The 144,179-nt window shown below is 37.5% G+C and overlaps 6 protein-coding genes across 10 annotated transcripts in view; 5 read left to right on the top strand and 1 right to left on the bottom strand.

The window, feature by feature from the left end:
• Positions 1-45,110, top strand: part of mad1l1 (mitotic arrest deficient 1 like 1) — an 81,579-nt gene extending 36,469 nt beyond the window's left edge. For both annotated transcript variants that reach the window (XM_057332466.1, XM_057332469.1), the window contains exons 14-18: positions 530-621; positions 2,579-2,669; positions 7,884-8,088; positions 10,394-10,584; positions 40,263-45,110. In XM_057332466.1, coding sequence (XP_057188449.1) covers positions 530-621; positions 2,579-2,669; positions 7,884-8,088; positions 10,394-10,584; positions 40,263-40,424 — 741 coding nt within the window. In that variant the 3' untranslated portion in view covers positions 40,425-45,110. The remainder of the gene's footprint in view (positions 1-529; positions 622-2,578; positions 2,670-7,883; positions 8,089-10,393; positions 10,585-40,262) is intronic.
• Positions 45,111-52,677: 7,567 nt separating this feature from the next.
• On the bottom strand, positions 52,678-138,406 carry elfn1b (extracellular leucine-rich repeat and fibronectin type III domain containing 1b). Of its 4 annotated transcripts, XM_057330822.1 has the most exons (6): positions 138,126-138,406; positions 130,041-130,149; positions 122,802-122,887; positions 111,685-111,824; positions 77,370-77,441; positions 52,678-57,734 (listed from the first exon to the last, which is right to left on the bottom strand). In XM_057330822.1, the coding sequence occupies exon 6, from the start codon at positions 57,380-57,382 to the stop codon at positions 54,944-54,946; it is 2,439 nt and encodes an 812-aa protein (XP_057186805.1). In that variant the 5' UTR covers positions 57,383-57,734; positions 77,370-77,441; positions 111,685-111,824; positions 122,802-122,887; positions 130,041-130,149; positions 138,126-138,406; the 3' UTR covers positions 52,678-54,943. The 4 variants fall into 4 exon arrangements, with proteins under 4 accessions (XP_057186805.1, XP_057186804.1, XP_057186806.1 ...); XM_057330821.1 differs by lacking the exon at positions 122,802-122,887; XM_057330823.1 differs by lacking the exons at positions 122,802-122,887; positions 130,041-130,149.
• LOC130552493 (UDP-glucuronosyltransferase 2C1-like) lies at positions 82,753-99,633 on the top strand. Its single transcript, XM_057330824.1, has 2 exons — positions 82,753-82,858; positions 95,435-99,633. The coding sequence occupies exon 2, from the start codon at positions 95,440-95,442 to the stop codon at positions 97,033-97,035; it is 1,596 nt and encodes a 531-aa protein (XP_057186807.1). The 5' UTR covers positions 82,753-82,858; positions 95,435-95,439; the 3' UTR covers positions 97,036-99,633.
• Positions 82,753-103,638, top strand: LOC130552495 (UDP-glucuronosyltransferase 2A3-like). Its single transcript, XM_057330827.1, has 2 exons — positions 82,753-82,858; positions 99,974-103,638. Exon 2 carries the CDS (start codon positions 99,979-99,981, stop codon positions 101,563-101,565), a length of 1,587 nt encoding a protein of 528 aa, XP_057186810.1. The 5' UTR covers positions 82,753-82,858; positions 99,974-99,978; the 3' UTR covers positions 101,566-103,638.
• LOC130552533 (UDP-glucuronosyltransferase 2A3-like) lies at positions 82,755-109,924 on the top strand. Its single transcript, XM_057330875.1, has 2 exons — positions 82,755-82,858; positions 108,324-109,924. Exon 2 carries the CDS (start codon positions 108,329-108,331, stop codon positions 109,922-109,924), a length of 1,596 nt encoding a protein of 531 aa, XP_057186858.1. The 5' UTR covers positions 82,755-82,858; positions 108,324-108,328.
• Positions 82,780-105,844, top strand: LOC130552494 (UDP-glucuronosyltransferase 2A3-like). Its single transcript, XM_057330826.1, has 2 exons — positions 82,780-82,858; positions 103,665-105,844. Exon 2 carries the CDS (start codon positions 103,670-103,672, stop codon positions 105,257-105,259), a length of 1,590 nt encoding a protein of 529 aa, XP_057186809.1. The 5' UTR covers positions 82,780-82,858; positions 103,665-103,669; the 3' UTR covers positions 105,260-105,844.
• Positions 138,407-144,179: the final 5,773 nt, after the last annotated feature.

Genomic DNA, 144,179 nt, shown 5'->3' with positions numbered 1-144,179 from the left:
AACCATTAAAGCAACACTTTGGAACTTTTGCTCACGGCTCCCCCGTGTGGTTGATAAGCGCAATTGTCTGTTAACAGTGTCGTAAATAATGCCTCTGTATAAGCTTCCCCGTGTGCAGCGCGATATACGTGAATTTATTTACTAAGCTGATGAAACCGGCGAATGCAGAAACACCATTTGGAGACTCACACTCTTCTGCAAGCAGGTGATGGGCGGGGTTGTGTGTACCGACCCAAACACAGAACTTATGGAGTGTGGTTGTAGCCGCTATGAGGCTGCTCAGTAGCAGCGGCAGTGCAAATTCGTCTAGTTAAGAGTTGTTCTACCGCTGAAATAATTTTAGATATGTTATTTTAAGTTCGAAAAACTACAAAGTGTTGCTTTAAGTAGGGTCCTGTTAGTATCATATTTAATAAAACTAGGTATACCAGAAATATAAAATCAGCATAAGAGTCGAACTAAAGTGATATGTTTAATGGCCTGCAGGTGCTATATAGTCTTCTTCAACTTTCATTCTTTGCTCTGTCAGGTGGCTGCAGAACTTGAGGATCTTAGAGAGCAGCAGAAGTCAAATACTGAAACAAGCACCTTAGCAACGGCGGAAGAGAACGCCACTCTCAGGTAATTTTACAGTATGTCCTTTTGGTCTATATGATTGTTCAGGACAGTTCGGTGTCATAAGACAAGGTTGCCCTTCCCACTGGTCCAGTCGCTGGAGTCATGACACGTCCAGAGCTTTCTCAAATTCATAAGCTTTGTTCTGATTGGCTGGCTTCTGTGCAATTACCAGGTGCATTTGAATGGCTTGCATCACATCTTTCAAAGATATTCAAATCTTGTTTTCAGTAAAATGTAAATGAGATTCGCTTGAGCACAGCGTGCGATCTGCTTAGTTTTCCGATTTACCCACCCTTTCAACATGGCATGAAAATGCTGGCTGTGTTTGGCAGTTTTACATTCGCTGCCCATTCCTGTCTTAGCCTGAATGACTCAAATATCTTTGAGGCTGTGTATTCCCATTAGGTGTGTATAACACAGAAGCATAGATTGATAAATGCATCCTGACCGCTGAGTAAATTAAAGAGGGACCTGGGGGTCGACAGCAGTTTATTTTACAACACAGCTTGTACGAAGCCACACAGACACGAACAAAACAGGGCAAATAAATAACCTCGAGTGTGAGCTATTAGCACTTTCTACCGCATTTTAAAAATAGAGGGACTTGAAAAGCGGTGGATTTCTCATTCCACTATTAACATATTAAAGTGGCCTGGATGAATATTAGCATGTGAAGCATTAGCTTGTGTCTGTGGTTTTTGTCATGGCCTGTTGCTTTGCCTAATTACTATGGACTGCATTAGCTTTCGTGGCCCTGCTCGCTCATTTGAGGAGTGAGCTTTCATTCAATCACTAGTTCCTCTTTCTTTTTGATCCTGTAATTACCCTCAAAGAAATTTCACCCAATCGCTCTTGGAACTGTTTCATTAAGTAGTTTAGACCGTAATTGAATATTTGTTTTGTTTTGTATTGAAGGAAAGTCCAGGACTTGTGCATCAGTCTACAAAAGCAAAAATAATCCAGGCTAAATGTTGCCTGACATTCTGATATAGTTTTGAAAAGACTGAATTACTTTTGAACTCGGAACGTCCTGTGTAACTCCTTAGAAGTGTTTTCACGGAAAAATACAGTGGGGTCATGTGAAGTCATACAAGTACTGTCTACATTGAAAAACTTTCTTGAATGCTTCAGAACATGCTTTGTGCAGAAAAAGATACAAATGTGCAGAGATGATCAAATTGTGCAAGAGATACAAAAAATGAGAAAAAAGTGATAGACAATAGAAGAAGAAATGGCAAGATAAGAAAAGAATAAAGTGACAAGTTGCAAAATCGACAGTATTAATATTACGCATTAATTTGTTTGATAGTAATATTGCAACGCTTCTGCTTCTGTTTTGCATATTTCTTATTTCACACAGCTGTTTTTATTATAAAGCCTATTGTTTGTATTTATTAGCATCATGAATTTCAATGAAAAGTTGGCATGTCTCGTTCACTTTAATGATAACATGCCCTTGAGCTGGCATGGGTGCCACAAGTTAGAGCCAAACCTGATGATCCATGTTATCCCAGCATGATTAGAGAATGTTCCAGAGAGCATCTCGTGTGCTTCAGTGGAAGCAAGGACATCTGACCTTTTGCACAAAAGAGCTTACACGCTCAATGTCACATTCTCTTTTTGATCATTGACCTAGAAATAAAGCAGCACCTTAAATATTTTGTCTTTGTTTTACGTCGTAGCCTTTTCCTTTTCAGCTATTTGAAAATCTGTCACATAAATCCAGAATATAAATCAAACTGTAAATTTCAGTTGTTCAGTGGACCCCACTGGATTGGTTTTTAAAATGTATTTACTGTAGTATTTTATCGAACTTAAGAGTCTGGTGTTGGTGGTGTATTTCGCGGAATGAATTTTGTTATTGGTGTGTTAATTTTGTCCATTCACAAGTTCTGATGAAATACAGTAAGTCATGTATGTTTCTATTTTTTTAAATGCAAAATACTTTGTGTGGGTTTAGGCAGAAGATTGAGGAATTGGAGGCAGAACGTCTGCGACTTGAAGAGCAAAACAACATCCTGGAGATGAGACTGGAAAGGCACAACCTGCAGGTGACATTTTAACCCTGAACTCTAATTTTGACTTATTATTACAATTATTCCTTAAAAAAATCAAATTTTGGAAAACTTCCATTACAGTGCGACTATTAGCACCAAACAAAATTGACAAAATAACGATCAAATATTTCGCTTTTTAAAGGGAAAGTTCACCCAAAAGGGAAAATTCTGTCATGATTTACTTAAGTTGTTCCAAACTTGTATCAGGTTTGTTGTTCTGTTGAACATATATTTGGATGAAGGTTTGTAACCAAACAGTTCTGGGGCAGTTTGGTTACAGACATTCTTTCAAATATCTTTCTTTGTGTTAAACGGAACAAATAATATTTAAAACAGGTTTGGAACAAATTGAGGGTGAGTAAATCATGACAGAATTTTCATTTTTGGGTGAACTGTCCCTTTAAGGCACAGTAATATATTAGGTTATGCTTGAACTTCACCAGCACACTGAAATTCTGACATCTGTATATAAATGTATTATTACATTTTCTTTTCAAAGATGTAACCAGAAATGTGCAAGTTTCACTTTTGGCTGCACAGTAGAATATGCACTTGAATGCCCTTCTCTCAGTGGCCTAACTTTGTTTTGAAAAGTGGTGGGGACAGAGGTGACAAAAACAATACTTAAATAAATTGTTTCTGTAATAACTAATTGGGAATATTTATCATATATAGGGGGCGGTCCGTCCATTGGCTACTCCGCTTTTCGACTCCAGCTCTCACAGTATGTGCTTCCCAAACTGTCATTTGGGGAAGGTCATTGGGCTGTTGCGGTGCACTACACATAACACTTTATTCCTATGACTAAAAATGTCACTTGTTTATTGGTTTACGCATTTTTGTGCTTGGACACTGGAAGCACAAGCCAGCGCCGCGAGTGCGGATGATGCACGCATTTTTATACGTTTCTGAAGTAGCGGCTCTCTGTCTTCTGAAAATAAAACTTGTGTGGTGCGCAAATTACGCCTATGCCTTCATTATTAAAAAAGTTCAATATTAATGTAAATATTATTAAATGAAACCAATTGCACACAGTAGTCCATAATTTAATTGGCACATCTGCGCTGCATGATTATTAGATGCAAGACATTATTACTGATTTAATGCTGTCAGAGTTTGATTGGGATTCAAATTGGCCATATGGTTTCTTTTTTCGCTTTAGACCGACCCCTGTGTTCTCTGTGTAAGATCAAACTTATTTGAAATGTCGACGTTTTTTGAAATACTGACAATAGTTTTGTTGTTTGGTTTTATGTTTTATTCCTAAGTGGACTGTAAATGTTATGAGAGGGGAGACAGGATCAGGTAATGAAGCGAGCCAGATTGAAACTCACCGTCCCTGCATGCTCACCACAGCTTAATGCGCCATGACGTGCACTACCCATCAGGCCTCGGAGAGATTGCTCTCTCAGTTGCAGTTTTGCGATCATTGTAGAAAAGGTCATACTCACAGGTGCAGTCAAAACATCCTCTCTTCGTACAAACTAACATGGTTTCATTGCTGGTCTAATTGTAAATCGCCAATTTATCGGTGATGTGTGCCATTGTAGGAACATAAAAAACATTGTTGAAGCTTTGCTGTAGCGCGAGATGTGTGCTTGCGTGCTTGTGTGCCACGTTTGACTTCCCTTGGCTGGAGTTTCTCTGAATATTTGCGTTTTTTTTCTTCAAAGCCCCAACTTAAACATACTTGAGGATAGTCCTTTAACCATTTCACGGTGTTGTTTTGTATTTATTTTTTATTGGTCAATGAATAAATTATGTTTGGCTAGAGGCACTTAAAGAAGTTGGACTGTATATCCTACTGTTTAAATATTTAACGCGTTTAGATGCATGTCTATCGGTATATTTTCAGTACACATGTACTGTGGCGGGAAATCAGATCGTATTATATCACGGCAACGGCTTCATAAATATTATTTATAAACTTATTTTTGCTTTACATGTAACGGTAAAATATTCTCTACATATAACCAAAATATGTATATGGGTCTTTGGCAAATATACTGTACATGTGTCTTATGGTGTGACAACAAAAATAAAAAACTGTTAATCATTTATTATTTTAAATTGTTATTATTTGTAGGTATAGTATAAAAGAGCATAAGAGAGATTTATCTGCATTGTTAGTTCTTTTCTACATTTTTGCTGTCGTACCATAGGACACATTTACAGTTTATTTACTACCCATAAAACCAAAACATATTTTAGTGGTGTGGATTCAAATATTTGGTTTATATTTGTATGAATGTATTTAATACTTGATGGATGTAAAACGAAAGATTCATAATGTCGAATAAGTACTTCACGTTGTATGTACCTGGAGTCAAAAACAGGCTCTTAATCTGATCGGATTAGTTACATTGTGGATGTGGGTACAGAGCCGGACGTGTCCCGGCAAGTTAACACCCAGAAGAAGTAGAGCTTTCTATTAAGGGGTGTTGTTTGGTACAAAATGAAGTTTATTTCCTTCTGGTTGCAGAGCAATTTACTTCTTTAATATAAAATGCAACCGACTGCTGTTACTTGTGTATTTTGTTTTTATTTGTTTTTGCAGTGTAGTTCATCCAAATGGTTACAAATAACCATATACGCCAGTATGTTTTTAATTTAGTCATCGCTTACAGTGATTGGTTCAGTAAATACTAGCTCAGATGCATTCCCCTCGAGTACTCACTCGAGTTAGACCAAATGCCCACATCTACTCTGTATTGTTTAGAATCCACTTAAATTGTCAGAAGTGTTTATGATGTATTACACTGTACCTCGAGCCCAGTGCCCGTGTAACAGTGTGTGGGTATTTTTCTCCCCACATTTATCTTTATAGTGATGCTTTTATATTTATCGGCAGCATCCTGTCCATTTATCCTTCCGTTTCACTTCATGGTGCAATGATGCTATCGGCCAGGCTGGAATCGGTCAGACATGCTCCGCTAGACCTCGACACTGGTTCCAGCTCAAAACAAACGGAAAAGTCTGGAATCCAAAAGCCGCGTCACTCATTCATCCCGCTCCCTCCTACGCTTGGGCGTTTTAATGCGCTTCGACTTCATCTGCAATATTTATAGGCCTCTTCTATCCATTATCTGTGACGTTCAACATGTCGGAGTAAAAATAAGCGAATTCAGGTGGACGTTTATGAATAGCCACTCACTCGAAACTTGTCGAGGTATAAGAGGGGTTTATTCTTGGCCCGAGGCCTGCTAACCTTTACCAATTTTAAATGTTAGATACACGTCACCCCTACAACCTCAACGCCTTTGTGTTTTTACTTTCAATCAACTTTTGGAACACCAATTTACAGTCTGTTGAATCTTTCATTTTGCTATTTCTAGTTTTTTTTTTTTTCGTTCATCCTCTCGCTTTGCGTTTTGCAGTATGTCGCCTCTTCGGTCTCTCTGCCCCTCTTCTCGTACTCGGGTGTTCAGCTCAGGTTGATGTAATTTGCTCAGTAATGAGATGTTCAGATTGAGGCATTATTCTTTGATGGGTCCTTTAATTCTCCAGAAGGCTCAGTAATGGCTTTTAAACCCCTGAAGTTATACACCCAAATGAAGAATGTTCCACGAGATAAAGCCTTTCGTTTCAGGCCGGGATGAACTATCGCTCCACGGTTCTTTTGTTTGGAAAGTAATTTGGATAAATGTAGTTTTTAGGCTTGAGAGCCTTTTGAAGAAAACGTGATTTTAACGTCTCATGCTTTTCTTTGGCGTCATATTTTAAGTCTCAGTTGTTGAACTGGTTAATGTGTATATAATTGTTTGATGAATGAGCTGTTAAACTTCACTTAACCAAGTTGTCACATACTTAGTTTCAGATCTGTTTCCTCCGATTATTTTGGCTGAATCATCCTCTGGCAGACTTTGAGATGTGGAATGATTCAGAGATTTGGCGGCCAGTCAGTATGTAGACATGTTTAAAGTTTTCTGTCTGAAGTCTGAACCTCAGACTCAATTTTCCATGTCACCTTCTGTTGTTGTCGTCGTCGTTTTTTCCTAACAAGCGTTAGTGAGTTTTCTTTAATAACTTTTATTCAGTAAAGGTTTACAGTGTCATACTTTTGATTGAATGGATTTGATTTTATGAAAGTTTTAAAGTGCTGTTAAGGTTATGAAACCTTTTCAACCTTTTGTTTTCAGACTTCTTTCATTTAAACTTTTATTATATTGGTATATTGGTATATTCATGTTAGTTCACGGTGCATTAACTAATGTTAACAGTGACCATGTTTGATTTTAATCATGTATTAGTAAATGCTGAAATGAACGTGAATTAATATTAACAAATGCTGTAGAAGTATTGTTAATTGTTAGTTCATATTAGCTAATGCATTAACTAATTGTTAACAAATAGCAACTTATTGTAAAGTGTTACAATATTTTAGTGGAATAGATGGAATTGGTGGTTTACTTTGTATTTGTGTATATTACTTTCTGTTCAAAATTGTTTTGCACCATATTAATAACTATGAAGGGATTCTGATTAGTGTTATGAGTCTTTTCTTTTTGTTAAAAATAAATTGAATGAATGCTTTAGTTAAATAGTTATAGCTGACATTCTGCGCAGCTTGTTTCATCAAAATGCCAAAATTTTAACGGCTTTCAAACCAGTTTACATAAAAAAAATGACATTACCCTATTTCATCCTTCAAGTGTTTCTGTGTTGAGCTGGGATGTTTTACCATATTTCAAAGCGCCATAGTATTTACACAGTTCATGGAAAAAACCCATAACTGGCTCAGTTAAAGGTCCTGTGTATGAAATTTGGCGGCATCTAGCGGTGAGGTTGCAAACTGCAACCAACGGCTTGCTGAACCCCTCCCCACTCCCTTTCAAAGCATACGGAGGCTGACACAGGACTAAGATGTCACCATGTTTTCGCTTCTTTGCCGAAGGAGATAACTTATTTATGAAATGCTCCGTAGAGCAATTTGTCCGTTTAGGGTTACTGTAGAAACAACATGGCAAATTCCATGCAAGGGGATCCTCGATGTATGTAGATAGAAATAGCTCATTCTAAGGTAATAAAAACATAACGCTTCATTATGCAATGTCTTTATGAAGACATAGTTTTGTATATTATATTGCATTTCTGTCAATAGATCCTCCTAAATATCACACACAGCACCTATAAAGTTTACATATTAAGCTTGAATTTGAGTGACTGTTTAAAACAAATGACGCTTTTAACATTTTTCATGTCCATCAGGGCGACTATGATCCAGTGAAGACCAAGGTGATCCACCTGCAGATGAATCCCACCAGCATCGCCAAGCAGCAGCGAGCTGAAGAGGTGGAGCAGCTCTGGGCCGAATGTCAACGTTTGAGGGGCCGTCTCAGAAAAATGGAGGCAGGCGGGGCCATGCCAACAGATGATACCACACTCATCATCCCACCTTCACAGGAAATACTGGGTGAATATACCTGTGTCTAAACTTCTTCCTAATCCTTCTTCCTTCATTGTTGCGTTTTAGGTTTTTGTAAATCCAGGGCTAAATGTTCAGTGGTCTTAAGTGGGGTGTTCCGATGATCCATAATTCATTGGGGCGCATTTATTTATTGTATTCTGTCTCTCTCTCTCTGTCTCTCTCTCTCTCTGTCTCTCTCTCTCTCTCTCTCTCTCTCTCTCTCTCTCTCTCAAAGAAAACAAACACATAACCACGAGTTTTATCACAGTTTTCATGTGTCTTTCACATTGCTGTTGGATGACTTTGTCACTCCTGAGGTTTGATTTTGTTGAAATACATTTAAATGCATTTGATTTGAAATGAAAATGTATCTCTTAATTTTTTCTGCAGCCGTACACACACACATATATATATATATATATATATATATATATATATGAAGAGTTTGGTTCCAAAATGAGATAACTCAGATAAGCTGTTTTTTTTTTTTTGTACCTTTTTTTGTTATTACGGCTTAAATCAAAACAAACCAACTGCAGTTTGATTGATATTAATTGGAATGCACAATAAAAAACATTTTTGGAACCAAACTCTTCATATATACAGACGGAAATGTAAACTGATATTTCCTACTGACGCACTGCAGCATTTTGCTCGGTTCTTCGTATTTTTGGGAATTAAGATGGAGTATTTGGACACTTTCTGGTTGCTAAACCTCCTGGCACATGTCCGTTGTTAATGTGATAAAATACACCCTTGGTTACACTGCTATCGTACCTGTGGGAACTGACTTAACATCCATAAAAAATGACCTTTGGGCCAGACAATTTAACGCAGTTGAAGCAAGTGCTAGTTAGTTTTGAGAGCAGGTGCAGCGAAAAGCAGCATTTGTTTGGTTTTATATTTTGTGTTTAAAGCACAAGCATTTAGACATTAAGTACGGCTTGTGGGAGTCACTGTATATTGCATAAGTCTATGATTTGGCACGTAAATTGCCATTAGCTGAGTGCAGTTCTTCATGTTTTGGTTTTATTGAGTTGGCAATCATCTTTTTTACTTGTTTGTTTATGCACTCTCACTCTGTGGCCATTAAGTAATTCATATTTAGGTGAAGGATGTTTGATTGCTGTTTATCTACTCTGTTTTCTGGCATTTGAAATGGATTGTGGATGAAATCTGGAAAAAGTGATCTTTTACACACCCATAAGTGTTTTCAGTTACGATTATTTATGTGACCTCATTAGTTTTTACTTTACCTGTTTTTTGGAAAGAGACTTTTGTTTTAGAAAGTTGGTTAAAATGTTTTACATTCATCACGAATTTGCAAAAGGATGGCCAATGAGGAATGTATCTTTAATTACTTAATTTAAAGGAACAGTTCACCAAAAAAAGAAAATTCTGTCATCATTTAATCACACTCGAGTTGTTCCAGATCTGCATACATGTCTTTGATCTGATGAACACAGAGAAAGATATTTGGAAGAATGCTTGTAACCAAACAGTTCGTGGCCACCATTGACTACCATAGTAGGTAGTAAAAATGTTATATATTTTAAATATTTTGAGGAATCTAAGAAAGCAGACAGTTCTGGGGCACTTTTGACTACCATTGTCATTTTTCCTACTATGGTAGTCAATGGTGGGCAAGAACTGTGGTTACAAGCATTCTTCCAAATATCTTTCTATGTATTCATCTGTCTTGTTCTCTGTGGCAACTGAATGAGATGATAATTATCATATTTAAAAAGAGCTTCTAGTGGATGTAAAGAGGAGATACATGAACATGGTATGTCATTAAAACTAATGCATATAAATTGTAAAAGACAACAAAAATGTAACGCATCGGTGTGTTTAGTTATGTGCTGCATTCGCAGTTTAACTGCCCCGCTCTGGTTTGCAATTACAGTAGACCATAGCAGAACATTTATCTCTCTTTCCTGCAGAACTTTTATGGTCCATAATACAATTTTCATGAATCCGCCATTAGAAAATTAAAGTTGCTGTAGCGATGTGGCGGCTGTTGCACATGCAGAAATGGCTGCGGCTGTAAGAAACAGTCGAGTTTTTTCTTATTGACCATTTAGGCGATCCATTTTCATAGTTCTGTAATATTCAAATGAATATTGTCATATGATCTTGGCCTTTAATGTTTTTTCTTGTTTACTAGGCATTCACAATGAGTGGGTCAGCCATGAAAGTAATTATATAGGTAGATTGGGGGAGTTTAGCAATTGATTACATTGATCAACCATGAAAAATGAATGACTTTGAGTGTGTTTGCTAAAAATCAATGATTTGAATGTTTTTTCAGACCTGCGTAAACAGTTGGAAAGTGCAGAATTAAAGAACCAGCGCCTGAAGGAAGTGTTCCAGAAGAAGATTCAAGAGTTTCGCACGGCTTGCTACGTACTGACCGGGTACCAGATCGATATCACTGTGGAAAACCAGTATCGGCTCACATCCGTGTATGCTGAACACATGGAAGATTCGCTTCTGTTTAAGGTACATTTATCCATATGCGCACGGTTTATGTTGAAGCAGCCCGTTCACTTCACACAGCACAGACTGTAAACACAATGGGCCTGATGTATAAATTTTGCGTATTGAAAGAGATGATACATTTTTCAATCACATGTCAGGATTTATCAATTATTAACTTAAATGTAGTTCACAGTGACCCTCACTGTGAAATCCAGGCTAAAGTGAGACTAGGAGAATCAAAGTAAGTACAGCCAAAAAAAGACAGTACTCACATTTTTATTTTTTGAATAATGAATTTAATGATTTTATTAACAGTATGTTTCAGTATTTTGCGCAAAAATACCGGAAGTTGGTTTTCTAAACATTGATTTGAATCTTTGATGTGGCCTTATTCAGTCATTATTAAAGATGTCAAGCTTGTGTTTTCTCATAATGTTCTTTACAATATGTCGAATCATTTTACAAATATATGCATGCTCTTTGGAAGCTTTTAAAGTTTTTATGCGTGAGGCCCAGTGTTTTAAAGTGCATGGGTAAATACTTCCAACCGTACCTGAAACTAGAAAAAAATTTAAACCACGTAAGCATGTTAAAGCAAGCATTTGCTGGTAACATGAATATGATTTTATGTCAATCTAAAGTATTACCTTGAGAGATTGTCAACAAACAAATCTTGTTTTTTAGAAAGGTGGTTTGTTCTTTATATTGCATGTTTGAAATGCATAAAAATCAAAAGAATGACATTAGAATCCAATGTCAAGGTTGAGCATTCAAAGAGCTACAGGAAGAACTTGAGTTGAGGTGTGTGTGTGTGTGTCCTTATGTGAACCTTCTTCAAGCCTCGGGTGAATGTGAGGAGCGTAGCATTGATCTCCGCAGGGGTTACGCTCTTCTTATTGGGTGTTTGCTGAGGGAAAGCACAGATTCTAGCAGAAGGAAAAATTCAGGAAATTGGTTTGTTCACATTAACAGCAAGAGTTCAAGGTCTGGAATAACTTTTAATCAAGAAAATCACCTTCACCAAAGTACTTAAGATAAGTACGCCGTTTGTTCAAGTAAAGTAAGTCTCTGAAATGTAAACGGCTCTATAGTATGATTATGATTGTACAGTTTTGTACGTTTTAGTCCTGTTAGATTTTATTTGAATCAATTTGTCAAATATCAGTTATTATCAGTTACTATCGAAATATTGCCGATAGACTTTCTGGATCCGGCCTTTTTTAGTTTTTTTGTTTGTTTGTTTGTAGCAGAATGAGCGTACTGGAGCTCTATAATACCCATGAGTTTGTTTGCCAACCGGAGAACTTGAACAACTTTGCTGTCAGTCACAGATAAAACTAATTTATGTAGATAGTATAGTTCTTTATGCATTTATGTGAAGTTTTGCTTTGCACCGGCCAATTAAGCGCTCACAGCATTATAGAAAACCTGGAATCAATGCAGCGTTTCACAGACGCTTGAAAATTTGCTGTCTTCACAAAATGTATAAAATGAGTGAAGTTGATCATAATGAATGATGTGATGAACAGATGGTTCGTCTTTTTTCCCTACATATTCAGGGCTTGACATTAAGCATTGTCATGTGGTTGTCCTTCAGACAAGTAAACTTGTCATTCACTTGTCCGAGTACAAAAATTACTTGTCCAACGATAAAAAAATGATATTTCATTTGAATTCTCAATATAATTGTTCCGGATCTAGATTGGTCAAGTTTGCTTCTAAGCATTTTAACTAGTGTCCGCTTTGGCTGCCTGAATTTGGTTATAGGCCTACTCTCCGTGACTGCTATAAAACAAAGGCAAGCAGTAATTATTATTAGTGTTAAGGCTGTAGGTTAACTTTTTTTGCACATAGCACTGGTGTTAGAAAGGTTTAAAGTTTGGTAGCACAAGCCAAACTGTAGGAGCACAAGTATAAATCGTCTGTTGTCATTATTAAAAAAAAATATGCAAGTGCAGTTCATCATGAATAGACACTGACAAAAGACATTCATGTTACATACAGATGAATAAATTAGGGCCATATCATTTTTAGATTACCTAAATTTGTTTGAATATTTTCTCTGTTTTTTTTCCTTGTATTGTATACAGTTTTTTTTCCCAGTATTTTTCCTTGTTAACTATACAATAGTGGTATATTTGTCCACATAAATTACTGTAGTAGTGTATTATAATAAACCGCATTAAAATTCTTAGATACTACAGTGTTTTTTAACTTTACTATATACAGTGTTTATCAATTCACTACAAGGGCACTACAATTTTCAAAAGCAAATACTATAGTACACCACAGTATTTTTTGTCTGAGTGTTCAATTTAACGGGACTTTTATTTTGATGGGTCTTCGGGAAGACGCTTGAGTTTTTGTGTGTTTGCCGATAACTTCACTCAAACAGTAAAGCGCTCGTAAAATAAACTCTCAAAGCAACTCTGACTGTAAATGAAGTTCATGTGTTCACATCCGCATACAGTGCAGATGCAGACACATACTCGACCATCACTCGTGTTGTATGTTAAACTGTGCACGTAATTCACTCGGACACGCAGAACAGCCAGATGACATTTAAATGACAGGATTCAGCGTCCGCATATATGGACTATAACTAGCAAAGGCGGTGCGCCATTGATTATTGTCGCACACAACAAGCACCACCACGACAAACGCACTACACACAAACACGCAGCTCTGTCTAATGCACATATTCTTATTATTCTACATATACGTCGCAATGTTGTTATTTTTTTTCAAGTTACTTGTCCAGTCGGGCAAGTAAAATTATCTCTCACTTGCCCATACAAAACATTTACTTGTCCCGGACAAGCGGACAAGCGTTAATGTCGAGCCCTGATATTAATGGCATGAATTGTTTATTTTTATTAAACAATGAAAAGATAATTAAGAGAAACAACGGTCTTTTTCTACACCCCTACTCCCCCAATTTTAGAGTGCACTAGATAAGTTTTTTGGTTTTGGTTTGTGAGTGGAAAAAAAGTAAATTCAGACACCATTTTTATTTTTCTGGATTCCGTGTTTTCCGTTTTTTACTGTACAATAGAAAGTAATATATTTGCGTACATGAAAAAATACTTAAGTTAACTACAGTATTCGCTTATAAGCTATCTAAAAAACATACAGTGGATACTTTGAACCATACAAGAAAAAAATCTGTAAAAATAGGGTGTAATGTACTTAACTATGTTAATGAACCAGTACATTTTCTTTTTTCAGGTCTACTTAAATTTAAGTACTATTTTTAATAAAGTAATTTAAAATAAGTACTATTTTTATAATTTTACTAGCACATTAATTTCTATTTACTAAAGTAAATAATATACTAAGTGGTCGAATTATACAAACATTTAAGGGGGATTGTGAGTGTAATAACTTATTCAAGTAAACCAGACTTTTATTTTGAAAGATCGCCACAAAGGTTGTTTGACAGTAGCTTCAATGCAGTTGAAAGCTCCACACGAGCAAAATGCGTGCAGTACTAGCAATCTAACCACTTTTAATACAGATACGCAAAACAAGCAGATTATTTAAACCGCATTCTAGATAATTCTGAAGTTATTCATAGAACAAATAGCTGTTCAGCGCTACTTTCTGTTTAAGAAATAATACATTTGCCAGATTCTGTGCCATTCAGTGTTAAACGGCAAATTCCATTTTTATGCCTGGATTCTGTGATTCCGTCTGCATTTTCCGCATCGCGGAAATCATATGGCCCTATAGACACTACTTGTGTTATAACTGACGTACACATGTTGAAATTCTTACTATAGTTGAAATTCATAGTGACGGCTTGTTCTGAAATCTGATGCAAATGTGGTTTGGATCTGGTTTGTCGTTTTCTGTTCAGACTGCAAACCGGTTTGGGTCGGTTTTATTTTTGCTTCCTGCCTAAAACCTGTTGACTTCAGAGTGAAATAGGTTACTTTAGTCACTTTAAACCGTTCATTAGATTTTAAAAGGTGAAGTGCACAGTAGTTTTGCAAGCACTCCTAAAATATTCGCAGTTTATCATTGCACATCATAATGGTAGTCATCCGTCTTTTAATGCAAATGAGAAGACATTGTTCTTATTTTGGACAGGGGTGTATATGATGAAAAAAATGTTATTAATGTGATGCAAAACTGCATGCTCTTACAATAATGTACCTGCAGACGTAATTTATCTTTAATTAATTTTCTTCCTTTGTGAACTGGAAAAATGTTGGGTTATAATAATCCCTTATAGACACACACACACAGTGTAATAATTGGATTTAAGTTTTGTTTTTTGATCGGTAGTTTCCTCAGGCTGTTTAATTAAGGTTGCTGAAAAGCTTCAGTGCGTCTTTGTTGGGTTGTTATTGCTGTGTTTGTGTGTGAATATTTACTCACACATGAACTCTTATGAGTTTAGGTATGTGGTGTTCATTTGCTAATGCAGATTGTTTGTGGACTATGAAAGTAATTGGCTGTTTTTGTGAACATAGCTGTCAGCATTTAAATGTATAGTGTTCAATTTGATAGATTGACTTGTGTTTATGTCAAGTAAGTGATCGTTCACTGCTTTGTCACTCAACCTCGTAAAGGACTGCGTAGCAATTATACTTATAGATTTAGATGTCAGTCAGAAAGCTAATGAAGGAATTAAGGTGTCTGATGTGGGCTTCGGGTGTAAGAGTTAAATGTTATATCTTGTCTAGATGCAAACATACAATATAAGCAAAACACAATGTGTTATTTATGTTCCCTAACTTAAAGGGATAGTTCACCTGAAAATGAAAATTCTGTCTTCATTTACTCACCCTAAAGTTGGTTCAAACTTGTATACAGTTTGTTGTTCTGCTGAACACAAAGAAAGATTTTTGGAAGAATGTTTGGGTCACTATAGACTGTCATAGTAGGGAAAAACTACTATGGTAGTCAATAGTGCCCCAGAACCAACCTGTATGACTTTTTCTTCTGCAGAACCCAAAAGAAGACTAACCCATTGACTTGCATTGGTTTTGTGTCCATGCAATTAAAGGGAATGGGTACCGCTGTTGTTCGGTTACCAACATTTTTCAAAATATCTTTTTTTTGTTCTGCGAAACGAAGAAAGTAATACAGGTTTAAAATGATGCCAGAATTGTGATTTTTGGGTGAACTGTCCCTTTAAGTAAGTCTGTAGGATTCGCTAAGGGTTGCTATAGCTTTGTCCCACATTGAATGCGTGTATATAAGATTTAGAAGAGTGGTGACGTTCCAAATGAAACTCATAACTTTATTTTACTGTACCAAAGCATTCACTAGTTTCGGATTGTTGAGCTTAAATTTTCCTATGCAAATACTTGCCAGCTAGTTTGTTTGCTAACTGGAGAACATAAATAATATTTTGAGTTGTGACAACTCAACAAGTTTGAGCCCATTTATTAATTTTTTATTGCATTGACGTGCTTTTGGGTTGCCAAGCTTTACCAGCCAATTAAATGCTAACAGCAGTGCAGCAGAATCACATTAGTAGTTCCCCAAGCCTTGAAGAATTGCAAAATTCACAAGAATGACTGAAATTGATCATAATGAATGATGTTATGAATGTGCACTCCCTGCTGAAAACAGATGGCTAATTATTCTCTCTTTCTCAGCATATTATTGGCATCGAGTTGTTTTTAAAGCGCAAGCACTCAAAGATAAATGAATAAAAAACCTGCCATTTTTTTCCCTTAAGTCGACCAGAACAACGTGTTGGTTATCGTAGGATCCCTAAAGGATCAAAGGACTGAATTGAAATCCTTTCCATTTTATGTCTGAGGAGAAGAGAATAATGAGAGAGAAAGCTAGTTTTTTTTTGTCTCTCTTTCGTCAAACTGTGAGTCATTGACGGGTTCTCGTGAGAATTGAGTCGTTGAATGTCTCCCTTGTTTCGAACAAATAAGTAAAAACAAAACCACATAGATCTAAAATTAAACTTTCAACTTTCAAAAGTAACAACACATTTCCTAAATGCTAAGGGAAAGTGTGCAGCTGGTATGAATAGCTATGCCTACATATCCACAGCTGTACTGTGTTTTAAAGGGAGAGGTTATGTCACGACATCAATAATTGATATGATATTCGCATTAGCACTTTTCATCAAACGCTGCGCTGATTCAGCGTTATATGGCAGCGATGAATATGCAGCTCAGTATTTGCGTGCCCTTTGTAACAGTATGCCTGGATATACCGAATTACTACCCCTTGGAGATCAATAACACGTCTATCTATCAGACTGTCTGTAGAGTTGAGAGGTAGGAGAGCCGGGGAACATTTCATAAAGGAGAAATGGGCGGCATTACTCGATACGCTAGGAATATGGAAATGAGGTCGAACTGTGCAGTTTCTGATAAAGGATTAGTTCTAACAACCTGAAGAACCAGGCCTGAAATGCAATCCATTTTGGTGTGATAACGCAGTATAGCAGTACTTCCAAATGTTATTACCTGCAAAAAAAGTGAGTAGAATTGGTTGATATAGCTGATATAAATTTTCCAATTTAGCGGGTTAATGATGTTTTCTCATTGTCATTAGCAGTCGAACGATGAAAATGTATCCGAAATGTAGCTTAGTGTTGAAGATAAATGAATACATTAGTTCAACCCAGATTGTATACTAACTAGGATTAAATGACATACTGAGCTATTTCACTAACACCGCTATCAGAACAATACACATAAACTTGTGTAAGATTACATTTAGAGAATACCCTGCATGTTAAAGTGATAGTTCACCCAAAAATGAAAGTTCTGTCATCATATACTCACCCTCATGTCATTTCAAACCTGTATGACTTTCTTTCTTCCGCAGAACACAAAAGAAGATATTTTGAAGATAGTCGTTCACCTGCAGCCTTTCACTTCTAATGTATGGACACAAAACCAATGCAAGTGAAAGGGTGCAGGTTAACAACATTCTTCAAAATATCTTCTTTTGTGTTTTCTCCGGAAGAAAAACAGGTCATACAGGTTTGAAATGACAAGAGGGTGAGTAAATGATGACAGACCTTTCATTTTGGGGTGAACTATGACTTGAGGACTTCACCATTAATTATTGAAATAAGTTATGTGTTCATAATGCGTTCATCGAATCCTCATACAGTTGAAAAGGCTTATGCAAGGCTCTGATATAAAGAAAACATGCAGACTTTTCATTTGGCTAATTGCTAATTACCACTTCAGGAAATTAATCATTGCAAGAGGAGGCTTGTAGTTACGTATTCAGCGTTACGTCTTGCCTGTTTAAAGAGATTTAACCATTACTGCTGCAATGAGATATAAGATGACATTCATTTAAAATCATTCTACTTGTAAACATTCCGTCTATAACATATTAGCATTCACATTCTGTTTGATGGTGTTCCTTTAGCTAGCACAACTGGCTAGCATGGCGCTAATAATGTCAAGAACATCGGTTCAAATTCCAGGGTACACATGGAAGTGATTTCCGTGGCTGTACATATACATTTAAATTGATATATATTTGTAAAAGAGACCATTATCAGTTTGTTTTATTATTTATAGGTATGTGTTTAGATAAAATTATTCTTTTTGTTCTTTTTCTGTGAACTAGCCATATTGTTTTCCAAATTTCAAATACAAATTCGTAGAAAACGAAAACTGTAGAAATAGTTCAAAATAACAGAAAGGATGCTCTGTATTTTTTTCAGACCTCAAATACTGCAAATAAAACAAGTTCATATTCACTTTTAAGCAATACAACAGTAATATATGTATGTATTTAGGAAAAGTTCCAAATGTATTTTTTATGTGATAACCTTGATTTTTATTATATGTTTTCATGTGTCTTGTCATTGCTGTCAGTCTTTGACATTGCTGTCGGATGACATTGTCACTCCTGAGGTTTGATTTTGTTGATATTTAAGAGACACCGGACTGTAATGGACACCATACATCTAGAAAAGCTGCTTAAATGAAAAATTGGAATGCTCTCTCTCCCTGTATACAGTATATATTATAATACAATAGTTCTAAGATGTTATGTTATGTCTACTTTTACATGCATTACCAAAGAGACCAGATGTTATTCAATTTCATTAAGAGATATTAAAGTACAACATTATCACATTGACATTGTGCTCAACAACAGTACATCCTATTGAACGTACTGTACTTCAATTCCCTTCGGTCTTTATGTCATTTACATCAGATCTTGCCAGACTTAGTGCTGGTCTCAGGTTAATTTTGGGGTTGGAGAGCAGGTCAGTGTAATTATCCGTTCACTAGTTGTCAGGCTGATGTGTGTCTGTGCTTTGCAGGATTGGATTGAGAGCAGTGGATGAGACATTATCATGCTCTTTCTATCACGGTAGAGAGCCCTATTGCATTGTGCATTGACAAAAAGATGCGTTTACCATTTGTTACTGATGATCATTGTAGGACTACAGTGAAGGGCTGCTAAATTCACGTGACATGGTTTTATGGGCCCAACGAGTTGACTACAAAACAATTATGCGGTTTACATGTATGCTGGGTGTCATATTAAAATCTTGAGTTGTTAAATTACTGTTGTTATTTTTCCCTTATGATTCATGGAGGATTTAACAGGCCTTGCCATCACAGTTTTCATGTCTTGCACAGTGCATTTAAGACTTTAATATGACATCAAATGCTGTTCGAATAAAGGAATTGTCAGTTTTGGCTGATTTACTTGGCTGTAAATACAAGATAAAAAAGCACAGTAACATGTAGATACAAGATATTTTATTTTGTTAAAGGCGGTTCATTTTCATTAAAGGAATAGTTCACCTTCTAAATGAAAATTCATCATTTTCATCATTTCCTCACACTGTTGTCAAATTAAACCTGCATGTTTTTCTTTCTTCTGCAAAACACCAAAGAAGATATTTAGAAAAATGTTGGTAACCGAAACCCGTTGGTCCCCATTGACTTCTATTGTATGGACACAAAAACAATACAAGTCAATGGGGACCAACGGTTTTCTGTTACCAACATGTTTCAAAATATCTTCTTTTGTGTTCTGCAGAAGAAAGGTCATACAGGTTTGAAATGGCAAGAGGGGATGTAAATAATGAGTTTTCATTTTGAATGGGAGCTATTCCTTAACTGCAGACAGATGTTTTTGAACATGTTCGACCGAACATATTATCTCAAGAGTTTTTATTCGATAAAACAGACAATTGTGATCTTTTCCAATATGGTATTGCATGAATGAATCTTGTCATTGTGTTTGTGCGTATGTGTGTTTTGTCCTTGCCTGTGAAATTAGTCCCGTTGAAGCCACCTGCGACCCTTCTGCTGAAGATAATTCACTGTCAATATTTGTTAACCTTGAGTTATACACACACACACACACACACACACACATTCATATGTTACCATTCACTCAAACACACACACACACACATTCATATGTTATCATTCACTCAAACACACACACACACACACACACACACACACACACCTCATCCATTAAGATCAAATTGTGATGTCAATCGTGACACATTGACTGCAGTTTGATTTTAAAACTCAAAGCATTTTGGTGTGGAGTACTGAGTGTTAACAGACGAGGAAATATATATGAAGCTCTATACCGTTTAAAGCAGAGAACAGACACACAAATCTGTTCAAAGTGTTTCTAGGATTCAGTTCAGTGAGCCATGAAGTAAAAACTTTGGAGACAACTGCTGTCTCTGTTAATTAGAGTTTCATATTAAATCATGGTTAATAGTTTCAGCAGATGCGAGGAAAGTTTTTAATTAGAGGTGCTGTTAATACTGTGCCGTGCTTGTATTTAGTTACTGTAAACCTGTGATGTTGGGAAACATTCTCAGAGGACATAAATTAGAGACGATTTAATGTTTTTATTCAAATCAGTGCACTTTTTGCCAAGTGATGTATGAGTCATTGCATCAATTCTACATTATTGTTTGTTTATTAATGTTTAGAGTTTGTTGTGTAACAGCTTATCTAACTTATACTGTATTCAAATATATTCTAATTACTGTAAATAAATACAGATGAACATGTTTGTTGGTGCAATGCATTATGGGTAATGTGCATGAGGTATGTTAAAGGGATACTGTAGTTCACCCAAAAATGAAAGTTCTTTTATCGTTTATTTACCGTCATGTCGTTCCAAACCTGTATGAGTTTCTTTCCTCTGCAGAACACAAAAGAAGATATTTCGAAGAACGTTGTTAAAGGAGTAGTTCACCTTCAAAATGAAAATTCTGTCATCGTTTGCTCACCCTCTTGTCATTTCAGTCTTCCGCAGAACACAACAGAAGATATTTTGAAGAATGTTGTTAACAGCCCCCCCATTCACTTGCATTGGTTACAATAGAAGTGAATGGGGGGCTGTGTTGTTCCAACATTTTTCAAAATATCTTCTTTTGTGTTCTGGAGAAAAAAAGAGTCATACGGGTTTGAAATGACAAGAGGGGTGTGTAAATGATGACAGCATTTTCATTTTGAAGGTGAACAACTTCTTTAACCAAACAACATTGGACTCCATTGACTTCCCTTGTATAGACGCAAAAACATTTCTCAAAATATCTTCTTTTATGCTCCACAGAAGAAGGGAGTCATATACAGGTTTTAAACAACATAAAATAATGACAGATTTTGTATTTTAGGGTGAACTGTCCCTTTTAAAATGCATCAACTAGATTTTTATTGTATGGCCGTTCTGTGAATTTTCTTTGTAGGTGGTTTATTTCGATCACTTCCTCAAGTCTTAATTATGTTCTGAATCTCTGTATGGCTTGGGTTTCTCTTGGGATTCTTTGTTGTATGTCCAGTCACTTAGAAAAGTAAAAGCGCACATGTCCATGACAAGTTGCACAACTTGAGGGCCCATTTTTGTCAGTAGCACAAAACGATGTGGGGTTGTGCGAGTTCAAGTTTAATACTTTTCTGGGGATTACCTGTACGCTTCATATTATGAAACCTTGTTACCAAACCTTGGTAGGAAAGTTAACCGAATGTTATAGGTATATATTTTTCTTTCTAAGCCATTAGGTTGGCTGCATTATTAGCGTTGGCAGTAACTCAAGACACTAAGTGAATCTCAGTCCAGCTGTTAATTCTAATCGCGAGTGACTCCTGCAGTTAAATCGATTTGTATCGATCAAGAAGATATAGAGTATCCTCTTAAATGTTTACGTGGACTCAAATCATAGATATATTGCTTGTAAAATTAGATTGTGTACATAGTAGTGCATTCTGGGTAGGTAGGAAACCACAGGCGGTCATGAATTTCTGCAGTTTTGTGGAGGTCAAAGCACCTGTGACTGCATGATTTTAAATGCCGGGTTCAGTTATTCATGTACATTTATTAATTTACTAGAAACTTTTATTCAGATTTGTGCAGGGTGTCATTTGGAAATAGTTGAGAAAAAATACTTGACTTGTGTATTTCTGTTTTTGTTTTGTTAATAAGTCAGATTAAAGTCCCCGTGAACCGGAAGTAGTAGCGATCGTTTTTACTTCCGCATTTTGACGCATTTCCAAGTGAAATGGAATTTCGAATGAGAAAAATAGTGGACTTGGCTTTCATCTTTCTCTGCGATTTGATTGGAAGTACAAAGACAGCCGTTGCATTTTGAAATAGAGCTGGCAGCAGACAGACAGTTGAAGGGGAGGAGTTAAAGGAAGCTCCGCCCAAGCAGTCTAACATACCTCATCTAAAATGGTTAGTCATTACAGGAAGGAAGTGCATTTTCAGATTTTAACTGAAGATTATGAGGGCACACAAATTTTAAAAAGAGAATGACCCACATTGATAAGCTATTTACAATAAACGCTGAAATGTTTCATGAAAAAATAAGCATTGTCATTTTTTATTTCAATGGGACTTTAAGATTAAGATCGCTGTATTAACTCATTGATATTTAACAACAAAAAGCCTTGTGAGTTTTAGATACCAAATGAGCAGTTGGGTGTTCGTATTCCTTCAACTTCTAAATCCAATGTGTCAACTCTTTTACATGCCACGTCATTAACCGCATTCACGTAATGACAAGCGCACAGATTTTAGGCATGAATGAACAGTTTGAAAACCAAATAATGCACTTTCATAATGATGCATGCTTAATTCTGTTCTGCTGGTAAATCCTCCTAAATGTGACAACCTCAAAGCATCCAATCCACCACGAATAAATCAAAACATGACAGGAAAATAATTGCGACGTTTCTTTTTGCGTGAACGCACTCGTAACGTTACAGTATCTGGCAGTTTAATTTTAGCACTGTCCGGCGTTTATCTGTAACGCGGCCACCAACTAAGGAAGCATCCTCTTTATCTCCCAGCAGTGTTTTCCAGTTCTTGCCGTTCTCTCTTATCGCCTCTTAACTCAGTTTCGGTTATTGTCAGTCCAGGTTGGTCGTCGTGATTGCTGCCCTCAGCTATGTCTTCAGCTCCAGCAGTAATCGGACGCTTCTCAGACGTGAAACCAATCAGACTTTTTCCCCGCTGAGCTCGTCTCAACAGGGAGCCAGCCAGAGAAAATACTCAATCAATGGTCACAATTAAATGAGAAATAATTAAAGGAGCAAAACATGAGACGATGGAAAAACTTCTTAACTTCTGTCGAAATACTTTTCGCTTTTTCACTCCTACTTGGCAACTTTTGTAATTGTGTTAAAAGTTGTAGAGACTGGTTTGGAGTGTATGTTTTTCGTGCCAATGGTCACTGTGTTTCTTGTTACAATAAATGGCTTGTTTTTATCAGAAATTGCCCATGGGTCATTTGATGCTTGTTGTGTACAAAGGTGGTGGGAAATGAGTAGGTCTAATCTAATCTGGCTTTACCTAGCAACCACGTACAAGACCCTAGCAACCACATAGCAGTGGGCTAATAACCATGGCCTACGTTTGGGCAATTTCATGCAAATGTCACCCTTAAGATGAATAGGTTTTTACAAAACCGAAAGGTCTCTTAGTTTTTAAAGCATAGTTTTTGATAGTCAAGTGAATTGTCACATCCATAACGGTCTATAAAGGTCATAAATAGGACCTGAAAATGACAATTTATTAACTTTTTTGTGTTTTATAAAGAGCCATCTCCATTTGTTGGGTGTTGTTGCTTCTGATTTGCACATTTTAATTCACAGAAATCCTAAAAAGTTTGTACCCGTGTCCTTTTTTGTCACATCCATAACCCATGAATTTTTCTCTCTTTTAACATAGAAACCTTGTGCACAGACTGATACGTATTTCCTAGGAGTGTAACGGTTCTAGGTAAATAATTGAACCGCACGGTTCTCCACCAACGGTTCAGCACACGGTCCAACGCGCTTGGACCGCGGTTCATCTTAAATCTGACGACGCATTTATAATGTGGTTCGTTAAAAATGATAATGCATAAAACAGACTGACAAAGTTCAGCTAATGTATGTTTGTCGATGGATACACATTTAATACCTAAAACAAATAAAATAACGTAGACAAATTTCAATTGACGTATGCCGTAATATGACCAGTCATTTATGCTTTCATCACCCGGTGTTGTGAGCGCGCGAGTGCAGGTGAGACCTGAACAGCACGTGTTGCTGTTTAAACTAAACTCATTCAAGCCTTGCCAATTTAAACATTTAAGTGCAAGATGATGCAGAAGAAAACTCACTTGCGCGCTGTGAGAAGATCCGAAGTGCGCATAAGGAAAGTCTCAGACATGGCGCAAATATTGAGTTGTCTTTGAAGCGCTTAAACGGACAAATTCACACACGAAGTAGGTCAACATGCCTATCTTGTCGAGTATCTTAACAAACATAATAGGTTATGTCCTAAGTGAACGGACGAAATGGACGAAAAACAATGCATGTGTACAGTATCAGTGTTCTGGATGTGTTTCATTCCTCTTAAAGCGACAGCAGCATATTCCTGCTGTCTGTTAAAAGTCAAGGAAATCACTCACTGCTTGTGACTCAATAGCTTCTGTAACTTCAATTATGATTCGTCTTTATTTAATTTGTACATATGCAATGTTATGTTTTATTTGATTACTTTAATCCATTTCTACCTTAAAAGGTATATATACAGTATCTTATTTAATTTTCTGCTTTGCTCTGTTGTTTTATTGGTGCTGTTACTTGTAGCTTGATTATTTGTTCTTATTTTTATTTGTCTGTAGTCCCTTTTCCCTGAACATAGCACAAATCGAACCGAACCGAAACCGTGACTCTAAAACCGTGACACAGACCGAACCGTGAGTAATTTGAACCGTTTCACCCCTAGTATTTCCTGATGTGTGGACTCTATCATCAGGGGTTTAGTAAAATATAAACAATTGTGGCCCACAATGAGGCCTCAACAAAATTCTAACGGGGTCTCAAGATGACTTAAAAACAACAACAAAAAAGCATTAAAATTGTTAACAGTGGGGGGCCGTAAAGTGTAAAAAAGAGTTGATCCACTGCTTCACATTCACCCAGCACCTAGCATTGTGTTGCACATTTTACATGTACAAATCCAGCACCATATTGCGTTTACCTTTGTCCCGAACCCATGAACAACATGGTCTGCTGCATCAAAGCAAACCTTTGAATCCTATGTGGCCTCTCATCTCTGCTGTAATTAGTATATATGCGCTTTGATGGTGGGCAAATTTTGTTACTAATGTACCCGGCTTCCATTTTTCAAGTAGTAATAGATTAATTTCACCCTCTAACGCTTTGTCCTCGCTACAGTGTTCACCTTCAAAGAAGCGGTAAAAAACAGTCCGAGGTTCATTTTGTCTGCTTTTGCAATATTTAAGCCAATATGTCTGTGTCTATTCAGCAGGATGAAAACAGCGCTGGGAAAGCTCATTTCTGGTTGCTTATAATTTAATGGACAGCCTATTCCCGCCGTGAGGCGAGTGTCACAGTCATTGTGTGGCTTTTACAAAACGTCCATTGTTTGTTACGGGGTTTAGCATAAGAGCACATCGTCTGTGAGAGAAAAGTATGCTTTCACATCTGGGCATCAGAACAGTTATTATCACCAGTTCTGTATTCAAATAAGTACAGAATTCAATTAAAGGTCAAAGCAGATTGCGATGTCGTACACTTTGACCCCCTTTCATTATGTTAAGCATCCACGTAGCCTTTATAACGCCTCCACAAATGTCATTAACCCAACCGTATGTGTTTATTGACAGTTTACCGTGTCTCAGCTTTAACCTTTGCGTCTCGCCGAAACCTCAAAGGTTATTATGATGAATATTTCTGCTTTGGTAATCTCCATGGTAACAGCAGGCCTGCTTTGATTGTGACGCCGGGACGGCAGGTGTCTCTGCGACGGTTTTAATCAACGTTCTGGCATTTCCTCTCGTCCAATCAGGGCTTGATTACACCTCGCTGATGAGCTAATAATCAGAGAGAAATCAAGAATATGTTTGCGAGTGTAGTGAGCTCCTGAGGACTAGTAACAGAGTTAAATATGCTAATTTATGAAAATAGGTAGGCATGAGAAACCATAGGGTTTAAAGCAGTGGTTCTCAACTCTGGCCCGCGAGATCCACTTTCCTGCCGAGTTTAGCCCCAACTCTGATAAAATTCCTGAAGAGGCTAATCAGTGACCAGTAACAGATGTGTTCAACTTAATGTTGGGCTGCGGAGATTGTTTGGCATATCGCATTAAAGTACCGCGAGAGCGATTCAAATGCGTACCGAGCAATCTGCACTTGACGTTATCGCGGTACTTTAATGTCATATGCTGATAGATTTGCGCAGTGTCGCATTACGTTGAACGCATTTATTCCTAAAGACGCTGATTAGCTTGTTCAGGTGTTTTATATCAGAGTTGGGGCTAAACTCGGCAGGAAAATGGATCTCTCGGGCCAGAGTTGAGAACCACTGGTTTAAAGTGACACAGGTAACTGTTGTTGTGTTTTTGATTTTGCTTAGCTTATCGGAAACCAACAGGACCTTAAACCAATGGCGCGGTCTGTAAAACCGAAAGTAAAGAACGAGAGAGATGGGAAAAAAATAAACAGCTCATAAACACTTGTAACTGTTTGTTAGGTGGGGTGAATTCATAGGGTTAAAAATGTACCTCAGTTTTTAACCTGTTGTTGGGTTTTTATAAAAGGTCCCTAACCTCAAATATGAGAGAGTTGCGTTGATTTGGAGCAGGAAGCGACACCTAGCAACCACCTGAGCCCCCTAGCAACCACATAGTGATGCCCTGGCTACTGCTCATGTTGAGAAAATGTTAGTTGGAAATATGTAAGGTTGTTTTAGGGCTGTGCAATTAATCGAGATTAATCATAATAGTCACTTTTGCCCCACAACGATTACAAAAACGAAATAATCGTGATGAAACTATTATTGTGTGGCGATCCATTTAGCAAGGAACTACTACGGTGTAGCTTTTGAACAGAAAGACAAGTTATTTATTTTTGTTTGTCGTTTTAAAAGTCAGTGAGCAGTCATTGTAAATAATCGTGATCTTAGTATCGGCCAAAATAATCGTGAATGTTATTTTTGTCATAACCGAGCAGGCCTAGGTTGTTTGATTTTCCAGAATGTTCTCCGGATCATTTGATATAGAGAGTCTAAAGTCAAAGTTTAAGATTGACCTTTCAGGGGTTTTCAAACTGGGTCTGGGGGTCTCCAGAATGTTGTAAGGGGTCCCCAGGAAATGTTTGAGAAACAAAAGTCAGCAAAAATTGTTGAAGATTATTACAGTTTAAGTTCTACAAACAATATGTTGTCTTTATAATATCACACTTACTATTTGTCTAACAGTTTAAATGCTTCTTCGTACAAAAAAATGGATGTGTGTTTTAAAAAGGAGGTCCCACGCAAAAGATTCATCGTATTTGGAGGTCCTCGGCATGAGAAAGTTTGAAAACCCCATGGCTAAAAGCAGATGTTTGAATTTGCAGAACTCACAGTCAGTAGATGACATTGCTTGCAGCTTGTCCTGCAGAAATCATTTGATAATTTTATGCAACTTTGATTGCAAATACCACATGGTTTTATTAATCTTGTCTGCTTTGATTCGCCTTCACTATAAGATTCGAAACAATCAAATTTGCAAACCAAAACCAATCTACGGTGCCTGTCGAAGGACTCTCCAAATCTCTCCCTTGTGGGATTCCTAGAACATTTATTTTTTTAAATGTCAACACGAAATCTTTGTTATTTCACAATTGTAAAGTACTAATTTAGTCACAGTTAAAGATATTAGAATGCAATATTTTTATGGTTCTCGTTTAGTACCTGAGGAATACTTTTTGAGTCTAACACTAAACTGTTTCATCCGACACCTGCTTGTACCTCGTCCTTACAAGAAAGGAAGAGAAATGATCTTTAATGGTTTCATTCGACAGAACCACAGTGTGACTCTTCATCCGGCTCTTATGACCGCTGTATGCGTTGATAAAGCTTTTATGAGATTTTTTTAAGATTGCAGTAGATGTTTGGAATTCATGCATGTTGAAATCCCAGTTCATGACCAGATGTGCTTTTCAGATCAAGAGTCGACTCCGTTCTGGTGAATATAGTGAATTTTTGTGCACATCTGCATGCTCACCCATGGCGAATGTGTGGCTCTACGGGGACATTTTTAAGAACAAAAAATGCTGTTCTGATGTCCGAACCAATAACATTTACAGTACTAGGGAAGTCATATTAAATGCTTCACAAAAAATAAAATAAAATGTAAGCATAGTTGATCGGATTACTTGCTCATGTTTGGTTTGTTTCCTTCAGATTTAATAGCCTGTAATATGTCATCCATGCAAAACACTCTTCTAGATTACAGCCAAACGTAGCGTGCGCACATGAAGCGTGTATTCGTGCGTAACAGCGCTCTGTGTTTTTCCAGAAAACATGAATGCAATGAGTGACTTGAGCTTTGATTTGATCTCCAGAGACTGCAGAGTCTGCCGAAGAAAGAGTGGCAAAGCATCAATTCTGTCCATCACATCTGTCTGGCTGGGAGGGTTTGAGTGCTATTGCAGGTGACATTCTACTGTATGCCAGACCTTCCAACTCGCTTTTATTCCTCCCAGACCCCGCTCAGCTCATAAAGCATATGTCAGCAGTCATGTTAACATGTCACGACTCCAGACAGTGTTTGTCTGTGGTGGATGTTTGTCATGGGGGACGGGGTTTTGTAGGGACAGAGAGCTTTTTGTACCGATGAATTTTTATTTGGTTACGGTGAGGATAGAGAAACACGGGCAGGAGGGTATTTCACAGATGTAATGTGCAAGAAATGTGAATTTCGCCGAAATGGAAGAAAAAAACGATCTGTTTTGTTTGTGGTGCTGGAACCACAATTTGTTTTGATTTGTTCTGGGTGGTTGCTAGGGTGTTGCTATGCAGTTGCTAGGTGTTTTAAATGATTTATTTTTAGGGAAAAATCTTTCGTCCAATTGCTTAGAAAAATAACAACCACACAATTTTAGGTCTTGTTTTTGTCTGTTGCACAAATTAGGTAGGATGAATTATGCGCTATATAATACTTTTGCTTATGTCATAAATCTTAAATATGATCAACAGTAATAGTCATAGCAAGCATCAATAAACATGGTCAGGTAGGTTTTTGTGTTTATTTTGCGATAGAAATGTAAGTTTTACAGTATGTCTCAGACTGTTTCAGAGATAATGGCCACACCACTCATTCATCTGTCCGTTTTAATGTGTAATCTGCAGATATCCTTTGACATAAGTTAATGTTTTTGTGCTGTTTGTTACTGATGGCAGCCAGCGTGCTGTAAATCTGACTGGTATCCAGTCAAGCATTCTTTAGCGCTTTATGAAGCATATAGCAGAAACCCTATAAAATGCAAATGCCGGAAATTTCTGCAGAACATGAAAGGAAACAGAATGAGAGGTGTCGTTGTGGGTATACGATATAAATGTGTGTTGTGCACTTCAGTCCAGGCCTTATAACAAACCCTGAGTATTATATCAATATAAAAAGTATACATTATGAAATATATACAGACGCAGAAAAAAGAGACTATTTCAACACTTTTTTCAGTTTTGTTTTATAGGTATGTGTTTAGGCAAATGTATCTTTTTTTTAATTCTGTGAACTACTTACAAAATTTCTCCCAAATTTCAAATATTTATAATAAACAATACATTTATTTCAAAAAAATTAAAACTGGAGAAACAGTTTAAAATACCAGAAAAGATGCTATGTATTTTTTCAGACCTCAAATACGGCAAAAAATACAAGTTCATATTCACTTTTAAGCAATACAACAGTAATTTAGGAAAAGTTTTTTTCCTAAGATATAAAGATTTTGATCAGTTTTCATGTGTCTTGTCATGCTGTCAGCCTTTTACATTGCTGTTGGATGACTTCATGTCACTCCAGAGGTTTGATTTTGTTGAAATTCAACAAACACTGGACTGGAATGACCACAATACATCTAGAAATGCTGATTAAATAAAAATGTGGAATGGTTTCCACGACTGTATATACAGTATAGTCTAAATATTGAAAATTCAGTCGGTCAAACAAATGGGTTTTAAACTGCATCCAGATTATACGATTTGGTAGCTCATTTGCAAGCTCCCTAAAATATAGAATTCTATAAAGCTATTATCGCTTAAACCAGTGGTTCTCAAACTTTTTCGTTGTAAGGCCCCCTTTGTGTTAAGTGCATCGCTTTGCGGCACCCCATATAAAGACGTATAATCTTAAACTTAGAATTTTTATTAAACCAAAACCATTCAGTTATACAATGCTGGAACCTCAATTCTTTTGGTTGGTGGTGTCATCTTTCTATATTCATATATTTCATAAAATGCCACAAAATCTGTGGCCCCCCTGGATCCATCTTGGGGCCCCCCAGGGGGCCACGGCCCCCAGTTTGAGAACCACTGGCTTAAACCCACATATGTGTGCAGTTTATTAGGACAGTGAAAGTAAACCCTCGAGAATGGTTTTGATATTTACTCTGCCACTCGTTCTGTTGTTCTTTTTTCATCCGAGGCAAAATGTCAAAATCTGCATTTAAATGGAAGTCTTTTTGTTTTTCATTTGCATATTTCTGATTATTCAATTACGTCTCCTCCATTCGCAGTGTCTGGCCCTCAGTCTCTGTTGGGAGGTCACAGGGCACTGATTCCAGATCAGCGGTCGCCAACCTTAGATACGCGTGCATAAGTAGGCTACCAGACAATGAAAGGAAGAGACAAATATTGTGTTTGTTATTTGGTTGTTTGTGTCAGAAAGAATTACAGGAAGTCCCTTGTACTGTATGCGTGACGGATTAGCCATTGGTATTGTCCTGTCACTTATAATGTTGTCTTGGAACTTTTTCCTTGTTTTCTTATGATTTCGTTTATTTAGCCGTATTGTAGATGCATCTCCATCTGAATGCTGGGTCGAACGCGTTGTGTGTCGTTTGGAGATGAAAGCACTAAGGACTGTCAAAGATGAGGCATGATAGGCAGAATCCATCAAACAAGCTGTTTTGGTTGTATATATATATATATATATATATATAATATACCGAAAACACAATGTCATTCACTGATGGCGAATATGTTGAGGCTTTCGTCTTTTGCTTAGATGTGTAGTAATTTATTAAACAAAGAGAAATGGCAGGGAATGTAAGTGTTCAACAAAAAGCTTGCTTGAAAGATGCAGGTGTATTTGGCCTGGTACATGATGTGAGAATGGATGTAAATTACAATTTGAAAAAAACTATGATTAGAAACCGTTTAAGCCAACACCGGACACAACAAAAGGTGGAAGACAAAGTGTTTATTGACCACATTGAACAGTGAGCGATCGACATCAGGAAGACTGCAGATGGTGTTCCGACCGCTGTTCGAATGCAGAATGGAGCCGGCGAGTGAATTGAGGAAAAGTGGGTCACACCATCACGAAACAGCGCTGAATAATTCACCAAGCAGATCTTAATGAGCTTACGGCCAATGTGGTAAAGATCGCTGGAAAACTGTCTGCTCTTACGTACTCACGGTTCCATTCATTGCCCGAGTAAATGGACTGCACAGATGGAGTTATTCTTCGGCGCTCAACAGTGAAGTGGCAAAATGCAGAACACGTTTGGCAAGGGTTCCTTTGACAGTATCAAACGCCTTCTGGCTGGAAAGTGTCAAGTGAAGCCTACAGCAGCTGAATGGAGTTGAAGGGTTTGACACTTTGCGCAGGTTTGCGAACTGTATCATGAACAAAGATGGAAAGCACAGGGTTGAAAAATCCCAGACATTGCATCTTGACTTGCTTCAGTCATTAACATCGATTCTGGCGTATAAGGAGAGTTTCTTTGACTGTGCTGGTGGTCTCGTGCAGCTTGAAGTTAAAGGTGTCTAAAAGCTAAAAAAAAACAGGGTCAGAGGTCACGCTTGAAGTCATGTGTTTTTCGTTTTTGTAAGGATGGCAGCATTATTATTAGTTAGTAGAAAGTTGTGTTCAGTGCATTTCGCATTTGTTTTGCTGGGTTTTGTTTTTATACAAAATAAAAACTTTAATAACGTCACTGTCCTTCCGAAACCTCAGATGTCCAAATTGACTGTTTTTCAGGAATGGGACAAAACACTACTTTTTAAATTATTAAATTGACAAGCACTTTTTAATTCTTTTACATTTACATTTACGACCCAGTGCCAAAAATAAAGGGTGACTAATAATAACGATTCATGGCAAAAAGTACAAATCTGGAAATGTGGGGGTACAAAGTTTCAGAAGGACAGCAGCGATTTTATCTTCAAAAATTGAATCTTAATTTTATTCTTGATTTTACACCTGTACTCTACAGGTTTGTTTAATTATTTGAAATATACACTTGGACTTTAAAATATAGAAATGTTACACGTTGTACACATGGTATTTCTCATTTTAGTGCACCATCATTTTTGGAGAACAACATTTTGTACATCAAAGTAGTCCCGTTAAAGTTTTGGTGTTGGGAACTTTCAGAATCAAATTCTCTCGCATGTTTCAAAGTCTCTAGATTCACTGCATCTGTTTTCAGTGACATCATAGATTGCTTCTCCACTAAACACATCTGTTGTTTTCCTAACAAGCCGTCACAAGCTCATCAAAACAGTAGCGTTTTGTTCCAAACCCTTTTAGAACCCTTTTGAAATCCATATCACAATAGCAAAAACATCAACTTGGGTCACACGTATTATGTCAAATTATATTGAAATAAAAATAGTCTGGAAGTCTTTGTTAGTGCAGTGGCTCCAAAAAGAGTATTTGCACATTTAAGGAACTGTTAAAAATGTTTATTTCATTACATTAGAAAATGCAAACAAGCAGTTTGTAACCTTGCATTTTGTTAAGAACCTCCTGAATGATCAAATGTTCTGCTTCATCATTCATAATATTTTTTTAAGTTACACTTGGTGTGATATTTTGACTTTTTGTTAAATATTTAATTGACTTTGGCTTAAAAATATCCACACACAATTAGGGTTGACCGTGTTTATTATTGTTGTGTTTTCTAGCATAAATGTGTAAGACGGATTGTGTTATTTGGTAGCTAATGTAGCCTTTCGTCTGTTCGTGTCGTATCATGTCATGGGTATGTTAAAGCACCATTTGCCGCTAGTAAGGAGCAGTTGGCTAATTATACATCTGCCTAATCAGTAGATAAAGCTAATTAAACAGCCAATTACAGCTCTTCACACACCTCCGCCTCGCACTCACTGCAATGACAGTTTCCCGCTTCCTCTCTTTAAGCTCGGCAGGGAGCTCTCGCACCTACAGATGACTCAATAACTGAACAACTGGAAATGAAATTTGTCGGGATGCGCTTTCTTGTCTTTGCAATATTTTGTACATGTTGACGTACGATATAAACAAACAAATGACTGAATTTTGTCTGTTTCACTAATGACTGATTCAGAGAATCACTAATGGACTGACTTGTCATTGGTTTGCCATTCGATCTTTATTTAATTATTTTATTGTTTCGTTTTTGCATGTAGCTGACAAAAGCAATGCAATGAGGACAGTGTAGTTTTGTCATGTTTATTGTTTTTGTGATGAGAAAAAAGACTTGGTGCCACAATAATAGTACTTTTAATATTATGAATGAAAATAAAATGTATTTTGTCGTGAACAAATGTTAGACTTGCTTAACCTTCTGGTGATCCATAGAAAGAAAAAAAATCTTAATTTAAATATCGTAGTAATGTATGATCATTATCAAACTTGTCATGCAATTGGTCCCATCCTTTGATTTTGATGGATGGCTTCAGCGTGGAAATAAATGAGGTCTTTTTTTCAGACCAGTGCCTGTTTTCTTGGCTGTGTAGGTTTTAGTGTTTGGACTGCAGATGGTTCTTGGCATTCTCTCTGGATTTGTCAGGAGATATATAGGCTGTTACATAGCGTAAGTCCCTGGAAGCTTCTGGAGGCTGAGTCATTACAGATGTCGTCCCATACATGCACCCTGAGCAAACTCCAGGCCTGCATGTTTCTTCTTTCTTCCTCATTGCCTCCCCCCTTCTGTATACGTGTGTGGGTTTCTATATCAGTGCACTGTGTGTGTTTGTGATGTATGAGGAACATAAAAGCACATATAGTCTATAGAATATATAGACACAGTAATATTTTAGCCTTTTCATTCATTTGTAAATTAAAGAATGGAAAGACATTTTTAACCAGCAGTATCAGGAGCTGCTGAAGCATCAATAAATCATATTTGACACGTTTACATTATACACGTTTCTTGAAAAGAGGAGATGAATGTATCTAAGGGATAGTTCATCCAAAAATGAATATTCTGTCATCGTTTTACTCACCCTCTTGTCATTTCATACTTGTACGACTTTTTTTTCTACAAAACACAAAGGAAGATATTGTGAAGAATGTTGATAACCAAATAACGGCGGCACCCAATTGACTTGATTTTCTGTACATACAATAGAAGCGAATTGGGTACCACCGTTGTTCGGCTACCAACATTCTTCAAAATATCTTCTTCTGTGTCCTGCGGAAAGAAAGAAAGTCACACAGGTTTGAAATGACAAGAAGGCAAGTAAATGATGACAGAATTTTCATTTTGTGTGGAACTATCCCTTTAAACTACAGTAAATGCAGTACATTTGAAAAGGAATTTGACATTAGTTTTTTTTTATTACTTTTTTACTAAATTCACAAATAATTTTAATTGTTTTAATTACATACAATTAAAAATGTTTGAATTTGTTATCTTTTGATAAAGGACCAAAAGGACAGACATGTCTAATTTATGTAAGCCTGAAGCAAGCGTCTCGACTTTAAATATTTGACGATACAGAACGGAGAGAGATGATTTGGGTTTTAAGCAAAAGTTAAAATGCTCGAGCGCCAGTCAAAGAAACGGAAAGAAAGTTTATAAAGAACCGTCTCAATGAATTAATAGAAAAGTCTTCGAAGAGGCAAGAAAGAAGACGGATGGAGTTGATCTTCACCAAAGAAAGCTCAGCGGGACCTGCTGTTACTCGCAGGGTTTGATGACTCGAGCTCGACAGTTGCGGTAGAGGCGAAATAATTGAAGGTCCGTTGAGAACGAAAGGATGAAAGAAAGAAGAGCAGAAGAGAAATGACGCTCGTTTGAACACCACCAGATCTTCACGCTATCTGTTAGGAGCACCGTACCGGTGTCTGCCGGCCCCACCACGGTCGATCATTTTTCTTCGCCGTTTCGCTTTTTATTATACTTTAACTTTTCTGTCTTTCCGAGGCGCGACCGTTCTCTTTTCATATGGACTTGAGGGAGGTTTTAACATCAACAAGAACTTGTTGTTAGCCGAAAGGTCAAATATTGTTCATAACACCCTTTTGTGGCGGTGGCAATACAAACACACATTGATAAGGTCACAATCTGAATAACTCCCTCTCTAAAAAAGAATAAAAAGAAAGAAAATATGGGCTGACCTTTTTTAAAATGTGATGTGGGAAAATAGAAAACAAAACCAAGTTGGAGACAAAGGAGAGGCATTTTCACACGGTCTGTTTGCTGGGGACAGGTATTAGAACGTCTGGTGTCAAGGGCCCTTCAGGGGCAATGGATAAAACACCAAAAAAAATCTTTACTGGAGCACTTTGTTCTAAATGTAAAATAGATTTGCTGCTAACTTGTCATTATAGAGGTCAGAGATATAAAGTGTGTCTTTCGGAGAAATGGCTCGGTAAGAAGTGAATTTGGGAAAAGATTTGACAGGAAAAGCACCTTTGTGTATTGATGGCCTCATTTTGTGTTTGCTCTCTGTTGGATCGACTCTGGGCAAGAAATTAATCAAAGGCTTCATGCTTTTTCATTTCGTGTCTGTCTGAGGTTTTTGAGAGATTTGTATACAGTGGGAAAGGGAACCTGTGGCGTTTCTAGTAGAGCGTTGCATTAACAGGTCACGAGTTTGATTCTTGGAAACACACATACTGGTAAAATGCTCGGAAGTTGACAACTAAACCCAACCATGTGTCCTATGGTTGATGGCAAAAATGTAGAAAACAAATAATGTTTGTAATGTAGTAATAATATATTATTTATATTTATTTACAATAAAATTGCATAAGAGAGAGATCTCTTCCTTGTTAGTTTTTTTTTTTTTTTGCTACGTCATACGGTTTATCAACTAACCGTAGTACAGTATATAGTATAGATTGAAAGTAGGGCTGTCAACGTTAACACATGCGAAAAAAAATTCAGATTAACGCATTAAAATATTTAACGCAATTAACGCAGCATCCGTTTATTTTGTCATCCTTTGTCTAGCGTAAAATTATATAATCACTTATTCATGTAAAGGCCTTCAACCATTTAAGTTGCTTTGACGTGTTCAGTGAAGATAGACAGCTTCTAGCTGTGGGATGCGGTACAACGCAACACGACAGCGGTCCAGTCTGGTGTATACAATCACAGGCTACAGGCTGCGTCAGTGAATCTCTGTCAGACATCGCACCAGTATTACGTTCTCTTTCATGCTTGAATGAACAAAAACACACAAGATTATGTCAGAAAGCCCGTTTTGTCTTGCATTTTCGTAAGCACAGACTTCGTGTTAAATAAATGAATGCAAAGAGTTGTGAAAATGGGAAAGGGGCGTCAGATCTGCGTAGAGAGACAGCTCTTAAAGGGGCCGCGTTCTTAAACCATGTTGATCAAAGAACAAAAGAAAAGAGGAAATAAATGTGTTTTGTAGCTTTAATTCTGTATTTAATTTAAAATTTAGCAAGTGTTTGAGAACTACATTTCAATTTCTGTATATTTCCTACCTGTTAGACGTGATAGCTCTAAATTATACTACTTTAATGATGAATGGCTATAATTAATGTTAAAATAAAGAAAAAATCATCAATTTAATGGAGACACCAGTTGCAGTACAAATATCCGAATGTTGCCTTTCATTCATAAAATGATGTTGTTAAAGAATCTGTTGTTTCTACATTCATTTGGAGATTAAATGTGAAATTATTAGAACGTAAAAGTATATTTATAAACACTAATGTTATGTGCGATTAATCGTGATTAATCAGATTAATTTTTTTATCAATTGACAGCACTAATTGAAAGTCGCTATGGTGGGTAAAGTGATGAGTAAGTGGTCATTAACTAGTTAGTGACTATTAATTAGTGACAGTTAGGTAGTTTGCTGTTTAGGGAGCAAGTGAGTGTTTGTTAGTTTTGTTTACTTCTTTGTAGCTGCTGTTGTATTTGTGATGGTTTGTTTGTTTAACTTAGTTTAATTATAGGCTTCATTTACACTTCACACAAATCCAATGTTTGTTATTCTGATGTCTGTCATTAAGCAATTTAGGAAAATATGTCTGTCTGTTTGTTAAGGCCGTGTAGTGGTTGATTTAGTAATGAGAAACTTTATTTTGCTACAAATGAGTAACTGTTATCATGAATAAAGAGGTGAAGTTGGACATTTTGGAAATTCTGCATGTGCTCCTGCACTCTAAAAAATATTGTGTAGACTCTACAAAAAAAATTAACGCAACAGTTTGCATCAATATTTTTGATCATATATTCCTATATAGAGTTCATCCAACAAACTACATTGGGTCAGAAAGATTACTTTTTTCTCTTAGATGAAATGTATTTTTAAGTAACACCAACTTAAAAATTGTTGCTCATTATTGAAATAATTAAGTTGTTCCAACTTTTTTTTAATACTGATTTAATCAAAGACACTGGTTGCAATAAACTTTTTTATTTTATGTCTCAATTTATAAAAATTCTCAATAACAATTAAAAGCAAGAGCTGATTGTGCCTATAGCATCTCCAATAAGATGCCTTTTGTGTAAAACAGCATTTGTGGTCATTTTCTTTGAGCCTAACCATATCCTAAGCAAATGCTCTATCCTTCAGAACAATGGTAACCTCTTAAAACATAACCACAACACTTAAATGCCAAGAGAACAAAATATTAAACATGATTAAGTCTCATGCTGTTCTAATCTTGATAAAAATCCATAAAATAACTACATTAACTCTCATTATCCAGTACCATGCAAAGCATGATGGGAAATGGAGATCCTCAGCAATGCTATACTTTGATACAACAAGCATCAGTCATGTACCCTCAACTGTAATACATTAAGTTAAATGATTGAACATGAACACATTTATTTTAAGCTTTTCAAACACTTGACACATAGAGTTTGAACTTGTTTACATATGTTACAAGGTTTGGGAGGAGTCATGAGATCCGGAACTCAATTGGTGTTGAAAAATTAAGTTATCTAGCCAGTTACTTTGAGTTACTGCAACTTAAATATTGTCGTAAACACAAACACAGATTTTTAGGTTAAAATTACACACAATATTAAGCTTAAGTAATTATCAACATTATTAAGTCAGCACAAATCATCAAAATAGAGTTTCACACTTAAAAGTTTTAATTATACCAATCATTTTGACTTGCACCAATTCATTCAATTAAGTTGTGCCAACAGATGCCATGAATTATTTTTTAGAGTGTGGTGGACATGGCGAGCATAAGTCTATTTAAGCGTCAGAACGACCATATTATTTGGCATATTCATTCATATTCTGTGTCTGAATAGGACTCTATTCAAAACATATTGAGTGCCACAAAGATCACTTTGTGGAACTCATAAGTGAAGTCAAATAAATTTAGAGGATACAACAGTGCATATTGTGTGACCTTAAACACAGTACAGTACATACTCTGCTTTAAAATCCAATCCAGTCTGAGTGACTGAAAATGTTTTTGTGTTTGTTTGGTTTAACCTAATTTCAGCCCTCTTTTAAATGTTTTGAATCTGGTTTTCTAATTTAAACATTTTGTGAAGTTATTTTTTTATTTCAAAAAACAAATTTAAGTCACAGTGAAATTAAAAATGACAATTCAGATTTTTTTATGGAATATTACAGTGTTTAGCCTATTATAAACGATTTCACTTTTTCTTTATTCCAGAAGCTGTTTTACTCACATATGCATAACTGTAAAACACCAACGATTTTGAGTCTAAAATACACCACAAATAATAAATAAAACACAGATTCACTAAAAAAGTAATTAGTAAGTTTGTGACTAGACATTTTTTGTTGTTTCTACATTGTCTTTTCACTCAAGATGTACACTGACTGTCAAATATTTGAAAACACTTACTCACTTATTCATATTTTTTTTCAAATTTTAGAAAAAAGTGAACTCATCAAGTCTGTGAAATAACATAAAGGATACTAGAGAATTAGAGTTTGTTGTATTTTTGCATCTTCAGTATAGTCTCATTTTGCCTAGAATTTTCAAAAAATGTTTAAGGGGTCATATGCCACGGCTAAAACGAATATTATGGTTTGTTTTAGATGTAATTCAATGTGTATACACGATTTAAGGTAAAAAAAATTCTGTATTTTCTACATACCGTGCATGTTTGTATCTCCTCTTTGCCCCGCTTCTCTGAAACGCACAGATTTTTTACAAAGCTCATCGCACTGAAAAGCGAGGTGTGCTACGATTGGCCAGTTAACCAGTGCGTAGTGATTGGTCGAATACTGCAAGCGTGTGACGGAAATGTAACGCCTCTTACCATATTTGGAACATCAGGTTCCAGAGCAATTATACTGACAGGTACGCCCACCTTACTTGCGTATACATTTGGGCGGTCTTGATTCCACGAACTGATGTAGATTTGTGGGGGTGTGGTTACACGAGGCATTTCAGGCAGGTCTGGGTGAGCATTCGCTTTTAGATAGAATGCATCTTTTGTTCCGACACTTTCATTTTTGCAATTTTACGTGTCTAATACATGCATGGGCAACACACCAAAGACACAGAAAAACACGTGTTCGCGCCATATGACCCCTTTAAATCAGGAATCTTCTTGGGCCGTCTGTCCTGGACTCCTATTCGCTGCTCTTTGTTCATTATTCAGTCAAAGTTATCCATTCCAAAGACATTTTTATTCAATAAAAATGTAGTTTGCAATGAAAGAAGTTAATATTTGCACAATAAAATTTTTGTCTACGAAACTCCTTTCAGTCATTTAAGCACACACATTTAAAACCTTTTTAAGACGATAAGAAACATTTCACTCAAGTGTTCTAAAACGTTGTGTTCTTAACTATTTGAAATAAAGTCTGCATGAAACAGAAGTTGCGATAGTACTTTAAGTTAGGCTGAAACACACAAACAAAAAAAAAGCAAAAGGTCAAGAAAGTAATTAGTGACGTTGTGACTAAACTTTGTTTGTGTGTTACTTTATATGTCTGCTGTTACATTCAAGTGATAAATCTTTAAACAGATTCTCTCTCCGTCTCTCTCCCCAGTCTACTGGTCCAGTGGGGAGTGGCAGCATGCAGCTGTTGGAGACGGATTTTTCCTGCACTCTAACCGGACTGGTGGATCTGCATCTCTTCCATCAGAAGAGCATCCCAGTGTTTCTCAGCGCAGTCACCATCGAGCTGTTCAGCCGCCAGACTGTCAGCTGATTTACCCATCATTCCTAGACCACACAGCGTTCAGGGAGCCGTGCACACACACACACACACACAGAGCCTCTAAGTTAGACTCACAGACACAGAACTCTTTTAATAGCTTTTCAGGGACATTTAAACAGAGTTAAAAAGTATATAGGTGAGCTGACAAGGGGATGGTTAGGATGCGTGATTTTATTGTGTGTAATCTAAAAAGTTAAAGGTTGCCTCAAAGAATGACATCATATGTAAGACCTTATAATAGACTACACAGTGTAGGTAAGTACCGTATGATGTTTGGGGTGTTTCGCTTACCAGAGGCTTAACAATCACCTTTTTTATCAACGAAACAATAAAGAAATATTAAACTTTCAGTCTAATACAAATTGTTTTATTCATTTGGGATATGAAAGATTTGAAAAAACCCTGAAGTGATCGAAGATTCATTCCTCCCGTTACTATACAACAGCAGTTTGTATTGTGAATTACTAGAATAAACACACAAGAAAACTAGTACTGATTATTATGAATTCCCCATCGATAAGCTAATAGCTCCTCTGAAACCACTGTATTTGCCTTGTAGCTCAGCCTCCTCAAGTATTATGTCTTTTTAAACATTTGTTTTGAACATTCTGGCACCGTCTCCTGGTGGATGTGGGAGTATTTCAATTCCTCCGTCGTTTTCACGGGCAGCAATTAGAGCTCATTTTTGACTATTCATTCTGGTGTCTTTGTTCAAATGCCACATAAAGTGCTACAGTTTCCTGTCCCACACACAATAAGTTTTAATCTAAGATGAGTCAGACCGCTTTCAAACGAATTTCGACTCGACTCTGTCGTACTGTTATGGCAGTGCAAACTGCCTCTGTGCCAAAGCAATTAGCAGAGAATGTTACCCTCATCCTCCATCCTCGATTCAGGTTGTGCGTCGAGGGCTTGGCCCGTATCCTCCTCTCTTCCAGTGCCAGAGAATATATTGCAGATGCAATGGCCCTGCTGTTAGATGTTCCCAATATATGCAAACTCAGTCTTTGGCAACTGTGCACAAACCATGTCAAACCGAGTCCGTTTTTCTTCCTGTGTCCAGACCTGCTGCTTTCTTACACTTTCTGCCGTACTTTATTTAATATCATTTGTTTAACAAATGCATTGGTTCAAGCGACTTTGGCCTTCAAATGAGATCCCCTGTTCTTTCTGTGACACCCATTTGCCTTTTCATCACCCGTTTTTAATATTTTATTCTTTCCGTCATTTATCTTCCCAGTAAAATATGGTAGCCGCTCATTGGTTATTTATGAGCGTTTTTGTTTTTGGTGAATGGTCGTTATATAATTCATAGCTTTGGGTGGAGGATGCTGGTGGGGTTTATACAGTATGCTAATGAGGTGCGGTAAATGGATGATAACTGAATATTTGAGAAGTTTTAGGGCAAACAGCCGCACTGCGAAAAAGTGTGGATTTCAGACTCGGAGGTGAGATGAGGTACTATTCTTTTATTTAATTTGATTATTTTATTCGAATCAAATAAATGAATGTCTGCTCTCTAAAATGGTTGTTTTAACCAATGATTGGGTTTAAATGAACCTCTGCTGGGTTGTCGGGTCAAATATTGGACCTTTTTAAGGGTCATTTAAACCAACGGTTGAGTTTGTCCGTATTTGACCTAACCATGAGTTGAAATAACCCACTATTTTGTCATAGAGAACTAAAAGACTACAAAATAAATGCTACATTGACTAAAATTATTTTGGGGTCAGATATAAGTAATTGCAAAGCGTCTCAAATCTAATGGCTTTGATATTTTTAATGCAAGACTATTCATACAATAACTGATTCTTATGGTTTTAAATGAAACTGCTGTAAAGTGTTATCTTCTGTAAAGGTGGCAAGCGTTTTATATTTAAAAAAAGAATAATACTGTAAATGCTCCAGACGTAAACAATAACATACTGTGTAATGCATAAAGTATTTAAAGACCCCATTTATTTCATACCTTCATGATGTTTAGAACCCGTATATAAGCCTTTTTTCTGTGGAACACAAAAGAAGATCTTTTGAGAAATGTCTCTGTGGTTATGTGTCCATACAATGGAAGTCAATGGGAGCCAGTGTGGTTTGGTTACCAACAAAATATCTTCTTTTGTGTTTTGGGAGGAAAAGCAAGTCATGCAAATTTGGAATGACATGAGGGTGAGTAAAAAATGAAAAAAAATTTGGTTGAACTATCCCTTTAAGCCATGTACCGTATGTACATGATGATTGGTCGTGCCTTCAAACCTTCTGTCAAAGCATCCACATGTTTTTTCGTGGAGGTCTGGTGGTCCCGCTGGAGATGAGACGGGAGATATCGCTCCATTGTGTGCCTTATCTGTCCGTACTCCGCTGTGGCATTTGCAACTGCAGAGAATGTCATGCCGTGTCTTTGCTTCCCCCATTGCCACCGAGATACAGACAGGTCTTCCCAGTAGACACAACCCCTGTCACTCAAACTCAAAGTGTGATAAGAGTATGATTTGAGCAGGCTTGATGCGTTCGCTGTATTTTTAACTAGGGCACGTAAAGGAGTGAGAATAGGCCTACAGTATAATAAAGATTAGCTCTATAACTGGAAAGTCTGTCTCTCCCTATTTTCCTTCACATTCCTTTGGATAATAGCGGGTAAGGGATTTCGCTGCGTTTGATTCCTCTTCGGCTTACCGAAAATGTTCTACAACTAGATAACAGTACTTGTGATTATATTAGCACCCTTGAATTCTGCACCCTCAGTCTTTCTCTATTTCTCCCAACATGCACGCGCAGTAACATTAGATATCACTGAGTCACAATCACTTTAGCTTTCATAAGTCGGGTCTAGCCAATCGCTACGGTTTACATTGTTTTGGGGGGGTTCGAAGCTGTGTTAGAGGCACGATAAGTATATTACAGAGCCCCAGGAGGAGCTTTCTTCATTTTGTTGTCTTGCTGTCATTACTTGTGATCTGTTTACGAATTCCGAACATTCTCTGCTGTAGGGCTTTAATCTGCCCGATCGGTAAAACTGCAGCCAATTGAATAAAAATAGACGTTTTTCTCAGAATGTATGCTTTATTCAGTGTTATTGTACTGTTTGTCACACTGTAAAAAATGACACGGATATTTACTTTAAAAAATGATGGTAACAATATTACACAAAATATTTTCAAGTATTTAAAGCTTATTTTTAACACAATATTCCACGAATAAATCAAGTAAAATTACCTAAATTATTTAAGCACGTGACATGAGAAACTTAAAAAACTCAAGAAGAAACACTAATTTGGCATTGGAGTTAACTTCTCGATCTTTTTTGTTTCGATTTAACATTTGTTATGGTTTACGACATATGATGTACAAGTAAGCTGACAGCTGTCTCAGTACTGGCATTAGCACCATTACTGTTCACTGAGTGAACCCATATCTCCCATAACCTAACCACAAGCGCAACTCTTCTGAACCATGCTAACCACGAAACTCAAAAATACAAACAGAATCTCTTCTAAATCTTAAAGACAACTGAACAATAAAGACTATAAAGTCTTTCATTTTATTGTAAAGCACATAAAATAGCACTTTTTCACAAAAATGACTCTCCTAATGCTGTCGCATGCAAAGCATGCTGGGAACTCTAAATTCACTGCTCAGTTAGTGAAATTAAGTAAAGGAATAAACGTAGTCCCACCACAAAATAATGCATTTAAGATCCTTTATACACGTTAAAGTGGGTTGAACATGATCAAATTAAGTTGAATTCACTCAATAATTTGTGCATTTAGAATTCCGAGATTGTTTCTATCATTTTAACTGAAACTTTGGTTATAAAACAAGAACACAGTTGTATCAAGTAAATTTTACTAAATTCATTTCATGAAAGTTACTACAAGACAGAATCGTTTTTTACAGTGCAGTGGTTCTCAAACTGGGGTCCCAAGATGGATCCAGGGTCCATCTTGGATTTTAATCAAATTTGTATTGTTTTTTATTCATCTTGAAACGTACATTATTTTTTTACATAAATAAAATACAAAGAAAAGCGTTTTTAAAAATAATATAAAAAATAATAATGAAAGTAAGGTAGACTGGCCAGTTACAAAAAAAGTGAATGACAAATTACTCAAAAACAAATGAAATAATATACATCCCCACAAATCTCAACATAAAACAACTGAAAACATTCCTGCCTAACCCCTAAATGTTCTTTGTGTATTTAAAAAAATAATTAATCTCTTCATGTTTTATTGCCTCCGCTTTAATGCTACTAGTAAACATGGCTCGGTAAACTACAATTATTGTTCAGCTCTTTGACATGTCAAATGCTCTTTTTGGATAAAGCGTCTACTATGAATAAAACACAAAACTACATGCTGTACAGTATACTGATGATTACAAACTACAATTTTAAGGTGAATGAGCTTTAATCTAAGCAAAGGGTGACTATAATTTTATTCATCTCAAATATAAGAGTCTTTGATTTCACTTTTTAAAATGGTGTCAAATAGCTACGCATAAATAGCCCAAACTTTTGACTGGTCGTGAACAGCATTAACAAATGTGACTTCAAAAGCTTATTTCAAAGAGTGAATGAACACTGTGAAAACGATCCATTACACCCTAAATCTCTCCATTATTCCGCCTCATTCTTGAACTCTTTTGTTCTGTTCATTTTTCTCTTCCCTCAGGTCTACTGTCGTTTTTTAATGGGCAGACTATGTCTTTGTGTGAGGATTTTATGAGTAAAAATTTCACTTGTAGAGATTAAAATAATGTAATTTTTGACTTTTAAATGAATTAGTAAAGGGTGTACTTGCAAAGACTTGCACTGAAAGAGTGCATTTTAATCAATAAAGTAGGACCGGCTGTTCTTTTTAAACGGTTTTACACAAGCAGGAGTGCTGTAGTGAATATTTATGTGCTGATATTCAGTACAACTAAACAAATGCACTAAACAAGTGTGATTTGTTTATACAACTGTTCTAAAAATGATGGGAATGTCAGAATTATAGAAATATAGAATTGAACATAATGCGATGGTTTACGATTACTGAATGATTTTATTACTTTAAATAGCTTGTCAAAAGTTTTAGGTCAAAGCAGATAGATGTCAATATTAGTGTCTGTGTGTGCATGATCAGTGATCATAAAGAATGAGAAATAATAGTTTTTAATTTTATTTTAATACAGTTCAGATTGATTTTACATCATTGAGTAGTCAGGACTCATAACTCGTAATAAATTATTAATTTGACAAAAGCTCAACATTGATTGATACAAATTTTATGAACGCTAAACCCAATAATCTTATTTTCAGGTCCATCACTAATACGATAATGAAGTTTGTACTTGCTGTCATAAATGTGCTGAAAGAATTAGGCCTGATATAGGATTCTTCAGCTGTGAGGATACCGATGATGATCAAGGCCAGTCATTTTTGGTTTCATTTAAGATGAATACATCATTTGAGATCTAAAATTTATGCAAAAGAATAAATGGTAGTTGGCATGAGCTTTCACTTCTGAGTTACTGTAATAAAATACTTTTTAACATCTACTGTAGCCTGGGTGAGTACTGGCTCTTATGATGAAATATGCATTTTAATAGTTGTGTAAAAATATCAAATATGCAATGATACGATGTATTCCTGGGTTCAAAATGCAACAAAAAAGGTAATCTTCATACATAAGTACATAGTTCTGCAACGTCTTAATGCGAGTATTGCATTTTTCAGATAACTATCTTGTGAATATGATTTAAAAAAGAAACGCATGAGAAACTATACCACTAAAACAAGCATGACATGTTGCATAACACATACCACATAATGTATTTTATAAATTCACATAGCAATTGAAATATTGAACCCTGATATTATTGCATAAAATATTGCGTTTCCTTGAGAAGAATTGGTTCTCAAACAAAAAAGTTATATATATTTTATAAAATAACACAAAAAAACAGTTTTACAGATTCGCAGAAATCCTGTAAATGATGCTTTATTTTTTTTCACATCAGCAATATCTGTGTTTAAATACATTAGTACAGTATGTAGGTCAGAGCTGATGCGATTATGTAGTTGTTTCTCTGTATGTGTGGAAATGTTCGATGTGTGTATGTTTGTGTTTCACAGTGAAATATGTTTACTAGGAGGGGGCTTTTAGTGTGTGTGTGTGTGTGTGTGTGTGTGTGTGTGTGTGCGTGCGTGTGTGTGCGTGTGTGTGTGTGTGTGTGTGTGTGTGTGTGTGTGTGTGTGTGTGTGTGTTAGCGAGAGAGGGTGTTGAGAATGATTGGTGACTGTCCTTTAGTGTGTCTGTCCTCTTTTGGGGACAGATCGGGGCTGCTGTTGCCATAGTGATTCTGGGTCATTTATCAGTTTTGAGATGCATTCAGAGACCAGCTTTGACGTAGCACAATTTTCAAAATGTCGTTTGATTATTAACATTATGGTTTTAAAATAAAAAATCAACATAAACATCTTTGTTATGAAATATTTAAATGAAATAGTTATGGTAATTACGACCATATACTGTATGGCACCATTACAACAGTCGGATGCTTCCTTAGGACACCCATAAGGTGAAATGTGAGATCATTGGACAAATTTAAATGTGCTTAGCAGTATATAGTACATAAATATATACTTATTAGTTTATAATAAATATATATACATGTATTTGACTCCAGCGACCCTGCAAGAGGATAAGAGGGCTCAAAGAAAAATGTATGTATTTTAATTATACTGAACTATAAAATAAAATTTATTTTAAAAAATGTATTGATCATTTTTATTAAAAATGTATTTTATGTATAATATTTGTATTTTATTTTTTACTTATTTTAAAATATGTTTTGAAAACAAATAACCCGTGTTCAATTTTGATTATATAATCATATTACTTTAATTATCTTGTAAAAATTAAGTTTGTTAATAGGTTTTTGCCCTAATTTCTCAGTTAGTTAAGAAAGAATTGTAAGAAAAAACCTTCACCACAGCAGCTCTGTGTTGCAAGCACATGCACTACCCACTACAGCATCATTCTGCATGTGCTATATATCGTATTCATTGTAGTCTCTGGGATCTTGTGAGATATTAAAGGCAAAGTGTTTCTCAAATCCTTCCACCAGTCACTGTGAATATCCACAAGCCTCTTATGATTTTTTTGCTGTGAGTTACTGAATGATCCCCCGTTTGAGTTTTTGACTGAATAGAAATCGCTACAGTGGATTATACCCCAGTGCGTGTCTTCTAATGTGGCCTGCAATATTTCATCCACTTCATACTGACCTTGAGGAGCATTAGAGGCATGACGCTCCCTATCTTCTGCTCGAGCACACCAAAGAAGGGAGTATAATAAGGTAATAAGACCATCTATTTATGTACAGAATCGGTCACACTTCAATTATATCGGGTGCATGGCCCATTTACTGCAATGTCACAGCTGTATTAGCTTGGCTAGTTTATCACAGACATAGTATTTATTGAAAAACTGATTTTTACAGTTAAGTTTAGATATTTTGTTGCGTGTTTTGTTTTTAGTCATATCTTGTGATTGTGCCACTTACGAATACATTTGACTTGCATAAACTTGGAGCGACCTTCGTTTCTCTGTATATTTTACTGGGTTGTGTTACCCATAAAACAAATGTAATAATGCCTAAACATTTTATTTTAATTGAATTTAATATATCATGCTTTCACTGTAATAAAATTAATTATTTTTTCATTAATTTGTTATTCGTTTATTTATTTAAATTGCATTGTGTTTTCTAAGCAAATACAGTTTTATATATGTTCAACCCTGTTAATGTGTCAATCGCGGTATTTTCCCCCATTATATTTATTCATTCATTCATTATTCGTTTTTTTATTTAGACTGTGTGTTATGTGTTTTCTAGGCAAATGCAGTTTGTCATCTGTTCAACCCTGTTACTGTGGCATTTTCCCCATTATATTTGTTTAATCGTTCTGATGTTATATCTAAGGATACAACATGATTTTTGATTTATGTTTCAAACAAAAAAAACAGATGTGAGTTTAGTGTTTTTCTTCAACTCTGTTATGGGGAAATATAACGGGTATACATTTTTTAAAGGAAAAAAAAATTGCTCTTGGCACACAGCACACTGTACAGTATATTGCTTGGTGGTGCCACAATATTTGCCAGCTAGTCTTTAGACATTTATAAAGGAATGTCTGATTCAAATTTACTTATTCAGATTATAAGTAATTGGCTTCAAAACTTGATTTCAACACTGTTGAACCACGATTTTAAGGTAAGCTTAACTGTGTACAGGGATAATGTACAGGCAGACGGTTGTTATTGCAGAATTAAGCCCCGACATTGTGAAGCGGAGGGTCTTGTTTCACGATAACAGCCGGCTGCTTGTACATTATTCCGCTTATTACACAGCTAAGCTTACATTCAAATCTTGTAACAGTGTTGAAATCAAGTTTGGAAGCTAACTACTTATAATAATCTGAATAGGCCAAGTAAATCTAGCACATGAGAAAAAACTGGACATGAAATGTGAATTTGAAATATTTTATTAGCTCACTTTTACCGAATGCAGACCTTCGGCAAGGAAAAGCCGTTTACTTTTGGTTTTAAGGTAAGAAACGACTTTCAAATGTCACGAACAGGCAATTTGGTTTAATCATTTGTAAATATAATGCCATATATGTTATTAAAAGACATATTTATATTCAAGTTGTCAAAAAACCTGTCAAAATCATATTTGTTGAGCATGAATTTTGAACGTCCCCAATTGTTGCTGGCCTTGGGACATTGGGCCTTTTGGGTTTTTCTTTGTGAGTGTTCTGCAGTAACCTTTTCGAACCAAATACTCATTTTGTCTTTTTTTGCACAAAGGGCATTGTTTCTTGAGAATGACCCAGCAGCATGACAAATATCTGTGCACACCACAAAAGTTTGTTCTAAGCTTTTTTCATTGCACACATGCACTCTGTGATTTGGAAAGAGGTCGTGACACCGATTAACCTCTAGCAAATTAAAACTTGACTAATTAACCTGACTGTCGCTCTCTCTGCCACACGGCTTCTGTGTTTGTGTAAATGTGTCTAAGAGAGAAAGATTTACTGTTTTTACATCTGTATAATTCTGTTCTGGTATTTCAGGGAGGCAGGTTGCCTCCCCTCCTTCCTTATTGACAGAGTCCTTCTGCAAGACTTCAACGTGACCTATTCTCATAATTGACTCTTTAAATAAACTCTCATTAGCTCAGAGACTCTTAACACAGAGCAAGTGCAGTGCAAATGTTAAATGGACTACATTTCAGCAGATATATTATGAAGAAGGGCCTAAACGCAGGGTTTTGATTTAAACCTGCCGCTCTTAGTTTCATTTTGAGTTACCCACCCTGACAAGGGGCGCATTCTCTGCGCCCCCCTTTTCTCTACATGTGGTCATGACCGGAAACGTCATCACAGTTCACGCAGGTATTTAAACAGTGTTGCAGGACATATTTTGGTGTATATTTACTTTTTTCCCCCACATAGCCGGTTTGTGGCTCTAGAAATGCAGAGCACGGAGCGTATGGAGTACTTTTATCCTGTTTGGCTTTGGACGGCACTGTTTTGGTAAATAACGTCATTCTGGTTTGGAACAACGTGATGGTGAGTTAAATATTTTACATTACATTACAATTCTATCAACTGTCTGTACTGTGGCCTGTAACAACGCTGCTCTGAAATGAGTATATGGGGATACGGTCCAGTCTGAGACATTGAAAAAAGTTATTTACGTTTACATTTAATCATTTATAAATGAATAAAGAAAAAGAGTTAAGATTCAACACAGTTTATAACACCCAATCAAGTAAATGTGTTACGTTGTTAATACTTAAATAGCACATATTGGACTTCTTTATTGAAGTACAAGATACTCTGGAATCAACCAACGCTATGTTATTAATGCCAAAGTTATATACTGTAGATGCGAAGTAATTTTTTGATTAAAAAAATCTTTGTTAATGTTATAATTTCTAATGGCGAAAAATGAGCTACAGCAATGGATAATAAACACATTTTAACTGCTGGTCTCAGATTCTGACCCACTGTATTTGCGACCCATCTCAATTTGAGACGCATTATATTTAATTATATATTTTCGCTCTCTGTCATTTTGGAAATGGGCGAACATCATATGTTCTCTCCAGTGACCTGGAAAAATACTAGAAGTAAATATGAGGCGGGGAAAGTTGTTGCTAATGGTGAGCGAAGGCATCGAAAGACTATAAATAGAAGGTGATTACCGGTTTGAATCTCAGTCAACCCCATGATGTGAACTCCCACTGTAGCTAGTAATGAGTGACAAAAGGTCACTCTCTCTCATAGCATATTGTTGAAACGTGGATGCTTTGTGTGTGTGGTTATGTATCTAAGGTGTGTATCTTTGTATACATTATTAAAGGGACAGTTCACCCCAAAATGAAAATTCGGTCATCATTTACTCACCCTCAAGCTGTTTCAAATCTATATAAATGTCTTTGTTCATGATGAACAAAGAGAAAGATATTTGGAAGAATGCTTGTAACCAAACAGTTCTTGGCCACCATTGACTGCCATGGTAGGAAAAATTACAATGGTTGTCAAAAGTGCCCCAGAACTGTTTGCTTTCCTACATTCTTCAAAATATCTTCTTCTGTGTTCCACAGAACAAATAAAGTTACAAAATCAATGTGGCGGCCAAGAACTGTTTGGTTACTGACATTCTTCCAAATATCTTTCTCTGTGTTCATCAGAACAAAGAAATGTATGCAGATTTGGAACAACTAGAGGGTGATGAAATCAAGACAGAATTTTCATTTTTGGGTGGTGTGTTCCTTTACGAGTCAGGTGTATAAAACCTGGGTTATTTTTGCAATGTCAATTATTATTGTGTCTTGGGCATGACATGTTAGCATCAGTTATGTGAAACCGCTTATTCAAGATAAAAAAATTATGATCCACTATATTTTTTTATTTACATTTTGCAGATTCTTCAAGATATACGTATATGTAAACTTATGAGTAGAACTGTAGTCAGAAATAGATGTTTGTGCTATTTCATTTGCTGTCACCAGTGGTTTGTACAGTAAATTACACATGGGACCTTTGATGGATATGTGTAGATGACATCATATTTGCATTAAGATTTTATAGGCCATCATAATTTGCACGCAGTGCAACTTATCTGACTAACGTCTCGTTCAAATTCACATTTGGTGAAAAAGCAATGTTGGTATACATAATCTGTGAATTTAAGTCAACAACAGAGACGCAAGGACTGCAAATGCATATCAATTCAGCGCACAACTAGACTAAGGCTAAACATTTCAAATGGGACACTGTGGGTGCCAGGTGCAGTAGTGGAGCTGGTAGGCTTTTTCTAACTTGACACTGTCACAGGTGTGTTGAGGACGTCGGATCACTCCATCAATGGTGGTCTTGTGCCTGCAAACAGGGTTTGATGAAAGAGGCCAACGCAGGGTTGACACAACCTGCTTAAAGTGACAGGTGCAGTCATTCAACCACTAGTGTAGTTGCGTAACGCTAGGAAGTCGTGCCAGATTTGTCTCATGAGATCATGTAAATCAGTGATTTAGAATGGCCATAACAATTTTACACAAATAATGCACGCTCTTCATAAGGATCTATATTTTCCTTATATACCCTTTGATAGTTTTGCATTTTCTTTCAACAGAATTTATCATTAATTTCATTCTCTACGCAAGCTTTTGTTCAAAGGAAATTGCGGCTTTTTGGGGATTTAATTGGTTTTAATCATTGAAAATACGGTATGTCCCTGAAATGCAGGATTATTCTTTAAATAATTCCTTTTAGCGCAAGTATTATGTCTTATGCTTTGTTGTGGTATTACATTTGTATATGCATTTTATCCTGGTACTGCCCCTTTCATTATCTATTAGTTAGAAGAACAGAACATTGGTCAGCTAGCTTCTGTACAGTACACTCTAAAAAATGTTGGGTTGTTTTAACCCATCATTGGGTCAAAAATGGACAAACACAATTGTTGGGTTAAAATAACCCACAAAATGTTTAGATTTGACCTAACAATAGGTTAAAACAACCCAACATAGGTGAGTTTATAACCCAACGGTTGGGTTTGTCCATTTTTTACCCAACGCTGGGTTGAAATAACCCACATTTTTGTTACAGAGGCATAATAGAAGACCTTCCTTAAGCTTTGTAGATGAACGTCTTTCCAAAGCTTTACAGCCTGAGTCACAAAATGTCTTTAAGAGTATTTATTTTTAGGAAATAAAACCATTTTATTGTGCTCTTTGACATTTCCACCAGACATGAAAGCCCTTTTGAGATCCATTCTTTCATTGTTACAAGCAGCCCCATACAGTACATGAAGCTGTTTGCTTGCTTTTTCAAGAGTCATTTTGAACTTTCTTTCATTGTCCATGGAAATCAGGGGTGCTACAGTTTGCAATTTAAGAGATGACAATTCAACTGAACAAACCTGTTGATGAGATACAGCGCATGACAGTTTACCCTTGAAAAGTACAGATTTACACAGGGGACATTTTTATAAAGATTTGATTATACTAATATTTTAAATTTGTCAGTTTTGTGTATAGATTTATTAACAGCAATGCATCCTGATCGTGTATAGAAGAACTCGATTCCATTAATTATACAAATGTTTGGATTAAATAATGATATCGTCTCTGCATTTTACATATCATGCAGTAGTCTTCTCCTGTAGACTTTGAGTAAAAGCTCTCAGGAATTGCCAGATTGCTTCAGTGAACGTAATTCTGAATGTAAAGAAACACTTTCAGGTTGGGAGAGAGATACAAAAAAGACTGGGCCCATGTTTAAGACTGGGTTGCAGTACAGACACATTTCAGAACAAAGATTCAATATGACAACTGTATTTTCATTGATAAGCATGAAAAACAAGTTGGATAAACTAAATATCTAGATACAAAATATCACTTTATATTGTATTAGATGCAAATCATGACTTGACAGCATTCTAAACATAGGTATGTTGTACCCAAGTGTATGGTGTTCGAAAGCAAAACTGTGTACACTCTAGGTCTTAAAGGAACAATACACCCAAAAATGAACTTTTTGTCATTGTCATATTATTCCAAATGGCAGATTTTTTGGCAAATATCAAGTAATAGGGACATGAAAACGCCAAAGACATTTCATTGTGTGTTATATTCCAAGTCTTCTGGATCCACACAACAACGTGAATACAATTTAAGTCATTACAAGTTATCTGGGTTAATAAATGACAACATACATTTTCATTATGAGTGAACTGTTCCTTTAATATTTGGCTGACACCTTTTACCTGTCAAACATTTTGATTCAGATGTCATTTGTAAGAACTGGTTTCACAGTACTGGTCTTAAATGATACTGTTCCCTCCAAATTTAGAAGCCAATTCCATTGTTCGAATCAGTGGAATCTAAATTGTCGATCAGCATTAATGGCGATAAGGAAAAATAGTGCTATTAGGAGAACATCTGTTGAATTTTTATCAGTAAAAAACAAGCTGCAGGATTGATTTAGCTTGAGGTTCACAGTGGTTTAGAATTGGCATGTAGTAGCAAAACATTTGATAGACTGACACATAAACAAGTCAAGCAAACAAGAATAGAACTGGGTTTAAACTGAGCTAAACTGACTATAAACCGATGTCAGAGCAAAATAAATTTAACACAGATTACATTCTCTAGTATGCATGACATGTGTACAACATGTGACAGAGTTTGTTGGGGTCTCAGTACCGCAACTTAAGATGAAATAAAATAATAGCCAGTTCTACAAAACCTGCGCAAAAAGTGTCTGGTTTCAACCACACGTTGCAGGTTTGAGTTTTAAGGACTTGAAACATTCGTTGTATCTTTGAAAATGTAAACTTTACAAAAAAGAGTGAAGAAAGCATTAACAGAAGCTTTTCCCCATCCCCAAAAAAGTCATTGTTTTAAAATCCAGTAGACTGTGCTTCAGCAGTTGTTCTTTGAACAGTCACTAAAGAAAAATCTTTTCACAGTCTTTATAAAATCTAAGGTTGTGGAGAACAGTGTTCGGCAGACATTTTGAATTGTATGTTCTTTTCTCCAAGTACACAACAGTCAATATACTGTCACAGGACACGGCCATGCGATAACCAAAGATTCATTGTAATAAGAAGAAGAATCAATCAATCTTAACAGTAATACTACTGATCAATGATGATGATGAGAATGATTACATAATAGTAGTTTATTGTTATTTCCAGTATATAAAAATCAAATGTCGAGTTGAGGTTAATACTGTTAAACGTTTTCTATTCTTACCACTTGGCACATACGTACACTCACTGCGAGATCTACTGTATCTTGTATTTTGTTTTCATTCTCAAACAGAATGATTGAAAAAAAGCTATTCAGCAATACTTCTAAGCTATTCCTCTAAAAGTGAGTGCTGACTTCTCGTTAATACTTTCTGGTTTGGTCCAGAGATACTTCCATTGGATGAGCTATAAAAACAGCGATCATGATTTCTGTTGAGCGGACACTCCCTTCCAGTAGTCCAGAATGTCATGTAGGTCCTCATCTTTGGCAAACTGTACTTTCCTCCTTAACGCATGACCTGCTGCTATATACTCTTCCTCATCCCTATGGCGCTTGCGGTGGAGTTTAAAACGTTCCCACAGGTTAAGCGATGGCCTGCAGCTGTACTCTGGGCTGGAATAGCCGCTCAGGTTATGATACTGCGGTGAGAGCTCAGAATAAGACAACTCACGAGGCCTTGAGCGCGTTAGGGGCTCCAAAATAGAAGACTTCCGGCTCCCTGACTCCTCTATTGACTCCTCCATGTGGTGGGGTCCCGGGTAAGAGTGCCAGTGCTCGCTGTACTGCCGAATTCGCTCCGCTTCTGCTCTAAGGATTGCGGCGGCTGGAGTGACCGTTATGATTCCTGACTCGTCTAGTGGGGAGGACTTCTCAATATACTTGGACTCAGACCTGTAGGCCCCTTCAGAACGGAAAGAGCGGGGGCTGCGCAGTGAACCACTTGACGATGTGCTCGGACGCTTTTGTGGAGCTTCCACACTGTGATGTCGCTGTAAGGGATGATGGTACCCACCTTTGTACACTGGTGAAAGAAAACTAGTCTTGCCAGGTGGGTGTTCTGATATGAGGACTAACTGCGGCTCTGCTGTCGACACGGCACCAGATTTTGCAGCCTGGAATGATGTCGAATCTGATTTGAGTGCGTCAATGCAGTTGTTGATGATTTGGTTTACTTTGTCCACTTCTTTTGCTATGGTGGATATCTCTGCGACAGATCCCTGGCTGGTTTCCGAAGGAGCAAAGCTGCATTCTCTAATGCTGCGGTCTGGTTGCTCTGATCTTACTTCCATGTAATTCCCTTTTGCTGTCTTGGGCGTGCCAGAGATCTCTTGCATCTTGTATTGATCTGCGTCACTAGCTGTTGGCAAGTATGGGATCCTTTGCACTGTTTCACCAGTGGACAGAATTTGCTTTTGTGACAGCTGTGATATGGTGCCTTGTTCCAGCTCAGTCCCATATTTCATCTCAATCAAATTTCTTTTCATCTTTTCAAGCTTTTTGCTTTTAGGTTCATCTTGCTGCTTGCGCTTTCTCACGCAGTGAAAGGCCAGGCCCAAGACTATGAGCATTCCAAAGAGGCAACCAAGTATGGTCATAATGTAGTGAGTAGCAGTCGAGTCACTTGCCACACGTTCTTGCAAAGTTCTTGGACCAGTGGAGATGGTCAGACAGGTGTGATTGAATCTCAGCGAGTTACGTATGGATGCCACACAGTATGTGTAGTTAGTGTGAGATTTTAGGTTTTGCAACTCAATCTCTTCTCTCTGACTCTTTAGGTTTTGGATGTCTGTGAAGAAGCTGTTATTGTACAGGACGAGTATGTACATTTTGCGAAACGGGTTGGGAATCTGCACCTTGATGATTGCACTTGTGTGAGTCACTTCTTTTAGTTTCATTATAGGACGAGCATCTGGATCAAAAAATGTGGGGCTGATACTCATAGTTTCCTCTGGAATGGTCCCTGAAGAGCAGTCGTCCAATCCACAAGGGCTTGAATCAGGGAAAATCGTGGGGGTGCTCCCATCTGAAGAGCTGTAAGGATAAGGTGTAAAATTGTCATTGATGCAAACGGACGAAAGTGCATGGAAAGCATTCCGAAATCTAGGCATCTTGGGGTTTTGGCTCAAAAGATTGTGGCCTGAAAATCTAGCCGGTGTGTCACATACCATCCTCTCACTCGTCCGATTTGGAAACGATTCAAGCCAGCGCAGAAATCCCAGTAGTTCACATGAGCAGCTAAATGGGTTTGCATAGAGCTCACATGTTGTCAACTTTGACAGACCACGAAATGTAGAACCATCAAGTTGCTGTATCCTGTTCATAGAGAGGTCAATGTTTTCAATAGCAGGACACTCCCAAAAGGCGTTGGCCGTTACAGTCTCTATCAGGTTAGCTTGTAAGTAGAGGTACTGTAAGCGTCCCAGGCCTCTCAGCATTCCCTCGGTTAAGTTCCTCATCTTGTTAAAACCAATCTGTAACACTTGCAGATTAAATTGAGCAGAGAACGCCCCATCTTCTATGTAAGAGATGTCGTTCTTTGTCAGATTTAGGTAGGTGAGATTGCCAAAGCGACTCAGGGAAGAAAAGTGGATGCTTCGAATCTTGTTCTCGTTGAGTCTTAAATCAACGATTGTGCTGTTAATGTGCAATGGAATATTTTCGAATGGGGGCTGGTTTTGGCTGCAGATCGCTAACCACACAAATCCCTTTTCGCCCTCGATCAGCCAGCAATCGCCCTGAACAACAGGCACGTTTGTCAGTGAGAGAAACACAAGGGCCATAGCCCAGCAAAATAAGGCACTGGTCACCATACCACCCCCATGTCCACTGGATCCAGACGTAATCTGTGCTTGAGTCATGGTTCCACGAGGTACTTATCTGTATCTGATCTATACTGTATTCCACTGGAAATGGGACAAAGCTAGAATTATAATTGGATGTAATGTGGAAATGACATGGACCGTTGTTTAGGTTCAGTGAACTTGGGAGAACCGCTTATTGTTCTCTTTTTCCGAGTACGCTTGGTGTCTTATCACACTGGAAAGTGAGCTTCAGTTATGACCAGAGTCTTGCTTGTGTGCAATAGCTTTTCAGATTGCGTATCTGAGTAATCCCACACATAGTCTCCCACAGGGCAGGAAGTGCTTGTGTCTTCCGAATACTGCATTTCTCATTAGACACCGGCTCATGACCAGATTTTCATATTGCGTCCTGCAAAAATAAGAAGAGAGAACATGTTATTCATATTTGCAAGAACTAGGTCAGGGGGATAAAGTACAAGGACCCAGATATTCCCGTAGTGAAAATTACATAAATGTGAATATTTGGGAGGGCTTATTATGAAATAAACAAGTGACCCAAAGTTAATGTCAAGGTGCTTTATAGATAAACTACAATTAACACCCAGCACTTCTGCCGTACTTTGTTTTCAGCTATAAAGAGTGATACCTAGAGCACAATACTGTCTAATGACCTTTTAAAAGCTATTTTTAACAAGTCCAATTTTGTTTAGCTGACACTGTTTTTTAAATTCATAATCATTATGGTTGCTCACCAGGTGAGAGCTAAAGTTAGCATAGATCAATCACACAGACACGCTCACACTCTCTCAAAGGCCAATTACCGTCTAACAGCTTAGCTCATCCTGATAACCCACACGCACACACGCATCTATTTTACCTTATTAGCTCATAGATACTCACCACTCAACTAATGAAGGCGAACCCTTAAATAGGCTACTTTATCTTTTCAACTACAGTGGAACCTACCATAGAGTAAAACATTGCACTTGATTCTGCTAAGAGGAAGTGATTTTAAAATGTTGTACTTATGAATTGTCCTAGAGCAGGGGTATCTAGAAAATACATGTAGAATGGTAAAAACGGATTTGGTCAACATAAATTAATCTGTAGATATTACTTCACATGTTGCCAGACATTCAAGCAAATGCAACTTTGAGAAGGGATAGTTCACCCAAAAATATAACTTCAGTCAACATTTACTCAAATGCTTGTCATTTCAAATCTGTATGACTTTCTTTATTCTGCAGAACATAAAAGAAAATATTTGAAAGAACGTTGTTAACTGGACAACGGCAGTACCCATTCACTTCTATAGTATGGACACAAAACCAATGCAAGTCAATGCGTTATAGTGATGTTAATGATTAATCGACGATCGATTAATTGTTGATAACAGTTTACTCGAAATAACTTAATGATGATCGAGTTCAAAGTCATTGTCATTTGTCAGTGTATTTTTTTGTTGTTTAATTAAAAGTAAATAATGAATGAATAACTATTGGTATCAAAAGAAAATGTTGTTTTTCCTTTGGATACCATCCGCCTTTGTTAGTAAAAGTTTACCATAAATGCGTTTGTGATGATACTAGGCTATTTTATGATTGTTGAGTTTTTCGTTAAGAATAATAATGAAGAAACATTTTAAGCAAATTGTTGGTCAAAGAAAAAAGATCTTAAGCTGCAAATCAAAATAAGCGCTATAGATGCAAAATGCAAATATATATTTTTTATTTTATAATGTGTGGTATCGGTAAAGTATGTTGTCACATGTTTATTAAATCCTCACCGGCATTCCTAAGTACCATCAGGGTTTTTAGGTTTGCATCGATCGCATGTGGACAGCTTATCAGTTATTTTATTCGAAATGGTTTAGCACATCATTTAACTGTTATTTTAGCTTCTGCTCGTGTAATACAAATAATGATGTTATTTATGTGAGACCAGTGGCGTAACTTTGTTTTCAAAAGTGGTGGGGACAAAGTCCGCCCCCACCCGCTGGGGTCGGTCAAATCAATGGAAAACAATACTTTAATAATGAAAATATTTATATAATAACTCAATATAACTAAAATAATTATAATTGGTTTACACCTTTATTGGTTTACACATTTTTTGTGCTTGGACAGTGGATGCGCAAGCGGCGCGTTCACAGCGTGTTTGTTCCACAAGCTTAGTTTTATTCAAATAAGTGCGCGGGACACAATTGACTTGGCAAAAAGTGGTGCAGACATGTCCCACCTGCAAATTATGCCTCAGTGTGAGACACAAGCCCCCCACGTCAGGACCGCTAAAGGTTGTAACACGTTATGGACATTTGTGAGTTAAAATGCCCTTTTTCGAATTCTACAGATTCTCTGTAATACTGTCGATAGTGTCCATGCGCTGTGTCCTATGCACATTTAGAAAGAAAATAACATGCTTATAATAACAAATCAACCTATTCTCTCACGCAGACGCGCGCAATGATACGAGTCTGCTTATATGCAATTACCAGAGTGCACATCTGAGGCGGCGACACGTTGTATATTGGTACATATGTTAATTATCAAATACATCATTTTATTATATTATCAATCACACAGATTCATTTTAACAATGCTACTAGACATTTTTTTAAACTTGGAAACCTTTTTATTCAGGTGAGGAAGATGGCGTTTTGCGTGGCTTTTGCGCGCTCTCATGCCTATATGCCACTGCAGAGGCATATTTCAGTATTAATGTTAACGAGCAATCGATTAATTGGTCGTTAATGTAAATGAAAATCGATTATGGGAATTTGTCTAAATTGACATCCCTAATACCAACATTCTTTTAAAAATGTATACTGTTGAGTTCCGTGGAAGAAAGAAAGTGATACAGGTTTGAGGGAATTAATGACAGAATTTTCATTTTTGGGTGAACTGTCCCTTTAAGTCTCTTCCAGAAGAGAATAATGTAACCTTTTGTCAATCGAGTCAATTTTCAGAAACACTGTTTTTGTCTGCAGGGCTCTTGCTTTCCAGTCTATATTTATGGATGTATCAAGCTTTATCAAAATAGTAATGAAATAAATAATAGAAAGTAACTTTGAATAACACTTATTAGAATGAAGTGTATATTTTAACCTCCTGGGGCACTCCACATACAACTTGATATAGAAACACTACTGCATTAAAGGATTCTAATATTTCCTGGAGTCTGACATACAAATCCATCAAAATGTTTTAGAAAAGTTCTGTGCAAAGTATCTGTGCGTGTGTTCAGACCTGTTTCATGTGGATGAGCTTTACAAAACGGATAATGGTCGTTCTTGACAGCTTACTGTGCATTTCTTTTACAGAGCTTTGTAGACGGTAGGAGAGGCGGGATGGCGTTGAAACAGGGTGAAAAAAGGCTCTGTTGTCTGAATCTTTCATACATCTTTCATATTGTAGAACACACTTTCGATTCAGTGTCACGAAGTACATCATGCACAGAACAAATAGCTGCTCCCATAAGTACCCTTCTCATCACTGCAGGCATTTAAAATATTGATCCGTTTATTGTGTTCATAAACTCTCAGCGGTAAACCGTGTAATTCTCACACAATGTGCTTTGTGTTGCTGAATGGTAATGGGTGTGTGTACAAACATGCTCGCATCAACAAAGTCTATTGCAACCCTGCTATACTTTTTAGAATACTTTTTTTTCTGAAGATGAGAAATATATCTTCTCTACAATGGCTCCAAAAATTGCTTAAGCCGGACTTAAAATGGATGTTGTTTTATTATACCACTAGTGTAACATTAAAACAAGTGGCTTTTGCTGTATAGAGCTTTTCTCAGAACTCATTTTCTATTCCAGAGCCCTTTTTGCAGTTTTTAGCCAAGTCTATTTTTACTATTTGTAAACCCAGTTAAATATCGCTACTGTCCTTCTGAAGCATATTTTGTGATTTTTATTTTTTGCCATAAATTACTATTATTACCAACACACTGTTTGTGTGATGATTTTTAACACGTTGTGTGTCATTTTAACATTTGATACTGTGTTAAATAAAAGAAAAGGACAACACAATTGTGTTGTCCCAGAAATAACTGTGTTCAGTTACACTTTTAGTGTGTTGTCCTTAACTGAACGCAATTGTTTTTAGTGTGTAGGCACCCTTTACTGTATGTTCGTCACTGGGTTTTGCAAATATCTAACCAATAAAAAATAAGAAGTATTAAAATATAAGTATAAGTTAAATAAGTATTAAGTATGAAAAAATGCTTATGAAGATTTTGACAGCACAGTATTTAATCATTTAAAAAGTAAAGTGTTTTTTTCCGCTTCCTAAAAAACAGTGAATTTGGACATCCAAGGTTTTGGAAGGACATTGACAATATGAAATTGCTTTCAAGTGGGGCAACCACAGTTACTACAGCTCATCGCTGTCAATATATGTATTGTTTATAAATCTTTAATCATTTAAAAGCCAACTTCTGAATGCCAAAACATTTTGGGCGTACTGTGTCATAGTTACCCCGAAAAAAATCCGTCTGTGATCTATGAATAGAATGAGAATTTGGGTTAAAATGACTGTTGAACTGTCAGAAAGATCTGTCATTTTTAATGCACGTTGACGTATCAAACTAAGTGAAACATTTATTATAAATCTTTCAGACTTCAACGATATGGGTTCACTTCTATCTGTCAAACCCTGTTTGTATCACAATGGACACTTTTAACAGTGCAGCAGTCATGAGCATACGCTTTAGGCTATACGGCGCCATCGTTCGGTCCAACACACTTAACCTGCATGTCAAACCATTCAAAAACTTCAAAGAAAATGGCTTATTGTGTTAGCGCCCATGAACCGGCTTCGATACACTGCTGCACGGCAAGTGCTGTTCCAGACGTCAGACTAACGTCTTCCCATCTCATACCCGTCTGTCTGCATGTATCAAAGACTAGATGTGTTTGCCCGGACCTGTAGCGTTGTTGCCCGTGGCTTAAAATAACACAGTGCCTTTTTTATGGTCAATAAACAGCTGTGTGACTTTGTGACATTAGATCAAGCCACTAGCTCTGGGCAAACATAACAGATGCAGTTATCCCCATATACTCCCTTTATCTCTCTCTCCTTCTCTACCAGGCACACATCCCAACACCTCGGGTTTCTGGGAGCCATTTGCGATATTGGATACATTAGTCCTCCAAAGTAAACAGACTGTAAACATGTCAAGATGAATTTAAGTGATGTGACGTGATTAATGCAACATGACAATTAATTTACACGCTAATACAGTGCTGCATATAGTGGAAATAGGAGTCGAGTAGAAAGAGGATAGTGCATCCATTTATAAATTGAAATATATACTGTATGTATTATACAGTATATACTGTGGTCACTCAGAAAGCTTTTTATGTTGTTTGGTACTTAACTAATCTGTGCTAGACATGAATGATAGATGATAGATTTGCATAGCTTATTGAAAAGAGGTGTGCTATTATTTTTCTATGCAATTCGCTGTACAGTTTCCACCCATACAGTTGGTTTGCTTTAAATGATGCAACCAAGCCACATCTGTAGACAATAATATCCTCTAAGGGCTGGAAAGGAGAGGTGAACAGTAGTGAAGTGTTTTGACTTTGAAACGGTACAGACAAACAACTTGAGTAGAGTGTTTTTACATTGAAAAAACCCTACATTTTAAAGCATAATATTGGAATTTTTACTTCAGTGCGTTTCTATACTTTTGGACTTTTTTACCCTTTAATAATTAAGTGCATTAATAAATATAGTACTTTCTTTTACTCAGGTAAAATAAAAAATACTTAAGTAAAAGAAAGTACTGTGTTTTTTATGTAAAATGCATGTATTTATGAAATGTAGTTGAGTGCCATGGAGTAACATTTTTCCAAAGTAAAAACATACATATTAGGGGGTGTCACAATATACCGTACCGTCAATAACCGTGATATAAAAAAGTTATTGATATTGTGTTAATTCTAGACATATCGTAAACTATTCATCACACTTTTAAAACTCTCTCTCTGTCTCCATACACTTGTGTTTTGAGTGCGATTCGATTCATTGGCCAAATGACAGACAAAACACAAAGATGAATTGCGCTGATGACATCATTTATTATTATTATTTTTTTAATCTATAAATATCACATTAATATGGCCACGATAACCGTGTAGTGAAAATCTTATATCATGACAGCCCTATTACAGATCTGTATACTGAAGTAAAAATACTATTTTCCAGCTCCGCTGGTAAGCAATCACCCATGACACCCTTGCAACCGTTTAGCAATGCTGCCCTAGGGGCAAGATTTTAACCACGACCTGTTTCTCCAGAGAACAAGATAAATGATAGGTACAGTACAAATAAAACTATTTCCTCTGTAGATCTTAAAACATTTGGATAGTGAATGCTGCAAAATGGGCTCTTGCTACTGTAGTTTGTGACTTTGTATATGCGTATTGGATTGTGTTTGTTAAGAAAAAAAATTGCGTGAAGGCTTTTGTTCCATGACAAGTAATTGAACAGGGTTCACGTAGCACAACAAACACACACAGCGTACATCTGCTGAGCTCTTTAAACGCCCAAGGGGAAGTCTGTTTTTGTGTGTCAATCTATCGAACTCTTTCCTTATCTGATTAAGAAAGAAGAGAGTGAGCCTTATACTGTTTCATTGAATCTGAGAAAAGCTTTAGGAAAGAAAAGAAATGGTATAGAGGCCTACTTGTCCATTGGGACTGTTGCCATGGTTACACTGCTTCTGGTGACAGGCGGTGCTACCCATAGGACTGCGATTTAGACCGTTATGATTAGAGTGAAACTACAGATGGCACGGAGAAACCTACCTTGAGTATGCCACAGCTGGCATCGCTGACAGGATGTAAACTAGACACGGTGGAACATATACACTCGATTGGGCATCATGTTGTACGTAATTGAAGTTTGGGGAGAGCAAGGTGATGAGGAAATTATATATAGGACTGATGCGGCGTGGCTTTATGCTCTGCTCTGACGTTCTATGTGAAAAATGTTGCAGATAAAATAACGGATTATTGCTGCAAGCAAGAAAGCAGGACATGTTCACTAAAAATGGGGCATACAGGGCCGGTACAGTAGTGATGGCACATGAAAACAGTGACTCATTTGGTCTTCGAACAAAACAAAAGTGATGTTTTATCATCATCGTCATCATGTCTTTTTATGATAAATCGGATTGAGACTAATTTAAAAACTGGCAGCATGTTTATGCTAACACTTTACGATAAGGTTGTACCTGTTAACGTCTTCGCTAACATGAACTAACAATGAACAATACAGTACAACAATGCAATACATCTTAGTTTATGTTAGTTTCAGTTATTCTTAATACAATTTTTTTAATCAAATGTTGTATCTGTTAACATTAGTTGATGCACCATGAACTAACAAGAACAATCAGAAACTTGTATTGACGTCAACTTACATTAACAAGGATTAATACATCAACTTTATTGAGCATTGCCAGTTCATGTTAGTTAATGCATTAACTAATTGATAACAAATACAAGCTTATTGTAAAGTGTTGTCATTTTTATAACGTGTTATAAATTGAATAACAAAGTAATGCATATTTTTTACTACATTTATTGTAAATTTACACCAGTGTTGGGTAAGTTACTCTGAAAAAGTAATTAATTACTAGTTACTAATTACACATTTGATAATGTAATTAGATTACTGTACAAGTTACTCTCTTCAAAAAGTATTTAATTACTTATTACTAATTACTTTCTATATCCTACATCAACCTTGATGAGTTAAGTGATTCAAGGATAGACATGAAACAGCTCTTTTAATTCATTCAAATAAATAATATAAAACTACATAAAGTATTATTATTAATTACAAATGTGAGAATTATACATTAAAGCACGGATTTTAAAGTTAGACTTTGAATTTTGATGTAAATTCCTCTTCTGCACACACACATATTACACAAAGTATTTAGTTTAATTACATCAGAAGTAACTGTAATTAAATTACATAAAAAATAAGAGTAATCCCTTACTTTACTTTTTCAAGGGGAAAGTAACTAATTACTTAGTAACTAGTTACACCCAACACTGATTTACACCATATTCCACTTAAGTCCAGTCAGTATTGTAAGGTATACTGTTTTCAAAGTCGAGCACTATTTATTCATATCACACATTTACCCTAACCGTTAATAAACTCATATTGTGCTCTACAGTCTCGCGAAATCTTTTTTAAGAAATTGTAAAAATGAACCTCTGTCTGAACATCTGGGATTTTGTATATCGGTGTATATATTATATATTTGGTGTATATCAGCATTTTGTTTCTTGCCTCTGGCATCTGATAGAGCGTTTTGACCCGTGGCATTCCGTACACGGCGGTGCGTGATGTCAGGCTTAACAAGCGGATATTGAAGTTACTTGTATTACAATGTAAAATGTTGAATAGGTTCATAAATGGGCATTACGATTGAAATAGTTATAATATACTTTTAAAAATAAAGATCCCACAAAAGAAACATTTTTGGCTGTATGGCTGCATAAAGCACCTTTGCAATTCCAAAGAACCGTTCTGTTTCGCAAAGGCTTTTTTTGTGGAGAATGCTACTTTAGACTATGAAATGTTAAGAACCTTTGACTGAATGTTTGTTTTTTTCGGAGGGGGGATCGTTTGGGTTTTTGAAGAGTTTAAGTATTACAGATCTAGGGTTTGTGTAATGCTGAACAGTGACATACTGAGCATGATACTTTTCTTTCAGTCAGTGTACTCTGTCCAACCACATGGTTCCATATTGGACAAACATGGATTGGAAAACAGTTTTTCTTTGATTTGCATGCATAACCACCAGAAAACAAACATGCAGTGAATCATAACAACAGCCGAGTAAGCCGTTAGCTCAGGATGGGCAAATCCACAGGATTTTACTGAAGCACTTGGGTTTCTTTTTTTTTTAGAAGCAGTATTTTGAAGATTAAGAATGGAATTCTCAGGGTGGTTTCCCACGATTCTGTCTAAATACAGATGTGCTGCATTATATAAGGAAACATTCATTTTTGAACTGCATGCTGTTACACCAGGTTGTGTTGCAAAAAGCAATTGTTTATAATAAAAAATACCACCACCAATGTAAAAAAATGCATGTCAGCTGACTATGGTAAAAGAAAGTGCATTTAAATATGCCACTGTACTACAGTTTATTTTCCTTTGCGCAAATTAAACCAACAATTATCAAGATCGTTTCCCCAAAAGTAAATATATTGATAAATATATAGATCATTGTGATGTATAGACATTTAGTTATAATGCTTGCTACTTCATTTCATTCATTTACATGCTTAAGATCAAGATCTCTGTCATCTTGTGCCATGTCAGAACATTTGCTTCGTTCCATAGTTCATTACATTTAAAAGGCCCATTCGATTTTTAACAAACATGAATATGTCTCTGTATGAATGTAATTCGTCACGTGCCAAAGCTTTCAAGCGTGCAATTACATGTGAGAATCTCATTCATTACCTGGGCGTGAATGTGTTTCATCTGCATGCGCTCATGCTAGAAGATTAGACTGCGTATTGGCTCCGAGAAAGTGTCACGCCTCTTCGCTGCCAACTTCAAGAAAGCTGCATAAATTTGCACGTCTTTTCACAGTGTGGAGCTATTTTTGAACTTGGCAACCATTTATATCTAGTTTACCCTGGAACAAGACTAAAGAAAAGCAATGACACAAAAAGGGCAGATTGTTCAGGAGGAGACGGATATTCCCTTATGTGACCATCAAAGACTTCCCCTGCTTCCCACTGGAGGGCCAAAACATCCTGGCCTAACATTAAAAAGGAAGCTATCCTGAAGTTAACAAAAACAGGTCGCAAACTTAACGTTGCGAAGATTATTTAGTAAATCCCTCAATGATTTTTAAACAGTAAAGTGTGTCCCAACATCTCCACAGGCTCACTAAAAGAACACCATTTCTTCAATATATACTGTACTGTACAATATACATATAATGGGCATTGGCATTTTATGAGAAATCTTTTGTATCAAAATACAAACGAGTGCATTGTATTATAAAAAGTATGTAAGAACAAAAATGTAGACAACAGCAATTACTGAGCGATCAGAAATATTGGTGATGTAATAAGGAGAAAGCAGGATAGATTTTATTATTTGGCAGACTTGATAATATGATAATATGTGGGAATGCGGCCAGATGCCTGTTTCTGCACATCTTTCAGAAGAATACCAAAATTTAGTTTTTGTGAACAATGGCAGAATACCACAGAATAAACCTTTTTTTTTTAAAAGGAACCCAAATAAATTATAATAAAAAAATGCATGATATGATATATGTGATATTTACTTCTTCTCTGTTGCATCCAAACCTAAATTCAAAGAAACGTATCTCTGTGCAACTAATGTGCAATGCATCATTTTTGTATAAATTTGCATCGATCTGCACACAAGATGTATTACGCTCACAAGCAGATTTTTTACAACACACATGTTCAGTCAGATCAGTCAGACTGTGTTTGTGGTATGAAGCATGTACTGCGTGTGTGCTTCAGCATGTGAAATCGGCCCTGCGATGCCTAATAACATTTCTTCACACTTCAGAAATCTGTTTAGTTGCTGCTGCATAAATGAAACCTGATTTACATATCCTGAATGTCGGCAAAAACTGATACCGCAAATCATTACTTTTCACAAACATCAGAATACAATTTGTAAACTTACCACTGCAAATGGGTAACTAACTTGCTTGAGGTGTTAACTTGCACATCTAATCTTCTAATAGTGTTTGGTAGGATAGCCTGGTACATATTTTGTTTGTGGTACATGGTACCTGTTAGAAGAATATGCTAATTATTCTCCAAGCGATTGTGTCCAATGTGATTCAAATCTACAGTGATATGGATGGTTGCTAGTGTGTTGCTATGCAGTTCCAATAGACTATATGCATGCAGGTCGATGATGCACTTCAGGTAAAATCTCAGCCAGCTAAGCCACTTTTGCTCTCATAGCACTGACGTAATTTTTCACCAAACGTTAACGATATATTTACAAAAAAAAAACGTTCTTTGCCCTTTTTGGTTGTTGACGTATGACGTGGTGTTTGGATATTTTGACTCACGTCGTTGACCGTAATCCTATCTTGAAGCGACCGAGTGAGAAACGCCATCGTTTCCAATGGACACTACGTGCACCGGATGTAATAAAGCTGGCTGACTGTTGAATGTGGAACAGAGTATTTGCATATATTCTATTAATAATCTTTGTTTTGTTTTGTAATGCATGGTTGTGTAAGACCTGAAGTGTCAAGTTTCTTTGTAGGCCTGCATGCTACTAGGTACAATGATCATCACGATTATTTTGCTCAGAATTTGAATCATTATTAATAATCATGATTAATTTGCTCACATTTTTAGTCAGGCTTAATAATCATGATTGTCAGTTTTTGACATTTTAATCACAGTTAATAATGACAAATATTTTGCTCAGTTTTTATCATTTAAAAAAAGTCATGATTATTTCGCCCACGTTTTTATCATCATTAATAATTATGATTATTATGTCAGGTTTTAACTTTTGGGCTATTTCACTTTAGAATATTTACTTCACTTCGCAATGCATGTTGGAATCGGCTGCTGTTGAACTTCTGCAACATCGTATTTCCAAGTTCCAATCCATACACTCCACTTAAAAAAAAAAAGTAAATACTTTTAATCGTACAGCCCTATTTCTTTGCCTGCTGTTTTGAGATTCCCTATTGAAGTGTTTGGCAGGATGGTTTGATACATATTTGGATGAACATGGTACATAATGCCATATTTGTGGCCATACAAAAGCTTTTGACACGATGCAACAGTGGTTGCCAGGGTGTTGCTATGCAGTTGCTTTGAGGTTCTACATGGATTGCTGTGGCATTTCTGTTGTACACCGGCTTCAAATGTGTCTCATCAAAACTTTACATTTTATAACTCACAGTTGTATAAAGCCACAAGCGTAAAGTTTCATTGTATGCCGATGTTGTTTAGATTCCCTACTGACTACCTCTCAGCTGGACCTCACAATGATGGCAGCTCCCCTCACCAGCTTCTAATTAAAGCAGAATACATTACTCCTAATGAGTGCGCGAGCTAGCGTGTGTGCGCGCGTTCTGCCGGGAAGCCCAAGGAGACTTTAGGTTGCGAGAGTATAGATTAAAAGTTTGTGTGGGTTTGACTTATAGACGTCTTTAAAGGATGCTGTCGTGGAGAACAGTCGTGACTGCATATCAGTGTTTGAAAAGGATAACCCACAGGGAATACTTAAATAGAGGCACAGAGCAAACTTGTGTTAGCATGCAGGGAAGAGGAGACTAGCGCAGCTTACCGCTAGATGTTTTGGCAGCGTGTGCATATTTACTGATGGATATGAGAGCTTGCTGTAATTTGGCTTTTGTGTAAACCTCAAACGTTGTTTTACGCGCTGACTGTTTTTGTTACCGCATTAGCTGTCGGTCTGGTATACGGTCGACAGGGCCAGATGCAACTGGAGTTTTTCGTCTGTACTCATACTCGGATGGTAAAAAGTAACCCGGAATACTGATTGTTACTCAGATTTTTCTGTTTTCTCCCTTGATAAATAAAGTTGAAAACGCTTTCAAAGTGTATCTAACACCTTCACTGTCGCATAGCTACTGTTTTAACGCTTGCATCGGCGTGTTTTGCACACGTAAGCTAAGCGTCACTCAAATTTTCTTTAGAAGATGCAAAAAGTTCTCGTTTTAACAGCTGTAGCGACAAATGTTCACTGACGGAAAAACATCTACAGCATTAAAAAGAAGAAAAAAGTCATCTATTATGTTTAGCATCCTGAACTCAACCCCATTCATCAGTGTTTTGCGTGCTGCGAGATATATACGCTCTGTGAAATCGTGCCATTAGGACCAAACATGGATTAAATGGAAAATGTCAAGACTTCAAGGTTTATGAACTACTCTAACAGCTTCTCTTCACATACTGTATATACTTGACTGTTGTACACAAACACGTATTTCTAAAGCATATGAAAAAACAGTATCTATACAGAGCTTTTCATAAGTGTACTAAAATAAAGGACCTGACAGCTTTTTCTCAACACACGGTCAGCGGATGTAAGTAAGTGCGTAACCTTTGAGAAAACTCTAGAGGTCCAACTAACTGTTCTTTATTATTGCTGTTCGTGTTTTCATGTTATGGATGTTATATGAGGTTTGCCGTTTTGTGGCACGTTTTTTGTGATAGCAACAAGTGTTCAACATTAACAGTAAACAAAAAATATCTCGCATAAAAATACATTTGAGTGGGATGTGAATTTATCCGATCTAAGCTATCACTGAGTTGGGGTTTAGGACCAATTGTGGTTTGGGACGAAATGTTGAGAAATCTTAATTTAATCATTTATAGCACATATGAAAATGTTTTATGTAATGTGTGAATTCAGAAATAGACCTTTGTCACGTTTTAATTTTATCGCTCGTTGACGGAAATACACAATGCCATAAAACCTGCAAATCCAGAAAGTTTGAGAAACTTTTTTGTTTGCTGAACAGCAGCTCAACACACAGATGGTGCCTTCATCACCAGCCAGATAAGGGATGAGAGTAACTCAAGATAAAAGGTTGTGCGAAGGGAAAAAGAATAGATTACGTGAAATCTCTCTCTCTCTCTTTGTATGGTCCTTCATTTTGTTTCATTGTTACGCAAGAATTGGTCTTAGTAAACATTTAGGGACATTCAAGAAACTATGTGACAATTATGTCATGTGTTCATATCTGTCAATTCATTATAAATATCACATACACTTTCTTATCATTTTATAATGATGTTGTTTTAAGGTTAAGTTACATTTGTGTGTTAAAATCTGAATTTAAAAATATCTATTTTATGTTATTCATGCATACATTTCGTGCCATTTATCATTATTAAAGCTGAAATCTGAAGCTTTTTATGTAAACAAAAAAGCCTGATTTGCAACCGCAAATTTAGAATAATGGTTTATAGTCTGAGTCAGATTTCATGGCAAATGTCAGATTGACGTCAACCCGCTTAAGATAACCACTTTAAGTAACCTGAAATTTTATCTTTCAAACAGAGATGGCAGATTGGAGCTTTGAAATGATATAGTATACATACATATTTTAATATGTATATTTTGAGCTTGGAATTGTATAAAAGCTATATAATATGAACATAGTTCAGTAGATTAACGGAAGGCTGGTTATGGTGCACTTGCTAAGCAACATGACCACTAGGACAGTTCACCCAAAAATGGACATTTTGTCATCATTTACTCACCCTCTTGTCATTTCAAACCTTTATGACTTTCTTCCGCAGAACACAAAACGAGATATTCTGAAGAAACAGCGCTGGCACCCATTCACTTCTGTTGTGTGGACACAAAACCAATGCAAGTCAATGGGTGCCGGTTAAAAACATTATTTTCTTTTTTGTTCTGCGGAAGAAAAGAAAGTTAAACAGGTTTGAAATGACAAGAGGGTAAGTAAACTGCATTTTCGGATGAACTATCACTGTTGAATATGCTGTTATGTGTTTATTGACTTTGAACATGATTTGTCCAATCAGACATTGGTTTGCCATATTGTATCATAACCAGTGTTGGGTAAGTTATTCTGAAAAAGTAATTAATTACTAGTTACTAATTACACATTCAATAGTGTATTTGGATTACTGTACATATACAAATTATTCTCTACAAAAAGTATTTAAATACTTATTACTAATTACTTTCTATATCTTATATCAACCTTGATTAGTTAAGTGAGTCAAGGATAGACATAAAACGACTCTTAATTCATTCAAATAAATCATATAAAACTACATAAAGTACAATTATTAACTGACTTGTATAACATGTGAGAAAGATACATTAATGCATGCATTTTAAAGTTAGATTTTGAATTTTAATGTCAATTCCACTATTGTATACATTACACAGTATTTAATTGTTACATCAGAAGTAACTGTAATTTCATACAGAACAAATAAGAGTAATCCCTTACTTTACTAAAGTAATTAAATTACAGTAACTAGTTACACCCAACACTGATCATAACACCAGTCTTTAAATGGTTTATACAGTAAAACAATTATAATTTTGTAAGAGATGTTCTTGTCTTTACTAGTATTTCTTTTTAAGCTCACCTGGATCTTCCCAAACCGACTTGATCCTTAACATTTATTGTTATAGTACTCCAGTCAGGGCAGAGACATCAAGTGTTTAACCTCCGTATTAGTCTCAGAGCGATACTTGCCATCCTAATGCTTCCGTATAAGCCACAGTCACAACCAAACTACTCCGAGATGTGCTGGGAAGAGTAAAAGCCTTTTAACACCGTGACGACATAATTACAACAAACAGAAGTGAAATGAGTTAAATGGATCAGGAAAGATACAGCCGGTTGGGCCGTGCTCAAGACAACCACATAGCACTACGTGACCGGAAAGCTACCGAAGCAAGAAATAAGCTCGGTTTAATATTTGTTTCTCCTCCCACACCCAGTCTCTTGTCTTTGACCCTGCCTTCAGGTTTCAGACTCCGTCTCTCACAAACCGTCATCTCTAAAGAAAGTCTGAATATCTGGGGCAGTAAAATAATTCATATGCTGTATATCTGGTGAATACTAAACGGGCGGCTGTACAGAAAAGTCAAGAGATAAGATGCGACCTGAAGTGCTGAAAGCGAGTATGAGAACTCTAACAGTTGTGCACAAGGCGCCGTTTCGTTGTTGTGTGAAAGACAACCGTGAGTTCAATAGATCGAGTATTAAAGAGTATTCAATTATAGTTCATCCAAAAGTGAAATGTTTGTCATTATTTATTTGCCCTCATGTCATTGAAAACCTGAATATGACTCTTTCTGTTGTGGAACACAAAAGAACAGTAAAAACAGGGTAAAAAGCAGACAGACGCACTACTGCAGTCTTCTGCGGACTAATTGCTTCTCCAGAAAGAAGATATTTTGAGAAATGTCTCGGTAGTTTTGTCTCCATACAATGGAGGTCAATGTAGTTTGGATACCAACGTTCTTCAAAATATCTTTTTTTTTCTGCAAAGGAAAGAAAGTCATACAGGTTTGGAATGACATGAGGGTGAATAAATGATTTTAAAAAAAATCATTTTTGGCCGAACTATCCCTTTAAGGTTGTAGCCTCGCTTGGCCAGATCTTTGACCACATGTGGAGGAGAAAATCTGACCAACCCCAGTTTACTTTTCTTTTACATGTCATTTAGAAGCGGGTTGAACTAAAGTACCACAATTGTACATACGTAGAAAAAAGTGATGCGTGTAATCTATTTTACAGACGTTATTGAAAAAAGTAGTTTAAATAAAACTTTGAATGTCTTTTCAATCATTTTGTTTGTCTGTCCTTGAACCTGGAAGAGTCTGTCAGAATGCCACTGGTCTGATTGTCCAGGTTGGAGATATTTCCTGATCTGAAGTAAATTTCCTTTGTGTGATGAGATAGAAAAGTTGATATTATCTGGGATATGTTGACGTATGAGAGTATTTATTGGTTTGTTACTTACTCGATTCTGAAACGGAGACTCACGTACAGTACCACGAACAGTCAGTAGGCTACTACTATAGTATTTTGGACATTTACCATAGTACATACCTACAGTCTTGTTTTTTGTCCACGTCCAAAAAACAAAGGTATACCATGGTACATGTCCAAAAAACCAAGACACTCAAAAGCAAGGTACTGTACCATATTTTATAGAAACATCCCAGGGTACAAAAATACCACGGTATGCTTATTGCAGTGCATCGAGGTACCGTGATTTTACCATTTGATGCCATCACTGTAGGATAAAAACCTTGCAGTAAGTGTAGCCACAGATCTGACAGGCTGATGGTGCTTTGAGGAGCCTGACAGCCATAGCTCACTTTATGCTTTCAGTATATGAAAAAGTCATGGAATATATCAAAAATATAACCATTGCGGTCGAATAGTATCTCCGTGAGCAAATCAAATAAAAATCACATTTTTGAATGACATGGCGATGACTCAACGATGACGGAATTATCATTTCCGAAGGAAGTGTCCCCTTAAACTCTATCTGGATGGCATTCATAAAAGCATTAGATGTGATGGATGTGTTTTTCCCTGGATCTGGTTTATGTTGAGACAAAGCCAAAGCAGACTTTCAACCATCTATCACCACCTGCTCTCCCTCACGGCGGATCTGTATCGATACAGGCGGCCATCAATTTCACTGCACTGTTGCGTAAGCACAACAAACTTCAAGAAACCTGCAGCCGTTGTGCAAGACCTTTTGTATCCGGCGCTGGCGATTTTCCCTCGTGACGTCAATGTGAAAGAAGAGCATGTTTACTTTTTAATGGAGAAGACTGGCAGGCATACTGTACACTGCTAGGTTTCTATTAGCTGCGCTACGGAGGGATTATGTTGTCTTGAGGGAGTCAAAGCTTTTGTAAATGAATGAATTCCAAACCTCTAAATCCTATTAGCCGCATACGGAGGTGAGAGAATGCAGAGCCATGGCTTAACCTTAAGACTGACAGACGCACAATTCCGTTTTATTGCATCTCTTTTTTTCCATGCTACACAAACACTCCCGAATACCTATAATCCCATTTTAATAATAAAGATGGTCAGGAGATGGAGTCTCTATGAACCACCCGTATTTTTGTTTTGCTGCCTGTGTAAGTAAATCTCCATCTCTTAGTGTTATGAATGTGCTTCAGTTTAGATTTTAGAGATTGGATTTACAGTATAAAAAAAAGAAGACAGCAATTGTTTGGGGATCCAAAAGTAGAAGACCACTAGTGAAATTACTTATTGCGTTTTACAGATTTTATTGTCGGCAAAACCGACAAATTTTTCTTGGCCTGGACTTCAGGTTTGTGCAAAACCTGATCATTTAAAAAATGTTACAAAGAGCATCTGTTGTGCTTAAAAGGATAGTTCACCCAAAAATGAAAACTCTGCCACCATTTTCATTTCTGGATGAACTGGCCCTTTAAATTAAATGAAAAAAAATCTGCATTTTTGTTTACATGGTTGATGTCAATCCGTTATCCGAAAAGTGATCGAAACCGTGAAGATTGTAGAATCGCACACATTTCTTATTCAGTTTACATGGTTGCATGTTCCTTGTTTTCAAGCTTTACGTTCTCAAAGCCTTTGATTTTCTGTCTCAGATTGTCACTGTGGTCTTTTCGGACCCCGTCGCACATCTTGCATGCATATGCATGAGCTTACATTTGCGTTTATTCAAGAAAACAGAATAACGCTGAAAAGAAATGAGCTTTCCTGCTTCGTTTCTCTTACTGTCCATTTGTCTTTCCCGACCACAAAATGAATCTGCTGCTCTGTCAGAAAAAATAAACCCAAATCAACTCTGAGATTCGGAGAAAGAGAACGAGGTTGGTTGGAGGGGAACAGGAGAGAGAAATGGATAAAGATGTACATTAGTCAGAGGCCGAGAGTGTGGCAGAAGGCCCATGAATCTCAATCTAGCTTTATTCAGCTGGGACCAGGAAGGACGTGCGAGATCGAGTGACGCAACAATTACACAAGCCTGCCAGGACGATTGTGATTGGCTGTTTTGCTTTTTGATCCAATAACTCCAGTCTGGCAGGGCGGTTGCGATTGGTCCTTTTGTTTTTAAAGGGGTCCTATTTTTCCTATTTTTATATTTCTTAAAAAGTCTTTATTATGTTTATGATGTGCTAAACGATAGATGTACATGTTTCGATTTTCAAAAAATGCTTTATATATTACATATTTCACCTGAGTTTTACACCGTAATTTTGATTCTCAGTAAACAGGCTGTTGAGTTCCTGGTTCTATGAAGTCCCTCCTTACAAAACGCTCTGATTGGTCAAACTAAGCCAGTCTTTTGTGATTGGTCTTCCGCTTAGAGTGTGTGTTGAGATGCCCTGCCTATTACACTATCCGTGTTCCAGGGGCAGGGTCCATGTAAATTTGGGATTCATGATGTCAATAACCCAGGAAAATGTTTGTGATCCCAACAAAGCCGTTCATTGTAGTCTTTAAAAGTGATTTCTGTTAAATATCTTTCTTTTCTGTGAACTTTATAGAATTTTAATAAAGAATGAAGAAATTGAAAAGAAGTGAAATTCCATCAGACCTCCCATTTAAATAGATGTCTAGGAATTTGTTTGAGCGTGTAATGATCTATGTTTGCTTTTAACACTTAATAGATATTTTAGATAATAGTTTAATGAATTGAGTTCATATGATTTTTTCTTGTGTACGTGTCAACATTCAGTGTGTGTCAGCTGAGCAATTTGTGAGATCTTTATGGCTTCGTTTGATCCGAAAAATGTAAAAATATTTTTTTATTTTCTTCAAAAGACCACTTTTTAAAAACCAAAGCCTTTCAATCTATAAGATTTAAAGAAAGTTAAAATTTGTGTACTGGAAGTACTACACTGGTAAAGGCAGCGAATTATTAATATTTATAGTTTGCATTCTATGTTTGACTCAAAAATGTTTATTTTGTGAGGATTTGAGTCATTTATCTTTTCTCATTCTGTTGGCAAGAGAAATGTATCAGATTTTAGAACCTATCCCATGTTTTTCGCTGTATCCCAAAGCAAATATTCCTTGCACTGGTCGGTTTTCTAAAGCTGAAAGAACTAAGCTTCAGGTCACTTTTCAAACGCCTTTTCAAACTCTGGAGGTGAACAATTTAGCTGTGGAAGACAATCCATCACTGTGGAGTGTTTGAACGAGCTTCTGGCTGGACTGTGTCGTAAACGTTGTCCGTGGCTGAACATTCTGTACAGATTCAGAGCTTAAAGTTAAAGATCTAGTTCAGAGGCCTAGAGAGAAAATACTTATACTTGCGTTTAATAGAATTACAGGTTGAGTAGTGACAAAAGCATAATTATGTGTTTATTTACTGTATAGTGAAGAAAGAACAGCCTTTAAAATACGAAATTGTTTCACTCTCAAACTGTTATTTCCTTTGGCTATCATCTTTACGTGTGTTTGTTCATGAACAGGAATGGACGTCCTACCCTTGTGCCTTCAGCGATCTGATTGGTGCTCCTGGGTTCTCAAGTGTCCAATCAGGGGTCCTTTCGTAGAACCTGCAAACATACAGGTACAAGAACCAACATAAGATTTTGAGATATTAAAACGCTTTCATTGTAAAACATCTCTTTTAAGACTAGCATAAATTCTGAATGGTTATTGAAGTAATGAGAGAGAGAGAGAGAGAGAGAGAACGTGTCTTGTCCAATCTGATTTGAGGATCAAAGTAGAATTTTATTATTAGTGCTATTATTTTATTACAAGCTGAAATATGAGTTTTGCAAATAACACTATATAGTAAACTACACTGTACATGGCTTGTGTTATAGAAATGAAGTGAACCTCAAATTGTGTGACTTATCGAGGAAAGCAAAAAATCTCATTGGCATTGAAGGAGGCACCCAATATCTTGTTATCAGTTTTATAGACGGTTTCAGCGGAGGCACGCACCTGGCCCGAAGTAAACTTCCGGACTGTACTTGTTTATTGGTCTGGCTAGTGGCTAATAATATAACTATTTATATTTTAATACATTTATATTCATATTTTATTCTATAATAATTGTATTAAATAAACAATCTGACAAGCAAATATACAACCATTGTATAATAATGCCACATACACAGCGTTAGAAGAAATTGATTACACAATCTCCAAAATGAAACAGAATACAGTCGTCTCTATAATCTCCAGGTTTACACACTGCTGAACTTTTTTCAGGAAGTTCATGAGGGTCAGGAAACGTGGGACGCATTCCATGTTGAAGAATAGTCCAGTATCCTGTTACATACAGTTAGGAATGTAAGCAGGGTTCTTCTGCACTGAAGCAGTTTCTTTACTGTTAAATGTCATATAGTTTGGTAATGATTGACTGGTCTGTAGCACAGCATTTTCTGAAAATAAATATTGTGATTGGCATTAATTCATGAATTCATCACAGGATGAAAAGTGAAAAACGCAATAGCCACCATGCCCTCATCTATCTGGCCCGCATACAGAAGCTGCTGTTCCTGAAATCTGCTTTATTAAGTCACACTGACCCAGGATTGAGAGCCCTCCACAGAAAATGCCCTCTGGCCGTCTCTCTTTGTCTGTACAGATCCTGACACCTCATATAGTCACACACATGCACACTCAACATAAGCGTTGCTATGAGACATCAGAAATGTGTCATGGCAACCATAAGATGTAATGCAATTGACTATTTTCTTTCTTTCATTCTTTCTTGCTTTCTTTCATTCTTTCTTGCTTTCTTTCATTCTTTCTTGCTTTCTTTCATTCTTTCTTGCTTCATCCCTTCCTGTTCTATTTCTTTCCTTCTATCTCCCTCCCTCCCTTCCTCCCTCCCTTCCTTTTCTTTATTTGTCCTTTCTTTCCTCCCTCGCTCTTCTATTTCAATCTTTCTCACTCCCTCTATCCCTCCTCCCCTTTTCTATACCTTTCTACCTCCCTCCCTTAATTTTCTTTCTCTCTCTCTCTCTCTCTCTCTCTCTCTCTCTCTCTCTCTCTCTCTCTCTCTCTCTCTCTCTCCCTCCCTTTTCTATACCCTTCATTCTTTCTTTCTTTCTTTCTTCCCTTCCTCCCTCTTCTATTTCTTTCCTTCTATCTCCCTCCCTCTCTTCCTTTTCTTACTTTTTTCTTTCTTTCTCCCTCTTCTCTCTCCATCTTCTTTTTCATTCTTCTCCCTCTATCATCACCCCTTCCCTTTTCTATACCCTTCTTTCTTTCTTTCTAACTACCTCCCTAAAATTACTTTCTTTCTTAATTCATACCTCAAAAATATATTTCTTTCTTTCTTTCTCCCTCCCTCTATCCCTCTTTCCTTTATCCCTCCCTGTTTTCTTTCTTTTTTCTTCATTTCTACCTCCCTCTTCTGTTTCTTTCTTTCTCCCCTACTTTATCCATCCCTCTCTCTATCTCCTCTCCTCTCCTCTCCTCTCCTCTCCCCTCCCCTCCCTTCTCTCCTCTCCTCTCCTCATCTCTCTTCTCCCGTCCCGTCCCTCCTCTCCTCTCCTCATCATCTCTCCTCTCATCATCTCCTCTCCTCATCATCTCCTCTCCTCATCATCTCCTCTCATCATCTTCTCTCCTCTCCATCTCCTCTCCTCTCCTCTCCTCATCATCTCCTCTCCTCATCATCTCCTCTCCTCTCCTCTCCTCATCATCTCCTCTCCTCATCATCTCCTCTCCTCATCATCTCCTCATCCTCTCCTCATCCTCTCCTCTCCTCATCATCTCCTCATCATCTCCTCTCCTCATCCTCTCCTCATCATCTCCTCTCCTCATCCTCTCCTCATCATCTCCTCATCCTCTCCTCATCCTCTCATCTCCTCATCCTCTCCTCTCCTCTCCTCTCCTCTCCTCTCCTCTGTCTGTCTGTCTGTCTGTCTGTCTTTCTTTCTTTCTTTCTTTCTTTCTGTGTTGTTATGCTGACAGGGTTACATTATAGATGGTGCTTTACTGACAGAAGTAAAAAAAAACCATCTCCACAGTCTATATGATATTCTAGCCTCTATAGCATTGGACTCTCTTGCGATGTCAGTGTAGATATTTTTAAAAAATGTTTATTTTGTCCACCAGGCAAAAATCGTAGACCAGATTGCTTTGAAAAATAGCAAAATACTGTACATTTTCTTAATGAATTTCTTGAGAGCTTGTAAAGACCATAGAGCACCCACAGCAGAAATAATAAGTAAAATTAAATTAAAAAATGAATATACAAATAAAATACAACACAGACGTGTGTGCTCTGAATCTAAATCAGTTCCTAGATAATACACAAGCACGTTGCTTTTACGAGACTTCCTACAGTAAATCCTTCATCAATAAGACACGCAATTTGAGGCATCAATCATTTGTATACTGTAGCACAAAAACAAACGAGACACGTCCTAAAGTTTACTGTAAGATTTACAGTAGGCATTAAACTCTACGTCAGTGCATGCACTCATCAAAGAGATTATTGAGGTGTCAGATTTATATCAGTATAAACAGTATAGCGCTATTATTGCAAGTCTCTCTCGCTCTCCCTCATGTCCCGCTATTCAATAACTGTGTTCCTCTGTCATTTTAACTGGTGTTAATTAAATGAATGCAGTAATCATGGAGAGGTGTCTTTCAATGCAATTAGCTTGACATACCGTGGGACATTAGTGCCATCTTTGCCGTGACCTTATATAATGTAGATAAACTTTTTTCAAATGAATTGCCAGGTTAATGAGTTCACAGTGGGTTGTGCCTCTCAGCGAACGGTTTCCAGAGCCCAGAAGGCTAGCGTATGTGCATTTCGCTACAAAGGTTTTACCCTCTTGCTCACATTCTTTACATATAAGGACAGATCACAAGCCAATTCAACTCTAGCTAATAAGCAGATTTAATATTCCTTGCGATCTGTGGAGGCAGGAAAAGGGGAGGAGAGAATATGAAATAAAATAGCTGGAAATGAGTGTTTTGCTAGTGACGGTGGTTGTGTACATACTTGCAAGTGTGTGAATGCACCGTATTCTTGCTATTACAGTTTCCGCACACAAACTCATATGTATTCGCCTCACGGCCATTCTATTGCAGTGACCCAGAAAAGCAGAAAATTGCACCGGCCGAGTCAGAAATCATCAAACCCGGTTTCAATGACCTAGCAGCAACCACGAAAGCACACATTTGGTCAAACAGGTGCTATAATTGTGCCAAAAGTGTGCGAATGTTCGTGTCCAAAGGCGTACGTGTTTGTTTGCACGCAGCGTTGTACAGTTTCTTTCAAGCACGTCTTGGTTGCATCACCTGTTTCAGAAATCAATGGGTGAGCAACCCGATGGTTATGTATTTATATATGCATTTGTATTCCAGACACGGCCGTGTGAAGTACATATTCAGCACAGTGAGCCTCGGCCTGCAGGGAGAGGAAATACTACAGTAAGACGGGAAGTAAGGAGAAAAACAATTGTGTAAAGTACACAATGTGGTGTGTATACAGTAGACACACCCTAACTGTAAGTATTCATGTTGCACAAGTGCATTTTATGCGACTTGTATGACATACTTAAAAGCATAGTGAGATCCTGACTTTTAATTCCCATTTCTTAATTCTCTTTTATTCCAAAAGGTAATCTGCAAGAAAATGCATCAATGCTAAAATTTCTGCAGGCACAAAAAGAGCATTTCATGATGACACAGTGTTCTGGTAAATAGCACATGCATATGCATCAGATCTGTGGGGTACACAAATAAAGCAACAACCACCCGCCTCCTACCAATTTTACGCCATTTGGACCCTCCACACAGCAGCAGAATTTTAATCAACAGGGGTTACCTCAGATCATGCTGTTTTAATTGATAGCTAGGGATGCCAGCTGAATTTCAGGCTTAGCAGGTGATAGTATCACATAACCAGAAATGGGTGATACTTCATTATTTCAAGATATTAGTTAGAGACAGAAGAGTGGAAATGAGATCATCATGAAATGCAAAATTAATGACGGCTTGCAACGGACTCTCCCAAAGTGAATTATGAATAATACGAACACCGCAAAAACATTTTTACGGTATCATCTTTTTGATGCTTAAAATTAGAAAACAAATACCTTTACTTTTTTCTTCAAAATTGTGCCAGACTTGTTTTTTTCAAAGAATTAGGGAATCATTTTAAAATAATATTTAATGTATGCTGTTTGTCTTTCTATCTCACACTTTTTTATATTGTGCATTTTTGCTCATCAAGTAAAGTTACAAAGGTTTAGGATCATTTGACTAAAATGTTTTCAAGATCTATGCATGTGTCTAAATTTCTGAAATTAGATGTGGATAAAAATATAACATATTTATTTCTTACATTAAAAAACCTTATGGATTAAATGTTTTTAAATGGATGATTTGGACCAAATAAAAAAAGAAAATGCAGATAATAAGATAGATTAGAATAGAAGAGAACTATTTTTATACGATTTAAAAAGCATTTAAAGTGACATCTCAAGAAACTTGGACTACAAATTCTAGTCAAAGAGTGGCTATGTTGAAGACGCTAAAATTGTGTATGAAAGAATTGAAGTATGACTTTTTTAGTTACAACATAATTCACACATTTGTGTTATTCCATATTTTTCTCTATTGTTCTTAAATGTGGCACAATGTGAATAAAGAATGAGTAAGTGTCCCTAGACTTTTGCTACAATTGATTTAAAAGCTGAACACTTCTAAAAAGGCGATCATTTAACTTATCAGACCCACCCATACTGTTGTCTTTACATTACAAGCATATCTTGTAAAGCTGTCATATCGTTAAAATCCAACAGGGGGTGTGCCGCGGGCAGTTTTCTTAGAGTTACTGTAAACCTACTGGAACATAACATAGAAACAGTCACACCGCACGCGGCAAGCTGTGACGAAACGTTTAACCGCGAATTCAGAAGCGAATTATTGAGGTTAAATTTGGCAGGACTGACTCCGTGTTGGAAGCTTTCTTGTGGATATCTCTCATCCGGTGAGTATAAGACAAGTGACAATGGTCGCAACAGCAATAAACAGTTACTTAATTGTGCTTTAAACAAAAAAATGTTAACTTAAGAGGAGTTTCGAACTGCTAAAGGGTGTAACGTTGTCCAGCTGACTTCAGTACAGCAGATGATATATAGGCGTTGCATTAACCTTATTATATTTCAGCTTTTGTGCATTGTGTTGTAACAATAAAGCACCATTTTTAGTCAATGTAATTGACCAATATAGACATAGACATTCTTTATTAGTGTTTTTCTCTACATGAAGTTTAGGAAAAAGTTTTGTACTTTTACAGTATACTGTTTTTGTGTTAGTAAATGGTGAAGTTTAACTGCAGCTCAGGAATTCAGTTTCCCAAGGGAAAGCTCTGTCTCTTTCAAAACATAAACTTTTACTGATATATATTGTTTAAACGTATTTTTTATTGTGGGAGCGGAAGGACAGTCCAAAAGAGGTTGTAGTCAGGTCTTAATTTGTGCCTGAACAAGCCGGATCCGGCACCTCCGAAATCCGATCCGGCACCTCCAGGGTTTAATTTGTGCCGGATGCGGATCCGGCACTCCGAAATCCGATCCGGCACCTCCAGGGCGTAATTTGTGCCGGATGCGGATCCGTCACCTACGAAATCCGATCCGGCACCTCATTTGGCAAGATCCCTCGCCTCAAGCGCTAATGGAAAACGTTCGTGCTGACCTGTTGCGTGCATATATTTAATTAAAAAGCACATATAATAATAATGACAATAACTGTTTTATTTTGATAATTAAGAGGCTGTCAAGTTTGAGATACTGGAATAGTGTGTGTGCGTGTAAGGCACCAGCACAGTTGCTTGAGCTGTTACTTATAACGGCAGAAACGACTTAAAAAACTGTGATTATTTATGGTCAAACAGATATGACTATGAGTACGTCATTAGATACTGCAAAGTTAGCTACTTTTAGTAGTGTACACACTTGCACTAAAAACTGAACAGTGCTTTTGCAAAATAAAGAAAATTTACAGGATGCGCTTTGTAATCTCCTTTCATTTATTTGTGGAGCGCTGCGCCTCACAAACTGAACCAAACTCAGCAGCATCCTGTCACCGTTTTTCCCTATCGTTTTGTTAATCTGTTAATTGTCAAATATTCTGCGTATATTTATTCGCGTCGCGTGTTTTGCATTATATATTGAAGGGAACTTGATGGACACTTTAGAGAGAAATATTTGTGTTGTTTGACAGATGTTGCGAAGAGACGCAGAACGGATGAAATACGGTTAACGGGTGAATTAAATGCGTAATTTGCCTAACGTTATACGCGGCAGCCTCCACCTGACCCACAGGTGTAATTTAAGTTTACCGTTGAGTTTCTGAATTCTACAAAAATGTAAAGGGCTGTGTTTTACTTCATTACATGTGTAACGGAGGCCAGCTAGTGAAGAGCTGTGAAGTGTGTAAACCTCACTCCCCGACCAACAGAGACGCTCTAGCGTCTGCGGTCTTTAGCCTCCACGTTAGACCGCCCGTCTCCCATCCGGACCGACGCCGGTTCGAGGCCCGCGCAGAGCAGGGCGAGTAGGACCGGTCACACATGCACAAATATTCACATCATCATCACTATGACAATACACTAAGTTAGGTATCCATCACTCTGGTTTAATTCGCATTTTGAAGTTTCGCATCAGAAACGAGTGATGGAAACGCTAAATTTCGAATTAAAAACCCTCAATTCGCAAAAAAGTTTTTACGCTCGCTTGAGGTGTTTTTTCAATTTTGCGAAAAAGGGTTAATGCGAATAAATGTAGATGGAAACGCATTTGCCGAATAAATTCCTCCAAAAAGTCACGTAACTGCATGAGACGGCGTAACCTGACTAAACCAGGACTGATCTTGTTAAACAGCATCGGAAATGTTCTTTTAGTCGTTCTTAAATGCCTGAGCAAAGTCGGCAAAGTATTTTTGTAATTGCCTCAGAACTGTCACAACTGTGTTTCCCAAACAGCAGGTATCCACAAAAGCACCGCATTTATTGTGTTCCGTAATCATCTGCTTGCGCAAGTATTATTACAGTATATATGAAAATTATTATATTCAGTGGGTTTTCTTACTTTTCTTACTGATATTTAGTGGCAGTTTATTAGGAACGGTGCTTATTCGAATATGTATTATGCGATATTCTAATCTTGCTAAATATAAGATAATAATTTGAACTAAGATTTTGAACTTTGATAAACCTGAGATTGTCTTTGCATGTCCGTATCCATTTAGATTTTTATGCGCATTTTCAAAACATCTAAATATTGGGTAGAAAACCCCTCTGATATTGCACTTTCTGTTACTTCTCCCCACCCCACTAATTTGCCGGATCTACCACGCCCCCTTATTCCGGCACCTCGGAATTTACAAATTAAGCACTGGTTGCAGTGCATGTATTAGTTAACATGTTTTGCAAAAACAAAACGATACTATTTGTTAAAGACATTTGATTACTTTTAAAGAATCAATAGAAAAAACTGCTCACTGGCCCATGTCTTAAATATAACCACGAATTTTCCTTATTTAAATCTCTGTTTTTCCTCTCTGAAGATTGTTGTTGAACTGGTAAACTTGTAGTTCTTGGGCTCTAATGGCATAGAAGTCATTCAGAATATCTGAGGGATGTACTTTGTAACTAAAATACAAGCAGGTCTGCAGTTTGCGCTTATTTACAATCCCCTCTTCAAATATTTCCTTGACCCAGGAGTGCCTTGCTTTTACCTTGAAATGACTCTTTTTTTACTCCTTTATGAACCTTTTTACTATGATGACCTGCATAGGCTCTGTGTAATTTCATTGATTTTGGATCATGTCCACCACACACAGGTTATGTAAAACAGTAAGCACACCATCGCACACTTAAATCCTCTCAAAGGTTGTCTCCTAATTCACCTGGTTAAAAGTACTTAAAAACAATAAACAATATAAAGAAACAGGAAAGAATGTAGATGAACTATTCAACATTAGCTAACACTAGCTCATTTACTAGTTGGTTAGTGGATAACTAGTTGACCATGCTGAGCAATCCTCAATCCTGACCATATATTCATTCCTGTCCGATCAAAATAGAAATGCAATTATCAGATGTTTATGCTGCAGAATGTATAAGAAAAATAAATGGAATTTAAGTGGATTAAATTTTTAGTTCATTAAAATGGCCTAGAATTTACTATCGCATTTACCCTGTTTACATCTGTCAGATGATCATCTGTGAGAGATCCAAAATGCGTCTCCTGTGACCACAACTGATCAGATTTCACATAGCAGAGGGCCTCTGATTTCATTTATCACTTCACATTAAAGCCATTCATAGCTGGCAAAGTTTAAAACCGTTTTGCCGTAATAATTATGATATGTGAGTAGGCAGTCCTTCGAATGTTGTCAGGGCGCATTAGCATTTACCCTACCAATGTAATCTGGTTATATGCCTTTCTGACCACCTTCAAACGTGGTTTAAGTGATCGGATCGCTGTGCATCGTCAAATCATATTGGAGCCTTTTTACAGAGCCGTCACTTATTGCCGTCACTTGTGACTGGATCTGTAAATTGGCCCTTTCTGTGTTTCAGCAAATGTGTAAGAGATTCTATCAATTTTACATTTTTTGCTATATAGTCGTGATGTCTGCCCGACATGCTGGGGGAAACTGTGAATTTGAGAGTACTATTTAGTATTTTATAGTGCCGATTTGTCAGTTAACTGAAATTAAATGGGCCAAACGCACACCTATTTCCAGGTAATAGCCAAATCAGTCACTTTTACATCAATTCATTTTGCAGACACTTTTATCCCCTCTTATTTTACTTACAAATGAGAAACGCTGTCATTTCAGCTGTATTTTAGAAACCAGAATGAGAATTTCCAATGTGATTTGTTTGTGGATATGACTGTTAAAACCTGTTTCAGATGTTCCCTTCAGGGATTTAATAGTGTTTCTTTCTAAATTTATTTTTAATAGAATTTCCTACTGCAAGAATTTCTTTTGTAAATTGATTAGCTGAATTTATTGCATAATGTAATGAGCCTGTGCTTCTAGCTACTGCATTGTACTTGGCACTTAAAGGTGTCTTCAGAACACAAAGATATTTTAGGTAACATCCGAGAGATTTCCAGGCCTCCTCATAGACATCATGGTTATAGTTGTTGTCAAGGTCCAGAAAAGTACTAAAGACATTGTTAAATTGGTACATCCACTCCGAAGCGACGAGAATACTTAATGTGCGGGGGGGGGGAAATGACGACTGTTCTCGATATATTCTCCTCTGTCTTGCAGCAGGGGCAAGCTCTCCTGTCGTGTCTGTTTATGGTGCGCGTTCACAAGAGCACTTCGACGCATGCGCATTCGGTTTGAGAATATATCGATTAAAGTCGTTATTTTGGTTTGTTTTTGCACATAAAGTTTCCTCGACGCTTCAAAAAAAATTCAGTTGAGCCACTATGAGCGGATGGACCAATTTAACGATGTCTTTAGTACTTTTCTGGACCTTGACAACAACTATAACCAAGATGTCTATGAGGAGGCCTGGAAATCTCTCGGATGTCACCTAAAACATCTATATTTGTGTCTTAAAACATGTTGAACGTCATGTGGGTGAACTCAATTTTGATGTTGAGGTGAACTTTTCCTTTAAGCATTTGTTTGATATCACAGTGAAATACCATATATTTTAGTACAAATATTTAAATGAATTTCTTCGTATGATATTGTCTTGAATAGCTGAAGTGTGGAAGCGTAGCTTATTAACCTGACTTCTCCTTTTTACCTTTAAGGATTGTTAAGTGAACTTTCCCTCATATAAAATAGTAAATGTTTCGTCATGCACGTTGAGGGAAGAAAAAATAAAAAGAGTAAACTGTGCTTGTACTCCGTCAACTCACATTCTACAAATACTGACCTAGGTATGACTGTTTTTTTTTTGTATAAATGCCATATAGACAGAAAGAAACAAAAATGCTAGCCCTTACTGTTATACATTTGGCTGTCCGTTTTCAGACTGTAAAGTCTTTCTTTTGTAGGTTTACAGTGAACAAAATAATAAACAAACTGTATTCTTAAAGGAAACACAGGAGAAATGATGTTTAAAGAATAATGCTACAGTTGCATAACATTTTCCATTTTTGTTTGTGTAATGGAGGTTTTAGTTTAGCACTAGTTCCAGTTAATTTGAACCCCTGCAGACAGTCGGTCAGAACTGTGTTTGTGACATCTATCTGAAGTAATAACTCTCCAGATGCCAGAATTCCTTTAAATGAGTTTACTGATGTTTGCTGCTTTACACCAGGTGTGGCCCCGAAACACAACCCAGAACAAGCCCACATCAACAATCAGATACATGAACTCCCCACATAGGCATAGCCAACAGCAATTACAAAAGAAGATCAACCACTATACACAGCAATCCAGTCCCACCAACACAGCCAAGTGTGCTGCATGTCCACATCCGTCCAAAAGGTGGCGCGATTATCCCGGCCATACAAACACGGGGCTTAATCATTAAAGTTACGAAATGACATGCTACATTGTGTACTTGTGTCACTTGAATCACATGCATTTACCTGAGTATAACATTAAGGGGACAAAGTAATCCAATAGCTTACTGTATGTATTAGTATATGATAAACGTGCAATCCGGTGATGATCACGTGCGATCTTTATGGCGCCATATTTATCTGAATTACAGCACAGAACAGCTGGCGAGTCTATATAAAAATATACCCCACTTACATTACTAGCACGCACACTATATCGGACATCAGTAACCCACTTTAGTCCTCAGGATTAACTTAATCCTTCTAGATCCAAGTTAACTTCACCAACTCTGCACCGCGCACCTGCGACACTATACGGAAGTTGCGTCATCAGTGACGTGGCACTTGATGATTCGTTCCAGGAAAGGCAGCCTTTAGCACAGCCGCCTCCGAATTCAGTAATGAATTTGCACAATTATCAAAAGGTCCCTAATGAAGATCCTCCTCATCAGGTAAGCCTGGGAGTTTGACCAGACGGGATACAGGCCGAGTATACCTTTTACTTTTGACTTCCACTGTTACTGATCTTACTTATCATCTGCTCCTTCGGAACACTTCCTTGGTTTTACCCACAGGCCACAAGGCTCGAGGAAGTTGAGCATCCACAACCATTACTACGTCTCCGATCTGCAGATTCTCCTTGTCTGTCCTCCATTTTTGACGAGTCTGGAGTCTGGGCAGATAGTACTTAAGGAAGTGTCTCCAAAAATGACCAGCCAGCAGTTGGCTATGCCTCCAGCGGCATCTGCTCAGTCCTCTTGATTCCTGATAAACTACTTGGGGTAGAGAGGCATCTCTGCGTCCAATGAGAAAGTAATCGGATCCACGTCTGATATGTCCGAGGATGTGTATCCCAGAGGCTTTGAGTTGAGGATTCCTTCAATTTCAGTTAGAACTGTTCTCAAAACTTCCTCAGTCACGTCTGTGCCCCGATGGTCACCTGGAGAGCTGTCTTAATTGAATGAATTTCCCTCTCCCAACATCCACCAAAATTGGGTGCTCCTGGTGGATTGAAGATGAACTTAATTTGCTGGGAAGCAAGGTGACCTTGTAACTCTTCATGCAGAGCAGCAAAGGATTCCCTCAACTCTCACTTTCCACCCTTGAAGTTAGTGCCTTGGTCACTCAGTAACTCACCCGGTTTTCCACGTTGAGCAATGAAACGTCTCAGGGCCATTAGGAATGAGTCTGAATCATCCCCCGACAAGAGATCTATGTACTCAGCTCTAATTGTAAGGCACTTTAACAATATACCCCACCGCTTCTCATTTCGACGACCGATCTTTCTCATGTAGGGTCCGAAGCAGTCCATGCCAGTTGAGAAGAAGGCCGGCTTAAAAAGCTGCTGTCTTGCAAGCGGTAAGTCGGCCATACAAGGAACTTCTGGTTGTCCCTTCCATCTGCGACATTCCACGCAAAGTTGTTGATGTCTGCGAATTGCTTCCCATCCTCACAGCACCCAGTAGGTTCTTCTGATCTCCGCGAACACCCGCTCTGGTCCCACAGCGTCACCACAGCGTCGCAGGCGTCCACCCACACAAATGAGACCAGTGGTAGGATCAAACTCAGGGGAAAGAGAAGCTAACCTACTCGAACCTGATACTGTCTTCCTTGACTGTAATTGAGCCACCTCAGTGGGGAATGACTCTGTCTGTGTTTGACGAGGCACCTCTAGTTCCACTTGCTTCCTTGTGTCGGAACAAGCAAGACCTGCCACCCCGTGAAACTGCTGAATGCATGCCTCTAGGTACTCAGTTAAGGTATCAAACTGCTGTGGGTCTGGCAAGGAGGTGGCTGTAGTCAATCCGCAAAAGGCAGACTGCCTTAGCTCATTACTTGACTCTTCTGATGGTAGCGAAGGTTGCTTGGGCCATTTTGCTAAATGCAGTTTGAGAAAGGGGGGCCCTTGACTCCACTGGCTACCCTCTAGAAGGTCACGGAGATGTTTACCTCGTGTTATGCTGTCCGCAGGATTGTCTTCGGACCGTACGTACCACCAGGTTAAAGAAGCTGTGAGTTCCTGTATTTATAAGCAGATCCTCTGGTAGCTGTGGGTCATCCCAGTCACGCTTCTTATCCCACAAACGTTGCACAAGCATCTTTGCGCGAGTGGTGTATGGGATAATATAGCCAAGAGGATCGTATTGGCTGGCCAGGACTCGGTAGATGCTACGCATAGTTTTCTCAGGGCAGGTGACACTCCTATGTTTATAGTGCAAGGTGTCAGACTGACAATGCCAGAGGAGGCATTGTGCGGACTCGGGGGTATTTGGCAGACCTTGACTAAGCAAGAGCTCACAACTGGTAGATCTTGCTTCGGGTGGTAAGTGAGAGATTACTGATGGGCAGTTGCTGGCCCATTGTCGCAGTTCAAAACCTCTTGCCGCTAGGAGGTCATTGAATTGGTCAGCCAGGTCCTTTGCCGCATCTTTGGTGGGAAGACTGCATAGATAATTGTCCACATAAAATGACTTTTCGATGATCTCCCTCACAAGATCACCTGGTTGACTGTGATCCAGCACATGCCTTTGCAGGGCGAATGTGGCACAGCAAGGGCTGCAAGTTGTGCCAAAAAGAAGCACCTGCCACTGGTACACATCTGGTGTTTTATCCATTGTTAAGTCTCTCCACAGAAACCGAAGTAAGGATTTATCATCTGGGAGCAGCCTCACCTGATGGAACATTCCTTGGATGTCACTACTTAAACATTTACATTTAGTCATTTAGCAGACGATTTTATCCAAAGCGACTTACAGATGAGGCAAACAATAGAAGCAATTGCAACAACATAAGGACAACAAAAAGCATAAGTGCAATAAAAAACTGGTCTCATATTGCCTACCACAGTATACAGACTTATGGCGGTAGCATGTTCTCTAAAACGCAGTAACACAGCCAGCAGAGTAGGGCTTAAGGTGGGACCTGGTAAGAGCAGCTCGTTCAAGTTTTGGCCCTCATACCGGAAGGAGCAATTGTAAACGACACAAGGTTTGCCATTATGTGTAACCATATGGTGGGGGATGTACCAGGCTTCTCGAGTTCCTTCCTCTTCATCTGATTGTAGTTTCTTTACATAGCCCGTATCCTTGAGCCTTTCAATCTCTGCTTTGTAAGCACAGGCCTGCTCTGGGTTCTTTAACAGCTTCCGATCAATGCTTCTTAGCTGTGGCAAAACAGCTTCTTTAGGCATGTGCAGATCTGGCATATTTTGCACACAGAGGAGCGGTGTGGCATAGCGCCTAATCCTATCTACGTTAACTCTCATGGTTCTTTCTTGAAGGTGTCACTAATGTCACTAATTTCTCATTGCGGTAAGGGGTCACATCCATCTGCCACAGCTTTTTCACTTGGTCGAATAGCTCAGCATTGGTAGAGACAGCAGTAAAGAGGCATTGGTGCGAGTTAAGCCCATGTCTGATCTCATGTGTAGGGCCTTGTAATGTCCAGCCCAGTCAAGTTCGGACTGCTGCAAGCCCACCTGGAGGTCGTAGGCGAACAGGCTCAATTGGAGTGACGAGGTGTGGGCAATCTGAGCCAATTAGAAGTACAAGCTGCACTTCATCCAAAGGCTGTAATGGTAACTTTGCTAAATGCCGGTACCTCTTCTTAAGAGATGCGACAGGGTAAGTTTGTTCGGCGAGACCAAGCCTCTCCACCGTGAAGGCACCTTGAATGTGGAATTTTTTGTGTTGGTTAGTGATGGGAGACAGTGAATGAGACCGCCGCCCCATAAAGAACCTGTTGGTCTTGTCTCACTGTGCGCAGTATGAGATCATCAGGCAATAGATTTTTCTCCATTAGCAATGACGACTTTGCTCACCTTCAGGAGAACCTTGCGGCTGTGGACTGGACGGTCGGCATATAGGATGTCTTTGGTTGTATTAACTAGACAGGAGTGCTCCCTAGTGTCTACCTCAGGTTTGTTAACTGCAGCCTGTTCGTTTACGTCATTCAGAGATGCTTCTTCTGACACATCTTACAGGGAACCTTCAGATTACATTTGGAGGCATGATGACCACGTCCGCAACACCAGCATCGATTGTTCTTACGGAGCCAGCTTTGCTTCTGTTCGTTGGAGATCTCTTTGAAATTGGCGCACCCATTCAGAAAGTGATTATCGTTATCACAGTAGGGGCAGTATGCTTGTAGCCTCCCTTTGGCTCTGGCAGCCTTGTGTGTTACCTCTGGCGCAGGTGTCGGGATGTCACTCCCCGTCATGGGGTTCTCTGCGCCCATCAGAATGGAGGTTGATTTCTTGAAAGACCTTGGGTCACTGCGGCCCTCTTTCCTCCTAATGCTCGTTTCTGGCTGGAAACCTATCATTCTGCAGCCATCGTCTTGAACCTGAAGCTCGTACTCCAACCAGTCAGAGAAATCAAAGAGAGAAGGTATGGTTACTCTGAGTTGGTGTATGTAGCTACTTGTCCAGAGCTCATAAGGGAGTTTGCTCTGAAGTCTTGACACATGCGACCCACAGTCCAACTCAACAGTCCCCTCCGGGCCCAGCTACTCCAGCATGCTCACTAAGGATCGCACACGTAGTGAAAACAGCTTAAATGCCTTCACATCTCCAGTTTTGGTATTGGGGCCGTCCATGACTTCAGCAGTGTTCGGTAAAACTAGCTTGTGCTGTTGTCCATACATTTTAATGAGGGCTTGCATAGTATTTGTGTAAGGGTACGTTGACTTACAATATGAATCTGCCCCTAACAGCCGCCTCCTCTAACTGCAAGTGATCTGTGAGTATTTGATACTTAAAGCGCTCTGTAGCATCAACTGGTAGGAGGTTTTCTAATGCCATGCTCAACCTGGAAAATTCTATTGGGTCAGCTGTCGTCAGTGTAGGGATAGAGGGCTTGGAGCCTTGGTAGGTCTTCTCCTGCAGACCTGGCATCACAGGGCTGCCACCCATGTTAGGGTGACAGGTGTCTCTGGAGGGCTCTCCATGTTGGTTGTGAACAGCCTCAGCATACTGATATGGATGGGTGCTGGGTCGCTGAGTGGAGGTGTGATACTCGGGGGCTTGGGGCTGATCATGCCTGGGTGAAAGTTTGCCATCCCTCATCTGCCCTGTTATCTGCCTGACTGGGGTAGAGGGGTATTGATGAAATACTCAAGATTGATGATTGTGGCACATGAAGTCGTGGAGCTGGTATAGGGGGAGCAGTCCTTTCTCGGGTGGTCCCACTTGTAGCTTGAGATCTGCTGGATCTCAAGTTTCATTATTGCATTCTCTGCCTTAATTCCTTGTAATGCCGCTAGAATCTCTGGAAGTTGCTGAACACAGCTGTGAAGCTCTTCATTCTCATTTTCCATTTCCGTACATGTAGCATGCGTGTCGTAGAGCTGTCCGGGCTGAAGGCAGCGCTCTGAATCCTCTCTCATCCTGCATCCCTGTGCTGATGGCCATTCATCCTGTAGCACCAGATCACTCGAATAGGAAGGCTGAATAATTGGTGTAGAGGCACAGGACACATACGCTGGAGACAGTGGTGCATATTCAGCTTCACAATCCTCTTCATTAGGATAAGCAGACTGCAGTGATCTCCTCTCAGATCCGTGTCCCTGGACGTGGAAGTCTGCTAGATATGCAGGTGGCTTGATCTGTCATCTCGGGCGGACCACAGGAAGTTCCGACTCGGAATGAGATGTCATTCTCTGCAGTAATCCGACATCCGGCTCGAAAGACCACTTGTAATGGAGGTTTCAGTTTAGCACTAGTTCCAGTTAATTCGAACCCCTGCAGACAGTCGGTCAGAGCTGTGTGTGTGACATCTATCTGAAGTAATAACTCTCCAGATGCCAGAATTCCTTTAAATGAGTTTACTGATGTTTGCTGCTTTACACCAGGTGTGGCCCCGAAACACAACCCAGAACAAGCCCACATCAACAATCAGATACATGAACTCCCCACATAGGCATAGCCAACAGCAATTACAAAAGAAGATCAACCACTATACACAGCAATCCAGTCCCACCAACACACAGCCAGGTGTGCTGCCATGTCCGTCCAAAAGGTGGCGCCATCAGCGCCATTATCCCGGCCATACAAACACGGGGCTTAATCATTAAAGTTACAAAATGACAGGCTACATTGTTTACCTGTGTCACTTGAATCACATGCATTTACATGAGTATAACATTAAGGGGACAAAGTAATCCAATAGCTTACTGTATGTATTAGTATATGATAAACGTGCAATCCGGTGATGATCACGTGCGATCTTTATGGCGCCATATTTATCTGAATTACAGCACAGAACAGCTGGCGAGTCTATATAGAAATATGCCCCACTTACATTACTAGCACGCACACTATATCGGACATCAGTAACTCGCTTTAGTCCTCAGGATGAACTTAATCCTTCTAGATCCAAGTTAACTTGGACACCAACTCTGCACCGCGCACCTGCGACACTATACGGAAGTTACGTCATCAGTGACGTGGCACTTGATGATTCATTTGAATTGGAAAATTCCATGCAAATGTCAACCTTAAGATGAAAAAATCAAGTTACTGATGTCAAAATTTGGTGCAATCCACAACAGCTTTAATTTTTCTCTCTTTTAAAATAGAAAACTCATGCATAGATTTTTCTGATGTCTGGACTCTATCATCAGGGGTAAATTACAAGAAGATGAATCAATATATTGGTAATAAATACATTGTCTGAGAATTTATATTTCAAGTTTTGACTGAAAATGTCACATCCATAATGCTGGAATTGCCCAATTGTAACATTTATTCATAGTGTTGGAGCTAGATGAAAAGAAACAACATGAAGGAGTTATGCAAATTATGAACTTGTTTAAATAGTTAGAAAGGTGGCTTTATATGGTGTACAGAAAGGCATGTCTTTAGTTCATTTTACGGTTTTATTTTCAAACATAAAACATGTTCATATCTTGTCTGAACGACAGCTAAATTGTTGCTGCATGTAGTAAATTATGATTCACATGCTCAATTGATTTTGAAAAGTCATTCATTTGATCACTCTCGCTACCTTGCTTTACCACAGGGGCCATGATGGGACAGATTTTTCAGATGTGTGGCCAAATCATCATAACCCTCCTGGTGTTGATTGCCCCGGTTGTTCAGAGTGGGAAAGTTCTTGTCTTTGCAGTGGACGGCAGTCACTGGGTCAATATGAACATCATGATCGAGGCCCTTCATGCCAAAGGTCACAATATCACAGTCATTCGGATGTCAGACAGCTGGTACATCAAAGAATTCTCACCTCACTACACATCCATCACTGTGAATTCTCCTGGAGGGTTTGATGAAGAATCCTTCGAGATGTTTGCATCCAGACTTATGGCAATTCAAAGGGACGGCTCCACGTGGGCTCGACTGAACCTGGAGATCGAGATGTGGCAAACTACTTTTGAGATCACCGAAACTGAAAGCAAGATGATAAAACATATGATGGAAGACGAGGGGATAATGCAGTCCTTCAAAGAGGCCAAGTATGATTTAATGCTTACAGATCCACTGTTGTTTGGAGGTGTCCTGTTGGGGCACTACCTGAAATTACCCATCGTCTACAATGTCCGTTGGACGATGTATAATGAAGGTCATTTTGCGATAGCCCCTTCACCGCTATCTTACGTGCCCACACCAATGCTGGAGTTATCAGATCGCATGACCTTCTTTGAAAGAGTGAAAAATGTTTTAATGTACTTTGTATATGAAACGCAGGGTGCCATCCTGTTTGGTCCATATTATAATGCACTTTGTGAACAGTTTATTGGACCCGGAGTATCCTTCCTCAGCTTAATTCAAAGCGCTGATCTGTGGCTACACAGGGCTGATTTTATTTTTGAGTTTCCACGGCCCACTATGCCAAACATTGTCTACATGGGTGGCTTTCAGTGCAAGCCATCAAAGCCTCTTCCGGCAGATCTCAAGGACTTTGTGCAGAGCTCTGGAGATCATGGTGTCATCGTCATGTCTTTGGGAACTCTCGTTGGTCAGCTTCCTGATGCTGTGGCTGAGGCCGTTGCTGAAGCTTTTGCAGAACTTCCACAGAAGGTCATCTGGAGATATAAAGGAAGGAGACCATCTGCACTGGGGAACAACACCTTAATAATGGACTGGATACCTCAGAATGATCTTCTGGGTCATCCTAAAACCAGAGCTTTTGTAGCTCATGGTGGAACCAATGGTATTCAAGAAGCCATCTATCATGGGGTACCAATCATTGGATTTGGGCTGATCTTTGACCAGCCCGATAATCTTTCAAAGATGAGAGTCAAGGGTGTAGCCAAGACTGTAGACTTTGGCACAGTGGATAAGAACTCTTTCCTTGAAACTGTCAAAGAGGTTCTTTATGATCCCAGTTATCGGGAGAACATGCAGAGACTCTCAAGACTTCACAGAGATGTTCCAGTCAAGCCTCTGGACAACGCCATCTTCTGGATTGAGTTTGTCATGAGGCACAAAGGTGCCGCTCATTTACGCACAGAGTCGTACAAAATGCCCTGGTACTCCTATCATTCTGTTGATGTTATACTGTTTCTGCTGTCTGCTGTGATGCTCATAACCCTGACCACATATGCACTTATTAGACATTTATGCTGTAGAATATGTTTGAGAAAAACAAAAAACAAACTACAATGATTTTTTAAATAGAAACAGATTTTACTGATGTCGACTGCAATACACAATTTCTGGGCATTTGGATGAGAGAAAATGAAATGTTTGTCAAAAAACTGCATTTTGTTCATTTTGAGAAAAGAATGATTAACATCAGCTAGTTTGTTTCAGTTCGTTTGTAATTCTGATTTTGACTGTGTGCAAATCAGTACTACGCTAAGTGTCCTACACTATGTTATACAGTCGGACAACATATAATAAGTCCTGCCCCATACATAGTCATGTATTGTTAGTATATATAAATATTGTATAACTACATTAACACTATATGGACAAAATTCTAATTTCCCTTCTAATAAACATATTTACTCTAGTAATTCTAATCAAAACTACTATTAATACTACACCATACAATACCATATTTAACAATTGATATTAAAAGATGTTTCCATATTTGTATCAACAGTTTGGGAAAGGCCTTTTTTGTTCCAAAATGACTGTACCCCTCAAGTCATTGTTTGGGTGACGAGTGTTGGCTCAAAGGTGTTCAGCTGGGTTCAGGATTGGGCATTATGCAGACCAGTCAAGTTCTTCCATACTAGACTCAATCATCTATTAATAATAATGTCAATGCAACTATGTTCAGAAGTCTGAACATTTGACTGTTATAATATTGATGTTTGTACTCCTTGCTGTTGCTGTCTTTCCAAACAGCACTATGTGGAATTGTTTTGGAATTGGAATCATGTTTTATTTAGTTTGTGAAATGTAGTTACAGTCAGTACTGTTGTTGTTTATCCCTACATTTTCATTTACAAGACATGAAGTTCAAATGACATAAACATGCTATTTGGATTAATTATTATTATAAATAATCTTATGAATGTTTATAATTAGACATATGTTTATTAAATTTGTTTAATGTTAATCTGCACCGGTCAAGATGACCCTGTGATATTAGTTTTAAGCGTTTGTTATCATGGGAAAAACAGACCTTATAATGTCACGACTAGCCAATCAGAATCAAGTAATCCAGAAGGCCGAGTAAGGCCTGATTCACATTTCCCATCTAAAACCACGCGGAAAACGGCACTCCAAAAAGTTGAACTATTTCCATCTCGATGCAGCGCCGACACGCCTAGAAAAATGTGTCTACATTTAAAATAACAAAAATGTGTGCGGAAAAGACGCAAAATGTGAATCGGGCCTAAGAAGTTTGTGTAACACTTTACTTAAAGCCTTTATGTATAATGCATTACAAAGCGTTATTAAATGGTATGATGCATCATAATTGTTCATAATATGTGTTTTAATACATTAAATGTTGTAAAGAATTATAACCAAATAAAAAATGCAAAGTGTAACAATGAATTGATAATGTATTAACTGTACTTACAATACATTGCATTGCATTATAAGGTGCATTAAAAGGCATAATTAATACATTAAAACTACTTTTATAATGCATTATACATATATGCTTTAATTAAAGTTTACCTATGGACTGTATAATATAAACGTCACCCGTAGGTTTCTGAGAAGCTTTTTTGAAGCCTAAAGTGGGCGGAGCCCGCTGTCACCATATTAGCAGCGTGTCACCATGCGTCACTCCCGTATAATCAAAAATGGGTAAAAAGGTGGGACGTGGTTGGATCTGAGGTGCCTGGTGCTGAAACCACCTGTCACTCAGGTGGCCACGCCCTTAATTATGCAGAATTTTTAGGCTTAATATAATTTAAATGGATGAGATATAAAACTGTTTACCCCTCTTACAGTTGTCACGAAGGGCAAGATTAGCTATATAGACCAAAATCATTTTTTGTACCAGGCTGTGAACATGATTTGTTCTGCTAACAAGTTGGGCAAAGCAGCCAGTCGATGAATTGCAGTTTAGGTCACTTTCGTGTTGGTTTCACGAGAGAGAACGGAAGATTGCCGCTTGATTTTTATAAGTGTTATTAGCTGTGTTGGATGTAAATGTGGTGTATGTAGCTACCGTACTTAACAGCTTCATTGAATTTTACCATAAAAAATTGTCCTGTAAAGTCTGTTATACAGTATGTAGTTTAATAGTTTTCTTTATTTAAACACTTTTAATATACTGTACTTAGTCAATACTAATGAAAACCTATACACACGATATTGTATGGTAGCTTATCAACTATATCTGCAGGTAAACACCCTTTGTCCCTTTAGAGGGTTGAATGAACCTTCGCTTAGTTGTTATTGTATAAATATATCAGTATGCACAGAATGACAGTGGAGACAAAGTTGTGATTGTAGTTTTGTGGCGTACACTGTACTCAAAAAAGGCTTACTGTACCATTATAATGATTTTGCATGCTACCAATTTAGATGCTCAATGTACAAAATATCGCAAGTTCCAATAAACCATAAGTTACATATTTGTTGTTCTTTTTTTCATGATAACGAGTGAACGTGTCAAAATGGAGTTGACTTTTTACTTTCATGTACATTAAGAAAAAGCCAAAAATGAAGAGTCATGCATGCACTTATCTTGTAAGATTTTTCCTAGCTAAAACAGATGCCTGCATTGGGTAAGAATACAGGATTCCGGCTTTTAACCTGTCTACTGTGGTCATACGGTTGATTTTTTTTCCGTTTTGCAGGTTTAAGTCAAGGTCAACACAAATAAAGCTATGCTTACAGTATTGTGTTGGCTCAAAATTTGGTGTATTTATTTATTTGGCATCGATTCTTCAAAATCTGGGGTGTTTATTTATTTGGAATTGAGTCTTAAATCCACTTTGCCTCTATATCGGCATCTCTGTGTGAAGCATAAAAGTGCAGGTTCCGTAGTTACTGTCAAACGACTTCAAACTTGCATTTCCCCCAAGACCCAAAAAATTTTACATATTACATTTACATTAATTGTTCACATATCATTTGAAAATATTTTTACAACATTTCTCAGATCACTCATATTCTCGCTTTCCTGCAGGTACTATGAACAGACAAACTTTTCAGGCATTTGGCCAAATCATCTTAACCCTCCTGGTGACAACAGTCCCGGTCTTTCAGAGTGGGAAGGTTCTTGTCTTTCCTGTAGACGGCAGTCACTGGGTCAACATGAACATCTTGGTGAAGGCCCTTCACGCCAAAGGTCACAACATCACAATCATTCGGACGTCAGACAGCTGGTACATCAAAGAATTCTCACCTCAATACACATCCATCACTCTGGATTCTCCTGGAGGGATTGATGAAGGATTCATCAAGGGATTTGCATCAAGACTGCTGAACATTTTAAGGGGCGGTTCCATGTGGGCTCGTCTGAAGCTGGAAAAAGAGTTGTGGGAAAATATTTCACAAATGGAAAGTGAGATGATTGTAAGCTTGTTTGAAGACCAGAAGCTTCTGCAGTCCCTAAAGGAATCCAACTATGATTTGATGCTCACAGATCCAGTCAGGTTTGGAGGTGTAATACTGGGGCATTATCTTAAACTGCCAATCGTCTACAATGTCCGTTGGACTGTGTACAATGAGGCTCATTTTGCAATAGCTCCTTCACCGCTGTCTTATGTACCTCTTCCAATGCTGGAGTTATCAGACCGCATGACCTTCTTAGAAAGAGTGAAGAATATTGTGATGTACATCATAACTGAAACACAGGTCGCGCTCATGATCGCTCCATATTATAATGCACTATGTGAACGCTACATCGGTCCAGGAACGTCCTACTTTACTTTAATTCAAAGCGCTGATCTGTGGCTCCACAGGGTTGATTTTATTTTTGAGTTTCCACGGCCCACTATGCCAAACATTGTCTACATGGGTGGCTTTCAGTGCAAGAAAACGAAGCCTCTTCCAAAAGATCTCGAGGACATTGTGCAGAGCTCTAGAGATCATGGTGTCATCGTCATGTCTTTGGGAACTCTCATTGGTCAGCTTCCTGATGATGTGGCTGAGGCCGTTGCTGAAGCTTTTGCAGAACTTCCACAGAAGGTCATCTGGAGATATAAAGGAAGGAGACCATCTGCACTGGGGAACAACACCTTAATAATGGACTGGATACCTCAGAATGATCTTCTGGGTCATCCTAAAACCAGAGCTTTTGTAGCTCATGGTGGAACCAATGGAATTCAAGAAGCCATCTATCATGGGGTACCAATCATTGGAATTGGGCTGATCTTTGACCAGCCCGATAATCTTTCAAAGATGAGAGTCAAGGGTGTAGCCAAGACTGTAGACTTTGGCACATTGGATAAGAACTCTTTCCTTGAAACTGTCAAAGAGGTTCTTTATGATCCCAGTTATCGGGAGAACATGCAGAGACTCTCAAGACTTCACAGAGATGTTCCAGTCAAGCCTCTGGACAACGCCATCTTCTGGATTGAGTTTGTCATGAGGCACAAAGGTGCCGCTCATTTACGCACAGAGTCGTACAAAATGCCCTGGTACTCATATCAATCTGTTGATGTAATACTGTTACTAATGTCTGCTGTGATGCTCATAACCCTGACCACATATGCACTTATAAGATATTTATGCTGTAGAATATGTCTTAGAAAAACAAAAAACAAACTTGAATGATTTTAATAACAAATGTACAGCTGACGTTTTTCCTGTGATGTGCTCAAATTAGCATAGACATGCTATAGCAATTACAAAATGTCTGTAAACACTGTAGATCACAGACACCTTTGGGCTTTAAAAAAGACAGTTTTTAAATTAAATGTTTAGTGTAATTTGCATGTCATAGAAAGTAGTCCATTGTGATTGGTACAGGTTTCTTTCGAAGGTATCAGTGTTTTGCTGATATTTTAATGCATATAAAGTCAGATATATACAGTAATATATTTAAAGTGATTTCTCTCTTTAGTTCCCTGTTTTAACTGTCATTAGATGTGAAGGTTGTACAGTATACACACCCATGAAAAAACTTAAGAGACAATTACAAAGACCATTTTCAGTTTGACTGAATTTGTTTATATGTATGTGTTTAGGAAAAATTATCGTTTTTGTTATTTTCTGTGACCTACTGACAATATATCTCCCAAATTTCAAATAAAAATATTGTTTCTATTTGCATTTATTTACAGAAAATGAAAATTGGAGAAACAGGTCAAAATAACAGAAAAGATGCTCTGTTTTTTCAGACCTCAAATACTGCAAAGAAACAAGGTCATATTTACTTTTAAGCAATACATCTGTAATATATGAACATGTATTTAGGAAAAGTAAAAAAAAATGTGATAACCTGGATTTTAATCATAGTTTTCATGTGTCTTGTCATTCCATCTTTTACATTTCTGTTGGATGACTTTATCACCCCTTAGGTTTGATTTTGTGGAAATACTCTTAATTTTTTCTGCGGCTGTACATAAAAACATCTTTGCCACTCAAGGGCTATAATTTGACATCATCATGAAATGTTGTAAAAATTTGTATCCTGTTATTTATTTTCCTTTACTGTTGTTACCTGTTTCTAGAAGCTGATGTACCTTTATCGGATTGTGTTTGGCCCGACACCCAAAAAGAGACTTCTTATTTTATATCACAGTGTTGTAATGCTGAGCGGTACAGTAGTTTATTCACAAGATCTCAAGGTTAATGCCCTTCGCCCCTTTACAGATTGTTGAATGAACCTTCACTCTGTAATGCATGCATAGTAATGCTGAGAGAGCTGAACCTGTGCTTGCACCTTTAGTTTTGTCACTTACTGTATACTGGACTCAATACTGTATATGTTTTGCGGGTAATGGTTTGCGTGCTTAATAATCATGGGTAAGAACGTTTTTATACAAATTGAAACAGATGATGCCTTTAATGTTATTATACAGGTTTGATAATCATGCAAAAGTAGATCATTTTATTTCTCTTAGAAAATCTTACAGTAATGTGCACTGTGATTTAGTGCTGTTTTATATTTTGGCAAATTATAAGGTTCTATCTACATTCTGAGCAGTTTTGAAATATTGAGCTTCAAAGTTTTTGCATTACATTTGACTTTCTAGATAATGTTAATAAGTTGTCACAGAATAAAAATATGCAAATAACTCAATTGTGACAAAAAAGTCAGACAGAACCTTACAGTATATTGCAACTTGCAAGGTGACGATTTGCCTTTCACAGGGTTTGTACAGAATCAGGATCAATTCAGTAGTTTGATCATGTTCACAACAGAGAAGCAAGCAATTTCATTCCAGATCATCAACTGAGGAAGTTTTAATACTGTGTGCAAAATTGCAATGAATTTTATTGCAATAATCATTTGATTTTTTTTGTGAAAAACATTTTATTCTGCAAAAATGTTTGTGAAAGTTGTAAAAGGCTTTACATGGTTTAAATGAATAAAGTGAATCTTTAGATGCTGTATTCATGTTTTCATAAAATTGTAATATGCGTCAGTTAAAACAGTGACACAAAATACTTAATAGGCAGTAGCATAATTTTCTTTAGGATAAGACAATTCTGAACAAGTATGATTTCTCATTTTTGTCCACATTTGAGGTGAAATTGAACAGACTGAAATTTAGTTGACTGTCTTTAAATTCAAAGCAAAAATTTTTGAAAATAAACTGTTCTTGACCTTCATCTGTTCTCTGATGTAAGTCTATAGTAGACTTCATGATAAACAGATTTTCAAAAGTCCATAAGTAAATCATTTCTGTTCTTTTGCGCTGTAATAGGTGCTATGAGCGGACAGGTTTATCTGATGCTTGGTCCAATCTTCTTAACCCTCCTGGTGACAACAGTCCCGGTCGTTCAGAGTGGAAACGTTCTTGTCTTTCCTGTGGATGGCAGTCACTGGGTCAACATGAACATCTTGGTGAAGGCTCTTCACACCAAAGGTCACAATATCACAGTCATCCGGATGTCAGACAGCTGGTACATCAAAGAATTCTCACCTCATTACACATCCATCACTCTGGAGTCTGCAGGAGGGTTCGATGAAGAATTCTTCAAGGTGTTTGCAACCAAACTGCTGAACATTTTGAGGGATGGTTCTATTTGGGCTCGACTGAATCTGGAGATCAAGATGTGGCAAAGTTTTTCAGAGATGATTGAAGCAGAACATGATCTTATAACCAACATGTTTGAAAACCAGCAGCTTATGCAGTCCCTAAAAGAAACCAAATATGATTTGATGCTCACAGATCCAGCCATGTATGGCGGTACTATATTGGCTCATTATCTTAAACTGCCTATGGTTTACAATGTTCGCTGGACGATATACAGCGAGGGTCATTTTGCAATAGCTCCTTCACCGCTATCTTATGTTCCTTCACCAATGATGGAGTTATCAGACCGCATGACCTTCTTAGAAAGAGTGAAGAATATTGTGATGTACATCATAACTGAAACACAGGTCGCGCTCATGTTCGCTCCATATTATAATGCACTATGTGAACGCTACATCGGTCCAGGAACGTCCTACTTTACTTTAATTCAAAGCGCTGATCTGTGGCTCCACAGGGTTGATTTTATTTTTGAGTTTCCACGGCCCACTATGCCAAACATTGTCTACATGGGTGGCTTTCAGTGCAAGCCCCCGAAGCCTCTTCCGCAGGATCTCGAGGACTTTGTGCAGAGCTCTGGAGATCATGGTGTCATCGTCATGTCTTTGGGAACTCTCATTGGTCAGTTTCCTGATGCTGTGGCTGAGGCCGTTGCTGAAGCTTTTGCAGAACTTCCACAGAAGGTCATCTGGAGATATAAAGGAAGGAGACCATCTGCACTGGGGAACAACACCTTAATAATGGACTGGATACCTCAGAATGATCTTCTGGGTCATCCTAAAACCAGAGCTTTTGTAGCTCATGGTGGAACCAATGGTATTCAAGAAGCCATCTATCATGGGGTACCAATCATTGGATTTGGGCTGATCTTTGACCAGCCCGATAATCTTTCAAAGATGAGAGTCAAGGGTGTTGCCAAGACTGTAGACTTTGGCACAGTGGATAAGAACTCTTTCCTTGAAACTGTCAAAGAGGTTCTTTATGATCCCAGTTATCGGGAGAACATGCAGAGACTCTCAAGACTTCACAGAGATGTTCCAGTCAAGCCTCTGGACAACGCCATCTTCTGGATTGAGTTTGTCATGAGGCACAAAGGTGCCGCTCATTTACGCACAGAGTCGTACAAAATGCCCTGGTACTCCTATCACTCTGTTGATGTCATACTGTTCCTAATGTCTGCTGTGATGCTCATAACCCTGACCACATATGCACTTATCAGATATTTATGCTGTAGAATATGTTTGAGAAAAACAAAAACAAGCTAGAATGTTTTAAAAACAAATGTTCAGTTTGTATTCTTTGCTGTGATGTGCTAAAATTAGCATAGACATGCTATAGAAATTACAAAATGTCTGTAAACACTGTAGAGCACAGAGACTGTTGACTGTACATCATTGCTGTCCTTCTGAAACCTTGAATTTCCATATTTTTTGCCATAAATCATTATTATTAGTCACCCTTTGATGATTGTCACTGGGTTTTTCAAATATCTATAGCCAATAGAAAGTATTAAATCATTATACTTTGTAGTATTAGTATGTAATTGATGGGAAAGTACCATGTTTTTTTTCCATTTACAAATAAAATCGCATCTTAGGACATCTGAGGTTTAAGAAGAACAGCAATAATATACAAGGACGAAGGCAAACATGAGGGTTATATGTATTCTATATAGATGTGGAGGTTTTATATAAAACCTTCACATCTATATATACGTCGTACTGTGCATAACCCTCATTTTTGCCTTCGTCCTTACACTGTTTATTTTCATCATCGAATTCATGGTCTATTTTACAGGCAAGTCAGTGGTATCCTAAAATTATGAATAAAATCACCCTTCTAACTTGATGAACTTTAGGACTATCCATGTCTATTAAATGATCTCAATATAAATGACAACTTGTGTATTTTATTGGAAACAAAGGAGCACACTGCAATGTTTCTATGTTTGTGTTCCAATCTGAATCATGCAGGTTTAGAATGTCATGATATTTTTATTTTAATAAGAATTAACACCTTAATAACTTGATTTAAAATGATTATAATATATTCATTTTAATGATACTTGCCACTAATCAGGTATTCATTTTTACATCATTATGAAAGGGTGTCACAAATCTGTTCCATATTATTTTTTCCTTACTGTTGTCCCTATTTTTAGAAGTTGATCTATTTTTATTGCATTGTGTTTTACCCATCACCCAAAAGTAAAAGACTTCTTATTTTAAAGGTCCAGTGTGTGATTTTTTAGAGGATCTATTGACAGAAATGCAATATAATATACATAACTGTGTCTTCAGAAATATATAAAGACCTTACATAACGAGGCATTATGTTTTTATTATCTTAGAATGAGCTATTTCTATCTACATACACCGTGAGTCACCTTACATGGAATTCGCCATGTTGTTTCTACAGGAGCCCTAAACGGACAAAATGTTCTACAGAGCGTGTTTCGTAAATACATTATCTCCTTCAGCAAAGAAGTGAAAACATGATGTCATCTTTGTTCTGTGTCAGCTGCCGTAGTGCTTTGAAAGGGATGGCTGAGCGGTGGAGTGAGATGTTATTTGCATTTCTAAACCTTACCGCTAGATGCCCCCAAAAAGCTCCATATTGCTCCTTTAAATCACAGTGTTGTAATGCTTAGTGGTACAGTCGTTTATTAACTACATCTCAAGGTTAATGTCCTTGTCCCCTTTACAGATTGTTGAATGAACCTTTACTCCTATATAAATGTGAATGCATGCAAAGTTAAGATAAGAGAGATGAACCTGTACTTGCACCTTTAGTTCTGTGACTTACTGTATGCTGGACTCAATATAAGTTTCACCGGTAATGATTTTGCATTTGGAATAATCATGGGTAAGAACATGTTTTTATAGATCGAAACCGATGATAACTCTTAATATTATTTTAAAAGTTTGATAATGTAGTAGAAGTAGATTATATTATGTTTGTTAGAAAACTTTCATGTGCACTGTAATACATAGACACCTTATATTTAGACACCTTGGAATTATGATGTTCTATCTGTGTTCTGAGCAGTTTTGAGATACTGAGCTTTAAAGTTCTTGCAATCTGTTTGACTTTGTACATTGAACTTTTTAGTTTTCTACGAAAACGTCCCAAAATGCACATCACCAAACAAACCAACATCACAATGTAATTAAGTCTTCACAGAATATGTGAATAACTCAATTTTGACAAAAACGTCAGATAGAAACTTACAATTCCAAGGTGACGATTTGCCTTTCAGAGGGTTTGTAAAGACTCAGGAAAAATTTTGTAGTTTGATCATGTTCACAGCAGAAAAGAAAGCAAATTAATTCCACATAATCAACAGAAGATGTATTAATCATTAGATTGTTATGTAAATTACATTTTGTTCTGCTAAAATTATGGTGAAAACGTTTTTAAAAGTGTTGAAAAGGTTTGAATGAATAACCAAGTTGATTTAAAATGAATTTTCAGTGTCTTCATTTTTTTAAAGGGGTCATATGGAGTGAATACGTGTTTTTCTGTGTCTTTGGTGTGTTATAAGTTGCCCATGCACGTATTAGACACGTAAAATTGCAAAGATTAAAGTGTTGGAACAAAAGATGCATTCTATCTAAAAGTTAATGCTCACCCAGACCTGCCTGAAACACCTCGTGTAACCACACCCCCACAAATCTACGTCAGTTCGTGGTGTGAGTTGACTAAGACAGTATATGCAAGTAAGGTGGGCTGTACCTGTCAGTATAATTGCTTTGGAACCTGATTTTCCAAATATGGTAAGAGGCGTCACATTTCCCACGCTTGCAGTATTCGACCAATCACTACGCACTGGTTAACTGGCCAATCATAGCACACCTCGCTTTTCAGAGCGGTAAAAAATCTGCACGTTTCAGAGAGGCGGGGCAAAGAGAAGATACAAACATGCACAGTATGTGGAAAATACAGCGTTTTTGAACCTTAGTCGTGTATACACATTGCATTACATCTAAAACAAACCATAATATTCGTTTAAGCCGTGGCATATGACCCCTTTAATAAAATTGTAAAGAACCAAAACACTTGATAAGCGGTAAGATAATTTCCTTTCGGTTCTAAATATGTATGATGTCTATTTTTTGTCCACAAAAGTTCACATTTGAAGAGAAATCGAAACTTGAAAAAATTTAAATCTGAAATTTAGTTGACCTTCTTTATATTCAGAGCTCTGATCAAAAACTGTAGAAAATAAATTGTTCTTGAACACATCTGTTCTCTGATGTAAATCTAGTAGACCTCATGCTTTTTAAAAGTTCATAAGTAAATCATTTCTGTCCTTTTACTTTGTAACAGGTGCTATGAGTGGACAGGTTTATCTGATGCTTGGTCCAATCTTCTTAACCCTCCTGGTGACAACAGTCCCGGTCGTTCAGAGCGGGAAGGTTCTTGTCTTTCCTGTGGACGGCAGTCACTGGGTCAACATGAACATCTTGGTGAAGGCTCTTCACACCAAAGGTCACAATATCACAGTCATCCGGATGTCAGACAGCTGGTACATCAAAGAATTCTCACCTCATTACACATCCATCACTCTGGAGTCTGCAGGAGGGTTCGATGAAGAATTCTTCAAGGTGTTTGCGACCAAACTGCTGAACATTTTGAGGGATGGTTCTATTTGGGCTCGACTGAATCTGGAGATCAAGATGTGGCAAAGTTTTTCAGAGATGATTGAAGCAGAACATGATCTTATAACCAACATGTTTGAAAACCAGCAGCTTATGCAGTCCCTAAAAGAAACCAAATATGATTTGATGCTCACAGATCCAGCCATGTATGGCGGTACTATATTGGCTCATTATCTTAAACTGCCTATGGTTTACAATGTTCGCTGGACGATATACAGCGAGGGTCATTTTGCAATAGCTCCTTCACCGCTATCTTATGTTCCTTCACCAATGATGGAGTTATCAGACCGCATGACCTTCTTAGAAAGAGTGAAGAATATTGTGATGTACATCATAACTGAAACACAGGTCGCGCTCATGATCGCTCCATATTATAATGCACTATGTGAACGCTACATCGGTCCAGGAACGTCCTACTTTACTTTAATTCAAAGCGCTGATCTGTGGCTCCACAGGGTTGATTTTATTTTTGAGTTTCCACGGCCCACTATGCCAAACATTGTCTACATGGGTGGCTTTCAGTGCAAGTCATCGAAGCCTCTTCCAGCAGATCTCGAGGACCTTGTGCAGAGCTCTGGAGATCATGGTGTCATCGTCATGTCTTTGGGAACTCTCATTGGTCAGCTTCCTGATGATGTGGCTGAGGCCGTTGCTGAAGCTTTTGCAGAACTTCCACAGAAGGTCATCTGGAGATATAAAGGAAGGAGACCATCTGCACTGGGGAACAACACCTTAATAATGGACTGGATACCTCAGAATGATCTTCTGGGTCATCCTAAAACCAGAGCTTTTGTAGCTCATGGTGGAACCAATGGTATTCAAGAAGCCATCTATCATGGGGTACCAATCATTGGATTTGGGCTGATCTTTGACCAGCCCGATAATCTTTCAAAGATGAGAGTCAAGGGTGTTGCCAAGACTGTAGACTTTGGCACAGTGGATAAGAAATCTTTCCTTGAAACTGTCAAAGAGGTTCTTTATGATCCCAGTTATCGGGAGAACATGCAGAGACTCTCAAGACTTCACAGAGATGTTCCAGTCAAGCCTCTGGACAACGCCATCTTCTGGATTGAGTTTGTCATGAGGCACAAAGGTGCCGCTCATTTACGCACAGAGTCGTACAAAATGCCCTGGTACTCCTATCATTCTGTTGATGTCATACTGTTCCTAATGTCTGCTGTGATGCTCATAACCCTGACCACATATGCACTTATTAGGTATTTATGCTGCAGAATATATAAGAGACAGGCAACAAAAAAAATTGAATAATTTTGTTGTTAATAAATTAATACAATGCTTCGTAACATCTTTACTAAACATCTTTACTTTTTTGTTTCCTGTATTAGGGTAATAATAGGTAAAGTTCGTATTAAATTGTATTTTTTGCAGATTGTTTATTATTATTTTATTTTAGCAGTAGTGTCATTATTATTATATAAAATAAAATAAAAAAATTATATGTTGACATGACAAGTTCATTACTGTAATTTTATGTTAACCAAGGATATTATAGTTTAGTGAAATTAAAACTTAAGGCTTCAGCCTTACCTAGCTTTTATGTCAATCCGGCCCTGGCCTCAGAAGTAAACTTTAAAGCTATAAAAATTATAATAATAAATAAAAAGAAATTAATCTTATATAGCAACATGAAAAATAAACAAATAAATAATATAATGACAAAAGCACATAAAAAGGGCTAAAAAATCAACTAAAATTAACTTAAATTAATTCAACTAAATAAGTTAAATTAAAATAATCTAAAAATAAAAGCTAATTTAAAATGTTAATAAAACTACTTTAAAACTAAAAACAAAACGTATGACTCTGATTTGGACACAATAAATTATTATTATTCATTTAAACTAGACTTGAAAAAATACACTGACCATGAAGTCAGTTAGCACAGTCATGTATTAAACTTTCCCATTCATAAAAGAAAACACATTTTGATTGCTTAACATTGAGCAGAATTTTGTGGACATGCACAGTGCTCCACAACAGCACAATGGTTTTAGATTTCAGATCTCTGGTTTATGATTCACTCCTGCTGAGATAAATGGGGATGGGGGGCAAACCTTGACTTTGACCTTAACCTTTCTTTTTATAGCCATGAAACAAGGATATTAGGGTCCCCTTAATGATTTTGCTCAAAACACTGTTTTATTTCTGAAAATTGTTTTCGTTTTATTACAGTGGTTCTAATAAATGATGGCTGATGGGTCATTACCCAAAATTGCGTCACAGGTCCGTTCAGACACCGTCCTAGACAGATGGGAAAAACAATGGTGATTGCAAATAATAAAGTCCAACTAACCATATAATTGTGTCGACTTAGAAGAGCTAAATAAATAGGCCTATCAGCTTCTTATATTTGTTTTTGACGTCAATAGGTAGAATTGCCAAATTAAGCAGATTTGGGTCCTGGACCCAGATGAGAAGCAGTGATCATTCAATTATTATTATTCAAAATATTATAAATGTGAAGTAATATAAAAGGTTAGCTATTTCTGTTTGATGGATTGGTGCATATAACAATGTGACAACACACAGGTTGTTTACCAATGCTGTTTTATAGACAACCTTACAAACCACTGGACTGCATATACATGCATATCTGCTGCAACATATTGGCACTCTCTCTCTCTTTGTCTCACTCTCTCTTACACACATGCTTGTACATACACAAACTGGAACACACATAATCTTGCAGCAGTTTGAAAATTTCGTGACGACGTTATGCTTTATAAAACACAGCACAACTTTTTGCTGCATTTGTACTTTCATACGCCGCCAAGTTGCTAAAAATACAGCCGTAATTGAAAGCTTTTATACCAGCAGATATAAAAAGCATTTCAAGTGTTTTTTTTTTGACATCATTATATAGTTTAACTGCATGGGGACTTGAGAATATTCATCTCTGTCTACATAATGTTGGTGTATGTCATAGCATTTTTTATGTTTTTTGCTTTTATTTCTTGTGTGTTGTTTTACGTTTTAGACTGTTTTGCGACATTCAGATTATCCTTCACCTAGACAACATGTAGGCTATTTCACATGTAGGAAAGAACATTCTCTGAACATCAGCAGTCTCAGCAGGTGCAGTATATGTTTAGACATCATGATGCTGTTGTTCACACGTTTGGCATCTCCTGACATTACCCACAGTCTGCTGCAATATAAACAAATAAATACATGTTAATATTGAATACAATTCAAATTATATGTTAAAATAATATGTTTTTTTTTCTCCCTGCGCTGTTATACTAAATATTGGCACTTTTGACAAAGCAATGTGATTAAAAGACTATTGTATAATTTTTTTGTAATCTAAATCAGAAAATGTATACAGTGTAATAGGGGTGTAAAATATATCATGATATATAGCAAAAAAACGAAACTATATAATGTATGTATATATTGTAGGGTTATGGAGTTTTTTTACGATATGATGTCTGCCGAAACGTTATGTGCATCAACATGTATATTGTTATACATTTTTATTCATATTTTTTTATTATTAATTTGTGCATTTACTGCTTTACGAAACTCTTAGTGCTTGGATTTCTTAATTTTATGATACATTTTATGATCAAATTCAGTATTTTTCAGAAATCTTGAATGCTATTAGTTCTAACCTAAGCATTTTACTGACAATTAATGTATTGAGAATAGTAGGCTAGTTGCATTTATTTTTGTTCAAATATTGTGATACTATCATATTGTAAACTGGATATTGTGTATTGTTAGACCTCATAATATAACACACAATTCTTTCCTAACTACTTTTTACAAAACAACAGAAAACGTTTATATTAATTTATGAGTCTGAGACACCACAATTGTCCAAAAAGCTGTCATCATTACATGCAATATTTAGCATGCTAATTTAATGTTAATACGACCAGAACACTAAACCACTCAAGAGCACAATGAAGATATCGGAAGCCTTTTCATCATTTATCCAGGTTACCATGACAGCCTGAGGGGAGCAGCTCCTTCAGTGTGTGCATGTGTGTATTGTGTGGATATCTCAATGTCCTTTAAAGGGTGCTCTGTCCGATTTTAAAGGACGAACTTGCTTTCTCTCTGTCTTTTTCTCCTTGAGGGACATCGCTTTCACCTCATTACTCATTCTAAAAAATGAGGATGTTAGAACTGGGAAAACTAGGCTAAAAATCTGGACACATACAATTTTCTCCTGATCGTATGTGGGTATTTTTATGAGAGTGTGAAATACTGCCCCCCAAAGGATAGCAGGGATTTGTTTATATTCAGTCCCATAGCTATTATATGTGTGCGTATGTTGAAGTGAAGTGTGCCTTTCAATTATAGTGTATACAATACAGTATACAAACACAATGTAATACGGCCGGGTCTGCGATGAATGTTATTAAAGTACGTTGGACCAGGTAATGACAAATGATCCCCATCCTTCTCAGATTTAAACCGTGACACACACACACTTCTGCAGAATGCTGTGAATGTCTTTCAGGCGTTCGACATGCTTTTTAAACTGAAACGCATAGGGAGAGGGACAAGTGACCACCACATGAGTAAACATGCAAACTGAGATACAATGCCGAGCTTAAGGGCATACGGTAAAACTTTGCTGGAGTTTTGCAGCAGGTTTGCCAGTAATTTACTGTAGATTTAATTAAGGATTTTGTTTTATTTAAGATCTTAAATTACAAAACATTTACATAACAAGAAAAGCGACCTAAGATATTTAATCTTACAGTAAGTTACTAGCAAACCTGCAGCAAAGTTTTACATCCAAAAATGAAAAATTCGTTCATCATTTATTCACCCTCATGTCATTCCAATTTTTGGTTTTGTTAAAGCAATTTCATTTTCTAATGAATTATTTCATAATTCTCAGCTCCCTGACTGCACTAGACAACAACATGTTTGATTTTTATGTTTATTTGGTGATTTTTAAAGCATTTGGGGATGAATGTGTGTGAGTGACAGCGAAGCTCCTTTAAAGTCCCAGTGAACCTGGAAGTTGCGATAGTTTTTACTTACGTATTCTGACACATTGCCGAGTGAAAAGGAATTTTAAAGGGGAAAAATAGTGGGCGTGGCTTGCATTTTTCACTGCGAATTGATTGGACGGCCAAGCAGTCTAATTTACATCATTTCAGATGGATAGTCAGGGCGTAAATGCATTTTCAGATTTCAATTGAAGATTATGAGGGTACATTAATTTTAAAAAGAAAATGACCCACATTGATAAGCTATTTACTATAAAGGCTGCAATATTTCATGAAAAAATAAGAATTGTCATTTTTTATTTCACTGGGACTTTAAAGACAGTCGTCCCATTTGGCAGCCATATTTGATTTCAGTCATAAAACAAGCAAGTCCTATGTACTTGAATGAGGGAAGACGGATATCTCTAAAATCACAACAGAACATATTTTTTCACACCAGCTGTTAAACCTGACATCAACAACCATAAATTCTGTTTCCAGGACCCCCGAGATTCTGTCCATACACATGCGCCGAAGAGAATCATTGGTGTTTAACAACCGAGCGTTGCACTTTTCTTCATTCATAAGAAACACAACTGCACAGTCTTGTTAATATCTCTAGTCTTTGCTGACATATAACACTTCAGATGTCTCTTGATCTATTTGTTTGTTCGTGAAGTCGAGAGAATTGAATTACTTTGCATGGCTCGCTGGTTTACAACATCTGCACACATCTATATAATACTCATCTCACTGGCCCACAATCCACTTGAGTTACATTTGCATCTCATTAATTATTCAGAGAAGCTTCATAAGTATGCAAACTCCGTTCTTACTCCAACTCATTTGCTTTATGCCATCTGGCCATTAACCAACTTCTAAACAGTTCATTTGGAAAACCATCCATCCAGACACAAAGGCAGACAGGTAACTTCCTGCATTGAACAACAAATTTACATACAAGAACACAGCCACACACAGACCTGCTGATTAAGCAGAAGTGATCACCAAGGTCAAGGTGTCTCTATCTTCCTCTTAATGATATCTCTCTTTCTCTTACTCTGTTTCTCTGTCTTGTTATCTTTCCTTTAATCTTCTCTCTTATATGTATGCGAAAAGTATTTCAGTCTTTTCCTCTCTGTTTACTTTCCTTTGGCTGCGTTGGAATACTGTATCATACTACCATGCTATTTGAGTATTTCTGCAGTGTGCAGTAGCCTATGTATACTGTGCAGTTTGCACATTTTTAGTATAGAGAATGTGAAGCTGACGTCGCCTATGTTGCATGTAGCAGTGGCGCCGCCATCTTGGAAGGAAAATACTCCACTGCTATTATTGTTTTGATATGTACCGTTACTTGGTTTCTTTGATATATAGAGAAATCGAAAGTGAAAGAACCACGGGCTTTTCCTGAACATAATGCTATTGCAGTTTTTAACACAGCAAGACTGACCTACCAAAGTTATATTTCCTAATCAAACAAGAAAAAGAAAACACTGCATTGAACGCATTAGCAGCCATCCTCCCAAGATGGCGCAACATTCAACGTGGCATGACATCGATTAACAAGCTCTATACATGGAACATTTTGCTTAAGTGTATAGTAGTAAACACAATATGCTGTATATAAATTAGTATTAGTGTATATTGTAGCAGACCACAGCATACTCTATCCCACAATGCAACTCTCTCTTTTGTACCTTTAACTTCACATATGATGAAAGAACTGGAATTAACTTCAGTTGTGATTTTTAACATCATCTTATTTCATATTCAATTAAACTCCAAAGCAATTAAGCATTATTACTTGAAAATGCCAAAGCAAACACTGTAGAAAAAAGAATACTTCATTTTTTACATTAAAAAAATATATATTTTTCAAGTTCTATAAATAGTAATAAGTAACAGACTGTACATAGTTGACATAAAACGTCATAATTTGCAATTATATCAATTGAAAATAAAAAAATTGTGCCACTAGAAATGTACAAATTCACAGTATATTTTTTGTTTCTGAGATTGTTTTTCCTTCAAAATGTATTTAAGGGGTCATATGACACAGCTAAAACGAATATTATTGTTTGTTTTAGATGTAATGCAATGTGTATACACGATTTAAGGTTAAAAAACGCAGTATTTTCCACATACCATGCATGTTTGTATCTCCTCTTAGCCCCGCCTCTCTGAAACGCGCAGATTTTTTACAAAGTTCATCGCACTGAAAAGCGAGGTGTGCTATGATTGGCCAGTTAACCAGTGCGTAGTGATTGGTCGAATACTGCAAGCGTGTGATGGAAATGTAACGCCTCTTACCATATTTGGAACATCAGGTTCCAAAGCAATTGTACTGACAGGTACGCCCACCTTACTTGCGTATACATTTAGTCAAATCATACCACGAACTGACGTGGATTTGTGGGGGTGTGGTTACACGAGGCGTTTCCGGCAGGTCTGGGTGAGCATTCGCTTTTAGATAGAATGCATCTTTTGTTTTAGACACTTTCATTGTTGCAATTTTACGTGTCTAATACATGCATGGGCAACTTATAACACACCAAAGACAAAGAAAAAACACGTATTCGCGCCATATGACCCCTTTAACTCAAAATAGAAGAAAAAGAGATCAGTTGCAAATGATTAAAAGTGAATTGTAAAATCTTTTGATACATTTTATTGGTCACCTAAGGCTGTTTATTTGTTGCTTACTACATCAATTCCTAACTATTATGCGAGGTGGTTAATTCGTATGAATTCTTACAATGTGAATCATACAAAAACGTATGATTATTACAAAAACGAAATGCTGAAGCTCCTCCCCTAAACCTAATGTTACTGGTGCGAAAGCAAACTGTACTGAAACGTACGAATAGGATCATATGATTTCATGCAAATTAGCCACCTCTACAATAAAAACAATTTTTTTTGCATCTCTCCAACATAAACAGGTAATATGACAACAAATATAACAAACTACTAACCACTGTATAATGCATTCTGTTTCACATACTGTTTTTAAAAAATGATGATTGACTTCTTTATCGTGGTCTCTGCTCATGCACACCTGTTGGTCTAAGTGTTGACAGCCAATCACAGTTTTGTGAGTCATTCATTTTGCAGTTTCTCAGTTACGTCCCCTCACATTCACACCACACTTCAGAAGTACACTATGAGCTCAAGGGTGACAACAGAGACGCTGTCTCCCTCTAAACTTCATCTGCTGGTGTTGTTGGTCGCTGTCACATGACAAAAATGAGCCTGATTTCATATTTTACAATATTTGTTTTGCGCCCACATCTGTGATTACATTCAAACAAATATTTCAAATGTACATTCTGAAGATGGATCAAAGCAAACTGAAATGTTGATTATGGATGGAACATACTGAAGCAATACACGATCATGCATATTTATAAGAAACAATTGTAGTCAATAGACAACAAGAGGGTACAAAAGGTCAAGTGTGTATGGTTGTCTGAATGTGTCTTTGAACGATAGACAGACTATTTTTTTATTTTAAACACTTTTTATAAGCTGAGGATAATGTTGGTGAGTTTTGCGATCTTAGGGTGTTGTTATGTGGTATACATAATATACATGTGCATTTGCTAGGGTGTTCTTAATGGTTGCTTAGCTGGTGTAGATACGACTCCGGTGGTCTCGCACATATCCACATATCGGCCACAACCTCTTTACATGTTGCACATCAATCTAAAAATCAATTTCTCAGTCTGGTAAACTCTAATCTGATTGGCTGAAATACGCAGCTATCCATAAATTATTGATTTACTTCATTTTTTCTACAAATTAATATTGTGGTATATTCTACGTATTCTATTGTAGGTAAACCGGCTCCTAAACTGTGCCTGTTCTACTTTCCATGCGAAGGGAATATCACACACAGCTTCTGCAAAGCCTGGGGTTTGTACACAGCGTCCAACATGCCCTCTCTCTACTTGAACACCTGTCCATTTGCCACTTGTCAACTTCTCCCTCTCTCTCTCTCTCTCTCTCTCTCTCTCTCTCTCTCAGCTAAACACACATTTTTATGGGCTCCACAGGTGAAGCACACACACATGCACCTGTTCTCCATCTGCCGTGTCTGTGCTGAAGGCAGTGGTCTTATTGGCAGGCATAGAACTGGCTAAGGGTCGCAGGATGCTGCAGTTTAATTACATAGCTCATCCCATAATGACCCAATTAAAAACAGAAATGGGAAGTGTTTGTGCGTGTGAAGTGAAGAGACAGTACATAACACATTCTGAACGTGATGTTCCCAAAACATCAGGTTGCGTTAAGAGACCTCATTTTTGTGTAAAATAACATAAAAAACATTTAAAAAATTCAAAATGTTTTGTTAGATTTAATCAAATTAATAAAAATATGTATAAAAGGTTTTTTACAGTGTGGGATATTGTGGGAGAATCCCATGGGTGGCTGTGTGGTTGCTAAGGTGTCTCAGTGTGTAGCTGGGAGGTTGCTAGGGACTTATGTCGAAACCTAGTTCCAAACTCTTGACGATACAGTATTCTGATTCCTAGATGCCTTCCTATTAAAATTAAAGGTCCAGTGTGTAATTTCTGGGTGATCTATTTTTCAAAAATGCAATATAATATACATAACTATGTCTTCAGAGGTGTATAAAGACCTTACATAATGAAGCGTTATGTTTTTATTACCTTAGAATGAGCCATCTACCAGTACTGCGGATCCCCTTGCATGGAATTCGCCATGTTGTTTCTACAGTAGCCCTAAAGGGACAACCTGCTCTACAGAGCGTGTTTCATCAATATCTTATCTCCTTCGGCAAAAAAGTGAAATCGTGAACGACATCTTGGTTTTCTGTCAGCCACCGATGGGTTGCAATTCACAACCTCACCACTAGATGTCGCTAAATTTCATATACTGGGACTTTTCAAAAGTCAAAAATAATATCTAAGTTGTTTCTCATTGCCAGCAATAGGATTATGAAGCAAATGTCAACTTCACTAGTTTCTCAATTTTTCTCGTTTTGTATTTATAAAGAAAAGACCTCTGACCAGTAGCAAGTTCTCCTTTGTGTCAGGTCTCAACGTACGTCGTACAAGACTTGTTTTATTGTCCACCATGAGAAAATTGTCCAAAATCAGCAGGTGGAGTCCAATCACTCAGAAAAGTAATAGCACACCTCTCCTTCACACGCCACACAAGCGGTACGGGACACGATACCCACTAAAATGTTATAGTTTGTGTATACACCCCTCAGGGAAATCGGCGTACAGATGGTATACTTGTAGTTGTCTGCACATCAAGCTGGGATACAAGAAAATAACACGGCACCGACACAATTACACGAAGCAGCTTTGCAATCAATCCTCATTCTAAAGCAGCACTTTTGCACTCCAGGTAAACACACAGAATGTAGCAGTTTTGACCTCTAATCGTTGTTGGCGTCAGTCAAGTATGTGGTGAAATGGGAAAACTTTAAACGTTACCATTGCAATGCAGGTAAATCTTTCATTAGCTTTGTTTTTCCCAGATGATTGTAGCCTTAGCACACAGCGCTAGTCTACTGTTTAACACTTCCATTCTTGTTCCACTTTATGACAAGTTGTTTTCCCTCTCACCATCTGCCATAGATCAAACCATTTGTGTTGTAGTTTTTTTGCTGCTACCCATTTGATGTTGAAATGTGTAAAAATGTGTCAGACTGTGTCCTTGTGTGGTTTCAAAAGAGTGTTGTGTCAACAGTCCCTGATAGCGTGCTGCTTCAGTAAAACATAAAAAACGCAAAAAAATGGCAAATGAAGGACTCGCAGCAAAGTGTCACAGTGAGGAGAATGATCTACACGCGCTCAAACTGAGATGAGAAATGCTTGAATATTTTGGCATTTGTATCAGCTCTCGGTTTTTCATCAAAGTATAGCTTACGGTGTCGCGCTTTCCGCCGCGGGTACCTTAGATACACGTGTGTGTAAAAGAGACTGCTGACTGTTTATGGGTCTTGTGCCTGCGGATGGCTGGCAAGAGGTCAAACAAAAGGAAACAAAAATAATGTTCGCTGTTAAAGCTCCAAAACATTCAAAAAATTTTATATACTCTCCATCGCTCTCATTTTCTGTTCTGTGTATTGTTTTGACTGCGTTACATTTTAAGTTCAATCAATTGTTATTTCGACTTAATATCTTCATTTTAAAATGTTTTATTTTACTTCAACTCATTTAAATAAGTTAAGCAATTTCAGCTTTTTTATAACTTACAACATCTCACCACTGGACAACACTTAATACAGTACGTTGAAATGAATTGTAAAGCAGATATGCAAAGCAAAAGAAGCAAAAAATAAACAGACTACGACGACGTACAGTTTACCTGTAATATCTACATTTTATAGTAGCTTACATACTATTTAGCATCCATGTTTGTATAGTGGAGCAAAATTCCACGATTCACTGGGGCGACCGTCGTTGGACAAATGTTTTATATTTTTAAACCCAAGACGTATTGTCTAAGCCACGTATGAAACTTGTAGAGCGTTTGGAGGCTATTACATGGATAAAAGATGGAAATCCTTTACATTCTGACCCTGAACTCCATTTCCCCTTGAATTTCACTTCCCTGGTGTCAGCCCCCACCATTTTTAGTTTTTTAATCTCTGAATAATGAAGGCAACACATGTGGTTTGATATCCGTATAAGAAGCATCTAGAGAATATAACTCGACTACATTTCTTATCCCCCCTTTGCCTACTGAAAAGTATATTAAAAAAGAGCAGCAAAGGTGCTGAAAAAATCGTTACCTGAGGGAGGCAAGCAGCATCTTACTATATTTACGCCCTCGAGTTTGATTGACAGATTACATTAAAATCATCTACCGACTGTTTGTCTGTAGAACTCCAAATAGCAGCCCGTTTAATGTAGCTTGATAAACTGCTTGTATTGTTGCATTTCTTATTCAGGAGTCACTCTAGATGAAAGTATCTGCTAAAGGAATAAATGTATATGCAAACAAGAATATTAATATTAGCAATATAGACTTAGTTGTTAATATTCAAGTTGACCCACGTTGGTCTTAACCTCTCCAATTGAACCATTATCTCAACAACAAAAAATAGCTCGACATAAAGATGGTAACTGATCTGTTTGTATTGAGTAGTTTTCACTCTCTCCCTGGGAGATACAATAACACCAAGAATCACAGTACTGTACATCGGTATAAATATCTGGAGTTAAATTAGATCTGGATAGTGTTGAATTGTCACTCCTTACGCAAGTGTTAAAGAAATAATTCATTGATGTGTGGACCGGTGTTTTTTTTTAATCAAAGTGTTATTATAACTCTCTAGTGTTAAATAAGTAACACTTTCAAATGTGCTACTTTTACTATAAATATTGAGACATTACATCATTTGGATTTTTTTAACTTTATAAGAGCCGAAATGCAGTTCATTTTGTTATGTACTGAGGTATTATGCTGACATCTGAGTTAATCGCACATTTCAACAAGAGCCCAAAACAGCTAAATAGGGTCTAGCAACGCCTATGGTCTTCTTTATGCAAATGTATTTTCCACATTCGGCAATCCCTGGCCAATAATTCTCTGCTGAAAGCCATAAACTGAAACAGTTAGTATCACGAGTAGGTATGATGATCAAACACGAGTCATGTTTATCTTTATTCAATGCCGTTTTCCATTATTATGACGTGAAATCAATATCATGATGAGGGCTCTGCATTAAATTTAGCTGAGAATGTAATGAAAGCATTCGCCGGCGTACTTCATATATCATTTTCAGCCACGCTAGACGATGACTGGTTATCAACCCATTATCAGTGCATCTGCAAAATGGGAATCGTTTATCTATTTAACTCAGGCTTGCCCAGAGGACTCACTCATGGCTCAACCAATTGTTTCTGGATGTGCGCTAATTTTAGACCCTACCGTTGAGAATCCCTGAATTCCCACAACTTTGCAAGATGTACAGTAAACACTAGTCCAGAAGCATTTTTTAAAATTATTATTGCTTTTTAAATCTTATACATACAGTAGTTAAGTCGTAAAAATATTTGTTTAACATTTTGATTGGGTTGGTTGTATTTTGTTTAAACAGGAAGTTCTTCTGGACCAGCGTTGGACCAGCTTTGTTCACGTCTTCCGAAGTGGTCTATATAATCTAGCAAGTGTGTAGTGTAGAATGTAATTTGCTGTTTTTTAATCTATATGTTGGTTGTGGTATTATATTATATATCAAATTGGATAGTTGTATTACACAACAGCACCGGTAAAGCTCACTGTTATGTTAAAAATATGCATGGCAAATATAAATACAAAATAATTTAATTTAATACAAAAACTTCAGAAATGTGTCAAATTTCAGAAATAATAAGCAATTACACTTTGTATAAAGGACCATTAGGGTTTTTTTTACTTTTTTGCATTATGACATTATTTTATGACAATCCCCCCCAAAAAATACTAACATTAAAAAATGCATTATACATTGTGTTTGTATATTGAATATTTATTTTATAATCCACAGACAGGAGTATTTTCATTACTGTATTTTTTATTTATTTTTATTTATTTAATATTCACATCCAATTAAACTGCACCGGAAATAATCTTTGCAAATGAATATTAAACATTATCTATTCAAACTATTTACTACTACATTTAATATAGATTCCTGGTCGTGTTGTGAACGATCCGTCAGTGCACATTATGTTAAATGAATTTGCATAACCTTTGAAACAACCTTCCCTTTCTCATCACGACTTTTAAGTTTCAACCAACTGGTGGTAAAGTGCTGAGGGTTTTCCACATTGCAGTCGCATATTGCGTCTGAAGTTTAAAAAATATGTGCGTGGCCCTCAGTAAATTTTCTAAAATTGGAAAAACAAACACTGTGGTTCAAAATATCACAGCCAAGATTCTTCCAGAGGTAGGCTATGTGTGAAAGAAAATAGTGTCTGATGTACAGATCCGCCACCTTTCAATATGCCCTCCGCAACACTATCATTAAATAAGCCATTTTCTATTCTTCTCTTCCTCTATTTCTCGCTCTCCTCTCTTTCCATTTTACTCAGTCTCCTTTTGACATCGCAGGAAAAAGAAGCTCCCCGCCCAGTCCTGTGACATGAGAGGAATGATTGACTAGGTATTTCTTCCCTGCATCTCCTCCACTTTCCAGCACTAACCTCTCCTCTCATCCTCTCTGAAACAGGACACCTTGCAGGAAAGAGGGTGATTACGGAGAGTTCTCCGTCTCCAGAGGATTTCGGCCCTAGGCGTGAGGAAAAAAGAGTGAGAGCTTATATCAAAAGAATTCACATGCTTCCTATGACATGAGAAATGGCAAAAATTCAACTGGCGTCACCATAATGCTTTGATTAAACATGAAAAGACTGTAGGAATATGTAAATGCTGTACTAACGACAGTAACAAGGCTCCGAGCTTGAATTAACACACGCTCACATGACATGCGCACACTGCGTAGGGTGTACATTTTTATATGCTTTTCTAAATGTGTGCATTAAATTGCATTTAATTTTTATTAGATACAATGATGTTTGATGCATTCGACTGTATTTACTGTATTTTTTACATTATTTGTGGAGGGAAATGTCCTCAAATGCAACACTGCAAAATAGTCTTAAAGGGACAGTTCACCCCAAAACAAAAATTATTTCATCATTTACTCACCCTCTTGTCATTTCAAACCTGTATGACTTTCTTTCTGAAAATGTTTTGAAGAATGTTGTAACCGAACAACTGCGGTACCCAGTACCCTGCGGTGACTTCTATTGTATGGACACAAAACCAATGCAAGTCAATGGGTATCCGCCATTATTCGGATACCAACATTCTTCAAAATATCTTCTTTTTGCGTTCCGCAGAAAAAAGAAAGTCATACAAGAGTGATGAGTAAATGATGAAAGAATTTTCATTTTTGAACCATCCCTTTATGAGTCGTATAAACAGGCCTTATACTGTATTTACTATGCAAAATATAATCGATTTTCGAATGACACGTCTTTCGCAACATTCAACGCAAACAACTTCACTTGTGCACAAGACTTTACAGTACGTTGCTGTATCGACCTCTCAAGATAAAACAAAGGATTTTGAGCGTGTCAGTGGGAACCGCACAAAAGCGGCAGAAGAGGGAAAAGGGGATTAGTGAAACAGAGAGACGGCTAGAGAAATGTGAGATGTCCCGTTAAGCAAAGGCCTTTGCGCTCTGGTTATCTTTAATGCTTTGATTGTTCTGGTTTAATAGACGAGGATCAACATTTCATTTCCAACAGAATGAAATGTGCCTCGACGTTATCCCAAACACAAATATGCGAACGGTTTCTGTTCATCAGATTTATGACCTTTTTATAGCCGTTCACGCATGTGTTTTCTAACGCTGGCGGTCGACCTTGCAGCTCGAGCGCTGTTGGAACTCCTATTTCAAATTCACATCACAGGGCGGTAAGAGAGGCAGAGAAGTATAAACGGAATCGGTGAGTGTGTGTCTGTCTGTAATACAAAGAGATCTTTGACTCAGCCTGTGTCATTTTAACGGTTTCATAATAATAATTTGTTATTTATATAAATTTATATATTAATATATTAATTTATATAGCGCTTTTCTGGACACTCAAAGCGCTTTACATGGAGGGGGATCTCCTCAACCACCACCAACGTGCAGCATCCACCTGGATGATGCGACGGCAGCCATATTGCGCCAGAACGCCCACCACACACCAGCTTATTGGTGGAGAGGAGACAGAGTTATGAAGCCAATTTGTACATATATGGATGATAGGAGGCCATGATGTATAGAGGCGAATGGGCGAATTTGGCCAGGATGCCGGGGTTACACCCCTACTCTTATTCGAAGGACATCCTGGGATTTTTAATGACCACAGAGAGTGAGGACTTCAGTTTAACGTCTCATTCGAAGGACAGTACTTTTTGACGGTATAGTGTCCCCATCACTATACCGGGGCATTAGGACCAACACAGGGTGAGCACCCCCTGATGGTGTATATGTATTGCCGCATTCAATTTAAAGTAATGAAGTTCTGCAGTATAATCAGTTATGAGACTAATCAAACCTTTATTGAACAATGCTTTACATGTTTAACATTTGTTTTCATTTATGTGAAGAGATGCATACTGTAGCATGATTATTAGACACAGTAAGCTTCAATAAACACACATCTGTCTCACTTTTTCATCTTTTTAAATTTTAATCTCTTTTTCAGTTAAAAAGGACCCGCTCCCCTTGAAATGAGATCAAAGCGTTTAAGACACAATTATCGTTCTAAAAATCAGATTAAGACTGTGGAAGAAAGCCATGGCCTTAAAGAAACGCATCACACTTCTTGATCACAAACTTCAAAGCAAGCTGTTGAGTTGGAAACAGAGACACTACAGTCTGTGAGTATGTTAGCTTAATCTAACATTATGCAGAGCTCTCGTATTTAAATAATAAGCTAGCAGAGAATAATAAGAGAAACGATATATACTACAATATATGCACTTAATGAATTTAAAAACTATACAGTAACACGATTGGAATTTGTGCCAATTCTCCATGTTTTACCATAGGATGTTTTTTAGCTCCCATCTATTCTGCGCTCTTATTGGCTGATTTTTCTTCAGAAATCAGTCAACGTCCTTCATTTCGGATTCCGACTACGGTATTGAAAAAATTCGAACAATTACCTATTGCCCTTCACCTACCCCCCTTCCCCCACTTCTTTCATTATATAGATCAAATAGACACACTGGCTCACAGTTCGTGAACCAGCCTTTGCTTTCCGCCCGACACACTGCACACAAAACCGCCAACCTGACCAAGACTTACAGTAAATACTGTACATGCATAATTCTCTTCAAACGAGAACCTTAAAAATCCATTTTAATTACATGGAAATCAAATGACGTCAAAATTGAAGCAATCGGAAGACTGTAGAGACACAGCATTCAGAACCACAAGACTGTGACATTTCAAACAAAGAGATCAAACTGTGTGTGTGGAACACATGTCAGGCAATGAAGGAGTTCAACTATGTTTGGACACACATCCATCCAGTGATGGAAGTAAATGCAAATGCTAACAAAATGTTATGACAGCACGGGTAACATTCTCTCCAGCAGAAATATGTAAATCACATTTCATAAAGGGAAGATGTTTATGAAAACGCCCTGTAAGACCGTCCTGAAGATTTCAGCTCTAACCCCAATCAAACACACCTGAACTATCTAATCAAGGTGTTCAGGTTTGCTTGATAATTACAGACAGGTGTGCTGAAGCAGGGTTGGAGCTGCAATCTGAAGGAAGGTCGATCTCCAGGAACAGAGTTGGTGACCACTGCATTAAAGGATGCACACAAACAAACATGCACAGGTCTTTCCCTGCTTGAGTATAACGCTAATACTCACAAATACACAAAAACACAGCGAATTTTATAGTGTGCGCATATTTACATTAAGCAACTCGATTTTTAACGGTTTATATATATGAATTGATAGTGCGTACAACTAGTGCATACTTGTAGTAGCCTCGCGATGCTAGTGTACTTTGTGTAGTTGCCAAAGTGTTGCTAAAGTCTTGTGGGTCACTGCTAGGCGATTACTTACCACCCCAATGCCTCTCCTCACCAAGCCATACATGTAACACATACATGTTTCACAAGCCATGCATCGAAGTTTTGGATTAGGGTTAAGAATTAGAACCCGACCCCTAACCCTAAGTGCAAAAGCAGTAATGCTTGCCTCAGCAAACACTACTAATAACAGCTTAACCTCTTTCATTGCAGCCCTGCGCTCATTCACATTCAAAGCTCATTAGAGATGACTGCACTTTTATATTCAATCGCCATTGACAACTCTATCATATAAAAAATACAATTACGCATTTTGTTAGAATTGTAAAAAGTTTGGGCTTACACTCCGATCTGACCGATTCTGTGTAAAAATGACTTTGAGGTTGTACAGTAAGACGTCATTAGTATTTCACACACACTCGCACCCAGTGTTGCTGACACTATCTGCTTCTAACACACTGATCTGATTGGAGAGAACAACACCCACACTCTATAAAACGTCCACACCTACTGGCTGGAGGGCCATGCCAATTAATTCTAGTGAATGGCGGTGCGATAAAACCGTCTGCGTGAGTCGTGCAATGTCAAATGATGGACTTTCGTCAACTGAAACTTGCTCTCGTGTCTTAAAGCGAGTAAGCGTAGCAACAGCTCGAAAATCGATGCAGCTACTCTGTTCCACCCTGTAAAGCGGCAAAGACGTAGTCGTAACCTTTCCGTGCGCCAGTCCATTTTGAAGTACTACAGTAACTGTTATGCATGTCTCATCAAAATTTTACATCCATTTGGACTCCATGTCCCAGTTATGTCACATGTGTTACGTGATCAGCCGGTTGACTGAACTGAATCTCTCTCCTTGATACCACGATGCTTTCTATCAATAGAAAACCTCTGCTATGGTTTATGGTACTTAAAGTGACAGTTCACCCAAAAATAAAATGTATGTAATCGTTTACTCACCCTCTTGTCATTTCAAACATGTATGACTCTTCTGCAGAACACAAAAGAAGATATTTAGAAGAATGTTGGTATCCGAACAACGATGGTGCCCATTGACTTGCATTGGTTTTGTGTTCATACAATAGAAGTGAATGGGTACCGCCATCGTTCGGTTACCAACCTTCTTCTAAATATCTTCTTTTGTGTTCTGCAGAAGAAAGTCATACAGGTGTGACTTTGTCTAAGAGAACCAGCAAGGATAAAGAGATTTTAGTTCGGGGATAAGGATAATTTAAGCATACGGCCCAAAAATACCCTTCAACCAACATTTTACAGAACTTAAAAGTGTTTCACAAACGCGCACATACACCCTGACATCCATTGGAGGGGGCGTCTCAATCAGCATGCTCTCCCAGGGGTTTAGCTCTCTCTCACTTTCTTGCCCCATCCTTTTCTCTCTCACCATCATGCTCGTCCAAATGCTCACAAGCTCTCTGAAGTTTTCCGATGCAGTTTGTTTCTATGGCAACAGGAGCCCTTGTTTCCCTGCGGTTGACTACTTGGAGTTTTTATGCCTTTAATTATGAATGGAGGGGCTGATAATCAGAGACAGATAGCGACAGATGCAGGATGAATGATTCAAGTCTCACATTCACATCTCTTTTGCTCCCATTTAGGAAACAACGGAATGAACAGAACCAGGAAGCCTGACAAAACACAAACAGCGCTCCTCGTGTAAAGCACGTTCATTTAAAACATTACGTAAGGAGCTGACGAGAAAAGCTCAATTTTTCTCACCGCCAGATGCGTATCAGCGAATATGACCCAGTTACTGCCTTGATTTCAGTTCTGTCATTAGGTCTCATTTTATAAGTTATGAAAGTTATCAAAAAGAAATCAAAATCGACAACATTGTACGTGTTTCAGATCTGATTATGCATGAAAATATATTTTTGTCTGTGCAATCTTTATTTGAAATGACGTTTTTTCCTACATCATCGAGTTGTTTTGCAATAAGAAATTCATATGTTATATAACACATCCTTTTTATGATCCAGTCAAGAACGGTAAAAGCAGTTTCACATGGAAATACGTCACATTGCGGAATAAGAATTGTGAATGCTGTTTCATGTTGACTCGAAGGAGAATCTTAAATAAGATCAGAATTAATCTTTCATTTTTTCCTTTTGTCAGACAAAATGGACCTATTTGGATTTTGGGCTTGTAGAATTTATATAATTTTCTCTTACAATAATTGATGAAACAAGATACATATAACAGTCCTTATGATTTAATACAAAAAACGTGCTGTTGTCACTTTAAAAAGATCACCCAAAAACGAAAATTCCATTGTATAAACAGGCATGTGTCCAAACAATGGAAGTCAATGGGGTCCAATGTTGTTTGGTTATCGACGTTCTTCAAAATATCTTTTTTTTTGTTCTGCAAAGAAAGTCATATAGGTTTGGGATGACATGAGGGTGAATAAATTATAATCGTTTGTCATTTTTGGTGAACTATTTTTATTTAGCCTATACCTGACCATACCCCTAAAACAAGATGTTTTTTGGTAAGTCATATTAAATCATATTTAAAGAAAACCAATTCTGAAAATTGAATTCTGTGTTGTTTAATTCGTTGCGTTCTGTCCTGCATTTGCATGAAGGTGACATTTCCTGTCACCAGTGAAATGAGTCGCTCTTTCTTTTGATTTCGTTTTATTATAGCTCTTATTATTTCATGCGCTCTGAAAAACAATTCAGTCACCCAATTTTCTTTTTCCTCCGTGATTGTGATTTCAAGACTTTCATTTTCCTGAACACAGCTGTATAAAAATAGTGTATATGTAATATGCACACAGCTCAAACTCACTTATGCATCTGTGCTCAAATAAATGATGGATTTTTGGGGGGATTATTTGTCATTCCGCTGCCCTCTTTTATCTTATTTATCAGAATAGCTCTTTCTCTTTTGGGCTTTTTCACATTTGGGCACTTTTGGGCCACAAAATCTATGCTTTTTTTTAAACCCTTTAAATCTGGACGTAAATATTAGGATTAAAGTTTAAATCAAAGACTAAAGTTTAAAAAGCATACATACAGTATCGTAAGAAAAAAGGTTTAAAACCTTTTCTGTCGCTGGTGGTTCCCTTAAAGGTTCCTTTTTGTACGTTTACGGGTATACAAAACAATGTTGTACCTTTTTAGGGTGTTTTATCGTACCCCAAGGATCTATTGTGTACCAGTTAAATTTTAAGGGTGCAAAACATTTAACTCTACCTTTGAAACCCTAACCCTATATGTGACCCTGGACAACAAAACCAGTCTTATGGGTCAATTTTTCGAAATTGAGATTTGTACATAATCTGAAAGCTGAATAAATAAACTTTCTATAGATATATGAATTGTTAGAATAGGACAATATCTGGCTGAGATACAACCGTTTAAAACTCAGGAATCTGAGAGCGCAAAACAATCAAAATATTGAGAAAATTGCCTTTGAAGTTGTTAATCAGGGGCAATGTGGCAGACCATCCACTCACAAAAATAAAGTTTTTATATATTTAAGGTAGGAAATTTACAAAATATCTTCATGGAACATGATCTTTACTTAATATCCTAATGATTTTTGGCATAAAAAAACGATAATTTTGACCCACACAATGTATTTTTGTCTTTTACTAAAAATGTACCCGTGCTACTTAAGACTGGTTTTGTGATCCAGGATCACATATTATGTTTTGTATGTCTGTAAACGTACCTTAGGGTACCACCCCAGCGACAGAAAAGCTACAATTTGAAACCTTTTTTTCTGACAGTACGTGAAGATTCTGCATTATTTCAAGGCGCTAATAAAATGCACAGTAAGCACATTTGTAACATTATCCATGTATACCTTTTCTTTACTTTCATGAAAGCACACAACATGCACTTCCACATCACGCTGGGATGACATCAAACATCATGAAGTTCTTATTTGTGGACTTCTGAGAATCATGCTGTCACTAAAGCAAAAAGGAGATGTATAAAATACTAAGACATTCTCAAATGTTACACAACGTGAAAGAAATGAAACTTTACCAGTTATTACATTGTGGAAACACAGACAGTCACACACAAATAAACAACCACTTACATCTGAAACAGAAAACAACGGCTAAGGTAAACAAATGTTGTCAGTTACAGTAATGACCAGTTATACGCCAGTCACAAAACATTACAACCAACTCAATACAATGCTCTCACGGTGTCCGCATCGGTAGACTAACACGACAGTAATGCTTTCATTATAGCTTAATGAGTCTTACCGTGTAAATCGTATAGAGTAATGCATCATAACTTGGCGTCCTTGTCTAATCATTGCCTTAGTTTTCCCAGACGCCTCTTTGAAAAGCAAACTCTCGCTCAGTCACGAACTCGCTCCCTTTCTCCATCGCCACGGGGGAAATATCTACCGCTACACAAAGCTTAAATTTACCTTAATTACATTTACCTGCTCTACCGCTCTAAGAGATAGTTGTCTTCGCTGTCTGAAGTTCTATATTTATACATAATCTGACTAGTTTACTATAAATGGTTTTTAAAAGTAATTGATTTTTTTATGCCCAGACGTGGTCCAGTAATGACTCTAAAGTTGCACTACATAAGAAATAAGAGTGTCAAATTGAATGTCTTATGTAACTGGAGCGAATGATGCAATAAATATAGTTTACAGCATCGTAAAATAGCATGGGGGAGCTCAACTTTTTTTATGTCGTTGAAAAGTTTTGGGAAATGTTGTAAAGTTTAATAGAGTGTCTTACTGAAATTGTAAGTCCATTAACTGGCGTTTTATTGAATTAAAAATTCTGCAGTAAGATGCGGTTGTATTTTAATAATAAATCCATAAAACCTCAAAGTTGTTTATTTTAATGTGACATTGATTTATAACATTCTAAGCAAAAACAAAAAGCTGAAATGTGTTGTTTGCCGAAGTGTATGAGATTTCACAGTGGCCCTAAAAAGCATATGGACTTTTAAGCCACACCTACAAAGTGGGAATTGCATTACACAGAATGATATTTCAAATCAATTTGTTTATGTACCGTAGTCAGCAAAAAATTACACATTTCACCATAAATAGGGATTTTTGTCTAATGATATAAGTTAAGTTCATTACTTTCAGTTTTCAAATCCAGTTGAAAACTGAACAATCAACTTTTCCTTCACAATTTTGCCTATAGGTTACTGTTATTCAGGATAAATTGGACTGTCATTACCCTGAATAAGAAATAGAAGGGAAATGAGACTTCTGAGTCATTACCTCACATATCTTTAATTAGTCAGCGCCCGAGGCCAAGGCACACCTCTTCTGACCTCGTGCTATAAAATTCGTATAAAAAAAGAAAGATAAAAGTAAATGGACGAAATTACTGAAGGTTCGTTTTCATGAGGCGAAAGAAATATTCCCATCATGAAATTATGCTCATTAAGCAATCTGGAGCACAAGTGTTCTTGTACAGCAGTAGTTTTCTAACTTCGGTCCTGCGGACCCAGATAGCTTTACATTTTTTATGTCTCCTATTCTGATGCACCCTAGGATCTCACTGCTAAGCCAATGCTTTGAGTCATGTGGTAAATAAAAGAGAGATGTGATATGGATCCCCAAGATCGGAGTTGAGTACAGTTTTGTAATCCGTACTGCAGGATTTCCACGAGGTCATCAGAAATCAGAAAATAATCATTTATCATCTTTAATCTTTTTGTCTTGTTTTTCAGGAAATAAAAACAAATGGGGGAAAATGCTTTCCAGAAAGCCTCTGAGGTAGTAAACTTTTGTACTATAAGAACAAAGATTAAGAAGAATCGTATAAAGTAAGACAGTGTAGGCCTACTATTTGTCACCGTAGCAAACAACACTGTTGTTTGTTTTCATCCAAGATAAAATACATTTACTTGCATTTACTGTAAAATGAGATTTTTTCACAGTTCTTATAAAACTCTCTACTTGCTTCTCAAGTGCATTTATCATGTTTGAAGAAAACTTAAATATGTATCTTAAATATAAGAAAAAAATATTTTTGCAGTGTTAGATGCTAATTTTATATTTTACAATATTTTCTCTTCAAGTCGTTATTAATAGCACAGAAACAAATACAAAAAGAAATTTCTGCTTCTCTAAATCTTTTGTCCGGTCTGTGCACAAGGTTGACGCCGGTGTCCCATAAATGCCAATGTGATCATTTCTATTAGTCACAGTTTTAGTTTGTTTGCTTTCCGTGTGTGATACGATCTCAGAATTTAACCTCATCTTTACTTTACGAAATTGAAGTGTTCATGGGAAACAAAGCGTTGTGACGGCGGGAGGTTTTCCTGAGTGATTCGGTCTTATCTGCTCTTAACAGGCCACAGTGTTAATATACAGTATGTGAGCTTGTGGTGAAGATTGCAGCTTTTTACAGATCTGTGTTCAGGTTCATCATTTTTCATCATCAAGTGTTCAGGTTCATCGTTTTTCATCATAACGTTTTCCTGTTTACCTCAGCAAACCTTCCATACAGCTGCTTTATCCTTCGCAACAACCTAAATCATAACAGAATGCCTAAAAGTTATCACGTCTATTGCTTTGTTTAACTTGCAATACAATGCCTCAAAGTTTATTAAAAAGTGCTTCTCATTGTGGTCTGAGTTAGAGGAGCTAAAGCCTTCGAAGTCAGAGAAGATGGCAGGACTTCTCCTGAGACGTCAAAGCATTCAGGTGTATCCAATTTTCCAAGCCGGTCCACACAACTGGTTTTAAGGTAGGGTTTTTTACCTTTCACATCACCATCTCTTTAAAGTGCCAGTTAAACTGATGTGTAATGACTGACGTTCTACGTTTATTTATTTGAATTATTTGTTAAAGCTACATGTCTCCCCACATTAAAAAAGTGTTATATAGTTTATTTGCTAGTTTACTTTAGTATACTCCCACAGTATTTACTTCAGTGCGATTCAAAAACTAGGAATATTATTGTAGTTTAGTGAACCGTATAGTGTATACCAGTGTTTCTCAAAAGGGGTTTTGCGAAATGACAATTGCAAGGGGTTCGTGAGTTTGTATACTGTCTCTATCGGTGTATAGGCCTATACAAGTTGTTTCCATTGCTTAAAAAATTGCAAATTGCAAAGAAATGTTACAGGCTTAATAATAGCAATAGTTGTGTGAAATACAACTTAAAAAACTTTAAAACAGATCAAAAATCAATGTTTTTGAAGTTAAACATGCAAATGTCCTATTCAATTATTTAAATATTTATTTCATGGGACATTTGAGTAAATAATTAAGACAAAGGGTTCAGCTGGCTTTGAAGTTTGAAAACCTCTGGTGTATACTATAGTATTCTTTCACGTTGGCCAGGCTCTAATATTTGTTTATTTTAATATTTTGAGAATTAGTTTAGCCCTGGATCTCTAAGGGTGGTTGTCGGTGGATTGCTGGGGCGTTCACTGTAAAACAAAATCGTTGCCATTTACATCAACTCCAAAAATGAAAATATTTTCAAATGTTCAAAGGTTGCGAAATTTGACTGTGTTTTATGATAATACTGTATGATGCCTAGATTAAGGCCCAATCCCAATTCTACCCCTTACCCCTACACTTTCCCCTACCCCTTCACATGAACGCACCAAACGGAGGGTGTCTCAATTCTCTTTTGGTTGGAGGGGTAGGGCTTAGGGGAAGGGCCCGATAGCCCTTCAAACGAAGATTTTTCGGGACCTCACTTCAAACGAAGGGCTAAGAGAAATTTCCAACATGGCTGCTCACTCGAGCAAGCAGACCCATAAATGTAAGCAATTTTTGCCATTAGTAAGGATTTTTATGACAATTTTTCATTTTATGTATGTTACATTCAATCTGTGTTTGTATTTACAATGATGTTCTTTTAACGTTTGCAAAAAAAATCGCTGAAGTTTGCTAGCGGACAGCACTGATTGCACGATATTAGAAAATATATTTTTATGTCATATACCCGGTGCATCGGCGCATGTCCTCTGACGTAACGAGCTAGCAACGACGTATATGATGACGTTTAACAGTGTAGTAGTGGTGTCCCATTTCTTAGAAGAAAATTTGTAGCCCGTCCCCTTGCCACTTTGTTTCAAAGGGCAAGGGGAAGGGGTGAGGGGTAGGCGAAGGGGTAGAAAATAGAATTGGGATTGGGCCGTAAATCATGTACCCATATCTTTCTGTAACCCTTCATGTAGTGCTTGGATGTACAGTACAACAGTGATGCTTACCCTGGTAAATTGCATTTGTGGATGCGCTCTGGGGGATGCGCGGTAGATGCTAGAGGGCCGGCGAAAAGGTTCTACGCCTTAGGTTATTAAAAACCCAGAGGCGAAGAATAGATCTCCACTAATGACAGGATTAAGAATAAAAGCCATTCATATTACGCAGATTTGCCCCAATGCGTTTCGGCACCAGCAGAAAGTGCGCTGGCTTTAATTGGCGAAAGCTGGAACGGCAAAGAGCATCAATTAGACAGCTCAGTGGTGGATCTCCTGATGCGGAACAAAAAAAAACAGGCTTAGCAAGTGCGGAAGTAAGAACAAAGGGAAAAACAGCTAAAGAACCTGAAAGCCTCGGCCTTGACACGTGCACACGCTTTCATCATTAAAGGAGAAGTCAGAAAAAGGCTCTTCTCGACAATGGAGCAGAACGCGTCTGGATTTTCACCAGCCTCCACAAAACCTCGGGGGACCGACAGACAGATTTGTCTCTTTAGTGGATGACTTTTCGAGTCTCAATCTTCTTTCTATGTTACCTGCCTTTCATCGGACCCTCACAAAGAGCAAAAGCGACACGTGTGAATTAGGAAGTCAAGGTGAAGGAATTGAACGGCTCGCGTCAAACGCGGTGACAGCTCTAATGAGATCATACTTCATCACTCAGTGGGCTGTTTCGCAGCTGACGCCAAACACAAAGAGCAGAGACGTTTGTAAACCATACAGTAAGCTCGACTTAATCATATATGCTGAAAAAATATTACATTCATGTTTTTATCTATTTTATTCCACCCCTGGTTGCTGTTACATCTCGGGTACTGTAAGTATTTAATCATCTGATACGGCTCTTTTCATATCTCTTTAATTCTTTCTATATTTGCATCCGTTCATGCTCCTGTTTGACCATGATCTTAAATAAGCCTTTCAATTAAAAAACCTCAAACACATCATTTCTCTTAATTTATTCATTTCTGCTTCTCTTTGACAAGCAGAATGTACTTCCCAAGTCAATTATACCAGGTTCTGTTTCACCAACAGCCCATTTGCATGCATAAAAACGTGTAAAATATTCATAAGTATGTAATTAGGTCAAAAGGTGGACGCAGTATTAATCCGCTTCCCCGTAGCTGCTTCTTCTGTACGCGCGTGCATGTGCGAGGACGGCTAAACTCCGCTGTGCTGATTTGTTGTGCATTAATCCAAGGAAATGTCACGAGATATTGACCCGGTACAAAGTGAGACATACAGGGTCAGAATGTCACGGATGTACGATGAATAGACCGCTGCTTTTATATCCTTCCAGTGCAATAGGTCAGTTGCCTGGATTCTGAGTAGAGAGGTTTTATTTCTGTTATGGGTGTGTATGGTAAGCGAGGGCCGCACTGACGCTGAGCAATAACTCCTTGATTACACAGCGCGTCTGTCATGGCAATCTGAAAGTGACTCTAACAAGCTCGGCTGAGAGCTGGGGAATACACTCCTTTATGAGCTCGGAGCCCTGCGAGACGCCAAGAGCCGTTTGATGCGCGGAGGACGTAATGAGCGAGCGTCTTGTGTCACACACCTCAACGTCGATCAAAGTCGAGGCAACCATGGCAACGGTGCGTCTCGGAAGGCGTGCCGCCTTGCCTTTTACGAGGCTCTAAACGCATTTCGAGACGATGGGAGTTTTACGATCATGCAGGTGGCACTTTAGAGACTAAAAACCAGGATGCTGGATAAAAGTTTACGGGATGGTTGGGTCCTGGAGGGCCGCTGAACGGCACAGTTCCAATCATAACCCCACACAACTGCGTGTCATTTTCAAGTAATCCGAGTTAGTTTAGGTGTGTGTGATAAGGGCTGGAAATAAACTCTGCAGGACAGGTATCAAGTATCATTTTCTGGCTAACACACAAGTGATGACATTTTATTTTGTACCTTCATTATATACTGATTGGAAACAATGTTGTATGTTTTCAATATTGCAACGTCACAGGCATGTTCAAATTCCAAACATACGATTACAAAATACTATTTCAAAGACTTGAAAACACATCCCAGTTTGGCAACTTGGCAACCGGTTTAAGCTCTTCCCCTGAAATGAATCTCTCTCTTCCTAATTCACTTCTAAATCCGGTGAGCTGGGGCGAGACGGCGTGCATGAGAAAGAGTGTGTCCATTTAGAGACAGGACCTTTGATCTGTCAAAGTAATGTATAAATGTGTTTGTGCAATACATCTATAGGTTGTTTTTCATGCCCCCATCCATTATACTGAATCCTTCCCAATTCATGGGCTTGAAGGAACACATTGGAGATACATAAAGCTATAAGTGATGACATCCTTTACATATTTCATATCTCTGCCTTGTGTATTTGAATACATACATGAATGTGTAGCTAAGATAATTGCCTATTCTGGATAGACTGGTCTGTTTTATAAATTAGCACTGTGGTTTTATGAATTGACAGTAAATAGGAACATCCCGTGAGATGATAGGAATCAACTGTACCGTGTGATCCATGTGTTAATGATGGAATGCTTCTAAAGTGAATATCTTACTAAAACAACAGTTAGCTCTTAACTGTTTGCTCAGAAGTAAAAGCTTTTTGCTTTGATTCCACATTCTATTAGAAGATTCGAAGACATTCAAAATGTATTTGTAAAGTGTCAATTGGATGATTCATACATTCAGTACATTCAGTACATACAGAACAATAAGGAATGCATTAAGCATTGCAGGATGTTTTATTTATTGAATGATAGATCACCTACCTTTGTCCAGGAAGACAAAAAACTCCAGTTCAGCTGATAACCGGGTAATACATCTTCTGCGCTGGCAAGATATTGGCAAGTATTTTAAAGAATCGGGTTGACGTTACAAGTTTTGGGTTAACAGTTTACAACTGAGTTCGAATTCAAATGTTGGTATTTTGTAAAATGATACCCAGCCGAGTCCGGCACTGTCCAGGGTTCTGAAACGCACCGCTGCGGGGATTGCGCACATCTTGCGTTTCGTCTATTCCATTAATTGTTGTGTCTATGGACACCCGCGTCGTACAGATGACTTTGGCTATGCGTTGCGTCCCCTCTCACGCCGTGAGCGTTTCTGTGCGTTCAACTTTAAAACAAACACATTTTAAGAATATTGCGTTTTGATCCGTTTCGTTGCGCTGCGCTTTGATCGAGTCCTGTCTGATCTACCTCTTAACTGAATAATGAATCAATCATTCTAAGATTGTTCTTGGTCAGCACAGCAGCATGTAAACACAGGCTTCATAGAAGTTTGAAAAATATGAATCGTTCTCTGGAACGCGGCATTATGGGGATGGAATAACAAACCATACGTAAAGTCAAGGGAGGAAATGTCAAAAATAGCCCGAAATTATGCATTAGTTTCAATCATGCAGGTTTCATTCTGTGTGCATTGCATTTGTCTCATTCGCATCCATGATGCAGTCGCAAAGGAGTACGTAACTCTGAATACTAATTTCCCTTTGCCCTTCCTCATAAGGCGGCCTTGGTACAGGTATGAACCCAAATGTTTCCCCATAGACCACCAAGAAATCAGTATCTTACAATCTCCCCGCGACCGGTGCGCACTACCCAAATGCGTAATCGATAAGCGACTATCAATACAGAAGATCCATACTGCGCTATATTGACACCTCCAGTTGACCACAGACTGCTGGTGATCGACTCTCATTTCGCGCAACTTGAAGACTCAAATAAGAATGTGGTCTCAGCCTTACCTTCTAAAACAACATGCCTCCCGCCAGGGTCTCAAGGTTTTATTTTAACAGAGTGTTGGTCTGATCTCATTCACTTCAACTGCAAAATCCAGCACTGCGGACGCGTCCGGGTGGAAAGCAGCAAATGCCCGCTGGAACAAACCACTGCGGCAGCTACAAATCTCCTGGTCCCGGAGAGCGCACGGTGATTCATTCGAGACTAACGGGTGATGAAGAGTTGGTATTTTTTTCGCCGTCCTTCCCTGTTTATCCCGCTCTGAGCCAGAGCGCATACACTTCTCTCCACCAAGCGGCTGGACTGAGCAGCCAGTTTCACATGCATACTGAGCGTGTGTGATGGGAGGTGGGAGGGGGTGTGTGGATGATTGACAGGTTGTTTTTACTTCGAACGTTTTTATTTTTGAGATCCTGATATATTGATATGTGTCCTGCTGAAAGAAAAACAATATTTTTATGGTTTCCACTGCCATTATGAACCATGAGTTGTATACCATTAAGCCCATTACAAAATTCCTATGTGTTTCGGGTCTTACTCCAGTTGATGTTAATGGTGTTTCCAGATAACGCTCCGCCAGTAGAACACATTACCTAAAAACCAGTATAGACCCATCAAAACCAAAAAACATCCCATTGTTGCCATTAAATCCATCAGATTTTCTGTGATGCCTTCTATTGTTTTTTTTTTCAGCAGAGTGATGCAATGTTGCATATCCCAAGGTTGGTTCATCCACGCACGATTGTCATCTTTTACTCGTCTTTATGTGTTTCCAAACCTACAGAAGAACTAATGCAAGCCATAAGAGATTGAAACAAGATGATGTTGAGCAAAACTTGCACCATTCCCTTAAATGTCTTAAATGGTGAAATCTCGTCATCAGGAAATCTTTTGCTGCATTACCAACTTCTCCACAGTACTCCACCTCAAGGCTTGTGAAACTTGAAACAAAACAATAAAAATTGGCTTTCCAGAGTTTTATAGAGCCTTAGTATTGTAATCTACAAAATGTTTTAGTCTCCATTTTTATATACTTGGTGTCCCGAAGGGCATCGATTTTTCAAATTTATTTGCGATGTTAGATCAAGTGCAGTGCAGATGTGGCCCGCGGACATCGCTATCAAATAATTACTTTGAAATGCCATAAAGGTATTTTATGGAGGACTTTTCAAATGTAACTGCTGGCTACAGCTCAGGAACAAAAGTTCCCAAAAATGGTACTTTTGGCACATTTTCAAACATCATTTGAGTTATACAGTCACAAATTGCTCCACTTTTTTGAAAAAAAGGAATGCGATCACACATCAAAGTGAGTTATGGCTCCCTGTAGGATCTCATTCAATTACACAGAGCCCTTAAAATGTATTCAGTTCAAAAGTGTGGAGCTGATAGTTGATCAATCAAGTCACAAATGTCTACTTCTGAGAAACAGCTTAAGGCAAACTGTATAAATCTATAACTGAGAGCAGTCTTGCTTTTCCCAATTCCCTTAACGGAACAAACTCACCACACAGACAAGACCTGATGTACACAGGGCTCCAAAAATATCACAGAATTTCCCAACACAACCTCCTCTACAGGAAAACAACAGACATGTTTAGGAACTTTATCTTCTTTTTCTGGCTTCAGAAGAGCCTGTACTAAAACCCACTGCAGCTTTACTCCAGAATTGTTCTTTGAAGATACCCAACCAAGGCTAAAATAAAAAAAGTAAAATAAACTAACTAAAATTTCCAAAATTATTTGGACATGCAATTGTATTTTTTCTATGGTTTTCTGTGCCTGTCTAATAAACATAAATATGAAAAGTATTTGTCCATACCAAAGTCACATCATCAATGTTGCACAAGTGGTTTCTAGGGTGTAGCGATGAGATTGCTAAGGTGCAGAGATGGGAAGTAACGAGTACAAATACTTCGTTACTGTACTTAAGTAGATTTTTCTGGTATCAGTACTTTACTCCACTATTTATTTTTCTGACGACTTTTTACTTTCACTTCTTACATTTTTACGCAAATACCTGTACTTTCTACTTCTTACATTTTCAAACCAGGCTCGTTACTTTAGTTTTAATCTGTATTTGATGCACAATCAATATTATTTCTTGTCATTGCGTGACTTTTTCAACCTAATGATAGGTCTGCCTAAAAGCCGAAGCGCTGTGTGAGGTGGCCACTAGCCAATCAAATGTAAGAAGGCGGGAGTTACTGTTTACAGAGCAAAGCGGTGACCAATCAAATCAAAGAAGACGGGGTAACTGTTCTCAGATCTTGAGCGTGATATTCTGCGTCATGTGGTGACTCGTGAATGGTAGGGTTTTTTAGCGCGAAAGGACCAGATTTTAAATAAGTAATTTAGCTATTTAGCTATTCGAATGTTCTACAAACATATACTTCACGAAAGATGTACTGTAGTTCTGTCAGAAGTTAAGGCAGCTCGTTAAGGTAAGCGCATTATTGTTGTTCATTAGTATGTATGAATTGCATGTTTTTTGCTATCGTGGTGTGTGTGTGTGCGTTAAGTTCATGAACGAGTGAAAATACCTGCTCATTGCGTTGCTTTCCATGAACTAATTATAGTGGGCACTTTTGCACAAAAATGCGCTAATTTCCTGATTGCCATTTGAAGTGGTTTCTGGACATATCCTATTAGTCTTATTTTCTAATGTTCTTAATGCATTTGCTTTGTTTGATCTGTTAGATCTATTTTCCTGATTTTTATTATATGTTTTCATCTTGTCATGATTAAAATTATAAGGAAATAAAAAACGATCCTTATCAACGTTGATTGACATTGCAATAAAATACTATCACATTATTTTGGAAGTTAAAATTTTGGGCTGGTTTTTGTTGGAGTGAGTAGGCTTTAGTGAGCCTTTGGCCTGGAAATCATCCACCTAATCTAGCAACACTGACATCAGTTTTAATGTTGAACGAGTGTAACGTACAATGTAAGAGGCTAAACATTTAATATTTTAAAGCGAGGCATAATTTCAAGAAATGTGTTTAACCAATCGAGAAAAACAGTAATGGTTACCAAGTAAATTGACTTGCCTAATTAATTATCTCTTTATTTCTCAGTTTTCTCTTTTTGACAAGATCTCCCAAGTGTCTACAACCTTTGTATAATGATATGTCCATGAATGGTCTGTGCATAAAATTTAAAGGGACAGTTAATCTAAAATTGAAAGCAGTGAAATTCTGTTATAAAATGTTTTGACAATCACAGTACCAAACAGTCATTTCCTGGCTATTACGCATCGCAGACATAGGCTAGTAGTCTAAGAAGCTGCCACAGACCAAGGCGGAATGCAACACAAAGAATAGCTAAAATTATGGTTGAGAACTTGAGACAAATGGAATTCTGTCACAATTATTATCAATACGCTTGTCCTTTACACTCTTATCTTACATCATAATTGTATTACAAATTTGTGTTTTTTTCCACTACCTAGGTAGTGGCAAATAGATTTATTCCATCAGTCTTTTTTATGCTTGTGTTCTACATAATGGTAGTTCAGTTGTGAGGTACGAGCGTGACTCTAAAACAGGTAGTAGTATTGGCTACTTTTTACTTAAGTACATTTTAGAGCCCATACTTTATACTTTTACTTGAGTAAACAAGTTTAGTCAGTACTTCAACTTTTACTTGAGTACTTTTAAACATGAGTATCTGTACTTCTACTTAAGTAAAGGATGTGTGTACTTTTGCCATCTCTGCTAAGGTGTTCAGGGTGGTTGTTATTAATAAAATAAATAGCTTTCCTGTGGCTCAGTGGTTAGAGTATGGCACCTTAGCAATGCCAAGGTCATGGGTTCGTTCCCAGGGGATTGCACATAGTCAGAAATAAAATGTATAATACAATGCAATGTTATTCATTTTGGATAAAAGAGTCTGCCAAATGCGTAAATGTAAGTAATAAAATAAAAGAAATTGCATTTATGTTGCATAGTTGTACTAGGAGTGTAAACTAAGCCAAACTTTGGGGAAAAAAAATAAAACGAAAGCAAATACAAAGCTCAAGGAGAATGTCTACAAAATAGTACTACATGAGAGGATCAATAAATATTAACATATAAATTGGTGTCAAGGTATTCTGTATTTAGCTTTTAGTTTTTCTATGCATTTTTTTAACATTACCTTGCTGTAGCTTGCTTTTTTGTGCCAAATAATTTTGTCCAAAAAAACATTTATATTAAAAGTTCAGTGTTTTGTCCATTTTGTGCATGCATTTTGAACATTCACCTCCAAAACTGTCATATCTGTCAGTCAATGCTGGCAAGCAGAGGGCTTTTGAAAATACATCACAGCATCACTCATGGCATATGGTTTGGTCTCAGAGGGCTGTGATGTGTTTATTATATACAGTTACACTGACAGGTATTGAGACTATAGAAGTGATTTGTGTGTTGGACAAACAGATAGACAAGCAGGAAGTAAAAAAGGAAAAGAAAAGGAACCAGAGATCAACACTCCATGTTTTTCTTTCTGAGTTTGGCATTTAGCCCAGACATCCTGGGACACCCCTGAACACTCATTTAAATGATCTCCTTACTCACTCACGCACTTGGCACCATTCTGAGAGAAAAAGAACAGTGAGGAGGTGATATTGAGGGAAGGAGGAGGGAAGAGCATTCGATGTACTTCTCCTGTTCCTGACGGCTTCCTTCATCAGTAAAAGGACTGCTTCAATGTGGCGGCAATTTAGGTGTGCGTACTAGAGAAACTAAAGTGTCTGCCAGAAGAAACCAACCTACATTAAAAGGTGATGTGTGACAAGAGCAGAGAGGAAGATTATGAGTAAAGGACTTTTTCCACACTAAGCACAAGTTATATTGAGTTTTTAATAGTGTTTAATAGTGTCTTTGGAGCTTTTGGAATGGTGTCTTTGGGATACACAAGAAAGATTATCCAATAGTGTTGTGGAAGCTTTTAACGGACTGTAAAATGACACTTTGAGGTGTTGTTAGACGTTGTCTTTTGTCAAGCCTCTCTACCATTGTGGATTTTATATGTAATGGTAAAATGTAACATTTATTATGTATCGATTTACAATCAGCTCTCTTTTGCTCAAGGCTCCAATTCTGGGCCATTCATGCTGCAGTGCGGATCTGCTCGAATTCTCTGCACATACTTGGTACTATGACTGCATGGTACATCTAAAGACATAGACATTTTTATAAATTTTAGTGTGTATTTTATATGAGGCTAATTAGAATTACAAACTATTAGAATTCTAATTAGAATTAGAATGGAATTTTACAGAATATCTCTGTTATTTTTTTTTTGACGTATAATGTATAATGTCAAAAAACTGAATTTTACTGTTTTGTTTTACAGATGTTCATGTATTTTTGAAATACGCTCAAAAACATGAAATTACAGGAAAATACTGCAAATTTAAAAGAAAACATGGAAACCATGTAATTTTACAAGGAAAACTGTTATTTACAGTTTATTTCGGCTTTTTTCACAGTTTATTTTTTAAAAATGAAAAATTACAGAAAAAATGAAAAATTACAAAAGACTGAAAACTATTTATTATATCCTATTTTCCTGTAATTTTACGGGGAAAAAATATTTTACAGTATATTTCTGTTGCTCCAGCATTTTTTTACAGGCTTACCACACTGTTAGACTTTTCATTGTATTTTTGCGGTAACTCACTGGCATTACTATTACCAGTGACTTACTGTAAGCTCCATTCTACAGTAGCTTAGCTGTATATGTACTTTACACTAATATGACTTTACTGCAACTTCTTTTTACAGTATAATATCAATGCTGTAATATCTTTGCACAATTTGGCTTCACAGTATAATAACCTTACAGTAATTTTTTTTTTTTTAAGATTTGTTTTTTGCCTTTATTTATAGTACAGTACAATGAGAGGACAGGAAACGAAGTGGGTGAGAGGGGGAGTGGGATCGGGAAAGGACCACGAGCCGGGACTCGAACTCGGGTCGCCCGGAGAGCAATAGTGCCACATGTCGGAGCACTAACCACAAGGCTATCGGCTCCGACAACCTTACAGTAATTTTACTGTAATTATAACTTTC

The sequence above is a fragment of the Triplophysa rosa genome, linkage group LG4 (assembly GCF_024868665.1).
Source record: "Triplophysa rosa linkage group LG4, Trosa_1v2, whole genome shotgun sequence".
In the NCBI taxonomy this organism is placed as follows: Eukaryota; Metazoa; Chordata; class Actinopteri; order Cypriniformes; family Nemacheilidae; genus Triplophysa; species Triplophysa rosa.
This window is presented reverse-complemented; position numbering and strand designations above follow the sequence as displayed.

Coding starts and splice junctions, on each gene's coding strand:
- elfn1b (XM_057330822.1), bottom strand. CDS start 57,382: ATGACTCAAGCACAGATTACGTCTGGATCCAGTGGACATGGGGGTGGT.
- LOC130552493 (XM_057330824.1), top strand. CDS start 95,440: ATGATGGGACAGATTTTTCAGATGTGTGGCCAAATCATCATAACCCTC.
- LOC130552495 (XM_057330827.1), top strand. CDS start 99,979: ATGAACAGACAAACTTTTCAGGCATTTGGCCAAATCATCTTAACCCTC.
- LOC130552494 (XM_057330826.1), top strand. CDS start 103,670: ATGAGCGGACAGGTTTATCTGATGCTTGGTCCAATCTTCTTAACCCTC.
- LOC130552533 (XM_057330875.1), top strand. CDS start 108,329: ATGAGTGGACAGGTTTATCTGATGCTTGGTCCAATCTTCTTAACCCTC.